Genomic DNA, 144,179 nt, shown 5'->3' with positions numbered 1-144,179 from the left:
AATTGCAAGAGGTTCATTCTGTAAAGCCCAGTGCATGGCATTCTGTTTATTGTGGATCCTTTAATTGGAACTGGTTCATTCTGGAAAGAACAGTGCATGGCATTATGTTCATTGTGGATCTTGCTTTCATTGCAAATGGTTCATTCTGTAAAGCCCGGTACGTAGCATTGTGACCTTTGTGGACCCTTATTTCATTGCAGCTGGTTCATTCTGTAAAGACCAGTACATAGGATTGTGCTCATTGCAGACCCTTATTTCATTGCCAGAGGTTATTTCTGTAGAGCCCAGTACATAGCATTGGGATCATTAGGGACCCTTCTTTCATTGCAAGTGGTTGCTTCTGTAAAGCCCAGTTCAAAGCATTATGTTCATTTGTGGATCTTGCTTTCATTGCAAAAATTCATTCTGTAAAGACCAGTACATAGCATTTTGTTCATTGTGGATCCTTCTTTCATTGCAAGTGGTTGCTTCTGTAAAGCCCAGTACGTAGCATGTGATCATTGTGGACCCTTATTTCATTGCAACTCGTTCATTCTGTAAAGCCCAGTACGTAGCAGTGTGACCTTTGTGGAACCTTATTTCATTGCAAGCGGTTAATTCTGTAAAGCCCAGTACTCAGCATTGCGTTTCTTGTGGACACTTATTTCATTGCAACTGGTTCATTCTGTAAAGCCCAGTACATAGCATTGTGATCATTAGGGACCCTTCTTTCATTGCAAGTGGTTGCTTCTGTAAAGCCCAGTTCAAAGCATTATGTTCATTTCTGGATCTTGCTTTCATTGCAAGAGGTTCATTCTGTAAAGACCAGTACATAGCTTTTTGTTCATTCTGGATCCTGCTTTCATTGCAACTGGTTCACTCTGTAAAGCCCAGTGCATGGCATTATGTTCCTTGTGGATCCTCCTTATATTGCAAGGGGTTCATAGTATAAAGCCCAGTACTTACCATTGTGCTAATTATGGAGCCTTATTTCATTGCAATTGGTTCATTCTGTAAAGCCCGGTACGTAGCATGTGATCATTATGAACCCTTCTTTCATTGCTAGTGGTTGATTCTGTAAAGCCCAGTACTTAGGATTGTTCATTGTGGACCCCTATTTCATTGCTTTCATTGCAAGAATTAATTCTCTAGAGACCAGTACATAGCATTTTGTTCATTGTGGTTCCTTATTTCATTGCAAGTGGTTCATTCTATAAAGCCCAGTACTTACCATTGTGCTAATTGTGGACCCTTCTTTCATTGCTAGTGGTTGATTCTGTAAAGCCCAGTACATAGGATTGTGCTCATTGTGGACCCCTATTTCATTGCAAGTGGTTAATTCTGTAAAGCCCAGTATTTAGTATTGCGTTTCTTGTGGACACTTATTTCATTGCAATTGGTTGATTCTGGAAAGCCCAGAACAAAGCATTTATGTGCATTTGTGGACCCTTATTTAATTGCAAGAGGTTCATTCTGTAAAGCCCAGTACTTAGCATTGTGACCTTTGTGGAACCTTATTTCATTGCAAGTGGTTAATTCTGTAAAGCCCAGTACATAGCATTGTGATCATTAGGGACCCTTCTTTCATTGCAAGTGGTTGCTTCTGTAAAGCCCAGTTCAAAGCATTATGTTCATTAGTGGATCTTGCTTTCATGGCAAGAGGTTCATTCTGTAAAGCCCAGTACTTAGCATTGTGACCTTTGTGGACCCTTATTTCATTGCAAGTGGTTAATTCTGTAAAGCCCAGTACATAGCATTGTGATCATTAGGGACCCTTCTTTCATTGCAAGTGGTTGCTTCTGTAAAGCCCAGTTCAAAGCATTATGTTCATTAGTGGATCTTGCTTTCATTGCAAGAGGTTCATTCTGTAAAGCCCAGTACTTAGCATTGTGACCTTTGTGGACCCTTATTTCATTACAAGTGGTTAATTCTGTAAAGCCCAGTACATAGCATTGTGATCATTAGGGACACTTCTTTCATTGCAAGTGGTTGCTTCTGTAAAGCCACTGGGCATTACAGAAGCACCCACTTGCAATGAAAGAAGGGTCCCTAATGATCACAATGCTATCTACTGGGCTTTACAGATTTAACCACTTGCAATGAAATAGGGGTCCACAATGAGAACAAGCCCAGTTCAAAGCATTATGTTCATTTGTGGATCTTGCTTTCATTGCAAGAGGTTCATTTTTGTTCATTCTGGATCCTGCTTTCATTGCAAGTGGTTCATTCTGTAAATCCCAGTGCATGGCATTCTGTTCATTGTGGACCCTTTAATTGCAACTGGTTCACTCGGTAAAGCCCAGTGCATGGCATTATGTTCCTTGTGGATCCTCCTTTCATTGCAAGGGGTTCATTCTATAAAGCCCAGTACTTACCATTGTGCCAATTGTTGACCCTTATTTCATTGCAACTGGTTGATTCTGGAAAGCCCATAACAAAGCATTATGTGCATTTGTGGACCCTTATTTAATTGCAAGAGGTTCATTCTGTAAAGCCCAGTGCATGGCATTCTGTTTATTGTGGATCCTTTAATTGGAACTGGTTCATTCTGGAAAGAACAGTGCATGGCATTATGTTCATTGTGGATCTTGCTTTCATTGCAAATGGTTCATTCTGTAAAGCCCGGTACGTAGCATTGTGACCTTTGTGGACCCTTATTTCATTGCAGCTGGTTCATTCTGTAAAGACCAGTACATAGGATTGTGCTCATTGCAGACCCTTATTTCATTGCCAGAGGTTATTTCTGTAGAGCCCAGTACATAGCATTGGGATCATTAGGGACCCTTCTTTCATTGCAAGTGGTTGCTTCTGTAAAGCCCAGTTCAAAGCATTATGTTCATTTGTGGATCTTGCTTTCATTGCAAAAATTCATTCTGTAAAGACCAGTACATAGCATTTTGTTCATTGTGGATCCTTCTTTCATTGCAAGTGGTTGCTTCTGTAAAGCCCAGTACGTAGCATGTGATCATTGTGGACCCTTATTTCATTGCAACTCGTTCATTCTGTAAAGCCCAGTACGTAGCAGTGTGACCTTTGTGGAACCTTATTTCATTGCAAGCGGTTAATTCTGTAAAGCCCAGTACTCAGCATTGCGTTTCTTGTGGACACTTATTTCATTGCAACTGGTTCATTCTGTAAAGCCCAGTACATAGCATTGTGATCATTAGGGACCCTTCTTTCATTGCAAGTGGTTGCTTCTGTAAAGCCCAGTTCAAAGCATTATGTTCATTTCTGGATCTTGCTTTCATTGCAAGAGGTTCATTCTGTAAAGACCAGTACATAGCTTTTTGTTCATTCTGGATCCTGCTTTCATTGCAACTGGTTCACTCTGTAAAGCCCAGTGCATGGCATTATGTTCCTTGTGGATCCTCCTTATATTGCAAGGGGTTCATAGTATAAAGCCCAGTACTTACCATTGTGCTAATTATGGAGCCTTATTTCATTGCAATTGGTTCATTCTGTAAAGCCCGGTACGTAGCATGTGATCATTATGAACCCTTCTTTCATTGCTAGTGGTTGATTCTGTAAAGCCCAGTACTTAGGATTGTTCATTGTGGACCCCTATTTCATTGCTTTCATTGCAAGAATTAATTCTCTAGAGACCAGTACATAGCATTTTGTTCATTGTGGTTCCTTATTTCATTGCAAGTGGTTCATTCTATAAAGCCCAGTACTTACCATTGTGCTAATTGTGGACCCTTCTTTCATTGCTAGTGGTTGATTCTGTAAAGCCCAGTACATAGGATTGTGCTCATTGTGGACCCCTATTTCATTGCAAGTGGTTAATTCTGTAAAGCCCAGTATTTAGTATTGCGTTTCTTGTGGACACTTATTTCATTGCAATTGGTTGATTCTGGAAAGCCCAGAACAAAGCATTTATGTGCATTTGTGGACCCTTATTTAATTGCAAGAGGTTCATTCTGTAAAGCCCAGTGCATGGCATTCTGTTTGTTGTGGACCCTATAATTGCAACTGGTTCATTCTGGAAAGCCCTGTGCATGGCATTATGTCCATTGTGGATCCTTCTTTCATTGCAACTGGTTCATTCTGTAAAGCCCAGTACTTAGCATTGTGACCTTTGTGGACCCTTCTTTCATTGCAAGTGGTTCATTCTGTAAAGCCCAGTACATAGCATTGTGATCATTAGGGACCCTTCTTTCATTGCAAGTGGTTGCTTCTGTAAAGTCCAGTTCAAAGCATTCTGTTCATTTGTGGATCTTGCTTTCATTGCAACTGGTTCATTCTGTAAATCCCAGTGCATGGCATTCTGTTCATTGTGGACCCTTTAATTGCAACTGGTTCACTCTGTAAATCCCAGTGCATGGCATTATGTTCCTTGTGGATCTTCCTTTCATTGCAAGTGGTTCATTCTATAAAGCCCAGTACTTACCATTGTGCTAATTATGGACCCTTATTTCATTGCAATTGGTTCATTCTGTAAAGCCCAGTACGTAGCATGTGATCATTGTGGACCCTTATTTCATTGCAACTCGTTCATTCTGTAAAGCCCAGTACGTAGCATTGTGACCTTTGTGGAACCTTATTTCATTGCAAGCGGTTAATTCTGTAAAGCCCAGTACTTAGCATTGCGTTTCTTGTGGACACTTATTTCATTGCAACTGGTTCATTCTGTAAAGCCCAGTACATAGCATTGTGATCATTAGGGACCCTTCTTTCATTGCAAGTGGTTGCTTCTGTAAAGCCCAGTTCAAAGCATTATGTTCATTTCTGGATCTTGCTTTCATTGCAAGAGGTTCATTCTGTAAAGACCAGTACATAGCTTTTTGTTCATTCTGGATCCTGCCTTCATTGCAAGTGGTTCATTTTGTAAAGCCCAGTACTTAGCATTGTGGCCTTTGTGGACCCTTATTTCATTGAATCATAGAATCATAGAATCATAGAATAGTAGAGTTGGAAGAGACCTCAAGGGCCATCTAGTCCAACCCCCCGCTAAGAAGCAGGAAATCGCATTCAAAGCACCCCCGACAGATGGCCATCCAGCCTCTGCTTAAAAGCTTCCAAAGAAGGTGCCTCCACCACATTCCGGGGGAGAGAGTTCCACTGCCGAACAGCCCTCACAGTGAGGAAGTTCTTCCTGATGTTCAGGTGGAATCTCCTTTCCTGTAGTTTGAAGCCATTGTTCCGTGTCCTAGTCTGCAGGGCAGCAGAAAATAAGCTTGCTCCCTCCTCCCTATGACTTCCCCTCACATATTTGTACATGGCTATCATGTCTCCTCTCAGCCTTCTCTTCTGCAGGCTAAACATGCCCAGCTCTTTAAGCCTCTCCTCATAGGGCTTGTTCTCCAGACCCTTAATCATTTTAGTTGCCCTCCTCTGGACGCTTTCCAGCTTGTCAGCATCTCCCTTCATCTGCGGTGCCCAAAACTGGACACAGTATTCCAGGTGTGGTCTGACCAAGGCAGAATAGAGGGGGAGCATGACTTCCCTGGATCTAGACGTTATTCCCCTATTGATGCAGGCCAAAATCCCATTGGCTTTTTTAGCTGCCGCATCACATTGTAGGCTCATGTTTAACTTGTTGTCCACGAGGACTCCAAGATCTTTTTCGCACACACTGCTGTCAAGCCAGCCGTCCCCCATTCTGTATCTTTGATTTCCATTTTTTCTGCCGAAGTGAAGTATTCTGCATTTGTCCCTGTTGAACTTCATTTTGTTAGTTTCGGCCCATCTCTCTAGTCTGTCAAGATCGTTTTGAATTCTGCTCCTGTCTTCTGGAGTGTTAGCTATCCCTCCGAGTTTGGTGTCATCTGCAAACTTGATGATCGTGCCTTCTAACCCTTCGTCTAAGTTGTTAATAAAGATGTTGAACAGAACCGGGCCCAGGACGGAGCCCTGCGGCACTCCACTTGTCACTTCTTTCCATGATGAAGACGACGCATTGGTGAGCACCCTTTGGGTTCGTTCGCTTAGCCAATTACAGATCCACATAACCGTAGTTTTGTCTAGCCCACATTTTACTAGTTTGTTTGCCAGAAGGTCGTGGGGGACTTTGTCGAAGGCCTTACTGAAATCTAGATATGCTACATCCACGGCATTCCCTGTATCGACCCAACTCGTAACTCTATCGAAAAAAGAGATCAGATTAGTCTGGCATGACTTGTTTTTGGTAAATCCGTGTTGACTATTAGCAATGACCGCATTTGTTTCTAAGTGTTTGCAGACCACTTCCTTAATGATCTTTTCCAGAATCTTGCCTGGTATTGATGTGAGGCTGACCGGACGGTAATTGTTTGGGTCGTTCTTTTTTCCCTTCTTGAAGATAGGGACCACATTCGCCCTCCTCCAATCTGCTGGGACTTCTCCTGTTCTCCAAGAACTCTCGAAGATGATTGCCAGTGGTTCTGAAATAACTTCCGCTAGTTCCTTCAATACTCTTGGATGTAGCTGATCTGGCCCTGGGGACTTGAATTCGTTTAGAGTGGCCAGGTGTTCCTGGACAACTTGTTTCCCTATTTGGGGTTGGATTTCCCCCAATCCTTCGTCCATTCCATGTTGCTGAGGTTGAAGATGGCTTTCTTTTTGTGAGAAGACCGAGGCAAAGAAGGCATTAAGCAGTTCTGCCTTTTCCCTATCCCCTGTCACCATCACCCCATCTACTCCTTGCAGTGGCCCTATCGCCTCCTTTTTCTTCCTTTTTCTACCAACATAAGCAAAAAAACCTTTTTTGTTGTTTTTTATGTCCCTGGCAAGCCTGAGCTCATTTTGCGCTTTAGCCTTGCGAACCTTTTCCCTACAGGAGTTGGTTATACGTTTGAATTCTTCTTTGGTGATTTCTCCCCTTTTCCACTTCTTGTGCATGTCACTTTTGAGCTTTAGCTCAGTTAGTGGTTAATTCTGTAAAGTGGTTAATTCTGTAAAGCCCAGTACATAGCATTGTGATCATTAGGGACCCTTCTTTCATTGCAAGTGGTTGCTTCTGTAAAGCCACTGGGCATTACAGAAGCAACCACTTGCAATGAAAGAAGGGTCCCTAATGATCACAATGCTATCTACTGGGCTTTACAGATTTAACCACTTGCAATGAAATAGGGGTGCACAATGAGACAAGCCCTGTTCAAAGCATTATGTTCATTTGTGGATCTTGCTTTTATTGCAAGAGGTTCATTCTGTAAAGACCAGTACATAGCTTTTTGTTCATTCTGGATCCTGCTTTCATTGCAAGAGGTTCATTCTGTAAATCCCAGTGCATGGCATTCTGTTCATCGTGGACCCTTTAATTGCAACTGGTTCACTCGGTAAAGCCCAGTGCATGGCATTATGTTCCTTGTGGATCCTCCTTTCATTGCAAGGGGTTCATTCTATAAAGCCCAGTACTTACCATTGTGCTAATTATGGACCCTTATTTCATTGCAATTGGTTCATTCTGTAAAGCCCAGTATGTAGCATGTGATCATTGTGGACCCTTATTTCATTGCAACTCGTTCATTCTTTAAAGCCCAGTACGTAGCATTGTGACCTTTGTGGAACCTTATTTCATTGCAAGCGGTTAATTCTGTAAAGCCCAGTACTTAGCATTGCGTTTCTTGTGGACACTTATTTCATTGCAATTGGTTCATTCTGTAAAGCCCAGTCCTTACCATTGTGCTAATTGTGGGCCCTTATTTCATTACAACTGGTTCATTCTGCAAAGCCCAGGATGTAGCATGTGATCATTATGAACCCTGCTTTCATTGCTAGTGGTTAATTCTGTAAAGCCCAGTACTTAGCATTGCGTTTCTTGTAGACACTTATTTCATTGCAAGTGGTTAATTCTGTAAAGCCCAGTACATAGCATTGTGATAATTAGGGACCCTTCTTTCATTGCAAGTGGTTGCTTCTGTAAAGCCCAGTTCAAAGCATTATGTTCATTTCTGGATCTTGCTTTCATTGCAAGAGGTTCATTCTGTAAAGACCAGTACATAGCTTTTTGTTCATTCTGGATCCTGCCTTCATTGCAAGTGGTTCATTCTGTAAATCCCAGTGCATGGCATTCTGTTCACTGTGGACCTTTAATTGCAACTGGATCACTCTGTAAAGCCCAGTGCATGGCATTATGTTCCTTGTGGATCCTCCTTTCATTGCAAGGGGTTCATTCTATAAAGCCCAGTGTTTACCATTGTGCTTATTATGGACCCTTATTTCATTGCAATTGGTTCATTCTGCAAAGCCCAGTACATAGGATTGTGATCATTGTGGACCCCTATTTCATTGCAAGTGGTTAATTCTGTAAAGCCCAGTACTTAGCATTGCGTTTCTTGTAGACACTTATTTCATTGCAACTGGTTGATTCTGGAAAGCCCATAACAAAGCATTATGTGCATTTGTGGACCCTTATTTAATTGCAAGAGGTTCATTCTGTAAAGCCCAGTGCATGGCATTCTGTTTATTGTGGATCCTTTAATTGCAACTGGTTCATTCTGGAAAGAACAGTGCATGGCATTATGTTCATTGTGGATCTTGCTTTCATTGCAAATGGTTCATTCTGTAAAGCCCGGTACGTAGCATTGTGACCTTTGTGGACCCTTATTTCATTGCAGCTGGTTCATTCTGTAAAGACCAGTACATAGGATTGTGCTCATTGCGGACCCTTATTTCATTGCCAGTGGTTATTTCTGTAGAGCCCAGTACATAGCATTGGGATCATTAGGGACCCTTCTTTCATTGCAAGTGGTTGCTTCTGTAAAGCCCAGTTCAAAGCATTATGTTCATTTGTGGATCTTGCTTTCATTGCAAGAATTCATTCTGTAAAGACCAGTACATAGCATTTTGTTCATTGTGGATCCTTCTTTCATTGCAAGTGGTTGCTTCTGTAAAGCCCAGTACGTAGCATGTGATCATTGTGGACCCTTATTTCATTGCAACTCGTTCATTCTGTAAAGCCCAGTACGTAGCAGTGTGACCTTTGTGGAACCTCATTTCATTGCAAGAGGTTAATTCTGTAAAGCCCAGTACTTAGCATTGCGTTTCTTGTGGACACTTATTTCATTGCAACTGGTTGATTCTGGAAAGCCCAGAACAAAGCATTTATGTGCATTTGTGGACCCTTATTTAATTGCAAGAGGTTCATTCTGTAAAGCCCAGTGCATGGCATTCTGTTTGTTGTGGACCCTTTAATTGCAACTGGTTCATTCTGGAAAGCCCAGTGCATGGCATTATGTCCATTGTGGATCTTGCTTTCATTGCAACTGGTTCATTCTGTAAAGCCCAGTACTTAGCATTGTGATCTTTGTGGACCCTTCTTTCATTGCAAGTGGTTAATTCTGTAAAGCCCAGTACTTACCATTGTGCCAATTGTGGACACTTATTTCATTGCAACTGGTTCATTCTGTTAAGCCCAGTTCAAAGCATTATGTTCATTGTGGACCCTTTAATTGCAACTGGTTCACTCTGTGAAGCCCAGTGCATGGCATTATGTTCCTTGTGGATCCTCCTTTCATTTCATTTCATGGATCCTCCTTTCATTCTATAAAGCCCAGTACTTACCATTGTGCCAATTGTGGACCCTTATTTCATTGCAACTGGTTCATTCTGTAAAGCCCAGTACTTACCCTTGTGCTAATTGTGGACCCTTATTTCATTTCAACTGGTTCATTCTGCAAAGCCCAGTACGTAGCATGTGATCATTATGAACCCTTCTTTCATTGCTAGTGGTTGATTCTGTAAAGCCCAGTACATAGGATTGTTCTCATTGTGGACCCCTATTTCATTGCAAGTGGTTAAATCTGTAAAGCCCAGTAGATAGCATTGTGATAATTAGGGACCCTTCTTTCATTGCAAGTGGTTGCTTCTGTAAAGCCCAGTTCAAAGCATTATGTTCATTTGTGGATCTTGCTTTCATTGCAAGAGGTTCATTCTGTAAAGCCCAGTACTTAGCATTGTGACCTTTGTGGAACCTTATTTCATTGCAAGTGGTTAATTCTGTAAAGCCCAGTACATAGCATTGTGATCATTAGGGACCCTTCTTTCATTGCAAGTGGTTGCTTCTGTAAAGCCCAGTTCAAAGCATTATGTTCATTAGTGGATCTTGCTTTCATGGCAAGAGGTTCATTCTGTAAAGCCCAGTACTTAGCATTGTGACCTTTGTGGACCCTTATTTCATTGCAAGTGGTTAATTCTGTAAAGCCCAGTACATAGCATTGTGATCATTAGGGACCCTTCTTTCATTGCAAGTGGTTGCTTCTGTAAAGCCCAGTTCAAAGCATTATGTTCATTAGTGGATCTTGCTTTCATTGCAAGAGGTTCATTCTGTAAAGCCCAGTACTTAGCATTGTGACCTTTGTGGACCCTTATTTCATTACAAGTGGTTAATTCTGTAAAGCCCAGTACATAGCATTGTGATCATTAGGGACACTTCTTTCATTGCAAGTGGTTGCTTCTGTAAAGCCACTGGGCATTACAGAAGCACCCACTTGCAATGAAAGAAGGGTCCCTAATGATCACAATGCTATCTACTGGGCTTTACAGATTTAACCACTTGCAATGAAATAGGGGTCCACAATGAGAACAAGCCCAGTTCAAAGCATTATGTTCATTTGTGGATCTTGCTTTCATTGCAAGAGGTTCATTTTTGTTCATTCTGGATCCTGCTTTCATTGCAAGTGGTTCATTCTGTAAATCCCAGTGCATGGCATTCTGTTCATTGTGGACCCTTTAATTGCAACTGGTTCACTCGGTAAAGCCCAGTGCATGGCATTATGTTCCTTGTGGATCCTCCTTTCATTGCAAGGGGTTCATTCTATAAAGCCCAGTACTTACCATTGTGCCAATTGTTGACCCTTATTTCATTGCAACTGGTTGATTCTGGAAAGCCCATAACAAAGCATTATGTGCATTTGTGGACCCTTATTTAATTGCAAGAGGTTCATTCTGTAAAGCCCAGTGCATGGCATTCTGTTTATTGTGGATCCTTTAATTGGAACTGGTTCATTCTGGAAAGAACAGTGCATGGCATTATGTTCATTGTGGATCTTGCTTTCATTGCAAATGGTTCATTCTGTAAAGCCCGGTACGTAGCATTGTGACCTTTGTGGACCCTTATTTCATTGCAGCTGGTTCATTCTGTAAAGACCAGTACATAGGATTGTGCTCATTGCAGACCCTTATTTCATTGCCAGTGGTTATTTCTGTAGAGCCCAGTACATAGCATTGGGATCATTAGGGACCCTTCTTTCATTGCAAGTGGTTGCTTCTGTAAAGCCCAGTTCAAAGCATTATGTTCATTTGTGGATCTTGCTTTCATTGCAAAAATTCATTCTGTAAAGACCAGTACATAGCATTTTGTTCATTGTGGATCCTTCTTTCATTGCAAGTGGTTGCTTCTGTAAAGCCCAGTACGTAGCATGTGATCATTGTGGACCCTTATTTCATTGCAACTCGTTCATTCTGTAAAGCCCAGTACGTAGCAGTGTGACCTTTGTGGAACCTTATTTCATTGCAAGCGGTTAATTCTGTAAAGCCCAGTACTCAGCATTGCGTTTCTTGTGGACACTTATTTCATTGCAACTGGTTCATTCTGTAAAGCCCAGTACATAGCATTGTGATCATTAGGGACCCTTCTTTCATTGCAAGTGGTTGCTTCTGTAAAGCCCAGTTCAAAGCATTATGTTCATTTCTGGATCTTGCTTTCATTGCAAGAGGTTCATTCTGTAAAGACCAGTACATAGCTTTTTGTTCATTCTGGATCCTGCTTTCATTGCAACTGGTTCACTCTGTAAAGCCCAGTGCATGGCATTATGTTCCTTGTGGATCCTCCTTATATTGCAAGGGGTTCATAGTATAAAGCCCAGTACTTACCATTGTGCTAATTATGGAGCCTTATTTCATTGCAATTGGTTCATTCTGTAAAGCCCGGTACGTAGCATGTGATCATTATGAACCCTTCTTTCATTGCTAGTGGTTGATTCTGTAAAGCCCAGTACTTAGGATTGTTCATTGTGGACCCCTATTTCATTGCTTTCATTGCAAGAATTAATTCTCTAGAGACCAGTACATAGCATTTTGTTCATTGTGGTTCCTTATTTCATTGCAAGTGGTTCATTCTATAAAGCCCAGTACTTACCATTGTGCTAATTGTGGACCCTTCTTTCATTGCTAGTGGTTGATTCTGTAAAGCCCAGTACATAGGATTGTGCTCATTGTGGACCCCTATTTCATTGCAAGTGGTTAATTCTGTAAAGCCCAGTATTTAGTATTGCGTTTCTTGTGGACACTTATTTCATTGCAATTGGTTGATTCTGGAAAGCCCAGAACAAAGCATTTATGTGCATTTGTGGACCCTTATTTAATTGCAAGAGGTTCATTCTGTAAAGCCCAGTGCATGGCATTCTGTTTGTTGTGGACCCTATAATTGCAACTGGTTCATTCTGGAAAGCCCTGTGCATGGCATTATGTCCATTGTGGATCCTTCTTTCATTGCAACTGGTTCATTCTGTAAAGCCCAGTACTTAGCATTGTGACCTTTGTGGACCCTTCTTTCATTGCAAGTGGTTCATTCTGTAAAGCCCAGTACATAGCATTGTGATCATTAGGGACCCTTCTTTCATTGCAAGTGGTTGCTTCTGTAAAGTCCAGTTCAAAGCATTCTGTTCATTTGTGGATCTTGCTTTCATTGCAACTGGTTCATTCTGTAAATCCCAGTGCATGGCATTCTGTTCATTGTGGACCCTTTAATTGCAACTGGTTCACTCTGTAAATCCCAGTGCATGGCATTATGTTCCTTGTGGATCTTCCTTTCATTGCAAGTGGTTCATTCTATAAAGCCCAGTACTTACCATTGTGCTAATTATGGACCGTTATTTCATTGCAATTGGTTCATTCTGTAAAGCCCAGTACGTAGCATGTGATCATTGTGGACCCTTATTTCATTGCAACTCGTTCATTCTGTAAAGCCCAGTACGTAGCATTGTGACCTTTGTGGAACCTTATTTCATTGCAAGCGGTTAATTCTGTAAAGCCCAGTACTTAGCATTGCGTTTCTTGTGGACACTTATTTCATTGCAACTGGTTCATTCTGTAAAGCCCAGTACATAGCATTGTGATCATTAGGGACCCTTCTTTCATTGCAAGTGGTTGCTTCTGTAAAGCCCAGTTCAAAGCATTATGTTCATTTCTGGATCTTGCTTTCATTGCAAGAATTCATTCTGTAAAGACCAGTACATAGCATTTTGTTCATTGTGGATCCTTCTTTCATTGCAAGTGGTTGCTTCTGTAAAGCCCAGTACGTAGCATGTGATCATTGTGGACCCTTATTTCATTGCAACTCGTTCATTCTGTAAAGCCCAGTACGTAGCAGTGTGACCTTTGTGGAACCTCATTTCATTGCAAGAGGTTAATTCTGTAAAGCCCAGTACTTAGCATTGCGTTTCTTGTGGACACTTATTTCATTGCAACTGGTTGATTCTGGAAAGCCCAGAACAAAGCATTTATGTGCATTTGTGGACCCTTATTTAATTGCAAGAGGTTCATTCTGTAAAGCCCAGTGCATGGCATTCTGTTTGTTGTGGACCCTTTAATTGCAACTGGTTCATTCTGGAAAGCCCAGTGCATGGCATTATGTCCATTGTGGATCTTGCTTTCATTGCAACTGGTTCATTCTGTAAAGCCCAGTACTTAGCATTGTGATCTTTGTGGACCCTTCTTTCATTGCAAGTGGTTAATTCTGTAAAGCCCAGTACTTACCATTGTGCCAATTGTGGACACTTATTTCATTGCAACTGGTTCATTCTGTTAAGCCCAGTTCAAAGCATTATGTTCATTGTGGACCCTTTAATTGCAACTGGTTCACTCTGTGAAGCCCAGTGCATGGCATTATGTTCCTTGTGGATCCTCCTTTCATTTCATTTCATGGATCCTCCTTTCATTCTATAAAGCCCAGTACTTACCATTGTGCCAATTGTGGACCCTTATTTCATTGCAACTGGTTCATTCTGTAAAGCCCAGTACTTACCCTTGTGCTAATTGTGGACCCTTATTTCATTTCAACTGGTTCATTCTGCAAAGCCCAGTACGTAGCATGTGATCATTATGAACCCTTCTTTCATTGCTAGTGGTTGATTCTGTAAAGCCCAGTACATAGGATTGTTCTCATTGTGGACCCCTATTTCATTGCAAGTGGTTAAATCTGTAAAGCCCAGTAGATAGCATTGTGATAATTAGGGACCCTTCTTTCATTGCAAGTGGTTGCTTCTGTAAAGCCCAGTTCAAAGCATTATGTTCATTTGTGGATCTTGCTTTCATTGCAAGAGGTTCATTCTGTAAAGCCCAGTACTTAGCATTGTGACCTTTGTGGAACCTTATTTCATTGCAAGTGGTTAATTCTGTAAAGCCCAGTACATAGCATTGTGATCATTAGGGACCCTTCTTTCATTGCAAGTGGTTGCTTCTGTAAAGCCCAGTTCAAAGCATTATGTTCATTAGTGGATCTTGCTTTCATGGCAAGAGGTTCATTCTGTAAAGCCCAGTACTTAGCATTGTGACCTTTGTGGACCCTTATTTCATTGCAAGTGGTTAATTCTGTAAAGCCCAGTACATAGCATTGTGATCATTAGGGACCCTTCTTTCATTGCAAGTGGTTGCTTCTGTAAAGCCCAGTTCAAAGCATTATGTTCATTAGTGGATCTTGCTTTCATTGCAAGAGGTTCATTCTGTAAAGCCCAGTACTTAGCATTGTGACCTTTGTGGACCCTTATTTCATTACAAGTGGTTAATTCTGTAAAGCCCAGTACATAGCATTGTGATCATTAGGGACACTTCTTTCATTGCAAGTGGTTGCTTCTGTAAAGCCACTGGGCATTACAGAAGCACCCACTTGCAATGAAAGAAGGGTCCCTAATGATCACAATGCTATCTACTGGGCTTTACAGATTTAACCACTTGCAATGAAATAGGGGTCCACAATGAGAACAAGCCCAGTTCAAAGCATTATGTTCATTTGTGGATCTTGCTTTCATTGCAAGAGGTTCATTTTTGTTCATTCTGGATCCTGCTTTCATTGCAAGTGGTTCATTCTGTAAATCCCAGTGCATGGCATTCTGTTCATTGTGGACCCTTTAATTGCAACTGGTTCACTCGGTAAAGCCCAGTGCATGGCATTATGTTCCTTGTGGATCCTCCTTTCATTGCAAGGGGTTCATTCTATAAAGCCCAGTACTTACCATTGTGCCAATTGTTGACCCTTATTTCATTGCAACTGGTTGATTCTGGAAAGCCCATAACAAAGCATTATGTGCATTTGTGGACCCTTATTTAATTGCAAGAGGTTCATTCTGTAAAGCCCAGTGCATGGCATTCTGTTTATTGTGGATCCTTTAATTGGAACTGGTTCATTCTGGAAAGAACAGTGCATGGCATTATGTTCATTGTGGATCTTGCTTTCATTGCAAATGGTTCATTCTGTAAAGCCCGGTACGTAGCATTGTGACCTTTGTGGACCCTTATTTCATTGCAGCTGGTTCATTCTGTAAAGACCAGTACATAGGATTGTGCTCATTGCAGACCCTTATTTCATTGCCAGTGGTTATTTCTGTAGAGCCCAGTACATAGCATTGGGATCATTAGGGACCCTTCTTTCATTGCAAGTGGTTGCTTCTGTAAAGCCCAGTTCAAAGCATTATGTTCATTTGTGGATCTTGCTTTCATTGCAAAAATTCATTCTGTAAAGACCAGTACATAGCATTTTGTTCATTGTGGATCCTTCTTTCATTGCAAGTGGTTGCTTCTGTAAAGCCCAGTACGTAGCATGTGATCATTGTGGACCCTTATTTCATTGCAACTCGTTCATTCTGTAAAGCCCAGTACGTAGCAGTGTGACCTTTGTGGAACCTTATTTCATTGCAAGCGGTTAATTCTGTAAAGCCCAGTACTCAGCATTGCGTTTCTTGTGGACACTTATTTCATTGCAACTGGTTCATTCTGTAAAGCCCAGTACATAGCATTGTGATCATTAGGGACCCTTCTTTCATTGCAAGTGGTTGCTTCTGTAAAGCCCAGTTCAAAGCATTATGTTCATTTCTGGATCTTGCTTTCATTGCAAGAGGTTCATTCTGTAAAGACCAGTACATAGCTTTTTGTTCATTCTGGATCCTGCTTTCATTGCAACTGGTTCACTCTGTAAAGCCCAGTGCATGGCATTATGTTCCTTGTGGATCCTCCTTATATTGCAAGGGGTTCATAGTATAAAGCCCAGTACTTACCATTGTGCTAATTATGGAGCCTTATTTCATTGCAATTGGTTCATTCTGTAAAGCCCGGTACGTAGCATGTGATCATTATGAACCCTTCTTTCATTGCTAGTGGTTGATTCTGTAAAGCCCAGTACTTAGGATTGTTCATTGTGGACCCCTATTTCATTGCTTTCATTGCAAGAATTAATTCTCTAGAGACCAGTACATAGCATTTTGTTCATTGTGGTTCCTTATTTCATTGCAAGTGGTTCATTCTATAAAGCCCAGTACTTACCATTGTGCTAATTGTGGACCCTTCTTTCATTGCTAGTGGTTGATTCTGTAAAGCCCAGTACATAGGATTGTGCTCATTGTGGACCCCTATTTCATTGCAAGTGGTTAATTCTGTAAAGCCCAGTATTTAGTATTGCGTTTCTTGTGGACACTTATTTCATTGCAATTGGTTGATTCTGGAAAGCCCAGAACAAAGCATTTATGTGCATTTGTGGACCCTTATTTAATTGCAAGAGGTTCATTCTGTAAAGCCCAGTGCATGGCATTCTGTTTGTTGTGGACCCTATAATTGCAACTGGTTCATTCTGGAAAGCCCTGTGCATGGCATTATGTCCATTGTGGATCCTTCTTTCATTGCAACTGGTTCATTCTGTAAAGCCCAGTACTTAGCATTGTGACCTTTGTGGACCCTTCTTTCATTGCAAGTGGTTCATTCTGTAAAGCCCAGTACATAGCATTGTGATCATTAGGGACCCTTCTTTCATTGCAAGTGGTTGCTTCTGTAAAGTCCAGTTCAAAGCATTCTGTTCATTTGTGGATCTTGCTTTCATTGCAACTGGTTCATTCTGTAAATCCCAGTGCATGGCATTCTGTTCATTGTGGACCCTTTAATTGCAACTGGTTCACTCTGTAAATCCCAGTGCATGGCATTATGTTCCTTGTGGATCTTCCTTTCATTGCAAGTGGTTCATTCTATAAAGCCCAGTACTTACCATTGTGCTAATTATGGACCGTTATTTCATTGCAATTGGTTCATTCTGTAAAGCCCAGTACGTAGCATGTGATCATTGTGGACCCTTATTTCATTGCAACTCGTTCATTCTGTAAAGCCCAGTACGTAGCATTGTGACCTTTGTGGAACCTTATTTCATTGCAAGCGGTTAATTCTGTAAAGCCCAGTACTTAGCATTGCGTTTCTTGTGGACACTTATTTCATTGCAACTGGTTCATTCTGTAAAGCCCAGTACATAGCATTGTGATCATTAGGGACCCTTCTTTCATTGCAAGTGGTTGCTTCTGTAAAGCCCAGTTCAAAGCATTATGTTCATTTCTGGATCTTGCTTTCATTGCAAGAGGTTCATTCTGTAAAGACCAGTACATAGCTTTTTGTTCATTCTGGATCCTGCCTTCATTGCAAGTGGTTCATTTTGTAAAGCCCAGTACTTAGCATTGTGGCCTTTGTGGACCCTTATTTCATTGCAAGTGGTTAATTCTGTAAAGCCCAGTACATAGCATTGTGATCATTAGGGACCCTTCTTTCATTGCAAGTGGTTGCTTCTGTAAAGCCACTGGGCATTACAGAAGCAACCACTTGCAATGAAAGAAGGGTCCCTAATGATCACAATGCTATCTACTGGGCTTTACAGATTTAACCACTTGCAATGAAATAGGGGTGCACAATGAGACAAGCCCTGTTCAAAGCATTATGTTCATTTGTGGATCTTGCTTTTATTGCAAGAGGTTCATTCTGTAAAGACCAGTACATAGCTTTTTGTTCATTCTGGATCCTGCTTTCATTGCAAGAGGTTCATTCTGTAAATCCCAGTGCATGGCATTCTGTTCATCGTGGACCCTTTAATTGCAACTGGTTCACTCGGTAAAGCCCAGTGCATGGCATTATGTTCCTTGTGGATCCTCCTCTCATTGCAAGGGGTTCATTCTATAAAGCCCAGTACTTACCATTGTGCTAATTATGGACCCTTATTTCATTGCAATTGGTTCATTCTGTAAAGCCCAGTATGTAGCATGTGATCATTGTGGACCCTTATTTCATTGCAACTCGTTCATTCTTTAAAGCCCAGTACGTAGCATTGTGACCTTTGTGGAACCTTATTTCATTGCAAGCGGTTAATTCTGTAAAGCCCAGTACTTAGCATTGCGTTTCTTGTGGATACTTATTTCATTGCAACTGGTTCCTTCTGTAAGGCCCAGTACATAGCATTGTGATCATTAGGGACCCTTCTTTCAATGCAAGTGGTTGCTTCTGTAAAGACCAGTTCAAAGCATTATGTTCATTTGTGGATCTTGCTTTCATAGCAAGAGGGTCAATCTGTAAAGACCAGTACATAGCATTTTGTTCATTGTGGATCCTTATTTCATTGCAAGTGGTTCATTCGATAAAGCCCAGTGTTGTCGACCGCGTTTTAGGGGATCGGGCCCTTAAGGAGAGACCCGACCCGGTCCGGAGGGAACGGACCTTGGCGAAGCCAAATGGAGAATATGAGCCGCAATACAACCTGGAGCCGAAATGAAGAAGGTCCGCCAAAGATGAAGGAAAATCCGCCAAGGAGTCTTTATTGAGCAATTCAGCTGAAAAGGACACTAGTAGTGATCATTCAGTCTACTAGCGTATCATATGTTTCAAATAAAGCCATATTTATACAATGTTTCGGTCTGACAGCCCTTTGAATTTCCCGCCCCGCTCCCCCGCCCATCTGATCGCGGATAGGCTGGGAGGTTGAACGAGGCGGGCTTTCGTTTCCCGCCTCGCTCTGCTGGCCCAATGGGGAGCCGCTTTTTGTCCCCACTCGGGCCAATCAGAGAGGAGGAGGCGGGAGCTATTGAAACAATGAAGTGACAGGACAGGAAATATCAGATTAATCCTTGCCCGGCCGATTTCTAAAGGAATTAATGGCACCCATCAAGGATGTCCAGGGTCCTGTCACATTCACAGATTTTAGATATGCCTTGGGGTGTCAGACGGGAAGTGGTGATGGGTGTTGATGAGCCAAAATTGACAGGCTCCACAGGGCGCTCAACGTGGGGCGTCCTGGAATTTCCTGAGATATGACAATGTTTGCCCTGGGGGCTGAATCACCTTTAGGACTATACTCCGAATTTGGTGACTCAGCCTTATATTGTCCATGCAATCTGAATTAGATTGGGTTAAACTGTAGCAGATTATCCTTTTGTTTTTGGGAAGGGAGGCCTGGGTCATAGGGGCTAGGGTTCATGTTGGGGTCAAAATATTTCCCATTTGATTTCATGATTTGCCAATTATGTGAAATAAAATGAAAAATAAAATAAAGTTGGAACATAAACCCAGCTGGGAAAAATACATATTTTCCGGGGATCCTAAAGAGTACAAACACATATAGGCAGATAGATAGATTTCGAGGAAATAAGGGAGAATCCATAAAGGTGGGTTACATTGCATAAAGGGGAATCATGAATGATATAAACAATTGAAAACATTTGATAAGAACGAAGTTCACAACATCTGGGGAACCCAATATGGAAATTCATAAAAGTGGAGTTTTAGCAGCATGATCTTACAATTCATGAAGTTGTTATCTCTTGCCTCAGAGTGCAGGGATAATCCACAGTAAACTCCAGTAAAAAAGTCTCAATCACCTTCTACTATAAATATATGGAATATAGAACATAAAGTCTTGATTTTTGAACTATCTTTTACAAAGTCCTGGGGGGGGGAGGGTGGTCACCTCGATCACATTTTTCCCCCTTCGGGGCTTGGAAATGGCTATGAACATTTCCCAAAGCCCCGACATTTCACTGCATGCAGGGCCTCTGCCTTGGTAGATCAGATTGTGACTTTTGGTTGGAGGGCAGGAGCTTGAAGAGGTGAAAGCTGAGGTTCAGTCAGTGGTGGGTGATCCCATGGTGTTGAAGCAGATGCCCCTTGGTCTGGAGTCATGGGAAATGGAGCATGAAGGTGGAGGTGGTGAGGGCTGGGGATGATGGAGGCTGTGATGCAGTACTCCCATTTGGCTGCCTTTTCTTGGCTGCAGCTTGGGCCCCCCTTTGTAGTTGGCAGCTGGGGGCAACTGGGCACAGCTTCTGCGCCTCACAGCACGGCGCCTCCTGGTGACTGCAGGCAGGTCCAGCACTCCAACAGAGGAGACGGAAAGGAGAGAGTGCCTAGGGAAACTAAGGACAGATTATAAGCCCCCCCTCCCTCCCGTGGTGGGGTTAGTCAGGGAAGTCACTCATACCTTGTGAGGGCTCCAGCAGTCCTGGGGTCCTTCTTTGGCACAGCTCTGGTGAGGGCGGAACATCCTTCCCTCAAGGTGGTCACTGGTAGAATCCTGTTCATTTCTTCTGGGACATCTTCTGCCATGGCGGCCAATTCTGTCCCCTGGTGATGTCATGAGGGCCTCCTTGGCAGCGTCAAAGGCAGACCTGCACTCAGTAGCCCTTTGCCAGGGCAGATGGTGTTGCTTCCCCCGTGGGGGTCTCAGATCAGCCACAGGTGGGGCTGTCTCTTCTGGGTGACAGGGGGTCCGGGCTTACCCTCACAGGACCATCTCCAATGGCCTCTGGGTTCTAGCTGCTGCATGAAATCCACAGCGCACTCCGAGAGCCCCTACCCAGGTCTTAGAACTGTTCATGGTGGCAGGTATGGATTATGGGTCTTGCAGTCTGGTCTGATGTCCTCAGTCAGGTGGTTGGGTCCGGTCCTCTGGATCTCTTCAGTTGTGCCTGGAAGGTCCCCTGGACTCTGTACTGCCCCCCTCATAATTAAAGGCAGTTAGAGGGATTTTTAAAACATTAACACGCATGCACTCAGGGAAAGGGAGGGAGAAGGACCCGAAAGGAAGAAAGGAGATTGTTGGGGAACAGTGGAGAGTGAAAGAGTGCCTTTACTATAAAAGTAAACCAGGATTTTGACTGTATGTTTATAAGGAGAAATGGGGATGCTGGGAAGGAAGGGGGGGAGGAAGCTTTGAAAAAGGAGAATGTTGAAGTGCATTTTGGCCTAGGAAAACATGAAGTGGAAGGGAGAGAGAGAGAAAAAAAACTCACATATAGAAAAATACATGCATTCTTCCACCCCCCCTTTGTCCCTAAGATAAGGGAGGTTTGAGAAGAGAGAGAGACAAGAAAAAGTTAAAACCACAGAAGCAGCAGGATTTCTCTGGGGGGGGGGGTGTCACAAAATATTAGGGCTTGAACCTTTGAAAATAGGGAGGTGAGATGGCACAGAAGAAAAGGGAGAGAGAGAGAGAGAGCATAGCACTAAGCTAGTCCATTCCAGCCCTCCTTCCCAGAAAACTATATATCACTGGTGGCTTTTAAGGCAAAGGGATGAGTAGAGAAGAGTTTACAGCCCACACATTACATAAACACACAAAATTTAACCAACACTTTTCTGGGAGTCCCCCTCCCCCACCCAAATCCTTTGCCATGCTTCCCAGATGGGAGAGAAAGAAAAGGGGAAATTAAGAAACAGAAGCGGCTAAAGGAATGCCCCCCCTCCCCCCTTTTGTAAGGACCAAAGGAAATATAAGACAACACTGAGGTAAAATCTTAGGGATAGGGTCTAGAAAATGGGAACAAAGGGAAATAAGGGATTTTAAAAGGTGAGAAGAGAGGAAGGAGAGGAGAAATGGATTTGAGATTTGAGAGAGAGAGAGATTTTCACTCAGGCCGGGGAAGAGAGAGAGAGAAAAGAAAAAAAAGGGTACAATTTGAGGGTAGGCAAGGCAGAATATCAAGTTGGAGAAGATTTGATTTGAAAGAAGGAAGCGATCCTTGGAGAACTATAGATCTTGGTGGCAGGCTTCAGGACTGAATCTTCTCCCCCCTTTGCCCCTCCAAAAACAGGAAGAGAAAAAAAGTGTCCTCTTTGCACAATCTCCCCGCGGCCCCTCCTTCTCCTCTCTCTCCAAGAGAGGAATGAGCGCAGAGAGAGAGAGAGAGAGAGCCCGGTGGGGGCAAGAGAAGGAGGGGGATGGTGGGGCGATTCTTCCAATCTGAGGAAAACTCTGAATGTGGCAGGAGTTGAGTGGCAGGGGCAGATACAATTTTGGGGGGGGGGCATCAGGCTTCAATGGAACGGCTGGGATGGGGGCTGAGAGAGAGAGAGAGACAGGAACAGAAAAGATAGATCAAGGAAGAAAACCATGAAAAGGAACCAAACTTGGCTCCCAACATTTAAAAGACAGGCAAATTCCAAAATCAGGACAACAAACAAAGAATATTACTCAGAGAACAGGGGAGCCCCCGGCAGGACTCAGCCAGTCCCTGAAGATGGAAGGTTTTCCAAAGATACACAATAACTCCCAGAGAGGGGGCTGAGAGAGAGATTCAAAAAAGGGGAGGGGTTTTGCAGGGTTGCCCAAAGGGATTGGGTGAAGAAAAAAGAAAAAGGGAAAGGAGTCTTTAGGGACACAGGACCCTTTAGTTTGTGACAACTTCAAGATGTGACCTGACGATTTTGAAAGAATGCCAGATCAAAGATCCCACTTGCAAATTGTAACCCACCAAAAATGCAAATTGACAGTCTAAAATTTATGTTCCTCTGGGATCTTTGGGGAGTTGTGGGTAATGTTTTGAAAACAAACAGAAAAGAAGAGGGGAAAAGGGGATTGAACTGTGACTCAAAAATTCAGAAGCAGGTTGCTTTGAAAAGGAGGGAGAGAGGGGAAAATAATTCTTTGGAAAACTATTGACCCAATATTCAGGCTTCAGATAAAACAGAGGATGGCAATGGATGTTTTATGGTCTCTGAACAGTCAATTCCTCCTTCCCCTGATGGTCCTCATCCCCCCCACGGCCCCTCCTTTCCCCCTGTTCCTCTGGCCAAAAGGACGAGCGAGAGGAAGAGAGGGAGAGATTAAGGGAGGGGGGGCCGAAAGGGGGAAGGAGTCTTGGAATGGGAAAAGGCTTAGAGGGATTCGGTTGGGGGGGGGGGGGTGGAGAGGCGAAGAATGGCTGAGTGTGTGTGTCTTGAAAAGGGGAACAGTGTTTTGGATCAGGTGTGTTTTGGGGTGAGAGGGGAGGGGGCTGGGAGCCCTCCTCCACGTTAGACTGGGCTGAACTCTCTGGAGGGGAATTTCTTGGGGGGGGGGGGATCCCTGAAGTAAGGGTTCCCTTGGAAGGCCAATTTGGGAGTCCAGGATCAGTGTAGGACTCAGGGTGAGGAGAAAAGGTGGGGATGGGGATTGGAGGAGGGGGCTGATGGGGTGGGGAGAAGGCAAGCAAATGTGTCCAGAAAATCCTCTGGAGGAGGGGGTAAGGGGAAAGGGTCTAGGGAGGAATCTTTTTGGGGGGTTGTTTTTGGAGCCCAAATCTCTGCATGGGAAGACGTGGACCCCCTCCCCCCTCCAATTCTCTCCCTGGCTTTAGGGCCATGAACATCGCGGCATAAGCAAGCTGGGACCACCTGCCCTCCCCATGGTGAGTCACCTTTAGGTCAACACTCCGAATTCGGCGACTCAAGGGGGGGGCAAGCTGTTCCCCCTTCAGGGGCCACAAGGGGCCACTTATGCACGCTGAGTTAGCCCAACCTGGCCTGCACCATGCTTTTCGATGCAAACCCACCCCAATTGGCCAGGATCTTACCCAATGGAGAATCCCTGGGGATGTCTGCTGGGGTGGGACACCCTAGACGTGCTGAACAAACACCCATTCTTGGCTCAGCCCCTGCCTACCCTGACAGTTAATGGAGTAACGACTCACCCAACCGGCTAGGTGCTGCTCGTCCTTCCAAGAGTTCCCTCCACCAAGACTGAATGGCTGGCGTCCGTGGAATCTGCAGGTGCCCCGGGAACACAACCGTTCCCCTACCCCACGATCCTCGAACCTGTAATCTTACAAGCCAGACTGTTCTCACACGCCCCCAGGTGCCAGATGTTCCCGCGTTTCACCAGGAATTTGTTACCGAGCCCTGATCCGAAGTGCAATACCTCCAGAGCTCCGCCCACCTGGGTCTCAACAACGGAGCCGGTTCCCTTTTTTTCAGGGCGTCCCCTGTTTCACGTTGGCGCCTTTCCTTCGAGGAGCTAAAAATCTGCTTCCTCCTATCTGGCTCCTTTGTTCAGTACCCTGAATCAGATCTAGAGAGAGAAAGGGACTGCCAGAGAAATTTGGATGTGAAATGAGGTCAAATTGTTGGTCGGAGGGCCCTCCTTGCAGCCGTTTCTCTCCCCAACCTGTTCCAGAATATCTGGACCAAGGTCGCCGCTTGGAATTTTAGCCTAGAAATTGACCTTTGGAACTTCCAAGCAAGTCCCTTCGTGGTAAAGCCAAATTATGTTGTCGACCGCGTTTTAGGGGATCGGGCCCTTAAGGAGAGACCCGACCCGGTCCGGAGGGAACGGACCTTGGCGAAGCCAAAAGGAGAATATGAGCCGCAATACAACCTGGAGCTGAAATGAAGAAGGTCCGCCAAAGATGAAGGAAAATCCGCCAAGGAGTCTTTATTGAGCAATTCAGCTGAAAAGGACACTAGTAGTGATCATTCAGTCTACTAGCGTATCATATGTTTCAAATAAAGCCATATTTATACAATGTTTCGGTCTGACAGCCCTTTGAATTTCCCGCCCCGCTCCCCCGCCCATCTGATCGCGGATAGGCTGGGAGGTTGAACGAGGCGGGCTTTCGTTTCCCGCCTCGCTCTGCTGGCCCAATGGGGAGCCGCTTTTTGTCCCCACTCGGGCCAATCAGAGAGGAGGAGGCGGGAGCTATTGAAACAATGAAGTGACAGGACAGGAAATATCAGATTAATCCTTGCCCGGCCGATTTCTAAAGGAATTAATGGCACCCATCAAGGATGTCCAGGGTCCTGTCACATTCACAGATTTTAGATATGCCTTGGGGTGTCAGACGGGAAGTGGTGATGGGTGTTGATGAGCCAAAATTGACAGGCTCCACAGGGCGCTCAACGTGGGGCGTCCTGGAATTTCCTGAGATATGACAATGTTTGCCCTGGGGGCTGAATCACCTTTAGGACTATACTCCGAATTTGGTGACTCAGCCTTATATTGTCCATGCAATCTGAATTAGATTGGGTTAAACTGTAGCAGATTATCCTTTTGTTTTTGGGAAGGGAGGCCTGGGTCATAGGGGCTAGGGTTCATGTTGGGGTCAAAATATTTCCCATTTGATTTCATGATTTGCCAATTATGTGAAATAAAATGAAAAATAAAATAAAGTTGGAACATAAACCCAGCTGGGAAAAATACATATTTTCCGGGGATCCTAAAGAGTACAAACACATATAGGCAGATAGATAGATTTCGAGGAAATAAGGGAGAATCCATAAAGGTGGGTTACATTGCATAAAGGGGAATCATGAATGATATAAACAATTGAAAACATTTGATAAGAACGAAGTTCACAACATCTGGGGAACCCAATATGGAAATTCATAAAAGTGGAGTTTTAGCAGCATGATCTTACAATTCATGAAGTTGTTATCTCTTGCCTCAGAGTGCAGGGATAATCCACAGTAAACTCCAGTAAAAAAGTCTCAATCACCTTCTACTATAAATATATGGAATATAGAACATAAAGTCTTGATTTTTGAACTATCTTTTACAAAGTCCTGGGGGGGGGGGGAGGGTGGTCACCTCGATCACACCAGTACTTACCATTGTGCTAATTGTGGACCCTTATTTCATTGCAACTGGTTCATTCTGCAAAGCCCAGTACGTAGCATGTGATCATTATGAACCCTTCTTTCATTGCTAGTGGTTGATTCTGTAAAGCCCAGTACATAGGATTGTTCTCATTGTGGACCTCTATTTCATTGCAAGTGGTTAATCCTGTAAAGCCCAGTGCATGGCATTATGTTCCTTGTGGATCCTCCTTTCATTGCAAGGGGTGCATTCTATAAAGCCCAGTACTTAGCATTGTGACCTTTGTGAACCCTTCTTTCATTGCAAGTGGTTCATTCTGTAAAGCCCAGTACATAGCATTGTGATCATTAGGGACGCTTCTTTCATTGCAAGTGGTTGCTTCTGTAAAGCCCAGTTCATTGTGGATCCTTATTTCATTGGAAGTGGTTCATTCTGTAAAGCCCAGTACGTAGCATGTGATCATTGTGGACCCTTATTTCATTGCAACTCGTTCATTCTTTAAAGCCCAGTACTTAGCATTGTGACCTTTGTGGAACCTTCTTTCATTGCAAGTGGTTCATTCTGTAAAGCCCAGTACATAGCATTGTGATCATTAGGGACCCTTCTTTCATTGCAAGTGGTTGCTTCTGTAAAGCCCAGTTCAAAGCATTATGTTCATTTGTGGTCATGCTTTCATTGCAAGTGGTTCATTCTGTAAATCCCAGTGCATGGCATTCTGTTCATTGTGGACCCTTTAATTGCAACTGGTTCACTCTGTAAAGCCCAGTGCATGGCATTATGTTCCTTGTGGATCCTCCTTTCATTGCAAGGGGTTAATTCTATAAAGCCCAGTACTTACCATTATGCAAATTATGGACCCTTATTTCATTGCAATTGTTTCATTCTGTAAAGCCCAGTATGTAGCATTGTGACCTTTGTGGAACCTTATTTCATTTCAAGCGGTCAATTCTGTAAAGCTCAGTACTTAGCATTGCGTTTCTTGTGGACACTTATTTCATTGCAACTGGTTCCTTCTGTAAGGCCCAGTACATAGCATTGTGATCATTAGGGACCCTTCTTTCATTGCAAGTGGTTGCTTCTGTAAAGCCCAGTTCAAAGCATTACGTTCATTTGTGGATCTTGCTTTCATATCAAGAAGTTCATTCTGTAAAGACGAGCACTTAGCATTTTGTTCATTGTGGATCCTTATTTCATTGCAAGTGGTTCATTCGATAAAGCCCAGTGCATGGCATTCCATTGTGGATCCTCCTTTCATTGCAAGGGGTTCATTCTATAACGCCCAGTATTTACCATTGTGCTAATTTCATTGCAGGTGGTTAATTCTGTAAAGCCCAGTACTTAGCATTGCGTTTCTTGTGGACACTTATTTCATTGCAAGTGCTTAATTCTGTAAAGCCCAATACATAACATTGTGATCATTAGGGACCCTTCTTTCATTGCAAGTGGTTGCTTCTGTAAAGCCCAGTTCAAAGCATTATGTTCATTTGTGGATCTTGCTTTCATTGCAAGAATTAATTCTCTAGAGACCAGTACATAGCATTTTGTTCATTGTGGATCCTTATTTCATTGCAAGTGGTTCATTCTATAAAACCCAGTACTTAGCTTTGTGCTAATTGTGGACCCTTCTTTCATTGCTAGTGGTTGATTCTGTAAAGCCCAGTACATAGGATTGTGCTCATTGTGGGCCCCTATTTCATTGCAAGTGGTTAATTCTGTAAAGCCCAGTATTTAGCATTGCGTTTCTTGTGGACACTTATTTCATTGCAACTGGTTGATTCTGGAAAGCCCAGAACAAAGCATTTATGTGCATTTGTGGACCCTTATTTAATTGCAAGAGGTTCATTCTGTAAAGCCCAGTGCATGGCATTCTGTTTGTTGTGGACCCTTTAATTGCAACTGGTTCATTCTGGAAAGCCCAGTGCATGGCATTATGTCCATTGTGGATCTTGCTTTCATTGCAACTGGTTTATTCTGTAAAGCCCAGTACTTAGCATTGTGATCTTTGTGGACCCTTATTTCATTGCAAGTGGTTAATTCTGTAAAGCCCAGTACATAGCATTGTGATCATTAGGGACCCTTCTTTCATTGCAAGTGGTTGCTTCTGTAAAGCCCAGTTCAAAGCATTATGTTCATTGTGGACCCTTTAATTGCAACTGGTTCACTCTTAAAGCCCAGTGCATGGCATTATGTTCCTTGTGGATCCTCCTTTCATTGCAAGGGGTTCATTCTATAAAGCCCAGTACTTACCATTGTGCCATTTGTGGACCCTTATTTCATTGCAACTGGTTCATTCTGTAAAGCCCAGTACTTACCCTTGTGCTAATTGTGGACCCTTATTTCATTTCAACTGGTTCATTCTGCAAAGCCCAGTACGTAGCATGTGATCATTATGAACCCTTCTTTCATTGCTAGTGGTTGATTCTGTAAAGCCCAGTACATAGGATTGTTCTCATTGTGGACCCCTATTTCATTGCAAGTGGTTAAATCTGTAAAGCCCAGTAGATAGCATTGTGATAATTAGGGACCCTTCTTTCATTGCAAGTGGTTGCTTCTGTAAAGCCCAGTTCAAAGCATTATGTTCATTTGTGGATCTTGCTTTCATTGCAAGAGGTTCATTCTGTAAAGCCCAGTACTTAGCATTGTGACCTTTGTGGACCCTTATTTCATTGCAAGTGGTTAATTCTGTAAAGCCCAGTACATAGCATTGTGATCATTAGGGACCCTTCTTTCATTGCAAGTGGTTGCTTCTGTAAAGCCCAGTTCAAAGCATTATGTTCATTTGTGGATCTTGCTTTCGTTGCAAGAGGTTCATTCTGTAAAGCCCAGTACTTACCATTGTGCTAATTGTGGATCCTTATTTCATTGCAACTGGTTCATTCTGCAAAGCCCAGGATGTAGCATGTGATCATTATGAACCCTTCTTTATTGCTAGTGGTTCATTCTGTAAAGCCCAGTATGTAGCATTGTGACCTTTGTGGAACCTTATTTCATTTCAAGCGGTCAATTCTGTAAAGCTCAGTACTTAGCATTGCGTTTCTTGTGGACACTTATTTCATTGCAACTCGTTCATTCTGTAAAGCCCAGTACATAGCATTGTGATCATTAGGGACCCTTCTTTCATTGCAAGTGGTTGCTTCTGTAAAGCCACTGGGCATTACAGAAGCACCCACTTGCAATGAAAGAAGGGTCCCTAATGATCACAATGCTATCTACTGGGCTTTACAGATGTAACCACTTGCAATGAAATAGGGGTCCACAATGAGAACAAGCCCAGTTCAAAGCATTATGTTCATTTGTGGATCTTGCTTTCATTGCAAGAGGTTCATTTTTGTTCATTCTGAATCCTGCTTTCATTGCAACTGGTTCATTCTGTAAATCCCAGTGCATGGCATTCTGTTCATTGTGGACCCTTTAATTGCAACTGGTTCACTCGGTAAAGCCCAGTGCATGGCATTATGTTCCTTGTGGATCCTCCTTTCATTGCAAGGGGTTCATTCTATAAAGCCCAGTACTTACCATTGTGCTAATTATGGACCCTTATTTCATTGCAACTGGTTCATTCTGTAAAGCCCAGTACGTAGCATGTGATCATTGTGGACCCTTATTTCATTGCAACTCGTTCATTCTTTAAAGCCCAGTACGTAGCATTGTGACCTTTGTAATACCTTATTTCATTGCAAGCGGTTAATTCTGTAAAGCCCAGTACTTAGCATTGCGTTTCTTGTGGATACTTATTTCATTGCAACTGGTTCCTTCTGTAAGGCCCAGTACATAGCATTGTGATCATTAGGGACCCTTCTTTCATTGCAAGTGGTTGCTTCTGTAAAGCCCAGTTCAAAGCATTATGTTCATTTGTGGATCTTGCTTTCATAGCAAGAGGGTCAATCTGTAAATACCAGTACATAGCATTTTGTTCATTGTGGATCCTTATTTCATTGCAAGTGGTTCATTCGATAAAGCCCAGTACTTACCATTGTGCTAATTGTGGACCCTTATTTCATTGCAACTGGTTCATTCTGCAAAGCCCAGTACTTAGCATGTGATCATTATGAACCCTTCTTTCATTGCTAGTGGTTGATTCTGTAAAGCCCAGTACATAGGATTGTTCTCATTGTGGACCTCTATTTCATTGCAAGTGGTTAATTCTGTAAAGCCCAGTGCATGGCATTATGTTCCTTGTGGATCCTCCTTTCATTGCAAGGGGTTCATTCTATAAAGCCCAGTACTTAGCATTGTGACCTTTGTGGACCCTTCTTTCATTGCAAGTGGTTCATTCTGTAAAGCCCAGTACTTAGCATTGTGACCTTTGTGGACCCTTCTTTCATTGCAAGTGGTTCATTCTGTAAAGCCCAGTTCAAAGCACTATGTTCATTGTGGATCCTTATTTCATTGGAAGTGGTTCATTCTGTAAAGCCCAGTTCAAAGCACTATGTTCATTGTGGATCCTTATTTCATTGGAAGTGGTTCATTCTGTAAAGCGCAGTACGTAGCATGTGATCATTGTGGACCCTTATTTCATTGCAGCTGGTTCATTCTTTAAAGCCCAGTACGTAGCATTGTGACCTTTGTGGAACCTTATTTCATTGCAAGCGGTTAATTCTGTAAAGCCCAGTACTTAGCATTGCGTTTCTTGTAGATACTTATTTCATTGCAACTGGTTCATTCTGTAAAGCCCATTAAATACCATTGTGATCATTGTGGACCCTTATTTCATTGCAACTGGTTCAATCTTCAAAGCCCATTAAATACCATTGTGGACCCTTATTTCATTTCAAGTGGTTCATTCTGTAAAGCCCATTAAATACCATTGTGCTCATTGTGGACCCATTTCATTGCAACTGGTTCATTCTGCAAAGCCCAGTACGTAGCATGTGATCATTATGAACCCTTCTTTCATTGCTAGTGGTTGATTCTGTAAAGCCCAGTACGTAGCATTGTGACCTTTGTGGAACCTTATTTCATTGCAAGCTGGTTAATTCTGTAAAGCCCAGTACTTAGCATTGCCTTTCTTGTGGACACTTATTTCATTGCAACTGGTTCATTCTGTAAAGCCCAGTACAAAGCATTGTGATCATTAAGGACCCTTCTTTCATTGCAAGTGGTTGCTTCTGTAAAGCCCAGTGCATGGCATTCTGTTTGTTGTGGACCCTTTAATTGCAACTGGTTCATTCTGGAAAGCCCAGTGCATGGCATTATGTCCATTGTGGATCTTGCTTTCATTGCAACTGGTTTATTCTGTAAAGCCCAGTACTTAGCATTGTGATCTTTGTGGACCCTTATTTCATTGCAAGTGGTTAATTCTGTAAAGCCCAGTACATAGCATTGTGATCATTAGGGACACTTCTTTCATTGCAAGTGGTTGCTTCTGTAAAGCCCAGTTCAAAGCATTATGTTCATTGTGGACCCTTTAATTGCAACTGGTTCACTCTGTAAAGCCCAGTGCATGGCATTATGTTCCTTGTGGATCCTCCTTTCATTGCAAGGGGTTCATTCTATAAAGCCCAGTACTTACCATTGTGCCATTTGTGGACCCTTATTTCATTGCAACTGGTTCATTCTGTAAAGCCCAGTACTTACCCTTGTGCTAATTGTGGACCCTTATTTCATTTGAACTGGTTCATTCTGCAAAGCCCAGTACGTAGCATGTGATCATTATGAACCCTTCTTTCATTGCTAGTGGTTGATTTTGTAAAGCCCAGTACATAGGATTGTTCTCATTGTGGACCCCTATTTCATTGCAAGTGGTTAAATCTGTAAAGCCCAGTAGATAGCATTGTGATAATTAGGGACCCTTCTTTCATTGCAAGTGGTTGCTTCTGTAAAGCCCAGTTCAAAGCATTATGTTCATTTGTGGATCTTGCTTTCGTTGCAAGAGGTTCATTCTGTAAAGCCCAGTACTTACCATTGTGCTAATTGTGGATCCTTATTTCATTGCAACTGGTTCATTCTGCAAAGCCCAGGATGTAGCATGTGATCATTATGAACCCTTCTTTATTGCTAGTGGTTCATTCTGTAAAGCCCAGTATGTAGCATTGTGACCTTTGTGGAACCTTATTTCATTTCAAGCGGTCAATTCTGTAAAGCTCAGTACTTAGCATTGCGTTTCTTGTGGACACTTATTTCATTGCAACTCGTTCATTCTGTAAAGCCCAGTACATAGCATTGTGATCATTAGGGACCCTTCTTTCATTGCAAGTGGTTGCTTCTGTAAAGCCACTGGGCATTACAGAAGCACCCACTTGCAATGAAAGAAGGGTCCCTAATGATCACAATGCTATCTACTGGGCTTTACAGATGTAACCACTTGCAATGAAATAGGGGTCCACAATGAGAACAAGCCCAGTTCAAAGCATTATGTTCATTTGTGGATCTTGCTTTCATTGCAAGAGGTTCATTTTTGTTCATTCTGGATCCTGCTTTCATTGCAAGTGGTTCATTCTGTAAATCCCAGTGCATGGCATTCTGTTCATTGTGGACCCTTTAATTGCAACTGGTTCACTCGGTAAAGCCCAGTGCATGGCATTATGTTCCTTGTGGATCCTCCTTTCATTGCAAGGGGTTCATTCTATAAAGCCCAGTACTTACCATTGTGCTAATTATGGACCCTTATTTCATTGCAACTGGTTCATTCTGTAAAGCCCAGTACGTAGCATGTGATCATTGTGGACCCTTATTTCATTGCAACTCGTTCATTCTTTAAAGCCCAGTACGTAGCATTGTGACCTTTGTGGAACCTTATTTCATTGCAAGCGGTTAATTCTATAAAGCCCAGTACTTAGCATTGCGTTTCTTGTGGATACTTATTTCATTGCAACTGGTTCCTTCTGTAAGGCCCAGTACATAGCATTGTGATCATTAGGGACCCTTCTTTCATTGCAAGTGGTTGCTTCTGTAAAGCCCAGTTCAAAGCATTATGTTCATTTGTGGATCTTGCTTTCATAGCAAGAGGGTCAATCTGTAAATACCAGTACATAGCATTTTGTTCATTGTGGATCCTTATTTCATTGCAAGTGGTTCATTCGATAAAGCCCAGTACTTACCATTGTGCTAATTGTGGGCCCTTATTTCATTGCAACTGGTTCATTCTGCAAAGCCCAGTACTTAGCATGTGATCATTATGAACCCTTCTTTCATTGCTAGTGGTTGATTCTGTAAAGCCCAGTACATAGGATTGTTCTCATTGTGGACCTCTATTTCATTGCAAGTGGTTAATTCTGTAAAGCCCAGTGCATGGCATTATGTTCCTTGTGGATCCTCCTTTCATTGCAAGGGGTTCATTCTATAAAGCCCAGTACTTAGCATTGTGACCTTTGTGGACCCTTCTTTCATTGCAAGTGGTTCATTCTGTAAAGCCCATTTCAAAGCACTATGTTCATTGTGGATCCTTATTTCATTGGAAGTGGTTCATTCTGTAAAGCCCAGTTCAAAGCACTATGTTCATTGTGGATCCTTATTTCATTGGAAGTGGTTCATTCTGTAAAGCCCAGTACGTAGTATGTGATCATTGTGGACCCTTATTTCATTGCAACTCGTTCATTCTTTAAAGCCCAGTACGTAGCATTGTGACCTTTGTGGAACCTTATTTCATTGCAAGCGGTTAATTCTGTAAAGCCCAGTACTTAGCATTGCGTTTCTTGTAGATACTTATTTCATTGCAACTGGTTCATTCTGTAAAGCCCATTAAATACCATTGTGATCATTGTGGACCCTTATTTCATTGCAACTGGTTCAATCTTCAAAGCCCATTAAATACCATTGTGATCATTGTGGACCCTTATTTCATTGCAACTGGTTCAATCTTCAAAGCCCATTAAATACCATTGTGGACCCTTATTTCATTTCAAGTGGTTCATTCTGTAAAGCCCATTAAATACCATTGTGCTCATTGTGGACCCATTTCATTGCAACTGGTTCATTCTGCAAAGCCCAGTACGTAGCATGTGATCATTATGAACCCTTCTTTCATTGCTAGTGGTTGATTCTGTAAAGCCCAGTACGTAGCATTGTGACCTTTGTGGAACCTTATTTCATTGCAAGCTGGTTAATTCTGTAAAGCCCAGTACTTAGCATTGCCTTTCTTGTGGATACTTATTTCATTGCAACTGGTTCATTCTGTAAAGCCCAGTACAAAGCATTGTGATCATTAAGGACCCTTCTTTCATTGCAAGTGGTTGCTTCTGTAAAGCCCAGTTCAAAGCATTTTGTTCATTTGTGGATCTTGCTTTCATAGCAAGAGGGTCATTCTGTAAAGACGAGCACTTAGCATTTTGTTCATTGTGGATCCTTATTTCATTGCAAGTGGTTCATTCGATTAACCCCATGCATGGCATTCTATTCATTGTGGATCCTCCTTTCATTGTAAAGGAATCATTCTATAAAGCCCAGTATTTACCTGTGATGCCTCATGGGCCTTGTAGTCCTGTTCCTAGTGCCATCGTGGCAGATGAAGACGAAAACATGGGGTTTTCGCCGGTTCAACAAGAGCCGGAATCTTTTCACCTGCCGGATGTTGATGTTTGTACCCAAGAATTCAGTAAAACAGACCTTGGGCATTCCTCTCCTCCGTTCCCTAGGAGAGAGTCCTATTCTGCAGACAGAGGAGTGAGGGAACAGAATCGCAGGAGTTTACGGATTGCAGCCAAACAACAGGCTGATTAGACCTGCTTCCCTTGGGAAATTCTAAGGAGTCTTGCATCTGGACAAAGTTGGGTTTCGCTTCTCGTTCTCTAGGGAAAGAGGTTGTTGGCGGGAAAACGAGACCCCAATATAGGTGCCTGACGCGGGAGAATCTTTGCGGGGTCAACAGAGCAGCTTCAGGAGTGAGATCGTGTGTGGACTTCGCAACCCCAGTTCCTTGCTTCCCGGATCAAGTATTCAAGATTGCCTTGCCTTGGTTTAACCACGGATCTCGTTCCAAGAATCACTGTTTGCCTTGTTCCTAGTCACGGACCTTGTTAAAGAATCAAGATTGTATCCAGCCTTGTTGTCAAGCTACCTTGGACTCCTAAGACTCTGGCATTTGCCCACACTATTGCTTGGCAATAGTTTGTGTTTCGGTTTTGGATTAAAACTTTGAACTCTAATATCATTTAATGGACAATACAATTTTGGACTATATTTGACCTTATTTGAAAGGTCTGCCTCTGAACTATATTCTTCACTTGTTTTTATTGCTTTTATATATTTACTTAATAAAGATATTAGATAGAGATTGGCCTCCGTGTATGGTTCTTGGTGCCCTGCTGCCTTGGGTCTGACATTACCATTGTGCTAATTATGGACCCTTATTTCATTGCTATTGGTTCATTCTGTAAAGCACAGTATGTAGCATGTGATCATTATGGATCCTTCTTTCATTGCTAGTGGTTGATTCTGTAAAGCCCATTAAATACCATTGTGATCATTGTGGACCCTTTTTTCATTGCAACTGGTTCATTCTGTAAAGACCAGTACATAGGATTGTGCTCATTGTGGACCCTTATTTCATTGCCAGTGGTTATTTCTGTAGAGCCCAGTACATAGCATTGTGATCTTTAGGGACCCTTCTTTCATTGCAAGTGGTTGATTCTGTAAAGCCCAGTTCAAAGCATTATGTTCATTTGTGGATCTTGCTTTCATAGCAAGAGGGTCAATCTGTAAAGACCATTAAATACCATTGTGCTAATTGTGGACCCTAATAATAATAATAATAATAATAATAATAATAATAATAATAATAAAAAACTTTATTTATACCCCGCCACCATCTCCCCAACGGGGACTCGGGGCGGCTAACATGGGGCCACGCCCAGAGCAATACAACATAATAGAATATAAAACAGCATACCATAGCATAAATTAAAAGCAATACAATAGATGATAATAAACATTAAATAAAAAACAAACAAACAAACAAACAAACAAAAAAACAGTAAAAACAGGGCAGGCCGCATGGACACAAGGATAAAATTCGGAGTGAGAGGAACAGAGGAGTACTCCACTGCGGACAGGGGCACATGATAGTGGGGCAATCTAGAGGGTAGATGTTAAGGGGGGAGCAATACAGAAATATATAACAGAAATTACTCACCGAAAGCACAGCGGAAAAGCCATGTTTTCAAGTCTTTCCTAAAAGCTAACAGAGTGGGAGCTTGCCTGATCTCAGTGGGTAGTGAATTCCATAGTCGAGGGGCGACAGCGGAAAAGGCCCTCTCCCTTGTACTCACAAGGCGGGCCTGGGATATAGACAGTGGTGATAAAAGGGCCTCCCCGGATGATCGCAGAGATCGGGCAGGTTTATGGAAGGAGATACGGTCACGGAGGTAGGTGGGTCTGTATCTTGAATTGGGACCGGAAAATGAACGGCAGCCAGTGGAGCTCCTTAAACAGGGGAGTGGATCTCTCCCTGTAACTTGCCCCCGTTATTAATCTGGCAGCCGAGCGTTGGACCAATTGTAATTTCCGGGCCGTCTTCAAGGGAAGCCCCACGTAGAGAACATTACAGTAGTCCAGTCTAGAGCTAACTAAGGCATGGACCACCGTGATCAAGTCAGACTTCACGAGGTATGGTCGCAGTTGGCGCACAAGTTTGACTTGTGCAAAGGCCCTCCCGGCCACCGCCGACACCTGTGCTTCAAGCGTCAACGCTGAATCCAGGAGGACCCCCAAACTGCGGACCTGCGATTTCAGGGGGAGTGCAACCCCGTCCAGCACAGGCTGCCACCCAATACCCCGATCTGACGCACGACTGACCAGGAGAGCCTCTGTCTTATCGGGATTGATTCTCAACTTGTTCCTCCTTATCCAGTCCGCCACAGCGGCCAGGCACTGGTTCAGCATCCGAGGGGCTTCCTTGGAATCAGATGGGAACGAGTAGTGGATTTGCGTGTCATCTGCGTAGAGATGGCAACGCCCTGCAAAACTCCGGATGACCTCTCCCAGTGGTTTCATGTAGATGTTAAATAGCATGGGGGATAAGATAGACCCCTGCGGAACCCCACAGGTCAATGGCCAGGGGTCCGAGCAGGTGTCCCCCAGCTTCACCATCTGGGAGCGGCCCTCCAAGAAGGACTGGAGCCACTGCAAAACCGTGCCACCAAGCCCCATCCCGGAGAGCCGCCCCAGAAGGAGACCATGGTTGATGGTATCGAAAGCCGCTGAGATATCCAGGAGAACCAGCAGGGTCACACCTCCCGTCCAGCTCCCTGCGGAGGTCATCCACTAAGGTGACCAAAGCCGTCTCGGTACTGTGCCCAGGCCTGAAGCCAGACTGCGAGCAGTCCAGAAAATCGGTGTCATCGAGAAACCCCTGGAGCTGTGTGGCAACCACCCGCTCCAGAACCTTGCCCAGAAATGGGAGGTTGGAGATTGGTCTGTAATTGTCACAAACCGATGGGTCTAACGAGGTCTTTTTTAGTAGCAGTTTTACCACCGCTTGCTTAAAACAAGATGGAAATGACCCCTGACCCAGCGAGGCATTTATTATAGCCACAAACCACTCCAACAACCCATCTTTGGCCAGCTTAACCAGCCAAGAGGGACAAGGATCCAGAGCACAAGTGGTCGCCCTCACAGACCCAAGGATCCCCTCCACGTCATCAGGAAGAACAAGCCGGAAAGAATCCCATATCCCTTATTTCATTGCAACTGGTTTATTCTGCAAAGCCCAGTACGTAGCATGTGATCATTATGAACCCTTCTTTCATTGCAACTGGTTCATTCTGTAAAGACCAGTACATAGGATTGTGCTCATTGTGGACCCTTATTTCATTGCCAGTGGTTATTTCTGTAGAGCCCAGTACATAGCATTGTGATCATTAGGGACCCTTCTTTCATTGCAAGTGGTTGCTTCTGTAAAGCCCAGTTCAAAGCATTATGTTCATTTGTGGATCTTGCTTTCATAGCAAGAGGGTCATTCTGGAAAGACCAGTACATAGCAATTTGTTCATTGTGGATCCTTATTTCATTGCAAGTGCTTCATTCGATAAAGCCCAGTGCATGGCATTCTGTTCATTGTGGAACCTCTTTTCACTGCAAGGGATTCATTCTATAAAGCCCAGTACTTACCATTGTGCTAATTAGGGACCCTTCTTTCATTGCTAGTGGTTGATTCTGTAAAGCCCAGTACATAGGATTGTGACCTTTGTGGAACCTTATTTCATTGCAACTGGTTCATTCTGTAAAGCCCAGGACATAGGATTGTGACCTTTGTGGAACCTTATTTCATTGCAACTGGTTCATTCTGTAAAGCCCAGGACATAGGATTGTGACCTTTGTGGAACCTTATTTCATTGCAACTGGTTCATTCTGTAAAGCCCAGGACATAGGATTGTGACCTTTGTGGAACCTTATTTCATTGCAACTGGTTCATTCTGTAAAGCCCAGGACATAGGATTGTGACCTTTGTGGAACCTTATTTCATTGCAACTGGTTCATTCTGTAAAGCCCAGGACATAGGATTGTGACCTTTGTGGAACCTTATTTCATTGCAACTGGTTCATTCTGTAAAGCCCAGTTCAAAGCAATATGTTCATTTGTGGATCTTGCTTTCATTGCAAGAGGTTCATTCTGTAAAGACCAGTACATAGCTTTTTGTTCATTCTGGATCCTGCTTTCATGGCAAGTGGTTCATTCTGTAAAGCCCAGTACGTAGCATGTGATCATTATGAACCCTTCTTTCATTGCTAGTGGTTGATTCTGTAGAGCCCAGTACGTAGCATTGTTCATTATGTACCCTTAATTAATTGCAACTGGTTCATTCTACAACGACCAGTACATAGCATTTTGTTCATTGTGAGTCTTGCTCTCATTGCAACAGGTTCATTCTGTAAAGCCCAGTACATAGGATTGTTCTCATTGTGGAGCCTTGAATTCCACCTTAATCTGACCAATACACCCTCCATCTTGAACTCAAGAGAGCTCAAGGAATATATTTTCAATCACAGTGTTCACCTGGATAGGCAGGCTATTAATAACAAAATTTTCCTACTGGTACAGATTGTACAAACTTGACCATGATAGTGCTATCTACCTGACTAGGCTCACATTTCCAAAATTTAGGCAAGCCTTCACATCCCTTGGTTTCCAAAGTATGCCCACAGCTGTGATTGATGGTAGATATACAGGCATCCCTCTGGCTCTTCGTTTATGTGTGTGTGGGGTACCGGAAATTGAGGATTTGCCTCACTATTTGTTTTCCTGCTCGCTGTATTCTGGAACCTATTCTTTATCCCCTCCTAATGAATACGGTGTCAGAAAGGATTTTCTACCTTCTGTCCGACATTAACCCTGCAGTTACTCATAAGGGGGCCCTTTTTGCCCAGGCAGCTCAGAAAATCCGGGTAAAACTGATCTCCGATGTCGCGGTTGACTGTGCTGGGGATGCTTTTAACTAATAGTGGTTTTTTATATCCAATGTGTTCCCTGCTTGGGTTTTAATAATGCTGTAACTTGGTTTTATCGTGTTTTTATTATGTTGGTGCTAATCCATGAAATATGTAGTATTTGAAGGGCATATCCTGACATTGATATTTGCAGCATTTTAATGTTTTAATGATTTATATAGGGTTTTAATGGCATGTTTTATATTGTATTTGATGGTCTGGATTCTATGTATTTGTTTGTCTTGCACGCGAAGGACCTATGGTCTAAGCATTAAATTTGGTTGACTTTGGTTCGTGTACAACTACTATTTCACGCCGCTGTGTCTTTTTATGACTTTCCACGGCCCAGTCCAATCGGAGCTTGTTAGTCTTGGCTGGTGTAAGATACAAGACCTCATCCCCTATATCGAAGTGTCTGCATCTTGCTGTCGAATCATATTGAACTTTCTGTCTCTGCTGGGCTGTTGTGTTCCCTGGCGATGTTTCTGGCCATCTCCATGGCTGTAGATCTTATCGGTCTTCGAACTCGCCTCCCGTACAATTCAAAGGAACTATAGCCAGTACTGTCTTGGGGAACTTCCCTGTATGCAAATAACTGCTGGAGCTCTATGCAGGTATTGCTGACTGTAAGACAATCATTTCAACCAAGGTCTTATTCAGGTTCTCAACAAGGCCGTTGGTTTGTGGATGGTAGGCTGAAGATAGTTCCAGCAATCTCTCCATTAACCTGGAAGTGAACTAGGTTCCCAAATCTAATATCCTGTTCTTCCCCATATAGAAAGCAGTGCGTTGGCTATGGTGGTTGTTTTGATGTTTGAAAGGGCTATATCGTGTGGCGTAGTTGATCATGGGCCCCTGGTGATGGCGCAGTGTGTTAAAGTGCTGAGCTGCTGAACTTGCAGACCGAAAGGACCCAGGTTCAAATCCTGGGAGCAGAATGAGCGCCCGCTATTAGCCCAAGCTCCTGCCAATCTAGCAGTTCGAAAACATGCAAATGTGAGTAGATCAATAGGTACTGCTCTGGCGGGAAGGTAACAGCGCTCCATGCAGTCATGCCGGCCACATGACTTTGGAGGTGTCTACGGACGCCGGCTCTTCGGCTTAGAAATGATGAGCACCAACCCCCAGAGTCGGTCACAACTGAACATCAGGGGAAAACCTTTACCTTAACTAGTCGATCATAGTGAGAATGTATTTGCATCCTCGCCTACTTGGTTTCGGGAGCGAACTGATTGTATCTACGCACACTCTGGAAAAAGGTTCTCAATTGGGACTAATGGAGCCTTAGTTTTCTCTCAGTTCAGTTCAGCAATTTATTACGGTCTATGACCAGAATATATAGAAATGGGCACAGGTGCCCGAAAGGGGAATCGCAGTTTTATCTGACATAAAAGAGCAAGTTAAAAACACGCTATAATAAAAACAAATTAAAAGCAGACTATTAGCAGGGTCAGCTAATAGTAAATATCGATCCTCTGGAGGGGGATAGAGGGAGCATTTGCAGTCTTTCAGTTATAACAGATTGCTCTGGCTATAGGCCCTGTGGGGTCAGTCATCGTCCGTCTGATGGAAATTGCTGCCGCACAGAACCTGGCGACACTATAGGTTATTGCAGAACAGGAGTCTGAGAGCAGCAGAGAGGTGTAGTATCTTTCAGTGCGGCCTGGATGTTTTAAAAGCCAAGGAGTGATGAAATTGATTCTAATATCTCTATAAAACATACACTGGAGGAGCACGTGCTCGATAGTTTCGATATGGCCAGACTCACAAGGGCATAGTCTTTCCAGAGCAGGGGTCTTCCGGTACCTCCCCTCCAGTACTGCTGATGGGAGGGCATGACATCTTGCAAGAGTGAAGGCTTTACGATGATTAGGCACCTCCAGGTTTGTTAAATAAGCCATGGGAGTGATGGTATATCTGTTGTCTGCACTAATGTTAAAGACTGGAGAGCAAGCTAAATCAGATTGTCACTCTGTATCCAGGATCCGTTGTCTGATGTGGACCTTAGCTTGGTCCCATCCCATGCTTAGTAGATGTTTTTGAGAGAAGCCTAGAGTTGCGATTTTAGTTGCTACTACCTTGTTCCATGTGGATTGAAACTCATCTCTCAGAGTTAGCGGGGCAAGGCCACATGGCGAGTGAGACAGATGCAGCCAGTCATTGAGAGTGGCTATCCATGCTCTCGCCTCCACTCTCACGAGGCCTGTTTCTAAACGCAGGATGGCGTTTGAGACGCATCTGGGGACTTGCATCGTTGATCTTAAAAATTTTGATTGTATCTGCTCCAGAGGGGCAAAGTTTGGGTAGGGGCCGAGCTGGGCTCCATACATCATTTGTGCTATTGGTTTTGCCTCAAAGAGCTTAAGAGCTGCTGGAATATAATGGCCTCCTCCTGTCTTGAAAAACTTTAGGATAGCATGTGAGCTCTTTTGCGCCGTCTCCACTACGTAATCAGCATGTACTTTTCTATTTCCAGTGCAGTGAAAGAATACCCCCAGATATTTAAATCTTGAGACCTGTTCGATGTTGTGTCCATCTAGTCTCCATGTATGGTTCTTGGGTCGTTTCGCGAACTCCATAATTTAGGTTTTTTGAAAGTTAAGGTGAAGCTGTTCTGCACTGCAATATTTTGCTAGGGCTCTCAGGGCTCTTTTCAGACCAACTTGGGTTCTGGATAGTAGCACTGCGTCATCAGCGTAAAGCAGGATAGATAGGTGCCTTTCTGCCAATTTTGGAGGGTGGTAGTCCAAGTTGTAAAGGTGCTCCACCATGGAGTTGACATAAAAGTTAAATAATAGTGGGGCCAGAGTACATCCCTGTTTAACGCCTTTCTCTGTTTCAACTGCCCTAGTAAGGTGGCCTTGAGAGCTACATCTTATTTTCAGTGTGGTCCCTTCATGTAGGGAACGTATTAGTTGCAGGAGTCGTTTATCTATTGAAGTGGACCCAAGTTTTTCCCATAGCTTGATACGGGAGATAGAGTCAAAGGCTGCTCTAAAGTCTATAAATGCAGCATAGAGGGACGATGTTCTCTGGGAGGTATATTTTTCTATAAGGTGCTGTAATACTATGCACTGGTCGATGGTGGACCGTCCTTCCCTGAAGCCAGCTTGTTCCTCCGCAAGTATGTTTTCTTGCTCCATCCAGTCCAGCAATTTCCAGTACAGATGTCTTGTATATATTTTGCTAATAGTATTAAGGAGGCTAATGGGTCTATAATTAGCCGGATCGTCCTGCCTCCCTTTTCTTTTATATATGGGTACAATGACTGCCATCCCCCAGTCCTTGGGTATTTGGCCGTATTTGTCGATACAGGTAAATAGAGATGCAAGGATAGGCGACCAAAAGTCCAAATTATTTTTGATGACCTCGGGCGGGATCGCATCCTCTCCTGGTGCCTTTCCTGGTTTAAGTTGGGCTACTAGTCTCTCTATTTCTGCGGTTGTCACCGGTGGCCAAGAGGGAAGGCTTTCCATTGATATGTTTGGACATACATATCTGCCTGCATTTTCCGAATAGGTGTCCCTGTATAGTTCTTGAAAGTATACTTCCCAACTTGCTGGCGAGATTTGGGAGTCAACTGCAGTTTGATCCCTGCTTTGTATGTTAGATGTAATACGCCAGAAAGTGGTTGTATCCTTAGCCTTGACGGCTTCGATGAGCCGCTCCCAGTTGTTTTTTATGGCTTCTCTCTTCTTGCGCGTTAGTAGTTGTTTATATTGTCTCTTTTGCAGCAGAAGGTCTTGTGCAGTAGTTGAAGTGGGGTTGAATTTAAAACTCTGATAAACAGTGGAAAGTGCTTTCTTAGCAGAAAGACATTCCTTATCAAACCATGTTTGGGATTGTTGGTGTGGTTGTCGCTGTAGCTGAGTCCTCTCTGTATTGTTGCCCTGACTTAGCTGACTTTGGAGCTTTTGGACAATATTTCTGTAAGTTTCCATAAGAGCATTGGCGTTTTCGGCTGAGATCAAAGAGGTACGAAGGCTCGTAAGTCGCTCTGTTTTTAGCAGATCTGTTATTCTTTGATTCACTTGTAGGGTCCACTTGACTCGTTTATAGAATCCTTCTGTAAGCTGCAAAGGTAGTCTATAGGATTCTGTCAAATGGATTTCCTGGGAAAAACCATGTAGATGGAATAACACTGGGAAGTGATCGCTCTCAGGTTTGGGCATGATTTTTAGAGCTTTTGCAAAGGGGATAAGATCCCTTGAGATAGCTATATAGTCTATAGTGCTGGTTTTTCCACCTGAAAAGAAGGTGAATTCACCTGGATGATCTCCTTTCAGCGCCCCATTTAATATGTAGAGATTTAGCCTGTATGTTATTTTGGCTAGACATAGGCCTGCAAAGTTCGATTTCTGGTCTTTGGACCAGCGGAGGGGAAGGGGACTTTCTTCTTCACTGGCTGGTGGAGGACAGTTCTGCTGTTTATAGAGAGAGGGATCATCTGGGCCCAACCTTGCATTAAGGTCGCCTCCCAGCACTATAGATGCATCAGTATTCTGCAATATAAGGTCTTCGACATAAGATTCTAGCTCCATCCATGCAGCTTTGATTTGGGCTTTTTTTCATTGGGGGTATGTAAGCATTTATTATCAACACTTTATGGTTAATAAGCTGGATTAAAATAGCCATGGCATTTGGCATTAGTGGAGGTAGAGATGTTACCTTTACTCGAAGCTTGTTGGAGATTAAGATTGTTAAACCTCCTTTGGCTCTCCCATATCTGTTTGGGGGCTCAGCCTTTATTGAGTAGGATTGGAATCCATTAGTTGATATATCATCTACCGCCCAGGTTTCCTGCATCAGTATGATGTGATGCTGGGCTAGATAGTCTAAGAAGGAGGGATCTTTTATAGAGGACTTCCACCCTGCAATGTTCCATGACAAAATGCTGAGTTTGTTCTTGTCTGGTGGTTTGAATGGTACAGATTCTGAGAGTCAATTTATATCTGCATCTTGGGCAATGCCCCCAATTTCTCCAGTGAACACACAATTGTTGTAGAGATCTCTTATCTTCTCGGGTTGATGGCACGTTTGTTGCTGATGGTACTGTTCTACAGTAATAGGTTTGATCTGTTTTGGCGTTGGCATTTCTCGTATCGAGGTTGAATCTCTATCCTTCCAGGGTGCCAGGCACTGAATTGGGGTCAGGATGGAGGCTTCGTCCTCCTCCTCGTTCTGCATCAATATATTGTTGTCACAACCTGTTTCCAGGCTTGCCTCAGTTGGGGGAGCAGTTATTTTGCAGAGTGCCTTGCCACTAGAGGCGTAGGGTTTGGGTGGGACCTCTATTAAAGCTGTTGTAAGGATGCTATGTCGGGCAGAGCTGACGCTGGAGCTGGGTAACGCAGCACAGTTACCTGGGGTCTCGTAGTCCAGGGTAATTAGATCTGCAGACTCAGGTTCATGGACTGATTTGGTATCCATAGGGTGCTCCTTGGGTTTTTTTCCCAGATGAAGGTCCTGCATCCCAGAAGTGTATCCCTTTAAGCTTCCTGAGCTCTGCTGAGTGTGTTTGACTCTGGAAACTAAGGGGAGAATCCTGTTGTTGTGAAATACTTGACTTGGAAAGAGGCCTTTTGCAGCAAGCTTAGATCTTTGGCGCAGCAGCAGTAAGGGTATTTGGTCTGAGGAGAAGCTTAATATCACCCTTGTATGATGTACATCAGAGGGCAGCGTTTCTACAGAGTAGAGGTCAATTTGATTCATTCCTCTTTTAAGCAGATGATGCAGATGCCTTTTGGAGTGATAGGTGGAGTTCCAGGGAGGGAGCCTTCCTCTGTAGTAATAAACTGTTAGGCAGACCTTCTTAGGAGAAAGTACCAGTTCTAAGGAGTTTGTTACCTCATGCAAATGTAGAGTAGGCTCTTTACAGTTAAGCTTTTTCAGGGCTAGATCACAGGTGGTCTGTCTCTGTTGTTTTATTTCTTTCTGAGTTGTAATGATGGAATCGACTTTGAGGTTGATATCTCTCAGTTTGTTGTATAAGTGCTCAACCGTGGTAGCAACCAGTTGGAGCATATCTGAGTAACTTGTCTCGACCACTTGCTCAGAGGTTTGTATGCCCTTATCTTCCCTGCTTCTGTGGTTGTTGCTTTTATTGTTTGTCAGAACCATGTTATTTGCAGCACTTCGCTTGTGCTTTTTCAAACTCTCACTACCCCCATTTCCCCCTATTTCTCTTTCTGCAAGAACGGAGAAGCGGTTTGAGCAGAAGTCAGCAATCCTCTTTTGTTTTGCTGTAGGAGCTGAAGGGGGAGTATTGTTTTCTGCTTCTCTTGAGCGTTTCTTTCTCCTCATGTTGATACCACAAAGCTTATTAACTTGTTAACTTATCAGCAACACGGTATGTTTGGTCAAGGCCAACAGTCAAATTATTTTGTTAGAAAGAAAATAAATAAAAGGAGAGGCATTTAAGTCTGTTTAGGAATCTTACTGCTGTGGAGCTCCCCTCGGATGCGTCTGCTCCCTTCCAAGGCAGCTCCCTGAAAGTTTTCTCTCTTCCAGAACTAATTCTCTGGCATGTGTCACAGGATAGGCAGAACCCTTTAATTTGCATGCCAGGCCAAAAGAAATTTTTGGTGATTCTTTGTGTGGTCCGTCTAATTGCTAAACGTCCCCCTTGCTGGCTGTCATGTGCTACCTTCATTAGCTGTTCTCTATACTTCTGAGGTACCACAATCTGCATATAGGAAGCGGACATCTCTGGGGATTTTTGATTCAAAACCTTCCTGTATAAAACTCCATTTTTAATAATAAACCTAGTGGGCTTCTCTAAGGTTAAATCAACCTTAGTATTTTGGGCTTGATGAAATAACGACTGTAAAATGTCATCAGTCTTTTGTTCTCCCTTCCCCTTTATCTTGTCCCCCTCTATCTTGTCCACCACAGAACTTGTCTCTGGATTTTCCCCTAAGTTCTGCTGGATAGGCAAACAGACAATTTCTTTAACAGATTTCTCAGTTACATACTCGTTCATCAATTGTCCTTTGCATTTTTTTAAACTTCTGTGGCAAGGTTAGGCATTTGTGGGGGATGCTGCACATGCGTCAGATAAGATAGACGTGTCTAAGAGAGCTCCCTAACTGCAAAAGAAATAAAGCTTCTTTTTCAAGCCCAGGAAGATCGTAAATCTCTCCAACCTGGACCAGGTCGTGAAAAAGAGAAAGCAAAACAGATCACAGTTTGAGCGACTGAATATTGAAACCTCAGAAAATAAATCCATAATGGTGGAGGGAGTGGAATGGGGGCGGAAGCTGGACCAAATATTACAAACATTGAATGCACTGAAAGCTTAAAGAAGGGGAAAGATGAATTAAAAGAACAAGTTGAAATGATTAATACCCGGCTGGGATCAATGGAGTCAAAGGTGCAACAGTACAAAAAGGAAATTTATGGAGGTGCAAGAAGAGACTAGAAAACAGAAAGAGATAGCCAACTTTAAAAAAAACATTTAGAAAGTGCAAACCAAAAACTCCTAAACAAGATTGCTGACCAGGAAGATCGGTCTGCTGCTGGTCAGTCGTTTAGTCGTCTCCGACTCTTCGTGACCTCATGGACCAGTCCACGCCAGAGCTCCCTGTCAGCTGTCACCGCCCCCAGTTCCTTCAAGGTCAGGCCACTTCAAGGATACCGTCCATCCATCTTGCCCTTGGTCGGCCTCTCTTCCTTTTTCCTTCCATTTCCCCCAGCATCGTGATCTTTTCCAAGCTTTCCTGTCTTCTCATGATGTGGCCAAAATACTTCAGCTTTGCCTCTAATATACGCCTGAGAACAGCAGGGAAGGATTTTCAGATGTGACATTAAAACAAAATATTGTCAGTTGGCTACAGACTTTGACCCAAATTTTGCCGGATGATATAGAACGAGCACCCTGGGCTTATAGAGGTAGAAAAAAACCAGAGACATTTTGATCCAATTTTCAAGGGAGGCAACGAAGGAAAAGGTGTATAAGCTTTGGAAAATAAAAGACCTTACCTTGGATTTTTCATCAGAGACATTGGATAAAAGATGAAAGAAATTACAAAAGTCCTGGAGGGGAAAAATTAGCGATATACTTGGGCTTTTTCTGCAACCCTGATCGTCTATTGTCACACTCAAGGAAGCGGAGCACCAAGAACCATACACTGAGGCCAATAAACTATCTAATATCTTTATTAAGGAAATATATAAGAATAATAAAAGCAAGTAGAAAATATAGTCCAGAGGCAGACCTTTCAAATGAGGTCAAATATAGTCCAGGAATAGTTTGTCCAATAAATGATATTAGAGTTCAAAGTTAAATCCAAACCGAAACACACACTATTGCCAAGCAATAGTGTGGGGAAACGTCCAGGGTCTTTCAGGGTCCAAGGTACACAACAAGGTACGAGGTCAAGACTTGATTCTTGAAGCAAGGTCCGTGGCTAGGAGCAAAGCGAGGCAATTCTTGAATACTTGGAAAGCAAGGCAAGGAAACTGGAATTGCGGACTTTGTGAAGTCCACACAAGGCTGGAACGCGATTTCACTCCTGAAGCTGCTCTGTTGACTCCGCACCGGACCAACCGTGCCAGGCACCTATATCTGGGTCTCGTTTTCCCGCCAAGCAGGTGTCCAGCGTTCTCTTTCCCTAGAGAACGGGAAACGAAACCCAGCTTTCTCCAGATGTGAGACTCCCTGGATTTTCCCAGGGGAAACATGGCTAATCAGTGTCTTGTTTGGCTGCAATTCTCAAGCTCCTGCGAACCCGCTCTTTCACTCCCCTGTCTGCAGCAAAGGACTGTCTCCTAGCGAAGGGAGGTGAGAGCTGTTCAAGGTCTGTCTTAATTGGTTCTGGGGTGAGAACATCAACATCAGGCATCTGGAAAGATTCCGGCTGTTGTTGATCCGGAGAAAACCCCATGTTTTCATCCTCATCTGCCACAGTGACACTAGGAGCGGGACTACAAGGCCCATGAGACATCACATCTATAAAGATGGTAAATTATATAAAGCTACTTATTTGGCTAGTGGAAAGACCATGCTTAGACTTCTGAGATTTTGTACAAAAGGGGGAGTGTCAGATGAGACGGAGGAATCAGGTAATGAAGTCCATAGAAGTTTCAAAAGAAAGAAGGGGAGTAAAAAGGCCAAGGACACTCTTCAGGCAGCTGGACAGATAAGATCAACAGAGCTGGAAGCTGCAGACAGAGGCGGGCAAATAGAATCATACTCTACAGTTTATTATTGGAGACTTGATGAATAGGGAAGGAGAGCAGGGACAAGATTTACAAGAGACTATAACAAGAAATTTGAAGCAAATGGACAGATCAAATACGAACTTTGGAAAAACAATTGAGAGAACTAAAAATGCAAAAGCTGAAAGGGAAACAAGAATGGAAACAAGATCCAAGATGTAAAGGGGAAAAACCACATTGATAAACTGGGTTAAAAAAAATTGCAGGTGGGGAGAGTTCTCTGATGAGAGAAGGGAAAGGACTGAGGGGAAGGGGGAACGATGGGGATCCAGGGAGGGGGGCAAAAAGGGGGAGAGGAGAAGAAGCAGAAGAGACAAGGGGGAGATATAAAAATGGAATTAAACAAAAGAAATTTAACTATATTGGCACTGAATATAAATGGAGTGGCAGATCTTAAGATTTATAGGATGTTGAAATTGGCAAAGGACTAGGATAAATTTGATAATATTATCTGAAACTCATAAAAAGAGGGGGAGGGATAAATTGATTAAGGATAAAACATGGAATAGAATTTTTGAATCTAGAGGGACAGGGAACTCACGAGGGGTAGCAATTCTAATCAATGAAAATGTTCCATTGCAGGAGCTTGATGTTCAAAAAGATAAGGAAGAACAGTTTTCATGAAAGGGAAGATAAATCAGGTTAAAATAATATTAGCTGTGAAGTATGCACCTACGGTAATAGAAACACAAAACGGTATATATTGAATACAAAAAAGAAGCTGGATAATTATGCGGAAGGGACCAATAAAAAAAAATTGGCAACCATTTTATCCGTTCAGCCTTACTCAAGATATGGAATAAATATAATCTATAATAAAATCCCCCTTTGGGTCTTTTCTATGGAGGCGCACCAGAGAAGAGAACTGGGATGGAACACATGGCCTACGTATAGAGATATACTAGAAAAAGAAGGAAGGGAAATAAAATTAAAATCACAGGAAGAATTAAAATAAAAATATGGTCATCTAACCTGCCTCTAGTATTATCAATTAAAAGAAAGTTTCAATAAAGATTCAGGGATTTGAGGATAAGGTAACACAATGGGATGTAATATTAGACAAGGGAAAGAGGAAAATTGCAAGTATAAATTTCTATTGGAATGGAGCACTGAGAAGGAACAAATAAAGGAGTGCATGACAAATTGGGCAAGAGATCTAGGAAGAACTATATTATTAGAGGAATGGGAATGGGATTATTATGGGGGGAAAATTAAATTACACATATGAAAGAAAATTGGTGGAAAATGTTCTATTGGTGGCACCTGACCCCAAAAAGGATATAAAAATTTGCCAAAGGCAATAAGATTAAATGCTGGAAATGTGGAAGAGGTGAAAGATCGTACCTACACATGTGGTGGTCTTGTGAGAAGGTACACGTACTGGAGGAAAATCCACGATAAATGTCAAAAATTCTTAAGATAAAAATACCACTACTCCCAGAATTCTTTCTATTGGGCATGACAAATAACCAATGGGGAAAGAATGAAGACAAAATCTTTACACAATAACAGCTGCCAGATTAGTTCTTGCAATATTATGGAAACAGACATTAAAACCAAAAGTGGAAAATGGATAAAAATATGGAATGAATATACCTAACGACACAAGCCAAAAAAAAAGGATTGGACGGGATGAAGAAAGACAGAATATTTTTATAAAGCCCTTAATATGAAGAAGTATCAACTGTCGACACAAAAAAAAGAATACCAACAACAAATAATACAAATATGACTTTATAGAGAACTAGCTTCGGGACCCGGCGGTGCCCGGGTTATTCGTAGATGGCATTGAGTTGTTTTGGATATTTTGAGTGGGCCCATTTGTGCAGTTGCCTTGCTTGTCGTAGATGGAAAAAGGCCTGTTTGCTGGCAGCAGCGACCTGAGCTTCCATTGTCAGCTGCGAATCCAAAACGACACCCAGGCTCTTAACGGTGGGAGAAGGAGATAGGGCAGCACCATCGAAGGTGGGTAGCAGATGGGTCAGACCAGTCGAGCGGCCATGCCAGAGAATCTCGGTCTTCGCCGGGTTCACCTTCAGTCTACTAGCACGTAGCCAGTTTGACAGAGCCTCCAGACATAAGGTGAAATTGTCTGGTATTGACGTTGCTCCAGGCTCCAAGCGCAGAAGGAGTTGGGTGTCGTCCGCATATTGATAGCAGTCTAGGCCAAAACTCTGAGCCAAACTAGCAAGGGGTCTAACGTAGATGTTGAAGAGAAGAGGGGAGAGAATTGCACCTTGGGGTACCCCACATAGGAGGGAAGATCTGTCAGAGACTTGATCCATATACTCCACGCATTGGCTCCGGTTTCGGAGAAATGAGTTGAACCAATTGAGGGCTTGACCGCAAACTCCAGATATGGCGAGACGGTGAATCATTAGGTCATAGTCAACGGTGTCAAACGCTGCGGTAAGATCGAGAAGTACAAGAAGCGCTGATCCGCCGCTATCAGACTGGCGACGGAGTTCATCTGTGATGGCAACCAGGACTGTCTCTGTCCCATGGCCAGGGCGGAAGCCTGACTGGAAAGGGTCCAGGCTGGCTGTATCATCCAGAAATTGTTGCAATTGTCCCAGCACAGCCCGCTCTATCATCTTACCCAAGAATGGGAGGTTGGAGACAGGACAATAGTTGGCAAGGGTCATGGGATCCAAGCTAGGCTTCTTTAGCAAGGGACGAACCCTTGCCTCTTTTAGGTTGTCCGGGAAGACCCCTTGTTCAAGAGAGCCATTGATTATATTACTCAACGGATAGAGTAGACCTTCCAGCTCTTCACCAACCAAGAGGGACACAGATCAAGGGAACAGGTGGTTGGTTTTGCAACAGCCAGGATTCTAGCGACATCTTCCCTGTCAAGTGGAGTAAATCGGTCAAAGATAAGAGGCCACAAAGTCTTGAGCTCTCTCAAAGTATCAACTGTAGGGGGCAGTTCTTGCCGAAGCACATTGATTTTATCAGTGAAAAACTTCTGGAATGCCTCTGCCGTGAGAGCCGTGGTTGCTGGGTTTTGGACTATGGGAGCTGGAGTGGTCAGAGCACGAACAATTTTGAATACTTGAGCTGGGCGCGATCTAGCAGAGGCTATTAAGGAGGAATTGTAAGATTTTTTAGCGTCCTTGACGGCTGATTCATAGGACCTGCGAAAAGCCTTGAAAGCGGACAGTGACACCTCATCGGGTTTCCGTCGCCACCAATGTTCCAGCCGCTTTCGTGCTTGCTTCATCGTCTGTAGCTCGTTAGTGTACCAGGGGGAGCGATTCCGGCGAAGGCGAAGGAGGCGTCTGGGGGCAATCTCATCTAAGGCAGCCAACAAACTGACATTCCAGTTGTCGACTAGCTCATTGAGAGTGGTGCACACATTTCCCAGGCCCTTAAGGGCATTCAAGAACCTAGCAGGTTCCATGAGTCTCCTGGGCCGAGCAAAGATTGGTTTGGCAAAATGGAGAGGAGGAGATGGAATCTCAATCTGGGCCTTCAGGACAGCGTGATCAGACCAGGGAACATCAATTACCGCAGATAGAGATGTTTGTACTCCGATAATAAAAATCAAGTCTAGAGTGTGACCAGCCTGATGAGTAGGGCGAGTCTTGAGTAATGAGAGCCCCAAAGCTTCAAAGGTTGGTACTAGGTCCTTAGTCACTGATGAAGATGGCAGTGCCTCGACATGTACATTAAAGTCACCCAGAACAATAAGTCTGGGGAACTTCAGGACCCAGTCCACCACAAGATCTAATAAATTAAGCAGACTCTCTCCCGGAGACCCAGGCGTGCGGTAAACTACAAGAATGGCTAGGGATTCCCTACTAGCCAAGACCGCACCAACACACTCAATACCGGCTATCTTTGGAGTTGGAATAGCTTTGATGGTAAAATAATCACGGGTGAGTATTGCTACCCCTCCACCCCGTCCTACACTCCGTGGCTGTTGAAATATCTGGAATTTATCAGTCGTTGTTGTGGGTTGCTGTGGTCTCAGGAAGTGAGTGAAGGTACTGTAAATCCCAGCATCCTTGGTCCGTTGACCCTCAAACTGCAGTAGGGTCATGGGGGGCATATGTGCCAAGTATGGTTATGATGCGTCTTTGGATAGAGTAACAATGGTCAGCGGAAGGCAAAACATTTGAAAGTACTGCATATCCCATCATCCATGGTCCATCCTGCCCCACACCAGGGTGTAAAGTGGGCCACATAGCATCTGTGTGCCAAAATTGGTGTAGTTCTCTCATTCGTGCGCGTCTCAGTGGTCTCTGGGAGGTGAATCAAGGGAAGGTACTGCAAATCCCATAATCTTTGGTCCATCCTCCTCCAACCAGGATGTAAAGGGGGTCACAGGGGCTCTGTGTGTCAAATGTGGTCCAGTTCCATCACAGGTGGGCACCACAGTGGTCTCTGGGAGCTGAAGCATTTGAAACTACTGAAAATCCCATCATCCGTTGTCCAGCCTGCACCAAATGGCACCAGGAGATAGAATGGGTCATGGGAGTTATGTGTGCCAAGTTTGGTCCTAATCCGTCATTAGTTAGAGTAACAGTGGTCTGTCAGAGACAAAGTGTTTGAAAGTACTGCAAATCCCATAATCCTTGGTCCATCCTCCCCCAAACTGCTGCAGCGTGTGGAGTGTGTCATTTGGGATATGTGTGCCAAGTTTGGTTCAGTTCTGTGATTCGTGGCAGTTGCAGTGGACTCAAAAAGTGGGTGAAGGTACTGGAAGTCCCATAATTCTTGGTCTGTCCTTCCCCAAACTGCCCCAGGACATAAAGGGGGTCATGGAAATTCTGCCTGCCAAGTTTTGTCCAGTTACATCACTGGTGGGCATTGCAGTGGTCTGTGGAAGGCAAAGCAATTGAAAGTACTGTAAATCCCATCCTCCGTGGCCCATCATCCCCCAAACAGCACCAGGACATAAAATGGGTCATAGGGGTTATGTGTGCCAAGTTTGGGCTAGGTCCATTATTCCTGGCGGTCACAGTTGTCTGTGAAAGTGGGAGCCAATCAGAATGCTGCCACATACTCCGCCGCATACAAACATTCACTTTTATTATATACTAGCTTGGAGACCCGGCGGTGCTCGGGTCATTTGAGAAAGGCATTGTTTCAAGTGTAGCCTATATCCAATGTCAGGTGGGTTCAGTGGGTGCGGGTGAGCTCCAACTCCCATATGCAAGTCCCATCGTCCAGTGTCCATCCCTCTCCAAACAGAGCCAGTATGTAGAGTAGGTCATGGGGGCTCCATGTACCATGTTTGGTCTTGATCAGTCATTTGTGTGGGTCGCAGTGCTCTCAGGAAGTGAGTGAAGGTATTGGAAGTCCCATCGTGCTTGGTCCATCGTCTTCCAAACTGCACCTGGGTGTAGAGTGAGTCCTGGCTGTTGTCTGTGTCGTTTGGTCTTGATGAGACATTGATGGGGGTGACAGTGGTCTCGGGAAGTGAGTGAACATACTGCAAGTCCCATCATCCAAGGTCCAAGCTCTTTCAAACCTCACCAAGATGTAGAGTGGACCATGGTGGCTCTATGTGCCAAGTTTGGTCTTGATCAGTCATTGGTGGGGGTCACAGTAGTCCCAGGAAGTGAGTGAAGATAGTGCAAGTCCCATCATCCACGGTCCCTCCTCCCCCAGACTGCACCAGGATGTAAAGTGGGCTACCCTGCACGTGCGTGTCAAGTTTGATACAGTTTTGTCATTCATGGGCATCACAGTGGTTTGTGGGAGGTGAATTGGATGAAGGTACTGGAAATCCCATAATCCTTGGTCCATCCTCCGTTAAACTGCTGCAGCATGTGAAGTGTGTCATTTGGGATATGTGTGCCTGGTTTGGTTCAGTTCTGTAATTCGTGGCAGTTGCTGTGGTCTGAAGAAGTGAGGGAAGGTACTGCAAATTCCATCATCCTTGGTCCATTCTGCCCCAATATACATCAGGACGTAAAGGGGGCCACAGGGGTTCTGTGTGCCAAGTTTGGTCCATTTCCATTATTGGTGGGCATTGCAGTAGTCTGTAAAGTGTTTGAAAGTACTGCAAATCCCATCATCTGTGGTCAATCCTCCCCCAAACGGCACCAGGCCATAAAGTACCTCATGGGGGTTAAATGTGTCAAGTTTGGGCCAGATCCGTCATTTCTGGTGGTCTCAGTGGCCTGTGAAAGTGGTGGCCAATCAGAAAGCTGCCACATACCCGCATACATACATACCCACATACAAACATTGACTTTTATTATAGACTAGCTTGGGGTCCCGGCGGTGCCCGGGTTATTAGTAGTGGGCATTGAGTTGTTTTTGATATTTTGAGTTGATATTATGAATGGGCCCATTGATGCAGATCTATGGCCGATGGGGTTTGCAGTAGTTTCTGGATGGGGTGAAGGTACTGGAAATCCCATCGTTTGTGGTCAATCCTCCAAAAAACCTCAGCAGTATATAAGAAGAGTCATGGGGGTGTGTGCCATCTTTGGTACAGATACATGACTGAGGGGGTTAGGAATAGTCTCTGGATGTGGGTGAAGGTACTTCAGATCCTATCATCCATGTTCCATTGTTCACCAAATTCTCCAGGGTTGAAAGTCATAGGGAGTTTGTGTTCCAGGCTTGGTCCTAGTCTGTCATTGGTGGGGGTTGTGTGGTCTGTAAAGCAGCTGATGGTACTGCAAATTCCTTCATGCGCGGTCCATCCTTGTCCAAACTGCTCCAGATGCATCTTTTATGGGGGGTTGCAGTGGTCTGTGGGAGTCAGATCCCAGGGCGGAAGTATACACCGCCGCATACATACATACATACATACATACATACATACATACAAACAAACATACATACCCACAAACACTGACTTTTATTACTATATACCTGGTTGGGTACCTGGCGATGCCCGGGTTATTTGAAAAGGGATTTTAATTTTTTTAAATGAATTATCCCATTAATAAAATGCATAAGGTTGTAGATGGACAACATCCACAACATCCTGTGGCGCAGGCTCGTGAGCAGCTTGCTGCAGTAAATCACTCTGACCATGAGGTCATGAGTTCGAGGCCATCCCGTGGCGGGGTGAGCACCTGTCAATTAAAAAAAAATAGCCCCTACTCGTTGCTGACCTAGCAACCCGAAAGATAGTTGCATCTATCAAGTAGGAAATAAGGTACCACTTATAAAGTGGGGAGGCAAATTTAACTAATTTATGACGTTGGTATGAGGAAGTGCCGTCACAGTGGATGATGTCTCGGTTCTGTGTGTATATGGGCATTGAATGTTAGCCATCTATATCTATATATATAAAAGGATAAAGTTGCGGGCGCAGTGACTATAACAACAAAACTAAACATCCCAGAAATACGAAACTTGGCAACACAATGCAAAAGCCTTGCCTCCCGGTTACAACAACACAACCACACCACAAAACCACAATCCAGACCCACAACACTCACAACAACACATCATGACTATAACAACACAACTAAACGCCCTAGAAATACGAAACTTGGCAACACAACGGAAAAGCCTTCCCTCCCGGTTGTAACAACAGAACCACACCACAAAACCACAATCCGGACCCATAAAACTCACAACAATGCATCGTGACTATAACAACACAACTCAATGCCCCAGAAATACGAAACTTGGCACACAACTAAATGCCCCAGAAATACAAAACTTGACAACACAATGCAAAAGCCTTGCCTCCTGGTTGTAACAACACAACCACACCACAAAACCACAATCCGGATGCACAAAACTCACAACAAAGCATTGTGACTATAACAAAACAACTAAACGCCCCAGAAATTTGACAAAACAACGCAAAAGCCTTGCCTCCCGGTTGTAACAACACAATCACATCACAAAACCACAATCCAGACCCACAAAATTCACCACAACGCATCATGACTATAACAACACAACTAAACGCCCCAGAAATACGAAACTTGGCAAAACAATGCAAAAGCCTTGCTTCCCAGTTGTAACAACACAATCACACCACAAAACACAATCCGGACCCACAAAACTCACAACAATGCATCGTGACTATAACACCACAACTAAATGCCCCAGAAATACAAAACTTGACAACACAACGCAAAAGCCTTGCCTCCCGGTTGTAACAACACAACCAAACCACAAAACCACAATCTGGACCCAAAAAACTCACAACAACACATTGTGACTATAACAACACAACTAAACACCCCACAAATACAAAATTTGACAATGCAACGCAAAACCCTTGCCTCCCAGTTGTAAGAACACAACCACACCACAAAACCACAATCCGGACCCAGAAAACTCACAACAAAGCATCGTGACTATAACAACACAACTAAACGCCTCAGAAATACGAAACTTGGCAACACAACACAAAAGCCTTCCCTCCCAGTTGTAACAACACAACCACACCACAAAACCACAATCTAGACCCAAAAAACTCACAACAATGCATTGTGACTATAACAATACAACTAAACCGGATGGCCATCTGTCTGAGAGGTTTGGGTGGGTTCTTCCTCCATGACAAAAAGAAAGAAAGGGGTTGGACTGGATGCAAACTACAAATTCCAGCACCCCATGGCATGGAGTCCATGCATTTCAATTAGAGGCCTCTTCCTTCTCCCTTTTTCCCGCCATCCAACCCATTGACCCAGTTCCATGGCTCCGCAGGCAGAAAAGGCTGGGACGGATAAAACAAAGGAAGGAGGGAGGGAAGGGAAGCGAAGGAATGCCAAGTACAAGAGCCCTCCCTCTCTGCCCGGAAGGCCAAGAGCAAAAGGGAGAGAAAGACCATTGATCCGGTTATATTTACCCTCCTTTCTGACCAGTGTGTTCTTATCAGCGAGCTCAGGATCGGAGCAGAGAAAGGGAACAGCATAGGAATAAAGGAAACAAGGAGAGCACCCACTCTATCTATCCATCCACTCATCTATCCATCCACTCACCCACTAATAATAAACACCTACACAGGCAAGAATCAGCCATGCACTGAGTCTACAAGGCCATTCAGTGCTCATCCACCTCCCCAATCCCTACATTCACAATTGGCCTCCAAAAAAACAATTATAATAATAACAATGACAACAACAACAGTAAGAATCTACACCATCACAGGCAAGAAGCAGCCAGGCACTGAGGCTGAGAGGCCAGTCAATGCTACACTGGCCTTCCAAAAAACAATACAGTACCATCTAACTTATCCAACCTTCATGACCACAACAACAATAATAATAAACACCTACACAGGCAAAACAAAAAAAGGACTATTGTACCACAATTAAAATATAAACCGCACTCAGCAGAATCAGACATTACAACTAACAACAAACCAAAGACAACAGGGATCTCAACCAATTATCAATCAACAAAAAAATTGAAGAAGGTAACAGACTTCAAATACTACTACTAATGTGAGTATAAAGAAGGGTGGAGGTCACAGCATAAATTGTCAAGGACAGAACGCCAGTAGATAAGATTCAACACAGTTTATTAAAGATACAGAACCAAAAATGCTCGTAAAAAACAAAGAGCTAGGCAAACACTCGCCTTCAATATGAAAAGTCACTCAAAAACGGTACAAAAGATAAACCGGATTAAACAGGAATTTAATCCGGGTTAAACCAAAAATGCTTACTTCAGCCTGGAACTTTAAACAAACAAAAGCTGGTAAACAAAGATTCAATAGAACATAAATACTGGCAGCAGATTCCTCTCTGCTATTCAACAGCTGTGGTTGAGCAACTAAGTTGTTACTCCTCCGTGCAGCGGGCGAACTCCGGGTCCAAACACATCAATCAGGGTTGCAGCGGTCAGCGGGGTCCCAATCCGGTCCGAGGTCGAAGGCCAGGTGCAGGCGTCTTAGGTTCCACGAAATCCTCCGATAGCCAAAGAAAGGGTCGTCCAAGATCGTAGTCAGCCAGTCAGTCAGTCAGTCAGCCAGTCCAGCGTCAATTCCGAGTAGGTAAATAATGTCCGTCAAGAAGACGACGGAGGTCCAAGCTAATAAGATTAAACACAGGTTGCACAACAAAAGCCCACACAGTTCCTCCCGCCGTCTATGCCCAGAGTCCTTGGTAACTTACGTATTCAGCAAACGAAACACACCCGTCTTCAGGAAATTCCCAACAAGAGCCCAAGCGTTCGTCCAGATTACCTTGCCCAACGCAATTAGCCCTTGATTCAAGACCCCATTTTATGCCAGTTACAACTCCTCATCGCTATCAGGTGTTACCCTAATTCCAGGTGCCTCATCATCATCATCCTCATCAGAGCTAAAACATTTTTGACTACGCCCCACAGCATCCCCAGCTGTGGATCCCGTCCCATCCCTCCAACTCGTCCACGGGTCCGATCCTGCAACCCACCAGTCGCTTCCCATGCTATCATTACCAGGAACACCCAAATCCTCCCTCACACGAGTGCATTCCATGTCATCCTCCTCTGAGCTAACCACCTCTTCCTCCATTCTCTCAGTAAAACCCTCAAAGGAGTCTTCGTCAGATGGTTCTGCAAAGATGTCCCGCAGCCGTTTCCTCTCTCGCTCCTCAATAGAGTCTGACTCTCGAGGAGTCTTACGACCACGTCTCCCAGTATTGGAGCCATAAGGCTCAACCATAACATAAATACAACCTAATGTAGACTGACCAACACCAACAGACTAAGCCACAGCAACGCGTGGCCGGGCACAGCTAGTATATGTATATAATGTGATCCGCCCTGAGTCCCCTTCAGGGTGAGAAGGGCGGAATATAAATACCGTAAATAAATAAATAAGTAAATAAATAATGTTGTCTGAGGGGATGTTCGATTCTGGCCACAGGGGGGAACAGCTGCTTCATCATCCACTGTGACAGCACTTCCTCATTCCAATGTCGTAAATTAGTTAAATTTGCCTCCCCACTTTATAAGTGGTAGCTTATTTCCTACTTGATGTGGTGCTACAGTAGAGTCTCATCCAACATAAACAGACTGGCAGAATGTTGGATAAGCGAATATGTTGGATAATAAGGAGGGATGAAGGAAAAGCCTATTAAACATCAAATTAGGTAAAATGGCGTCCTGTTTTGAGGCTTGGGAGGGCGGGGCCAGCCTCCTTGGCCTGCAAATATGTGGCAGAAGGATCAAGGGGGGGTTGGATTGGGGGTTTGTGGGTTAGAAATGTTCCTAAGCATGAAAAGGCATCCTTTAAAAGATAAGAATGAGGTTCTCTTCAGTCTGTTATAAACAGTGCTGTCTTACCTTGTAGAAGGGGACTGCTGTTTCCCAATGAGGCAGGGAAAAGCTGAAGAGGCAAAATGGCATCCTGTTTTGAGGCTTGGGAGGGCGGGGCCAGCCTCTTTGGCCTGCAAATAGGTGGCAGAAGAGACACAGGCAAAAGCTGCTCTGTTTGGAACAGGGAAGATGGCCGCCTCTTTTGCGGCCTAGCACAATGGAGCCAGGCTGCAAGGCCTGAAACGTGTTAGCAAAATGATCAAAGGCGGCTTGGATTGGGGCTTTGGGGGCTAGAAGTGTTCATAAGCATATCATTAAAAAGATAATAACAATGTTCTCTGCTGTCTTTTGAGGAAAGTAGGGCCTTACAAAGAAGTTGAAAGCTGATGCAAGATGGTGTCCCCTTTTGGGCCTAGCGGCGTGGGGCCAGCCTGGAAGGCCTTAAACATGTCAGCAGAGGGGCCAAAGGGGGCCATCTGTTGTCAGTGGGTTCATGGATCGTAGGGGTGATGTGTGTCAAGTTTGGTCCAGGTTCGGCCTTCCTGGTGGTGGCAGTGGTGTTTTTTATTACCAAAGTGTAGGCCGAAAGCTGTTAACTGTCCCAAAGCTAGCATAGTTCTGAGGAGATAAGTAGGCCGAACGAAGCCAGTTGGTAGTAGTTTTTCCCTCAGCAATCCCAGTGGCCTGTGAAAGTGGCGGCCAATCAGAGCTGGCCCATATTCCGGCCGGCCAATCAGAAAGCTGATCCATATTCCGCCAGGCCAATCAAAACGCGAGCACATATTCCGCCAGGCCAATCAAAACGCTGATACATACTCCGATTTCACTTTTATTATATATATATATATATAGATATAGATATAGATGGAAAGAATTGACAAGGACCCCCGACCCCCCCTACCCTTATTACCCCTTTCCCCCTCACTTTCTACCACCACCACCCTCCCTACCCCCCATCCTTTCTCCCCCCCCCCAATACTTTCATAACCCACTGTGGATTTTTTTGTTATTTTCAAAATTTAATAAAAATATTTTTTTAAAAAAAGTATTAGGGATACTTTTTATTCAGCAAGACATAATAAATTTAGCTGTATAGATTATATCCTCTAAATATAACATCCGGGGATATAGAACATCCGAGATAACAGAAACAGAAATTCCAGGGGAAGTCTCAAAAGCCCTGGCTGAGAGCTTTTAGCCTCACAGCTCCTGAGAGAAACAGCCCTGAAGTTTTCATAGAAACCTTGGAGAGAGAACAATACCACAGATCCACGGAATCCCAGCTGAAACATCTGCAAGCCTTGGTTGGTAGGTCCACTCGATATCAGTATCGATTTGGAATCAGTAGTGGGTCCCACCAGCTAGGCCCATTTAATAGCCTGGGAGAGGTTAAAAGAGGGTTTATCCAAAGCCAATTGCCTGTCCCCTGGGGACGAGACTGAGAGGGCCAACAGTTTATTAAGGAAACTTTGAAGTGTTATTTGACTCCTTGAAGATTTATTAAATGTTCATCAATAAAGACTTTGTTATCTCATTAAAGACCCAAAGGACTATCCTTGTTCAGGAAAATTCTCAATAACCTCTCTTTCGAGGCGCCCTGGCTTCCCGCTGGGCATAAAGTATACGTCCTATACAAAGGCGTGTGACAGAACAACCGGAGCTCCCAGAATCATATCGTCTGATCAGTTTAGCAAATCGATTATACAATATTCATGAAAATTATAGGAAATAGATTGGGTTATTCTACCAAAGATTATAGATCAATATGGGTTTGTTAAAGGGTGGAGTATCAGTGAACCAATAAGAAATGTTAATGCGATTTGCCATGCGACAAATACAAAAAGAAAATGGTAAATTCTAAAGTTAGATGTGTATAAAGCTTTCGAAAAAGTAAATCATAAATATCTGTATAGATTATGTAAAGAACTAAATTTGGGGAATAATTTTTGTGAAATGATTAAAAATGTATATAGGGAGAATAGGGCTTGTATTAGAGTGAATGGACAAAGAACGGAAAACATTCAAATTGAGAATGGGACCAAACAAGGTTATCCATTATCTCCAATGTTATTTGCTCTGGTAATAGAACCCCTAGCATATAAAATGATGGATGAAATATGGGAAGGGAAGGAGGAGATTGAACCTGTATGCGGACGATGCAATAATTTTAACACAGACCCCAAGGGAAATGATTAAATCAATGAAAATAATATTGAGGGAGTTTAAAAAAGGGCTATCAGTAAATATGGAGAAACAGAGATATTATTTACCAATACTTCCCCGAAGGAACAATTAGAGATAAGAAATCAGGATTAAAATTGGGTATTAAAAAGATGAAGTATTTGGGAATTTGGATATATGACACTTGATATTGATGGTGGGAATTGTAAATGTTTTGTATGTCTTTTTTAAAAAATTGTGTTTGTGTTTTGTGTTTTAAAAAATAAAAAATTGTAAAAAAAACCCCAATTAGGCATTTGTATGGAATGTCAGAGCTGATAGCGAAGTCCCACAATCCTTTCCACTTGCCATATTCAACAGGTAGGGAGACCATTTTACTTTGAATCAAGGGACCCAAACCTTTCAGATTGACGTGAGAGGTATTTTGCTGGTACTGATTATACAGACTTCTGAACCCGTTTCCCTCCATCCTTGCATACAGTTATTGATGCATTCCAGGTATTCATCATGTTTTGCTTATCTCCTTTGCCTTTTTAACAAAGACAGTAGGTTTCTCTTTCTTCAAGAAATTACATTGGTATCTTAAATGTCCAGCTTTCCCACAATGGAAACAACGAACATTTTCCTCAGTTCTGGCTGGGTGGGCTACACCTGCCATCCTCCAGGGTGCGTTTTCTATGGAAGCTCCTCTCCCTTGCTGGATGCATGTGAGGGAGTAAGATGGCAGGTTAAATTGTTTTTCTTTCAATCCTCTTACTCCTTTCTAAACTCTTTTAATGTAACCAGTTGGTCCACCATAGGCTGCTTGACTAGCAGTTTCAGGTTTTCTGTCCTGTACTAGCCAGCTTTATCAAATTTCAACTGTTGAAAGTTATTTACCTCAGAGCTTCTCAACCAGTTCTCAAAATACTGTGCCTGCTTCGAAGCCAATTTAAAAAGCTTTCATTTTTCTCTCTCCTAAGTTCTAAATCTCATTCTATAAAACTCAGGAGTTAACTGCAGTCTTTGCTGCTTGAATTTGTGGTAATTTCAACGTTCCTCTGCCATGTCACTGTAAATTTCCAACAATTTACCACAGATCTGTGGAGGCACATCATCCAATTCTCCTCAGCTTATAATATATGTGATTGAAGCTTAGATGTTGGAGGAACAATAACAAGTTTATTCAGGCACAGAGTGGTTACAATTCTCAGAGGCACTTTCATTAACAGTTACAATATTAGTCAAACTCCCTATAGCGTCATTTCCTTAACTTAGTCCTCTGCCACTTTTAAACCGTAGTCACCCCTGTGATATTCGATCACAGATTCTAAGTCACCAAACTTATTTTAATCTGACTCAAAATGAACAATTGAGTCTCCCTTGATCCCCTCAACTTAGGATCAATCTTCCCTGTGACTCATCAGACACAGACTGAAAACTCTTATTTTAAACTCTGCACTTCTTAAACAGAACGACAGTTGGCTCTGCCCACTTCTCCATGGCAACCAGCTTCTGAGTGTAGAGAAGCAATAATTGCAATACTCACCCCTTTAAAACACAATGCACAATTAACATCTGTAAATCAAAAATTCATACTTCATTACAACATCGAATTCCAGATTTTTAATTAAAAGCTTAAGCTTGTTTGTTTTAATTCTCTGCCATTGTAAATTTCTTCTAATGACCACAAGGGAGCACGCTTCACTTTTACTACCTGCCTCGATCCGCCAACATTCATATGAGAAAATTTAGGAACAGATATGTTTACATTGTACAAGTAATACAAATAGATACTATATTAACTGACATAGTTTCTTGCTATGGAATCCTTGGAGTTGTGGCTTCCCAAGGTCTTTGTCTTTGGTTGCTGTGGGCTTTGCAGGCTGTATGACCATGTTCCAGAAGCATTCTCTCCTGAAGAGAGAAGACTCTCTCCCACATCTATGGGCCTTTTCTTCCACATCTATGGCAGGCATCCTCAGAGGTTGTGAGGCAAGTAGGGTTTATATGTGGAATGATGACCAAGGTGGGAGAAAGTTTTCTGAGGGAGGCAAGGGTGAATGCTGCTAATGGCCACCTTGATTAGCATTGAATGGCCTTGCATTTTGCTACGAGTTTTCAATGAATATCAATTCATTCAACATAGTCTGTGGTATATACTTGAAAATAAAGCCTGAAAAAGACTGAAAAAGCCCCCCTCGGCTTATACTCGGGTGAGGGTCCTGGTTGGCTTATATTTGGGTCAGCTTTTTATCAGAGTTGGGCAGTTTTATCTTAAATTTGAGCTTTACGTAAATATTCAAAAACATTGAACCTACTGATTCCTCAATGTAATTTTATTGGTATCTATTTTTATTTCTGAAATTTACCACCCTCATACTTGTCAATGCTTTCCCAGGTTTTTTTTGTAAAATTAGGTGTCTCGGCTTATATTCGGGTCGGCTTATACTCGAGTATATACGGTAAGTATCACACAATTAAATAAGAACAATAATTTCAAACCAGGAATTGGAAAAAAATTTTTTTTTCCAATTTTGTAATCTGCCCTTTGGTTCCCTGTCAATAAAGCCCTGAACACTGGCAACTTTTCCCTGGATTTTCTCAACACTGAACCAAGGTCAGTTTTGATTGCTAAATAAACAGATAACGGATCTAACACAAGTCAGAGATCAGGTTCTTCTTTCAGTGGCAGCTGTGGACATTTAACTTGGAAACAGAGACGAAGTTGAGTTCCTCCAAATAGGTGAGCAGGTGGAAAATTCCTTCCTTCCTTCCTTCCTTCCTTCCTTCCTTCCTTCCTTCCTTCCTTCCTTCCTTCCTTCCTTCCTTCCTTCCTTCCTTCCTTCCTTCTCTCCTTTGAAAAAGTCAATTTTCTAATACAAAATGTTATCCATTTTGAGTTTGTGGATGAACTAAAATTAACATCATGTCAGGTTAACTCCCCCCGAAACTCCATCCGTACTTAAGTTTTGTTATGTTGGGCCAATTTACTCTAGGTGCATCATCAGGTGGGTTCAGTGTACTCTCTAGCTGTACGGTGAACTACAACTCCCACTATGATGTCCCCTCAAACCCCTCCATAGGTTGAGTTAGTCCTGGGGGTTCTGTGTGCCAAGACCCATCGGTGTTTGGGTTCACAGTACTCTCTGGATGTAGGTGAACTACAACTCTCCCAAATCAATGTGAATTTTCCCCAAAGACCTCCAGTATTTTTTGCTGGTCATTTCTGTGTGCCAAGTTAGTTCCAGGTCCATTGTTGGTGGAGTTCAGAGTGCTCTTAGATCATGGGTGAACTATACATCCTAGTCCCTACAACTCCTTTAAATTATGGTGAATTCTCCCCAAACCTCTTCAGTATGTTCAGTTGCTGATCAATTCCTCTGTTTGCTGTGTGCCATAGAAAAGAATAGAAAAGGGTTAAGGGAGAAGCAGTGGGCGGAGTCATGCAAATTCCACACCAATGGAGAATGTAAGGAACACTGGGATGTCTGTGGTGGAGGAAAAACAGAGAATCTAGGGTGAAATTTTCCCATATGAAAGCCTTTACTTGGGTGGTGGGCAGGATGGTGTTTGAGGACATTGGCAGCCTCTTGGACATGCTTAAAGCACTCTCTATAACCTGCAATGTCATTGGAAGGCCATTGGTGTCTCCTGAGTAGTGGGAGATATATCTATTTGTGGAAGTGGGAGCTGTGGAAGTGGACACTCTAGTCCAGTGGTTCCCAAACTTATTTGGCTTACCGCCCCCTTTTCAAAAAAAATATTATTCAGTGCCACTTGGAAAGGGGGGGCGTGGCTTAGAGGGGTGGGCGTTGCTCCTGCTCAAGACTCAGAGGTGCTTTTGCTGATCACTTCCTTGGACATAGAGCCTAATGAACCTGGGATTTGTCATAGCTCACCTTTCTAAATCCTAGGAATCGTGGGAATTGAGTCCAAAACACCTGGCTGAAATTTGCCCATGCCTGGTGTAGATGCATGATTTCTGCCTGTAATGTCTTACCGGAAATGTCTCTGATTTTATTGCAAGGAGAAATGAAGCTGTTAGGGATTATCCTGCTTTGCGTGGCTACATTCCCTAGAAGACTGCAATGTGGTGAGTCCTTTTCTGTGTTGCTTGAAAGGGAAACTTGGCCCGTTTTACAAATAGAGGCGAATTAAAGGAGGCAGTTTGTTTAGGACTCTTCTATACTGCCATATAATCCACATTATCAGAGTAAACAATCCACATGATCTGCTTTGAACTGGATTTAAGAGTCTACACTGCCATATAATCCAGTTCAAAACAGATAATCTCATGGAGATTATATGTCTGTGTCTCCTTTGTGGAGGTTTTCATGCAGAGGATGAATCTTCCGGAAGGGATTTGATGGTGTCTTGGCAAAATGAATCTTCCAGAAGGGATTTGATGGTGTCTTGGCAAAATGGAGTTGGGCTGGATGGCCTTTAGGGAACCCTTCCTCTTATTTGATGCTGTGAATTCTCCTCTTAATTGAGGGGTGGGGAAATGTGGCTTTGATCTCTCTTTATATGGCCCCGACATCGCCAAACAGTCACCCCAAATCAGGCTTTCATTGCTTCTCCTGTTTGTAGCATTTATTTATTTACTTCCAGTATTTATATTCCAACCTTCTCACGACAAAAGGGGACTCAGGGCAGATTACAATGCACTTTATATGGCATACATTCAATGTCATAGACCAGTGATTCCCAAAATGGGTGCTACCGCCCCCTGGTGGGAGCTGCAGCGATCCAGGGGGGCAGTGATGGCACCGATGGACACAGGGGGTGGCCAGGGGAGGGGCCTCCTTCCAAGTGCGGGAGACAGGGCTGAGCACCTGAGGCGCCTGTTAGGGCACACAGGGGGCGGAGCTAGAGGAGTGGGCGTGGCTTCTTCCCAAGAGCGCGAGACAGGGCTGAGCCTCTGTATACCTCCCCTGAGGCGCTTGTTAGAACATGATTCAGCCCCATCAGGCACTTGGGAAGAGGCCCCGCCCCCTCCTTTAGCCCCGCCCCCTGTGTCCTGGTAGGCGCCGCAGGACAGGGATAGAAGCTCAGCCCTGCCCTCTTGAGCAGGAGCCACGCCCACCCCTCTAAACCACGCCCCCTTTCCAGAGGGCACTAATATTTTTTCTGGAAAGGTGGCAGGCCAAATAAGTTTGGGAACCACTGATCTAGACCAGTGATTCCCAAAGTGGGTGCTACCGCCCCCTGGTGGGCACTACAGCAATCCAGGGGAGCAGTGATGGCCACAGGTACATATATCTTTCTGTTTAATTGCTATTAAAAAAAATTAAAAATAATGTCCAGGGCACTAATATTTTTTCTGGAAAGGGGGCGGTAGGCCAAATAAGTTTGGGAACCACTTACACAGAAACAGAAGCAATTTAACATTTTCTAGGTTCCGGCTTCATGAGGCTATGCTCAATTCTGGACACAGGGGGAGCTGCTGGTTCATTGTCCACTTGAGACACTGAGCTCAATGGTAGTACTTCCTCATTCCTTTCCACACGCTGCTCTCAGTGTTATGGAGTTGTCAATTCATTCTTCTCTGCCTCCATAGACTTAACAGTGAGCTCTCTCTGTGCAGATAGCAACGGCTGTGTCACCTCCTTGAAGCGTGACATTCTCAAGCTGATGGTCAAATGGGAAGATGCCACCTGCCTCCAGAGCCAGCAAGGGCTGCCCCCGAACCTCCTCCAGACTTTGCCCCGAAGCTGCAAAGAGATCAAAACAGCCCTGGAAGGAGCTCCCGGTGGGTGAACTGGAGAAAGAAATGGGTCAGGTCCAGAATGACTCTAGAAAAGGGGAACACTGAGATCGAACTCCTTGTTGGAGAGATGTTTCCGTCAATTTTGGGTGTGTCCACACTGCAGAATCAATGCAGTTTGGCACTATGACTGTATATGCATGTATGTGACTTAAGTGGGATCACTACTTGTGTATGTGTGTGTTAAGAGAAAAACACCTGGTCAATTACAACTCATGGTTGAGTAATTGGAACAATCAGGGCTAACAGGCTTGAGCCACTCCCTGAATGGGGTATATCTGGGAAATGTAATGTCTTTTGTAATGTCTTTTGGGGGACTTACTGAATGCTTGCTAAGAGCCTACTATGAAGATGCATGAGTTTAATGCAAGGGACTTTATGTGAGTTTTGTTGCTGGAAGTTTTATTGTGATTTTTTGACTCTGCTACTTAAGAGTAAATGTTTTGATTTTATCTTCCATTTTCGTGGCTTGTTTTATTTTTGTTCATTGTGGATACAACAAAGGACTGGATAAGTCTGGACAGGACTGCACGCAGTTTGTTTTTCAACAAACCCGTAACAGGCACCACTTGAGCTGTCATGGTTCAAAGCTATAGATAAGCTGAGTTGTTCAGCCTTTTTTATGAGCTGAAAAAGCCTCCCCCGGCTTATAATCAGGTCAAAGTCAAGTCGGCAGCGGAACTTGGAAGCCATTGCTTGCAATATATGATATATTTATCTCTCCCTTATCAGTGTTTACTTTTCCAAAGCCTCCCTCGCTCTTAACCAAGGGAATGTTGTCAAGAGTCAGACGCCAATTAGCGAACAAAAATAGAGTTTATTCAGCAGATAAGCCAAAAAGTAATGTTAACACAGAAAAAACCTTGAAACACTTCACTATCAGTGCTTCAAGAGCAGTTCAAACAAAAATATAATTCGGCAACACAAGCAGGTAAAAACAAAGCTAAACAAACTTAGTGCAAACTGCACTTTCTGAGTCCAAGCCCTGCCAGCCGGCTCTGTAGTTTTCAAAGGAACAGTTCCCAAAAGAAAACACCAAATTGGTCAGGAAACAAACAAACAAACTAAGAATGCAGTAGACTGCTTTCACAATGTGGATAAAGCCGAAGGCTCCAAAAGGATGGTGAAAAGACGTCGTCCGGGATTCCAAGGTCATGTCAGGAGATAACAGCGGTGTCCAAAGAGCAAGCCAGGAGTCAAAAGCCGATAGTAGTCATCAATCACAGGGCGAAGGCAGTAGCAAGGTCAAATTCCGATCCAAGGTCTGAAGAGGGTGCAGTCATCCAAAACAGGTCCACGATAAGACACAGCGAGAGCCAAGCTAGGTGATAACAGCAGATTCAAATCATAGTCCAAGTCCAGTCTTCATGGAAACACAGAGATCCCTATGGCGCCTCAGCAACACCTTGCCACACGCAAAGTGCAGTGGCCAAACATTCCCATTTTATTCCCCTTCCTCCTGGGTGACCAAACACTCACACCCAAACACCAGGTGTCCCAAATCTACTCAGAGTCTGAGCTCCACACAGCTAGAGCTCGTGGATCTGGAGTACCTAGCAATTCGTCGGACTCCCAATCATCCTGCCCACACTTAGCCCCATGAACACTTAAAGAACCATCCTCCCTTCTCCAAGCATCCCAATTGGGATCAGCTCCTGCAGAAACCCCAGGTTCAGAAGTATCCATAGACCCCAAATCCCCAGACATCTCCGGTGGCTGTGCCCATTCAGTGCCCGCTTCCCCAGCCACCACCTGTTCCTCAGCATCCATCTCCCCATCTGAATCTTCCTCAGAAGATCCCCCATATAGCTCTCTAAGTCGCTTCCTGCGCAACTCCTCCAGTGAACCCTCATCACGAGGGTTTTTTCTTCCTCTTCGAATTCCATCACCATCAACCATAATCCCCGAAGGCGCAGTCACAACAAATGTTTTGAAAAGGGAAAGCCCTTGAAAGTCAGGAAGAATATATATATATACCCATTAATCTTATAAAAGCATTTCCCCCTGAAATATTTGTTAATCTCTGCTACAGATATATAGGCATTTCCCCCTGCAAGCCTTTGCAACCCCTATGTACATTTGTATCTATCTATCTATCTATCTATCTATGAATTTTCACCTCACAAGTTTGCAAGTCTTTGCAAATCCTATACAGATATAATTATCTATAGAGAGAAGGATGTCTAGATAGATAGATATGAACATAGGGCTTGAAAATTTTGCAGGGATTTCATTCAGATCTATTTTTATTTTGAAATTGACCCGTAGCTGCTGCATTTATTATTTTACTCTATTATTATTACTATTACATTTATTTTACTCTATTGTTATTAATATTAATACATTTATTTCACTCTGATCTTGTTATTACATTCATTATTTTACACTATTATTGAAAGGATATATAAGCACATTGACATTGAAGATGAGAATAATGATTTGATCAGAGTTGTACAGTCTTATCTTAAATTACAGTGTTATGTAAACATTCAAAAACATTTAACTTACTGATGCCCCAATTAATAACATTTTATTGGTATCTGTAATGAAGTGTTTTTTTTAGTTTACAGATGCCATGTTTAATTGTGTTTTAAAAAGGTCAGTATTTCAGTTACTCTGCACTCATGAGTTGGTTATCATGGAAAAGGGGGCGGAGTCAACCGTAATTTTGCTGGAGAAGTGCAGGTTTGAAAAAGCAACCATTAGTCTGTGCCCTGCTGAGGTACAGAGAAGGCTGGTCTTCAGTGAAGGGATCAGGGAGGCTCAAACGTTTGATTTTGAGTCAGTTTAAAATAAGTTTGGTGACTTATTTTAAGTTAGTCTGTGCCCTTCTGAGGTACAGTTAAGACTAATTCTCAGTTGGAGGATCAGGGAGACTCAGGTGCTTATTTGAGTCAGTTTAAAATAAGTTTGGTGACTTATTTTAAGGTAGTCTGTTTCCAGATAAGGAACAGATAGTCTGTGACTGAAATTCACAGGGTGACTGCAGTTAAAGCAGTAGAGAAAGAAGTGGAATTTTAAAGTTTGAAACATCTTAATACAGCTTTGCAACTGTTATTCAACGTACTTCTAAAAAGTAATTGTAACCATTAAGCTTGTGCCTCAATAAACGTGTTATTGGTCTTTTTTAACATCTCAGCTTCTGTCATCTATTTTACCATCAAAAGCAAACCAGAAAGAAAAAAGATAAATTTTAAAAAGTCTGTAGTATTCTTCGTGTGAAACAAGCTCACCAGCCAGCAGAGTCTTGTAGCAAAGGTGTTTATTCAAACACTAGGAAGGCTCCTGAGGCTTTGGGTGCACAAAACTATATATCCCAACCATCAGTAGTAAAATACATTACAGCTGTAACAACTAGAGAGTGTGGCTTAAAGGCACAGTATATCACACTCTCTAAGTAGCTAGTGGCTACATCTTCCAATAGTTTTGGCAAGAGTGGATAATCCCCTTAACATCTGGTAGCTGCATTATAAACATCTTTACCTCTGGTGGCAGCGTTTAAAATAAAAACATCTTTAATAAGTGGTGGCAGCGATAATATAAAATATAATTAATAGAAACTCCACATCTCCCCAATTGGTGTCAGAGGTGGGATTAAAAAAAAAGATTTCTCCCCCTTCCTGACATCTTTGCAGTATCTATTTTTATTTCTGAAATTTACCACTCTCGGCTTATACTGGAGTCAATGTTTTCCCAGTTTTTTGGAGTAAAATTAGGTGCCTCTGCTTATATTTGGGTCGGCTTATATATGGTACTCTAAAACCCCAAAATTTTGGAGGGCTGGTTAAGATAGTAATGCAGATCCAACATCTTTCCCTCCATGGATCATCCAAAGCCAGACAAAATTCTGATTTTAACGCCATTCATTGCGTGGTATGGATAGGCATAAAGTTGTTTATTTTATTTTATTTATTTATTTATTTATTTAAGGTATTTTTTTATTTATCAGTCAAAATGTATGTTTACATTCCTCATTTTACAGCATCTTAAACATATATTGTATATAATTCGACGGTAAAAAATCAAGAATATCTTTAAGCATATTTCTTATCAGTTTTTAACTTTTCCATTACAACTTTACTACATCTCTCTCTACTACACACTTTTTTATCTACTTATACATGTTTTATAAGTATATATCATTTTACAGCATCTTAAACATATCATATTGTATACAATCAACAATAAAGAAAAATCAAATCAAAAAAACATTTTAAAGCATATTTCTTATCAGTTTTGGACTTTTCCATTACAACAACTTTTTTTATCTAATTATACATGTTTTTATTGTTATTATTATTGTATGACACAGCAAACAAGATAGATATGCTGGATTTCGTTTCACAAAATCACAAGTCGAACACCTTTATTTATTTTTATTTATTACAATATATCCACCCAATAGGGGACTTAGGGCGGCTTACAATAAAACACATATATAAAATTGTACAATACATTGTGAATCAATTAAAAAGTTATTAAATTACATCAGACATTCTTCTTCTTCTTCTTCTTCTTCTTCTTCTTCTTATATCTTGCCTCTGTTGCTGGCTTGCACCCCTTATTAAAAATATACTCAATAATTTTCCCCATATTTTCCAAAAATCTGTTTTGATATTCCCTTTTTAATTTTAATATTATGTCAGCTTATCATTAATAGCTATGTTCCAGATTTCCCTATACCACTTTTAATTGGATTTCTTTTTTTTCTTTCCAAATTTTTTGCAATTAGCAATTTTGCTGCAGAGTAGATTTTCACTTATTCAACATAAACAGGCCAGCAGAACGTTGGATAAGCGAATATGTTGAATAATAAGGAGAGATTAAGAAAAAGCCTATTAAACATCAAAATAGGTTATGATTTTACAAATTAAGCACCAAAACATCATGATATACAACATATTTGACAGAAAAAGTAGTTCGTTACACATTAATTCTATGTAGTAATTACAAATTTAGCACCAAAATATCACAATGCATTGAAAACATTGACTACAAAAATGCATTGCATAATCCATAACGTTGAATAAGTGAGACTCAACTGTATCAAAATTGTAATGTCTATTGACTTTGGTTTCCTCCTACAGATGGGTTGTATTTCCTGGAAACGGAAGAAGGTGAGATCTATCAAACCTTCTGCGACATGACCACCCATGGAGGCAGAGCCGGCCCTAGGTATTTTTCAAGTGTAGGCGAACAGAATTTTGGCGCCTCTCCAAACCAATCACTGAAAAATAAAAGCGTTGGATAAGCGAAAATGTTGGATAATAAGGAAGTAAAAAGGAAAAGCCTATAAAACATCAAATTACATTATGATTTTAAAAATTAAGCACCAAAACATTATGTTTTACAACAAATCAATAGAAAAAGCAGTTCAATACATGGTAATGTTATGTAGGAATTACTATATTTGCAAATTTAGCACTAAACATTGAACAGGGATATAGGGCAGTGTGGACTTAGATAACCCAGATAGCCCTCAGTATTTAAAAAAAACCCTCTAAAATCAGGACAATAAATAAAGAACAACACTCTGAAAACAGAAGAAATCCAGACAGTAAACAATCAGGGACAGCTAACTCCTCCCAAAAAAAGATTCTCCCAGGCAAGAAGAAGCCAGGCCTTGAAGCCACAGGGCCATTAAATGCTAATCAAGGTGATTAATTACAACATTCACACCTGCTTCAAAGAAAAGTTCTTTCTCCCACCCTGGACCATCTACAGATATATAAACCCCACATACCTAGCTTCCAAGTTCCTACAGACCTCACAATCTCTGAAGGCCCCAAAGGTGGGCTTGCGTGGTGCGAAGATGGGTCTGCGCTGGCCGGAAGGCCCGAAAGAGAAGGAAGGAGGTGGAGAGTGGTGCCCTCCTCCCAGGACGATGGTGCCCCCGGGACAATGGCGCCACAGGCAAATGCCTATTTTGCCTTATGGTTGGACCGCCTCTGCATGGAGGCGGCTGGACCTTGGTGGCCAGCATCCATGAGAACAACATCTATGGGAAATGCACCCTGGGTGACCGCTGGACCAGCCAACAGGGAAACAACGGCAATTATCCAAAAGGAGAAGGAAACTGGGCCAAGAACACCACGTTTGGGACTGCTGTGGCTTCGACCAGCGATGACTACAAGGTGGGAAGGCAGGAGACCTTTTTTCTTGACAATGGTTTTTTATTACGAGGGCTATCCAGAAAGTAGATTTATTACAAGGGCTATCCAGAAAGTTGGAATTAAAAATGAACAAAGTGTAGGAGAAAACATTACCATATGCAGTTGAAAGCCACACCCAAATACCACTTCTCAACATAGTTGCCATTCAAATCTAGGCACCATAGCGATGAATGAGCTTTGCAACTTCTTCCCCACTAAATTCTGCCTCTTGCTTCCTCAACCACTTGTTTCCAACAATGCGTTTTGGCGATGCTGTGCAGCGTCAATACGCAGTAATGTAATTACTGTATTTATGAATTTAGCACCAAAATATCATGATATATTGAAAACATTGACTACAAAAATGCCTTGGATAATCCAGAACCTTGGAACCTTGGATATACAGTAAGTGAGACTCTACTGTATATGGTATTTCCTGTATTTTATAGGCAGTGTGGAAGAGGCCTAAGTGGAACCCTGTCTGTCACCGGGAGCCATTGTGGCTGAGGGGGTTGCTATGACACGAAGGAGGCGGGGCCTAAAGGGAGCAGGGCCTGCCCTTCTGACTGGCAGCCAGGAGGAGAACAGCTCTTCCTCATCCTCTGTAATTTATTTTTCTAGGTTTTTTAAATTGAAAGACACAGATTAAATGACTATGTCTTTTGTGGCCAAATTTGATGTGATTTGGTTTTGTTGTTTACTCCATAGGAAAAAAAACAAGACTTCATTGATGGAGTATTTCATCTGTAATAGGGGTTTCCTCTCTTCCTCCTGCCTACCACCTTATAAAGCAGTGGTTCCCAAACTTATTTGGCCTACCAACCCCCTCCAGAAAAAAAATGACTCAGCGCCCCCTGGAAAGAGGGGCGTGGCTTAGAGGGGTGGGCGTGGCTCATGCTCAGGAGGGCGGGGCTGAGCTACTCCCCTATTCCAAGATGCAGGGTTGCGAGGGGGAGGGCTGAGCTTCTATCCCTTTCCTGCGGTGCCTTCCAGGACACAGGAGGCAGGGCTAGAGGAGGGGGCGGGGCCTCATCCCAAGTGCTTGATGGGGCTGAACCTCTATACCCCGCCCCTGTGTTCTAACAAGCGCCTCGGGGAGATATACAGAGGCTCAGCCCTGTCTTGCGCTCTTGGAAGGAGGCCCTGCCCCCTTCCCCAGCTCTGCCCTCTGTGTGTCCCAACAAGCGCCTCAAGAGAGGCATAGATTCTCAGCTATGTCTCGGGATCTTGTGAAGAAGCCATGCCCCTCCAAATGCACCCATGGCCATCACCGCCCCCCTGGATTGCTGCAGTTCCCACCAGGGGGGTGGTAGTGCCCACTTTTTACTACTGGTTCATATCTTCTTAAGCCATAGCCAACAATCTCACTTCACTTTATATACCTTCCACCTCCACAATCTCATCAGGTGAGAAGTGTCCACCAATGTCTTTTGCTTTACAGAACCCTGGCTACTACGACCTTGAGGCAAGGGACATGGCCATATGGCACGTCCCCAACGACAGCCCCATGAAGGAATGGCGAGGGTCCGCTATCTTGAGGTACCACACCGAGACTGGCTTCTTGGCCGTGGAAGGAGGCAACCTTCTCCGGCTCTACCAGGTAATCTTGGCGGCCCCAGAAAGTCAATATTTGGAAATGAGAGAGATGGAACTATAGTCCAGATTTGATTATCTATGGATTTGATTTAAAACATTCTCCTCAATGCAATTCTATGACCAGCTACCAGCAGAGGGGGGTTCCATTGTGCAAAAAAAATAATAAAATAAAACCCATATCTTTCTTCGTAGTTTTTCATTTTTATGAGGCTCCTATTCCCAGGGCCAGTCCTAGGTAATTTTCAAGTGTAAGCGAACAGAATTTTGGTGCCCCACCCCAAACCAATCACTGAAAAATAAAAGCGTTGGATAAGCAAAAATGTTGGATAATAAGGAGGGATTAAGAAAAGCCTATTAAAGCCCATTAAATTACATGATGATTTTACAAATTAAGCACCAATACATCATGTATTACAACAAATCGACAGTAAAAGCAGTTCAATACATGTTATGTAGTAATTACTATATTTGCGAATTTAGCACCAAACATTGAACTGGGATATAGGGCAGTGTGAACTCAGATAACCCAGTTCAAAGCAGAAATTGGACCCTGAGGGTCCTTCCACACAGCCATAAAACCCAGAATATCAAGGCAGAATAACCCACAAGTATGTTTCAGTCTACTTGGAATACACAAAGCGTGTTTAAGAACCGGTCCAAGAGTCCAGAAGAGCCTTGACTCCCCATATGACATCATCCCATGTTCTTTGCTAATTAACTTAATAATAATAATAATAATAATAATAATAATAATAATAATCTTTATTTATACCCCGCCACGCCTCCTAGGCACCCCCTAGAGCAGGGGTCCCCAAACTTTTAAAACAGGGGGCCAGTTCACAGTCCCTCAGGCCATTGGAGGGCCAGATTATAGTTTTTAAAAAAATATATATGAACAAATTCCTATGCACACTGCACATATCTTATTTTGAAGTAAAAAACAAACAAAAAGGGAACAAATACAGCCTCAATGTTAATAATAATAATCATTATAATCATAAAAATAATAAAGAGGGTTGAAAAGAAGACCCCTTGGGCCATCTACTCCAACCCCCTTCTGCTTTTGTGCACCACACCATAATCAAAGCACCCCTGACAGATAGCCATCCAATAATAATAATAATAATAATAATAATAATAATAATAATAATAATAATAATAATAATAATAATATCACCATTTATTTCATGTCAAAAGCATTGGTACAGCAAATACATTTCAAATAATGGAAATAAAATAGAAAAGAAAGAAATCACAAGCAACTAAATAGTTTTGGACCAAAAGCGGGCAACAGCAACCGCATTGTCTGTAGCTTTAAACAACTCCTCCTCCGTACATGAGGCAGGGCATTGTGGGCAAGCATACATATGCTGAGTTGTTTGTTCAGCTCCACAGTCACACAAGGTGGAGGATTCCTCCAGGTAGTGCCACCTTGCCAAGTTGTCTTTTGATCTGCCCACTCCACTTCTGAGTCTGTTCAGGGACTTCCAAGTTGCCCATTCCTGGTTTGCCCCTGGAGGAAGACCCTCTTGGGGGGCCATCCAGTTAGAATTGCCAGGTTCAGCTGCCCAGAGAGACACCCTTGCTGTTGCTGGAGGAACATCAAGAGGAGTGGTGGTTCTCATGACGTTCTCAGCCCTTCCTTGATTTGAGTCTGGTGGGAGGAGGCTGATAGCCATGCAGTGGGTGGCTTTCACAATGTTCGACCTTTTTTCTCTCACCGTTAGCAGCAACTTCCCGTCGCACGTCAGGAGGGGCAATGCCAGCTAACTTGTGGAGTTTATCAACAGGTGTAGGTTTAAGGCATCCTGTGATTATTCTGCATGTTTCATTCAGTGCTATGTCCACCTGCTTTGCATGGGCAGACTTGTGCCAAACAGGACAGGCATACTCTGCAGTTGAGAAAGACAAGGCCAGGGCTGATGTTCTTATTACTTGTGGGTCTGCTCCCCATGCGCTGCCAGTCAGTTTCCGCAGGATGTTATTGCGTGCAGCTACTTTGTGCTTGGTGTTCATGCAGTGTTTCCTATATGTTAGTGTTCGGTCTAAGGTGACACCAAGGTATTTAGGATGAAAACAGTGTTCGAGCTCTTGGCCTTCCCAAGTAACTTTCAGTTTCCTGTTGGCTTCGCGGTTACGTAGGTGGAAAGCACACACTTGTGTCTTGGCAGGGTTAGGCTTCAGGTGGTTCTCTTTGTAGTAGCTGGAGAGATCTTTCAAGGCATTGGTGAGTTGCTTTTCAACTGTTTCAAAATCTTTTGCTTGTGTTGTAAGGCCAAGGTCATCAGCATATATAAAGCTCTTTGTGAGTGGTGGTTGTGGCTGATCGTTCGTGAAGATGTTAAATAAGGTCGGTGCAAGAACCGACTTGGGGTAAACCATTCTTTTGCCTCCTCCATCTGCTTTTCTGGCCCTGAAACTCCACATAGAAGCTGTGGTTTTCTAAGAGGGTCTGGACAGTTTTTGTAAAGTCAAAGTCCCGGGTGATACGGTAGACTTTATGCAGCATTTTTCTATGTTGCACCATGTCATAGGCTGCCGTAAGGTCCACAAAAACTGTTCCCGTGATGCAGCCTTTCTCGTAGCCTTCCTCGATATGCTCAGTCAGATGAAGAATTTGACCTGTACAGTTTTTCCCTGGTCTGAAACCTGCTTGTTGTGCAATAAGCTTGTGTTCGATAACAGGTCCTAGTCGATTTAATAGCATCCTCTCATAGACTTTATATAGATGACATAAGAGGGAGATTGGTCGATAGTTCCTGGCATTGGAGGCATCTTTACCAGGTTTTAAGATGGCAATGAGCTTAGTTTTCCTCCATGCTCTGGGAATCTGTTTGTGTGCCAGGCATTGATTGTAGAATTTCCAAAGCCAGTTTTCAGCTTTGGCCCCCAAGTGCTTGATTTGCTCCATCATCAGGTCATCTAGGCCAGGTGCTTTACCAGTCTTACATCGCTTGATGGCTTCTCTGAGTTCTTTCAGGTTTAGAGGAGAAGACAACTGGTGGGTTTCAAGTTCTGGCACCCTGTTGATTTTCATCTTTATTCTGCTGCGGTTGGTTTTCCCATTCTGAATTAGCTGGTGAGCTATCTGATCTGGTGTCACGTTCGCGTGTCCAGGGTTGACCAGAGGGTCGCTATCCAGGCGTCTCAGCAATTGCCAGGCTTTTCGGCTACTCTTGGACATGTCCAGGTTCTCAAGCAGCTCTATCCAACGGTCTTTCTTAGCATTAGCTAAGGCTGTAGATAGTTTTTGGCCTGCTGCTATAGTCCCATCACTGTATGGGTTCTCTTGAAATAATCTGAGATATTCTTGTAGCTGATTTAGTGATTCTTCGTTTAGGCCTGGTAGGTAGCTTGTGCGACAGCCTCTAGGGATTGAGAGCCTTGAGGATCTTTTCACAGCTTCTACGAACAGGTCATAATTTTCTATAGAAGGTTCTATATCAGAAATAGCAGCTTCCAAGGTCTCTGTAAACTTTGTCCAGTTAGCTTTATTGAAGTTATATCTTCTACGGAATGGGACACTTTTCGGTCTTACAGCTGCATATGCTACGCAGCATATTGGTCTGTGTTGTGTGTTAGGTATTGGGTTTAATACCCTTTTGGTGCATTGGTGGCTTATGCTTTCCTTTACAAAAATCAGATCAGGGTTATAACCACGCTTCCATCGGCCGCTATTAAATGATGGTGGTAATTTACTGTCATGAAGGAGGCTCATTCTACTATTGTCGGCCCACGTTAGAACTGCTTCGCCATTTCTATCATCTTCGTCATAGCCCCAGACACAGCTGTGGCTATTGAAATCTCCCACAACAAAATGGGCTTCATGATTGTGGCAACTGGTTGGGGGTGTAAAATAGAAATCAGCCCCAGGTGGTTTATAGAGTGATGATACGGTGCAACTATCAAGTTCCACAGATAAGATTTCAATGTTGTTCACTTCTGTGAGGGAAGTTGCAGAGATTGCTACACCAGATCGTACAAAAATGGCACTGCTATATTGCCTGTGAGGTCGTTCCACTGCCAGTTGCATTCCAAGAATTTTTGGTCTTCTCATTGTAATGTCTCTGTGTGTTTCCTGTATACACAGGATGTCACATGAGATGTCCTCAGACATTTTGGCTAATAGTTCTTCCTTAGCAAGTGACAAACCTTCTATATTAATAGACATAATCATTAGCAATGGTCTTGATAAAGACCTTTGGTATTCATCCATTCATCCAATGCTTTTGGGGTGGAAAGATCGGCCGCTTACAAGAAACGTTGCCCAGGGGACGCCCGACTGAATTCACTCAATCTTCGGGGAGGCTCTTTCCGTATCACCATAATAAACATGGTTGGAAGAGACTCCTTCGGCTATCTTGCCCAACCCCCTTCTGCCCTTGTGCACCAAAACATAAGCACCCCTGACCAACAACAACAACATTAACAACAACAACAAACAACAACAACAACAATAACACTGTAATAATCACGGTTGGAAGATATTGCTAGCTTTCAAGAAAAAAGAATCCACAACAGGGATGCAGAGTATTCTTTCAGTCATTCACACTGGAATGACTGAGGAGGGAGAGAGGCACATGCGGACTCCCTGCTTGTGTCCTCCGCGACAGCGAGAAAGGTGTGTGTGGGGCGAGGAAAAGGCATGCGCCTTTCTCTCCTCCCTCGCCTGGCACGCACCTTTCCCGCTGCCTTCCTCGCCCCATGTGCATCTTCCTTGGTGGCGGCGGCGGCGGGAAAGGTGCGTGCGGGGCAAGGAAGGAAAGAAGCGTGCACGCGCGGGCCGGATAAATGGCTCCGACGGGCCGGATATGGCCCACGGGCCGTAGTTTGGGGACCCCTGCCCTAGAGGATGGCACCTTCAGCAACCGCCTACTTCGCCTAATGGTTGAACCACCCCCGCCTATACCCCTAACCCAAGCAAATGTGGAGAGTGGTTGATAACACTATGTAATACGACTTTTACTCCTGGGTGATAAATGTAATTTCCTAATTTCCTAACATGGAAAAATGTTGTCGAAGGCTTTCCTGGCTGGAATCACCGGGTTGCTGAATTTTCTGGGCTGTCTGGCCATGTTCCAGAAGCATTCTCTCCTGACGTTTCACCCACAGAGATTGCAGGCATCCTCAGAGGTTGTGAGGTCTGTTGGAAACTAGGCCAGTGGGGTTTATATATCTGTGGAATGACCAGGGTGGGAGAAAGAACTCTTCTCCATTGGAGGCAAGTGTGAATGTTGCAATTGGCCACCTTGATTAGCATTGAATGACCTTGTGGCTTTAAAGCCAGGCTGCTTCCTGCCTGGGGGAGTTCTTTTTTAGGAGGTGTTAGCTGGTCCTGATTGTTTCCCATTTGGAATTCCCATTTTCTGAGTTTTTTATTTGAATAGCCTTGCAGCTTCAAAGCCTGGCTGCTTCCTGCCTGGGGGAGTTCTTTGTTGGGAGGTGTTAGCTGGCCCTGATTGTTTCCCATCTGCAATTCCCCTGTTTTTCTGAGTGTTCTTTATTTGAATAGCCTCGCAGCGTCAAAGCTTAGCTGCTTCCTGCAGCCTGTTTAATAAAGTTTATTAAACCGAAAAACAATTTTTGCGGGACATCCTGCTTGAGTTTTTCAATGAATCTCTCATCATGTCTCAAGTAATTCAACATAGTTTGTGGCAACTACAAAAATAAAGTTTCTGGAGTATAACAACTATGTTCAATGTAAGTACTGCACAAACAGGAAATAATAATTTCAGACCAGGAACAGAAAGTTGTCCCAATTTTGTTGCATAGTGTAATGTATAGCTTTTGTGATATCTTTGTTGTGTGCCTTCTAATAATTTCTGACATGGTGACCCCAAGGCAAAGGTATTAATAATAATATGGTAATAATAATAATAATAGTTGTAGGGGCAGGGATGTTCACCTGCAATCTAAGAGCACTCTGAACACCAACGATAGACCTGGAACTAACCTGGCACACAGAACCCCTATGACCAAGAAAAAATATTGGAGGTCTTTGGGGAAAGTTTTCCTTGATATGCGGGTGATGCGGCTGCTAAGAAAGCCAACGGGATTTTGGCCTGCATCAATAGGGGAATAGCGTCTAGATCCAGGGAAGTCATGTTCCCCCTCTATTCTGCCTTGGTCAGACCACACCTGGAATACTGTGTGCAATTTTGGGCACCGCAGTTGAAGGGAGATGTTGACAAGCTGGAGAGCGTCCAGAGGAGGGCAACTAAAATGATCAAAGGTCTGGAGAACAAGCCCTATGAGGAGAGGCTTAAAGAACTGGGCATGTTTAGCCTGCAGAAGAGAAGGCTGAGAGGAGACATGATAGCCATGTACAAATATGTGAGGGGAAGTCATAGGGAGGAGGGAGCAAGCTTGTTTTCTGCTGCCCTGCAGACTAGGACACGGAACAATGGCTTCAAACTACAGGAAAGGAGATTCCACCTGAACATCAGGAAGAACTTCCTCACTGTGAGGGCTGTTCGACAGTGGAACTCTCTCCCCCGGACTGTGGTGGAGGCTCCTTCTTTGGAGGCTTTTAAGCAGAGGCTGGATGGCCATCTGTCGGGGGTGCTTCTTGGCAGGGGGTTGGACTGGATGGCCCATGAGGTCTCTTCCAACTCTACTATTCTATGATTCTATGAATTATAGTTCACCTACATCCAGACAGCACTGTGAACCTAAACACCAATGGATCTGGACCAAACTTGGCACACATACTTGATATGCTGAGATTTGATTACTGGAGGGGTTTGTGGGGAACTGACCTTCCTTTCTGGGAGTTGTAGTTCACCTACAACCAGGGAAACTGTGACCTCCACCGATGATGGACCTGGACCACACCTGGCACAAAGTACCCCCATGACTAAGTCCACCTAATGGAGGGGTGTGAAGGGACTAGGGGTTGTAGATTACCCCACAACCAGAGAAGTGCAGTAAATCTATTTTTTGCATTTAAATCTTACTGAACTTTTGCATGTTCTGATTTATGTACATCGCCTGCAATTTTTCATGTGAACTTGTGAATAGCTGAAGTTAAACCCAAGAAAGCCAAGATTTAATAATAACAATAGCTCCACACCCTGATTTTATTGAGAATTATTTCCAGCATATCTCCAATGAGAGTGCGATATTGCATTGCTGTATTTAAAAATAATACATTTGGCCTTATTCAAATCATTACACAAGCCACACCATGGGAACTTTAGTTGTGGAAACAAACGTTTTGGGGATTGTTTTCATATCTTTTACCATCTGCAAAAATAGGTTTTCATCAAATTTCAAAAATTAAGAATGAATATTTTCCTTAAAATGATGTTGTCAAAGACAGAACGCCACCAAATAGAGTACAACACAGTTTATTGAGGTTACAGAACTAAAAAATGTCCGTAGGAAACAAAGGACTAGGCAAACACTTGTCTTCAGTGTGAAAAGTAACAGAAACAGCTTCGTTTGAATTAAAACGGTTCGAAAGAATAAACCGGATTAAACAGGAGTTTAATCCGGATTAAATCAAAAGTGCTTACTTCAGCCTGGCAATTTAAACAAACAAAAGTTGGTAAACAGAGGTCAAAATGAACACAAAAAACTGGCAGCAGATTCCTCTCTGCTACTCAAAAGCTACAGATGAGTAACTCAGGCTGTTTACTCCTCCGTGCAACGAGCGAAATCCAGGTCCAGGCACATCAATCAGGGTAACGGCGGTCAGCAGGGTCCCAATCCGGTCCAAGGTCGAAAGCCAAGCGCAGACGTCTAAAGTTCCACAAGTTCCACCGATAGCCACAGAAGGGATAGTCCAAGGTCGTAGTCAGTTAGTCAGTCCAGCGTCAATCCAGAGTAGGTAATTAATGTCCGTCAAAAAGACGACGGAGGTCCAAGCTATCAAGATTAAACACAAGTTGCACAGAAAAACCCCACACAGTTCCTCCCGCCGTCTATGCCCAGTGTCCTTGGTAACTTACGTATCCAGCAACGAATCACACCCGTCTTCAGGAAGTTCCCCAACAAGAGCCCAAGCGTTCGTCCAGATTACCTTGCCCAACGCAATTAGCCATTGATCCTAAACCCCATTTTATCCCAGTTCATAACTCCTCATCGCTATCAGCTGCTATCCTAATTCCAGGTGCCTCATCATCATCATCCTCATCAGAGCTAAAACACCTTTGACTACGCCCCACAGCATCCCCAGCTGTGGATCCCGCTCCATCCCTCCAGCCCGTCCATGGGTCTGATCCTGCAACCCGCCAATCGCCTCCCATGCTATCATTGCCGGTGACACCCAAATCCTCCCTCACACGAGTCCACTCCATGTCATCCTCCTCTGAGCTAACCATCTCTTCCTCCATTCCCTCGGTAAAACCCTCAAATGAGTCTTCATCTGTTGGTTCTGCAAATAAGTCCCGGAGCCGTTTCCTTTCGCGCTCCTCAAAAGAGTCTGACTCTCGAGGAGTCTTACGACCCCGTCTCCTAGTATCGGAGCCAGAAGGCTCAACCATAACAGATGTTATGTCATAAAATTACAGTACTCACATCAAAACTAAACGAGCCAGCAGAAGCTTGGATAAGCAAATATCTTGGATAATGATTAAGCCTATTAAACATCAAATTAGATTATGATTTTACAAATTAAGCACCAAAACATCATGTTATACAACAAATTTGACAGAAAAAGCAGTTCAATCTGCAGTAATGTTATGTTGTAATTACTGCATTTATGAATTTAGCACCAAAATATCACTATATATTGAAAACGACTAAAAAATATCTTGGATAATCCAGAAACTTGGATAAGCGAGGCTTGGATGTGAGACTCTACTCTATTTTTTTCTGAAATATAGACAAGAAATATGATAAAGGAAAATTGTTATTGGTTGTTGGTTTGATGCCTTTTTATATATTGTTATAATCTTGTTTTATTTTGTCATATTGTTATTCATTTTAATGTATTACATTTTAAACTGTGTCATTCGGGCTTGGCCCCATGTCTCCGGTGAGATGGAGGCGAGGTACAAAAATGTAGTAGTAGTAGTTGTGGTCTTGCAAATGCAGGTCTTTCTTGAGCCTTTGTTCACTTGCAATTTACAACTTGTGTGCTTCTCTTTCTGCAAAAATTTGTCAGGTTCCTCTTCAATTTGTACTTTCTCCCCCAGCAATATCCAGTGACGTTTGGCATCGGCACTTGTCCAGCAAACAATGGCCCAGTTGTTCCTGTTGTCTATGACACTGGCAATGAGAAGCAGACAGCCTTCTACTACTCTCCAAATTCTAGAAGTAAGTCGTTTTCTGTATCCCCTCCAATCCGAGATGTCTGTTTGCTGTAATACGTGCATTTTTAGCACACCATTTTTAGAATGGGTGACGGAAAGGGAGATTTCTAAGACACATTTAGATAGATACATCTTGTCTCCCCAGATGAGTTTGTCGCTGGATATATACAGTTCCGGGTGTTCAATCACGAGAAGGCCGCCATGGTTCTCTGCGCGGGAATCAAAGCCACCGGTTGCAATACGGAGATGGTGAGTAGATAAGATCCCATCCACACTGTCATATCCTGCTGTTTGAATCTGCATTACAAACATTATATATTATATACTTGAGTATAAGCTGACCCTAATATAAGACAATTTTAGCACAAAAAACTGGGGGAAATTACTGAGTATAAGCCGAGGGTGAGAAATGCAGCAGGTTTTCAAAAGGTGGTTTCCACATATTCATGGAGATTGACATTTGCCAAAAGGATATGTGCCCATAGATTGGGTGCGGTTATTTTCCAATATGTTGTCCAATAACTACGTTGTTGACACAAAATGTGAATTGCCATGGTTCAGTGCAATGGCATAATGAAAGTTGTAGTTTGACCTTTCTCTATCAAAGAGAGCTGGTGCTTCACAAATTACTGTATATATGTGAGTATAAGCCAACCCTAATATAAGCCAAGGCTTATATTACCACAAAATCGGGGGTATTGACTCGAGTATAAGTGGTGTAAAATGCAGCAGCTAAGGGTCACTTTCAAAATAAAAATAGATCCCAATGAAATCCCTGCAATATTTGCAAGCCCTATGTTTATATATATCTAGATATCTCTCTATATATAGATAATTATATCTGTATAGGATTTGCAAAGACTTGCAAATATGTGAGGTGAAAATTCATCTATAAAATAATGTATACACATAAACAGGTACAGTAGAATCTCACTTATCCAACATTTGCTTATCCAACATTTTGGATTATCCAATGCATTTTTGTAGTCATTCGTTTTCTTTTTCTTTTTTTAATTTTAATTCTTATTAAATTTTGAAAATAACAATAAAATCCACTTTAGTGGGTTAGGAAAGTATGGGGGGGAGGAAATGATGGGGGGGATAGGAAGGGGGTTGATAGAAAGTGAGGGGGAAAGGGGTAATAAGGGTAGGGGGGTCGGGGTCCTTGTCGATTCTTGACTTCCATTCTTCTCTATAAAGTTGTCGTAACTACTTGTATTATTTATATTGTTGGTATCATTCATTTTTGTGTTTGTGTGTGTCCGTTCCTGGAAGGTGTAGGATACAAAAATAGGCTCACACAGCTGGTCGCTATGGAAAACTTTATTGAATCCGCCTTGCCAAGATGACTGCAAAAGTTTTTACTGACCCTCTTCCGCTTTTCCCCTCAGTATATTGGGTTGTTGCCTCCTCCCTCCTTCTTCTCCATCCACCCCTCCCTTTTCTTTTGTCCTTTCCCACGTTTGAAGACCAGACCCTGTCATAAATCAGCCTTCCCCGCCAAATGGTCTCCTTCCTCTGTCCTCTTGTAGTCAGGTTGCGAAAAGAACAGCTTTGTGGATGCTGTTCTTTATTGCATCCTGACATGACTCCCCCTTCGGACGACGACCCTGCGGGGAGAGACAAAGTTCCGACAAGCTAAGAACAACAACAGCAGAATGAGCCAGGAGAAGGAAAGAAGAAGGAGAGAGAGAGTCCAACCCCCCCTTTCGAGATCATGGTCCAGGTTTATGGGGAAACTTTGTGTGAAACTGTTTTCTCAACTTTGGGGCTTTAACATGCTCTGCTGCTACCCATTCCGGGTGTAAGGTCTGTGAAGACCATTGGACCAAGTAGTACAGTTTCCCCCGAGACTTCTTGGAATCTAGGATATCCTTGATTTCAAAATGGGTGTGTGCCCCCACCATGATGGGGACAGGATCTGCACCCGGTTTACTCCATCTGTGAGTGTTCGGCGCTGGTTTCAGCAGGCTAACATGAAACACTGGGTGCACCTTGCGCCATCTATGAGGCAATTGTAGCCGTACTGTCACTGGGTTCACAACGGCCGAAATGGGAAAGGGACCAACATATCGTGGGCTCAGCTTCCTGGATGGTTGTGTGGATTTCAGGTGCTTTGTCGACAAGTACACTAACTCCTCCACTTTGTAGTCCGGTGGTGCTGTTCTCTTTCTATCTGCATATTTCTTGTAATCCAGTTTGGCGGTGAGCAAGGCCTCCTGAACCGAAGGCCAAGCGGCAGCGATCTTCTCGCCCCAATTCCCTGGCTTCTTGTCGGAAGGCAACTCCTTTTGCAGTGAGGGGAATGGCGGAAAATCTCTGCCGTTCACAACTTTAAACGGAGAGACCCCAGTGGACGCGTGATCTGAATTGTTAATGCAATATTCGGCTAGTGGTAGCATCGAGAACCATTGATCTTGCTGGTACGTGCTGTAGCAATGGAGGAACTGCTGAAGGGTCTTCTGAACCCGTTCGGTGGCTCCGTCTGTTTCTGGATGGAAGACTGTGCTCAGGGCCCTTTCAGTTCCTAAAATACCCAGGAAAGACTTCCAAAACCTAGATGTGAACTGAGAGCTCCTGTCACTTATGATCCGCTTGGGACACCCGTGCAGGCGGAACACGTGTTGCAGAAACAATTTGGCCAACTCGGGTGCCGTTGGAAGTCTCTTAAGGGCCACGAAGTGAGCTTGTTTGGAGAACAGGTCAATTATAGTCCAGATTGTGTTGAAACCGTTGCTGTTGGGCAGGTCTACCACAAAGTCCATAGCTATATCCGTCCACGGTCTCGAGGGGTCTGCTACTGATTGCAACAATCCTTCCGGTCTGCCTACCTTTTGTTTTGCCATAGCACACACTGGGCATTCCTGCAAATAACCATTTACATCCTTGCGTATGGTTGGCCACCAGAATTGTCTATTCAACAGTTTCAGAGTCTTTGTAAATCCAAAATGACCAGAGAGCTTGGAGTCGTGTGCTTGGGCCAGCACCCTCTCCCGAAGTTCCTCCGGTACATAATATTTGGAACCGTGAGTCCACAATCCCCCTGTTTGAGACAGTTCGTCCCTATGAGACTGGAGCCAGGGGTCTGCATCTGCAGCTAACCTCAATTCCTGGGACAGTTCGTGTGGTTGACCACTAGGTGGGGGCCTTTCCTTCACTGTGGCCCTGGTCTGCACTATCAAACCCAGTTGTTCTTTCGTGAACACAGTTCCGACTTCGCCCAGGGCCGAATAGTGTGCATCGGGCATTCGAGATAGGGCATCTGCCAGTCTGTTCTGTGTCCCCGGAAAGAACTTCAGCTTAAAATTGAAATGGTTAAAGAACTGTGCCCATCGCAGTTGTTTTGCATTCAGCCTTTGGGGGGTTTGTAAAGCTTGCAGATTCTTGTGATCAGTCCATACCTCAAATTGGGCCTCAGTTCCTTCCAAGAAATGTCTCCAATGGGATAGGGCAGACTTCACTGCGAAGGCCTCCTTCTCCCACACCCGCCAATTCCGTTCCGTTTCCGTAAACTTTCTTGATAAATAAGCACACGGTCTTAGAGCACCCTCATCATCGGCCTGCAACAGTATTGCTCCATAGGCCGCCTCTGATGCATCACAGTGAACCACGAAAGGTTTGTCCAGTTGGGCATGAACTAATATGGGTTGACTTGTGAACCTCCTTTTTAATTCCTCAAACGCCTCTTGGCACTCAGGCGTCCAGTTCAGTTTTGTACCCGGCGTCTTGGTCTTACGAGTCTCCCCCACTCCCTTAGTCTTTAGTAATTCTGTCAAAGGCAGAGACAGCTTGGCAAAGTCTTTGATGAACTGTCTATAGAAATTTGCAAAGCCTAGAAATCCCTGCAGCTGTCTTCGAGTCCTTGGAGGCTCCCACGCCAATACATCCTGCACCTTGGCGGGGTCCATAGCTATGCCTTTTGTGGAGATGCGGAACCCCAAGTAGTCTAACTCCGTTTTGTGGAATTCACACTTGGAGAGTTTAACATAAAGCTGATTCTCCTTTAATCTCCGCAAGACTTCTCGAGTCAGCTTAATGTGTTCGGACAGCGATTTACTGTACAAAAGAATGTCATCGAGATATATAATAACCCCTTTATATAGCATGTCACGAAAGGTCTCATTTATGAACTGCATGAACACCTTTGGGCCCCCGCACAATCCAAAAGGTAAAACTTTCCATTGAAATTGCCCCAGGCTACAATTAAAAGCAGTTTTCCAACAGCCCTCATCTTTGATCCGAATCCTATAAAAAGCCTCCCTCAAGTCCAGTTTGGTAAAGATGCGTGCCTCGCCCAATTGTGCCAACATCTCTGACATTAGGGGGAGCGGGTATTGGTTTGTGGTGGATATCGCGTTAAGACCTCTATAATCCATGACCAATCTTAGGCCGTCCGCTTTTGGCCTGAAAAATACTGGCGCTGCCATGGGGGACTGAGATGGCTCGATGAAGCCTCTCTCTATATTTTTGTCAATAAATTCTCTGAGTGCTCTTTTCTCTGGATCCGACATTGCATAGAGCTTTGGTTTAGGCAGTTTGGCATTGGGGTCTATTTCAATTGCACAGTCCGTCTTCCTATGAGGGTGCAACTGGTCACACTCCTTCTCACTGAACACCTCTGCGAATTCATGGTAGACTCTGGGAACGCTTTCTAACGGTACCCCCTGTGATGTGGCTGCTATCGCCCCCTCTGGCTCCAGTACCTCTATGTGTTTCGGGGTACTCTCAAAATTGCAGTTTCCATCCCAGAAAGTAAATGTCTCCCTTTTCCAGTCAATCTGAGGGTTTTGCCATCTCAGCCAAGGAACGCCCAAAATGACTGGCTGATGTGCCATTGTTGAAATCACAAATTGCAATGTCTCAGCATGAGAACCCATAGTCATTCTTAAAAACCCTGGTTTTTCTGTTACTGGGACTCAGTATGCCGGGGTTCCATCCAATTGTGCGAAGACTACTGGTGTCTTTAGTGGGTTTGGCTTCACCCCCAACCTGTTTGCTAGTTCGGGAGTTATTAGGCATCTCGTACACCCACAGTCCAACATAGCATCTGCCTCTATCTGGATCCCTGTCTCTGGGTTCAAAAGTCTCACTCTAACTCTCACAATGTCACAATTTACCCTTCTCAACTCACCCCCGTCGCCCTCTGGTGGTTCGATCTGTTTCCGGGCGTTCAAAACAGATCCCGGTCATTTCCCGGTAACTCCATATCCTCCGCTTCCTCCATCTCTTCTGCCTGAAGCTGCCCTGGGGCTAAAGCCGTTTCCGTTGCCATGGCAGCTTTCCCTTTTGCTAGTTTGGAGTTCTGATGGGGCGGCTTCTGGCTGTGAAGCCTCTCTCCTTTTGTCTCCACGCCTGTCCCTTTCGGACACTCTGCCGCTCAATGTCCCTCGCGGCCGCAAGAGAAGCAGGCCTGCTCTCCTCTCTCTGCTGATCGACCTTCCGCGACGAGGGGAGAAGCGCCGTGTTGCTGTTGGGGGTTTGAATCTGCTGCTCTCCCTTGGATGACGAGGGATTTGCTGTTGGTCCACCTCCACGCACCCTGCCAGCAAAATCCAGTCCTCCAAGTCTCTTGGATTTCCTCTGTGTAGAGCCCACTCAAGCACTTCAGAGTGTAAACCAGCCCTGAAATATTCCAGTTTGGTGGTGTCTGACCAGTCTCTAATCTTCCCCGCTGTGGCTTTAAATTCCAGGGCGTATTCTGACACTGTCCTTCCTCCCTGGTATATCCTTTTGAGTTGGGCCTTCGCCCTCTCCTCTGCCAAAGGGTCTTCGAATCTCTCACGGAGGGCTCTTAGGAAATCCTCCAGGCAGGCCAGCTCCCGGGCACCGGTATCATACATCTGCATTAGCCAGTCTGCAGCTGCTTCTTTCAAGTTTGCCCCGACAGTGTGGATTTTTGCGCTTTCTGAAGGGAATTGGTCCCCAAAATCCTCCATGAAGTGTCTTACGTTTGTAATGAAATAAGACAGCTGTTTGGGGTCCCCGTTGAACTTCACCCGAAATTCTCCCTTCCCAGGCATTTGGCTCCTTCCCGACAGGCCCGTGGGGAAAACTGATGTCCCCTGCCAAGGCATCTCGTCATCATAATCCTGTGGACCCTCCCCGGCAAAGGGACGGGGCTCAGTGCCTCTCCCGGGCAGCCCTCTCCTCTGCTCCCGTTGCTCGACTGTCGCCCTCCAGGACTCGTTTACCTGCCGCTGCATCAGATCCATCTGTCGAGAGAAAGTTTCAAACATTTTCTCCATCGCATCTAATCTCCTCTCCATCCTTCTCGTCTCCGGGGCTCCCTCTCTGTCTCGCTGCCAATCGTCTCTCATCTGGATCTTCCGTCTCACCGTCACTCCCCTGCCCACGGGTAACTGGGTGGAGGTCAGCGGCTTCCACGACGGGTCCAAGGGGTCTGTCCCCCCTTCGCTCAACGCTGGCAATGGGTTCCTTTCCTCTCTCAGCTCATCTGCACCTCGTGGGTTCGCCTGTTTCTCTTCCAGGAAGAGGAATTCCTTCAGGGTTTCTCCTCCATCAGGGTTCATGCTCTCACCGGAGAGACCTTTCCTCACGGGATGAGCCGAAAAAAAGGAGTAAAAGCTTAATGTCCGTTCCTGGAAGGTGTAGGATACAAAAATAGGCTCACACAGCTGGTCACTATGGAAAACTTTATTGAATCCGCCTTGCCAAGATGACTGCAAAAGCTTTTACTGACCCTCTTCCGCTTTTCCCCTCAGTATATTGGGTTGTTGCCTCCCCCCTCCTTCTTCTCCATCCACCCCTCCCTTTTCTTTTGTCCTTTCCCACGTTTGAAGACCAGACCCTGTCATAAATCAGCCTTCCCCGCCAAATGGTCTCCTTCCTCTGTCCTCTTGTAGTCAGGTTGCGAAAAGAACAGCTTTGAGGATGCTGTTCTTTATTGCATCCTGACAGTGTGTCGACAGTTGACTTCTCCTTCGTGTTAAGGGCTTTATAACAATATTCTAACTTTTTCTTTCTTCATCCAGTCCTTTACCGGTGTCCAATCTATCCTTTTTTTTGGCGTATTTTGTGTTGTTGATAGCAGGAACGTTAGGTAGTCCATATTCATTATATCCCATATTCTTTTTATCCATTCTTCCACTTTTGGTATTAATTTCTGTTTCCATAATTTGCAAGAACCAATCTGGCAGCTGTTGTTAAGTGTGTAAAGATTTTATCTTCATTCTTTCCCCATTGGTTATTCGTCATGCCCAATAGAAAGAAGTAGTGGTATTTTTATCTTTAAATTTTTTTGACATTTGTCGTGGATTTCCCTCCAGTACGGTTTTACCTTCTCACAAGACCACCACATATGTAAATATGATCCTTCACCTCTTCCACATTTTCAGCATTTAATCTTCTTGCCATTGGTAAATTTTGATATCCTTTTTGGGGTCAGGTGCCACCTATAGAACATTTTCCACCAATTTTCTTTCAATTCATAGGGCATATGAATAATTTAATTCCCCCCCCCATTATTCCTCTAATAATATAGTTCTTCCTAGATCTCTTGCCCAATTTGTCATGCACTCTTTTATTTGTTCCTTCTCAGTGCTCCATTCCAATAGAAATTTATATATTTTTGCAATTTTCCTCTTTCCCTTGTCTAATATTACATCCCATGGTGTTACCTTATCCTCGAATCCCTGAATCCTATCTTTATTGAAGCTTTCTTTTAATTGATACTGGAGCCAGGTTAGATTACCATATTTTAATTTTAATTCTTCCTGTGATTTTAATTTTATTTCCCTTCTTTTTCTAGTATATCTATACGTAGGCCATGTGTTCCATCCCAGTTCTCTTCTCTGGCGTGCCTCCATAGAAGGCACCCAGAGGGGGTTTTTATTATAGATTGTTTATATTTATTCCAGATCTTGAGTAAGGCCGAACGGATAAAATGGTTGCCGAATTTTTTTTTCGATTTGTGCTTTGTTGTACCACAGGTACGCATGCCAACCGACTCGCAAATCATGTCCTTCCAGGGTCAACATTTTCTTATTGCTTAGATTAATCCAATCCCTTACCCAATCTAATCCGCAGGCTTCCGAGTAAAGGGCAAGGTTTGGTAAACCTAAACCCCCTCTATTTTTGGCATCTGTCAAATTTGTATAATTTATTCTTGGTTTCTTATTATTCCAGATAAATTTTGATATATCTTTATTCCATTATTTAAATAACTTCTGGTTCCTAATTATTGGAAGGTTTTGGAAAGATATATCATTTTTGGTAATACATTTGTTTTAATAACCACTATTCTACCCAATAAGGATAATTTTAATGAAGACCAATTCTTGAGATTGTTTTTAATTTCTTTCCATTTATTGATATAGTTGTTTTGGAGTAACTGTGAATTCTTTGTTGTTAGATATATTCCTAGATATTTTATTTTGGTTGGCGTTTTCATACCTGTAATATCACTTATCTGGGATTGTCTTTCTTTTGATACATTTTTGGTTAATATCATGGATTTTATTTATTCTGAAACCTGAGATTTTGCCGAAATCCTCTATTTCCCATAGCCACTTAATGGATCCTCTATAATGCACACTATGTCATCCGCAAAGGCGTGGAGTTTGTATGTCTCTTTGCCTATTTGTAAGCCTTTTAAATTGTCGTCATCTCTCAAATTATTAAGGAGTAATTCCAATGACATTACAAATATTAGCGGGGATAGGGGACATCCTTGCCTAATCCCCTTCTCCACCCTAATTTTGTTAGATGATTGACCATTTACCGATATTTGCCGTCTGATCTTCGAATATAGCTTGTATCGCATTCATAAAATTATTCCCTATATCCATTTCTCTCATTAACATTTTAAATAAATCCCAATTTATACGGTCAAATGCCTTTTCCGCATCAACCGTCATTATGGCTACTTCTTTTTGATTATGTTTTTTATAGTATTCAATTATATTTACTAAGCTTCCCTATCTGGTAAAAATCTCGATTGTTCTTATTTATTTATTTATTTACATCACTTTTACCCCGCCTTTCTCTCCGAGGAGACTCAAAGCGGCTTACAGTAAACAGGCAAAAATTCAATGCCTAAAAACAATGTAAAAACAACAATTCATATAAAACAATCTACAAAACAACAGTTCATATAAAACAAGTACCATTACAAAATAAAATCACATTATATAAAATTTTAAGAATGTCCAAGATTAAAATCCATTCATCCAGAATCCTCGATTCTTCGTACAGGTCATGTAAAGTCCATGTTCTTATCCATTAAAAGCTTGTGTGCACAGCCATGTCTTTAAGGCTTTCCTGAAGCCTAGGAGAGTTGGTATCTGCCGTATGTTGCTGGGGAGGGTGTTCCACAGCCGAGGAGCCACCACCGAGAAGGCCCTGTCCCTCGTTCCCACCAGCCTTACCTGCGAGGCTGGTGGGACCGAGAGCAGGGCCTCCCCCGATGATCTAAGAGTTCTAGAAGGCTCATAGGGGGAAATACGTTCGGACAGGTAAGATGGGCCAGAACCATTTAGGGCTTTGTAGGTCAAAACCAGCACTTTTAATTGGGCTCGGTAGCATATCGGCAGCCAGTGGAGCTGGCTCAGCATGGGAGTAGTACGCTCCCTGTAAACCGCTCCTGTTATTAGTCTGGCTGCCGCCCGTAGTACTAGTTGGAGCTTCCGAGCCGTCTTCAAAGGCAGCCCCACGTAGAGCGCGTTGCAGTAGTCCAAACGAGCTGTAACCAGAACGTGGACCACCGTGGCCAAGTCAGACCTCCCAAGGAACGGGCGCAGCTGGCGCACAAGGCGGAGTTGTGCAAAGGCTCCCCTGGCCACCGCCGAGACCTGGGGCTCCAGGCTCAGTGATGAGTCCAGGAGAACCCCCAGACTGCGAACCTGTGTCCTCAAGGGGAGTGCGACCCCATCCAACACAGGCTGTAACCCTATTCCCTGTTCAGCCCTGCGACTGACCAGGAGGACCTCTGTCTTGTCTGGATTAAGTTTCAATTTGTTCGCCCTCATCCAGTCCGACACAGCGGCCAGACACCGGTTCAGGACCTGAACAGCCTCCTTAGTGACAGGTGGGAAGGAGTGACAGAGCTGGACATCATCTGCATACAGATGACACCTCACCCCGAAACTCCGGATGATCTCTCCCAGCGGCTTCATGTATATGTTAAACAACATGGGGGACAGTATTGACCCCTGCGGGACCCCACAAGTCAATGGTTGTGGGGCCGAGCAGGTGTCCCCCAATGACACCATCTGGGAACGACCCTCCAGGAAGGACCGGAGCCACTGAAGAACAGTATCCCCGAGACCCATCCCGGCAAGGTGCCCCAGAAGGATACCGTGATCGACGGTATTGAAGGCTGCTGAGAGGTCCAGCAGAACCAGCAGGGACACACTCCCCCTGTCCAGTTCCCGGCGTAGATCATCGACTAAGGCGACCAAGGCTGTCTCGGTACCATGTCCCGGCCTGAAGCCAGACTGCGCTGGATCCAGAAAATCAGTATCTACCAAGAATGCCTGGAGTTGTGCAGCCACCACACGTTCCACGACCTTGCCCAAAAAGGGGAGATTGGAAATAGGCCGATAGTTCTCCAATTGAGTGGGGTCCAGTGATGGCTTCTTCAACAGCGGTTTGATCACAGCCAATTTAAGGCTCGCTGGAAAAATGCCTTCCCGAAGGGAGGCATTCACCACCACCTTCACCCACTCGGCCAAACCCCCTCTGGCTTCTCTCACCAGCCAGGATGGGCAGGGGTCTAGGATGCATGTGGTCGCCCTCACCTCTCCAAGCACCTTGTCCAAGTCCTCGGGCTGAACCAATTGAAATGAATCCATCAAAATAGGACAAGCAGGTGCACTTGTTACATCCTCGGAGACTGCCGTTAATATGGTGTCAAATCCAGAGCGGATCAAAGCGACTTTGTCCGCAAAGAACTGAGCAAATGCTTCACAGCGGGCTGCCGAGTTGTCAGGGATCCCGTCTTGAGGGATGGGATATAACAAACCTCTGACAACTCGGAACAGCTCCGCCGGACAGTTCTGTGCGGACGCAATATTAGCTGCAAAGAAAGAGTTCTTTACAGCGTCTATTGCTGCGGCATAAGCCTTAAGATAAGAGCCCAGCCGTGTTCGGTTTGACTCGTTCGGTTTTGAACGCCACACGCGCTCTAGTCCCCTCTTCTTTCGCTTTATCGCTGCCAACTCCTCAGTAAACCAAGGAGATGGTTTAGCTCGGGTACTCGAGAGGGGACGTTCCGGAGCGATCGTGTCTATTGCCCTAGTCATCTCCCGATTCCAGAGAGCGACAGAATCACCAGCCGAGGTGGCGGGAAACTCGCCAAGAGCCATCAGGAAACCATCCGGATCCATGAGCCTCCTGGGGCGTACCATTTTAATGGGTCCTCCACCCCTGCGGAGGTTAGGGGGCGCAGCAAGTCTAAACCTGATCAGGTGATGGTCGGTCCATGGCAACGGAGCGATGGTAAGCTCCTCCGCACCTCCATTTTCCTCCCATCCCTGACAGAAAACCAAGTCAAGCGTGTGTCCAGCTCTGTGGGTGGGACCAGATACTCGTTGGGACAGCCCCATGGTTGCCATGGAGGCCATGAAGTCCTGAGCCACGCCTGAAAGGTTGGTCTCGGCATGGACATTAAAGTCCCCCAGCACAATGAGCTGTTGAGACTCCAATGCCAGGCCAGAGACCACCCTCGCTAGCTCAGGCAAGGAGACTGTAGTGCAGCGGGGTGGTCGGTACACTAGCAGAATCCCGTCTGTCCCGGTCACCTACCCTCAGGTGGACACATTCGAACAAGGTTGACTGTGGGATGGGGCACCTGGTCAGGGGGATGGACTCCTTATAGATTACTGCGACACCTCCTCCCCTCCCTCCAGATCTTGGTTGGTGCTGCACGGTGTAACCTGGTGGACAAAGCTGGGTGAGGTTGACACCCCCAGCCTCATCCAGCCAGGTCTCCGTTATGTACGCCAGGTCTGCCTGTTCATCCAGGATAAGATCCTGGATGATAGCAGTTTTTCCATTGACAGACCTGGCGTTCAACAGCACCACCTATAAGAGACCGCCAGCCTGGGCACCCAAGTTTACCATATCAGGAGGCCGTTTTAAATCTATAAGAACTCTTTTTTTTGCCCTAGGTCGAATTAATTTATGCCTCCCTTTCCCGTATCTCCCCCTCCCCTGAATTACTTCTACGGGGACTCCTCGGCTGTTAGATGGCCACCCTCTCACCACATGGTCCATCATTATGTTAATATCAGCTTTTAAATCAGGGCACAGATCTAGTATTTGCTGTGTCGTACCTCTCCCTCCTTTCAGGTTAATTAAAATTCTCTCCTTCCCCTTCTCCTTCACCTTGGGGGCAGCGCAGGTCTTATATGCCAGAAGGCTTTGTAACTTTCTCCCTTCTAGTCTCCCAAATGTTAAAGTGCTATGTGCTAAGGTGGCGGGAGCTAAATTAAAATCATTGGGGTAACGGAGGCTCGACTGGAGGTTAAGAAGTATCAAGCTTACTGTTAAAACGATCGCAGCCTCTAGTACAGTGCCCGCATGCATCACTATGATCTGTACTTTGTAATATTTGTGTTGTTTTTAAGGTCACTTCTTGCACCAATTACCCACCGAAAAATAGAGTAAAATAAATTAATAGTAGCAACAATAATAGAGAAAAATAATAAATGTAATAATACCAATAATAATAGAGAAAAATAATACATGTACCATATATACTTGCATATAAGCCGACCAGGACCCTCACTCGAGTATGAGCTGAGGGGGGCTTTTTCAGTCCTAAAAAAAGGGCTGAAAAACTCGGCTTATGCTCGAGTATGTACAGTAGCTATAATCTCCCTTCACTGGTGTGCTTTCATTTTCCGATTTACAGCGACTCAGAAGGCAAACCTATTATGGGGTTTTCTTATTCTTCTTGGGGGATATGATGTTATTAGAAAGACAACAGGACTTCTGAGCACACACAGAGTGCCTTCAGAGGTGAGCCTTCCAGGCTCTAATAATAGAGTAAAATAACAGTCTCACTTATCCAAGCTAAACTGGCCGGCAGAAGCTTGGATAAGCGAATATCTTGGCTAATGACTAAGGAAAAGCCTATTAAACATCAAATTAGGTTATGATTTTACAAATTAAGCACCAAAACATCATGTTATACAACAAATTTGATAGAAAAAGCAGTTCAATACGCATTAATGTTGTAATTACTGTATTTACGATTTTAGTACCAAAATATTATGATGTATTGAAAACATTGACTACAAAAATGCCTTGGATAATCCAGAACCTTGGATAAGCGATAATAATTAATAGAGTAAAATAAGAAATGTACCATACGAGGACATTTTATTCAGCACAATGCACAGAAGAATGACAAGGAAAAATCGGACAAAATAAATAAACAAATAACACAGAAGCTAAATTAAAAGCGAGTCCTATAGACAAAATTAAAACAAGATTTAGACTTTTGGTTAACTGAAAGAGACTATTTAGAAACAGAACAAATGACAAAACAATTAAAATACTCAAAACAACATAACTTCCAAGAAATGTAATACCAATAATAATAGAGAAAAATAATAAATGTACCATATATACTCAAGTATAAACCTACCCGAATATAAGCCAACCAGTATCCTCACCCGAGTATAAGACAAGGCGGGCTTTTTCAGCCCTAAAAAAGATATATGGTATATGAAAGAACTTGAACACTGGGATAAACTTCCTGATCATGAGCTGTTCAGCAGTGGAACTCTCTGCCTCGGAATTCTTTTCTGGAGGCTTTTAAACAGCTGCATGGCCATTTGTCAGGTCTTTGACTATGCTTTTCCCGCATGGCAGGGGACTGGACTAGATGGCCCATGCGGTCTCTTTTCCATGCTATGATCTTTCTACTAATCTGAAAATAACAAATTCCTCAAACTGGGAAGGTTTCCAGGCGGACTCCTCCTCTACCGAGGCATGAATTGCAGAACACTCCCTCAGACTGAATTGCAGAACACTCCCTTCTCCATTCCTCATCTCCTTTGGCAAATTATCACCGTGGAAAATGAGAATGCTCAGAAAAGGGAAGCAACTAATTGCAGACTCGGGACCTGCGTCATGGGTTCAGAACAGGGCAACTCCCTTATTCCCAGCCAAACATCTGTGCACAGCTGCCTTGATGGAAAAAGAAACCTAGAACCAAAGTGCATCACATTAAGCAGTTGCATTACAATTTATTTTCTCCAGTGCCCAAAGGACCCTAACAACAATAAACTGTTCACTTCTTTTTTCTACGGCAGCTAGAATGTCCTTTGCAAAATTTTGGAAACAAGAATTAATCCCAACTAAGACACAACGGTTAGATAAATTTTGGAAATAAAGAACATGGGCAAACTGACCTTTTTTTTGTTAAAACAGAGCAGTGGAAAGGGAATAAAAATGACTGATTGGTCAATTTTTGAAGATTACATAAACAAGAGCAAATAAACACCACTAAATGTATATGGTTTTAAAAAGGGAGGGAAAGACTAAAACAGTATCAATGGATAACTTCTATTGAGTCCAAATAAGGTTATGGATTTATACCTATACCAAATGGGCAAGAGGAGGAAGAACGGAAGTCAACTATGGATATATACTTTTATTTCTATTTTTTATTTTTTATTTTTATCCCCCCCTTTTTTGTTTGTAAGTATATTTTTTATTTATATTTTTTATATTTTTAAAACCTTTTTCACCATTTTTTCTTCTCTCAGAGACTTTGGATAACTTTGGGTGGGTTTTTTTTCTTTTTCTTTTTCCTTTTCTTGATTTCAACTCTCGATCTATTCTACCTTTTCACCCACCTTTTCTATCACAATGTGGTTCCCACACTTTCGTTGTATTTGTTATTTGAAAAGCTAATAAAATATTTTTTAAAAAGAAAGAAAAATAAACCAAGAACCAAAGTGCATCACATTAAACAGTCGCATTACGACTTCTTTTCTCCCGTGCCCAAAGGCCAGATGTTGGGGCTTTGGGATTCTTCCCGTTGAAATGCTTTGGAGATCTCCGACGCATGTACATTTTGTAAGCGAGTTGTTATTACTGTTGTGCCGTCCAGTAATTTTGGACATACAGCGACCCTTTCGCAAGGGTTTCCTTGGCAAGAGTTGTTCCAAAGAGGCTTCTTCTGAGGCTGAGAGAGTGTGACTTGCCTAGATCACCCAGTCTGAGCAGGGATGCAAACCCTGGTCTTCAAAGTCATATATAGTCCAAGACTCAAAGCCACTATTGTGAAGTCTTGGCTCTGCCTTTTCCTCTCCTTTGCTTTAGTTCCCTCTGTTTAGATTTTCCCAATAGAGCAGATCAGTGATTCCCAAAGTGGGTGCTGGAGCGATCCAGGGGGGCGGTGATGGCACCTATTAGGAGATGGGGGCGAGGCCAGGGGAGGGGTGGAGCCTCTTCCCAAGTGCCGGAGACAGGGCTGAGCACCTGAGGCGCCTGTTAGGACACAGGGGGCGGAGCTAGAGGAGTGGGCGTGGCTTCTTCCCAAGAGCCCGAGACAGGGCTGAGCCTCTATACCTCTCCTGAGAGGCCTTTTAGGACTAAAGGGCGGGGCTAGGGGTGGGGGCGGGGCCTTTTCCCAAGAGCCTGAGACAGGACTGAGCCTCTATACCAGGGGTCCTCAAACTTTTAAAGCAGAGGGCCGGTCCACAATCTTTCAGACTGTGGAGGGGCCGAATTATCATTTGAAAAAAAAAACCCGAACAAATTCCTGTGCACGCTGCACATGTCTTATTTGTAGTGCAAAACAACAACAACAACAAAAGAACAATACAATATTTAAAAATGAAAACAATTGTAAACAACATAAACCTATCAGGATTTCAATGGAAAGTGTGGGCCTGCTTCTGGCCAATGAGATAGTCAAGTTAATTAGGATTGTTGTTGTTGTTGTTGTGTGCCTTCAAGTCATTTCAGACTTTGGGCGAGCCTAAGTCTAAAATTATTTATTTATTCATTTACTACATTTATTTATTACATTTATATCCCGCCCTTCTCACCCCGAAGGGGACTCAGAGCAGCTGTATGTAAATACAATATATTATATTACTAGCTGTGCCCGGCCACGCGTTGCTGTGGCAAAGTCTGGTGGTATGGGAAATAAAGTATTGAGGAACTGGTGGTAATTAAGGTAAAGGGTAAAGGTTTTCCCCTGACATTAAGTCCATTATAAATGGGTTATATAAACCCGCCTCCTAGAAGCCAGCCTTAGTTGGTCTATCCCACTTGCCTTTGCTAGACTCCTTTTTCTGTAGTAGAGCTATAGAGACGTCAGGCCCGGTTTATGTCTGGAAATCCTAGGCCTAGCAATCCAAAATAGGCATCCTGAGCATTAAACATTGCATTCAGCAGTATTCTTATACCACCAGTCCTAGAGACAACAGCAGCCTTTGACCAGCTTAGGCTTCACAAAGAAAGAAGATTGAGACAGCCCTTAGTAGGCTTGAGCGATCCATGAAAAAATTGATTCTAAACTCGTTTCAAAAGTAGGGGGCGCCAGCGTTTCGTTTCTGATGTCATTTCCAAATTTTGCCCCCCAAAAAATTCAAAATTAACGAAAATTCGTTATTTTCTAAATTAATTCGTTAATGGCGGACGCGCATGCGCAGTGGCCAAAAAAAAACAGCACGAGGGGAGATTTTACAGGACTCTCCCGCCCTCATTTTTTGAGTGATCTTCTTCAAACTTGGTACAGTGGTAGAACACATTTAACACTGATAGCTCACCAAAATTTGGAATGTTTCCCTTATCCTCTGATTTTTGGCGAATTTTCATAGCTTTTATAATAAACCATTTTTAATAATTGCAGAAATCTGTTCCTGGTTTGAAAGTCTTATTTCCTGTTTCATTGGGTTGTCTTTACTGTGAAAGTCATTGTTCTACTTCAGAAACTTTGTTTTTGTGGCTGAAACTTTGTTAAATTGGTGGACCAAACCATAATATGTTCCATCCATGTCGCTTGCACAAAGTTCATGCAGTGTCATAGATTTTGCCATGTTTCTATGACAGAACCAATTAGGAAATGACATTTATCACCCAGGAACAGAAATCATAGTACACCATCAAATCCTTCCTGACAGATGGCCATCAGCCTCTGAATAAGGAAATTAGTTCCTGGTTTGAAAGTGCTATTTCCTGTTTCATTGGCTTTTCTGGGCTGAGAGTGTGTGACTTGCCCAAGTGGGTGGCAGAGTGGGGAATCAAGCCACAATTGGAATCCAAAATTCAAACCTCTTCCTCCCTCCTTCTCTCTAAACTTCTCATACCTTCCAAGAATTCACATACTGTATGAAAGTTTGGTCAAGATGGTCAGAGGAGGGCAACTAAAATGATATAGGGTCTGGAGAACAAGCCCTATGAGGAGTGGCTTGAAGAACTGGGCATGTTTAGCCTGCAGAAAAGAAGGCTGAGAGGAGACATGATGTATAATATGTGAGGGGAAGTCATAGAGAGGAGGGAGCAAGCTTGTTTTCTGCTGCCCTGCAGACTAGGACACTGAACAATGGCTTTAAACTACAGGAAAGGAGATTTCACCTGAACATTAGGAAGAACTTCCTCACTGTGAGCTGTTCAGCTGTGGAACTCTCTCCCCGGGCTGTGGTGGAGGTTTCTTCTTTGGAGGCTTTTAAGCAGAGGCTGGATGGCCATCTGTTGGGAGGGATTGGATGGTGTCTTCCTGCCTGGCAGAAGGGGTTGGGCTGGATGGCCCACGAGGTCTCTTCCAACTCTACTGTTCAATGGCGCTATGATTCTAAGTGAGGAAAAAGGGGGGTGGGGAATGTTAAGAGGAGAGAGGGCCTGGAACACCTGGGAATTGTAGTTTGCAAGTGGGCATAGTACTATTGGAGAAACGTTTGCTTCAGCCCAATGCTTTTATAAATGGTCAATATTCAGAGGCTTCGTTCTCCTGCATTATGAAAGCTATTATGATGAAATTTGCCAGAATGGAAGCAAAAATTAAGTACTCTTAGCCTATCAAGTTTCATAATGTTTGACCCATCCACTGATTTTTGGGGATTTCTGAAGCAACATTTTTTTAAAATGTTAGCAGATCGATGGCCACGCCTCCCTGTCCTTCTTCTTTCCACTTTGATTGGCTTGCTAAGGCTTCTGGGAAATGGAGTTTTTTCTCTCGTTATGGCGAATTGCTTCATTTTCACTTAAAAGAATGGTCAATATTCAGAGGCTTCGTTCTCCTGCATTATGAAAACTATTATGATGAAATTTGCCAGAATGGAAGCAAAAATTAAGTACTCTTAGCCTATCAAGTTTCATAATGTTTGACCCATCCACTGATTTTTGGGGATTTCTGAAGCAACATTTTTTTAAAATGTTAGCAGATCGATGGCCACGCCTCCCTGTCCTTCTTCCTTCCACTTTGATTGGCTTGCTAAGGCTTCTGGGAAATGGAGTTTTTTCTCTCGTTATGGCGAATTGCTTCATTTCCACTTAAAAGAATGGTCAATATTCAGAGGCTTCATTCTCCTGCATTATGAAAGCTATTATGATGAAATTTGCCAGAATGGAAGCAAAAATTAAGTACTCTTTGCCTATCAAGTTTCATAATGTTTGACCCATCCACTGATTTTTGGGGATTTTTGAAGCAACATTTTTTTAAAATGCTAGCAGATCGATGTCCATGCCTCTCCCTCCCTCCCTCTTCCGCTCTGATTGGCTGAGAGGCATGCCAACATGGCTTCTCCTCTCAGAGGGGCTACAGCTGCATCCGAAGACATCAGAAACAAACGAAAAAAGGTACTTTTATTATTCAAATTCGTAATATTTGTAAGGGCAGTGAGCAGATGGTTCAATATCAATTCAAAAGTGCTTACGAAACGAATTTTTAACGAATTTAACGAAATAATGAAAAATTTGCTCAAGCCTAGCCCTTAGGCCCCAGCTTGTGAGCCATTGCTTTACGCCAGAGACAGACTACTTTCAAGGACTCTAGAGAGATGACTGTAATCAGCAAAATCTCCTTATGTAATGTATTGTTTTAAGCTATCTTTCAATAGCTCCGAGTGGAGTTAACCTTTTATTCATTTTGTTTTTGGTAAACTCATTTTGGTTATCTTTTCACCTTGCCTAAAGTGCCTATGTGTGTTAAGGGTCTGGATCTTAACAGAAGAGATACAGATAGCTCCTGAGTAAAGCCAGACACTATAGTTTTCCCAAAGATTAGGGTGTGCCATCACAACTATTAATAAAAGTAGGCAAGGAGGCCCTGGTGGCGTAGCGGGTTAAAGTGCTGAGCTGCTGAACTTGCTGACCAAAACGTCAGCGGGGTGAGCGCCCACTGTTAGCCCCAGCTTCTGCCAACCTAGCCATTCGAAAGCATGCAAATGTGAGTAGATCAATAGGTACTGCTCCAGCGGGAAGGTAACGGCGCTCTATGCAGTCATGCCAGCCACATGACCTTGGAGGTGTCTACGGACAACTCTTAGGCTTAGAAATGGAGATGAGTTGGACACAACTAGATGTAATATGTCAAGGTAAACCTTTACCTTTACCATAGGCAAAGCAAAGAGTGGCAGACCAATGTGCCCAGTGAGTTGCTCTCTGCAAGGCTGGCCTTTTGCATTTGGCTGAGCTGAGCTGAGTAGAGACAGCAATGCGGTTTTGAAGGTCTCCTTCCCTGTGTGGTTTGCACCAAATCTTTGCCGTTTGCAAGAGAAGGTGATGCTTCAACAGGCGGTTACCCTCAGAGGAAAGAAATACTCAAAATGCAAAAATAGACTTCCCCATTGACATCCTCACCCAGTATTTTCAAATGAGCAGGCTGTCTAGATGAACATCTTCAGACACTGCTCTGAAATTCAGCAAAACCGGAATTGAGAAATAGCAACGTCTTTATCTAAGAACGTGACTTTCGAAAGGTGCGTCTACACTGTCGACTTAATGTGGTTTGACACCACTTGAACTGCCATACCTCAGTACTATGGGATCCTGGGAGCTTAATGAAGCACCAACTCTTTGGCACAGAAGGAAAAAGACGTAAAACTACAGCTCCCAGGATTCCATAACATTGAGTCCTGACAGTTCAAGTAGTGTCAAACTGTAGTCATTACCGTATATACTCGAAGATAAGCTGAGTTTTTCAGCCCTTTTTATGAACTGAAAAAGCCTCCCCAGCTTATAATCGGGCCAAGGTCAAGCCGGCAGCGGAGCCTGGAGTCCGTTGCTTGCAATATATGATACATTTATCTCTCATCTTACCCTCCCTTATCAGTGTGTTTTCTTTTCCAAAGCGCTTCACCAAGGGAATGTTTTGAAAAGGGAAAGAAGCCCTTGCAAGTCATGAGTAATATATTTCCCCCTGAAATATTTGTTAATCTCTGCTATAGATACATTGGCATTTCTCTCTGCAAGCCTTTGCAATCCCTATGTAGCTTTATACTTGTATCTATCTACAGTATCTACATTAATTTTATATATGAATTTCCCCCTCATATGTTTGCAAGTCTTTTCAAATCCTATATACATATAGATATTTCCATGTACTTGTATATCTGTATCTGAGTGTATACATTATTTTATATATGAATTTTCAGCTCACATCTTTGCAAGTCTTTGTAATCCTATATAGATATATGTCAGAACCCTGCTACTAGAGCCTGTATGTGGCTCTGAGTTTCAGGGTCACTGACATTGATAAGACACCTGCGTCTCAGGACTCGGAGAAGAAACGGCTGCTGGACTTGGCGGGGAATTTGCGCTGGGTTTTACTGAGCGGGAAGAGACTTTTCAAATGAGGGGGAGGGTATATAAAGGATGGTTGGCCGGAGTCTCCCATTCTTGGCTTTTCTGATGTTTATGTTTCCTGCAGTAAAGTTTCTGGTGATATCACAGAGAGTCTCGTGTGTTCATTCAGGAGCGGCTGTGGTGAGCTGACACTAAGCCAAGAATATAGACACCATCCCGCTGTAGCGGTGAGGTGTAACATGCAAGTGGAGGATGAAGAGCTCTTGGGCGCAGGAGGAGGAAGGTCTGGAAGGGCCACTCCCGAGCCGGACGCTGAGTTCCACCAGCTGGCGGCCCTGGCGTCATCCACCGCTTATGCCCAGCCAAATGGGGTAACCCAGAGGCGTGGAGTGGTGCGGGGAGACAGCACCGGAGGAGAGGAAGGTTCACCTTCTCCAGGCCCACAAAGGATGGTGTTTCTGGAGGAGAGGATATCGGCGATGGAGACCACCCTGGCAGTGATGTCGAGGGCGATGGAGCGCCTGGCGTTTTTGGCGGAGCCAGAGAGAGGAAGGGAACTTCGGGCTGGCTCAATGTGGGACGTGAGCGTGGGAAGCAGCCAGGGCTTTGCAGACCTTCCAGCACCGAAGGGAAGGGAAATGCGAAAGGAGCCCGGCGCCCGGCCCAAGACCCAAACAAGCCTGACGCGGGTGGAGGAGAGTGACGACGAAGGGGAAAAGCCTCCGAGAATCCCGGCTACGCTCCCAGCTGAGACCCTAGTGCCCCTGGCGAATGCCGGGCGTGGCACAGGGCAAAGAGAAACAGCAGCGGGGCCCACTGGTCCGCAAGGGGGCTTGCGACGGGCGGAGAATTGGGGATTGCCACCACAGGGACCCCTACCGAGACGAGAGGAACTAAGGATCGAGTTTGGGGGAGAGTCCTCTGAACTGGATTTTTTCCTTACCACGGTGAGGGGCTATATGGAGGACAATGCTCACACTTTTAGAACGGAATCCAGCCGGATACGGGCCATTGGTGCAGTGTTGAAGAGGGGAGCGGCTAGCTGGTACGTTCAGCTGCACGCGCGGCGCGACCCATGTCTGGGGTCAGTCCGACGCTTTATGGGGGCCCTGGAGACCCGTTTCCGAGATCCATTGGAGCAGATCCGGGCGAGGGAGAAGTTGAAGACCGTCTCCCAGGGGCAGAGGTCGGTATCTGAGTATGCGGAGGAGTTCCAATGCCTCGCCGAAAAGGTGCCGGAATGGTCTGCAGTGACAAAGATGGAACTCTTCAAAGAGGGGCTCAGGCGGGAGATCCTCTCCTGGGCGGTGCATCGTGATGAGCCTGACACACTGCGCGGATGGATTCAGCTGGCGGGGCGCGTCGAGACATCGCTGGCCCAGGAGAGGAGGCACCGAGGAGCGCTACAGCAACGGCCGCAGATGAAAGAGGGGAGCCGGAAGGAGGGATCAGCCCCAGCCGGGAGGAGAGCGGAGCCGACAGGGAACGTGAGCGCCAGCAGGAGTGGCTGCTTTGTGTGCGGCCGGTTGGGCCACAGAGCTGCCGAGTGCTGGCAGAGAAAAGGGGAAAGCGGAGGCCAGCCCAAACCAAGAGCCGTGGCAGGAAAACGCGCCGAGGAAGAAACACCGATGAGGCACCATTCGGGGGGGTTGGTAAGTCAGGACAAAGCTATGATAGTGGTCCCCATTCAGCTTGAAAATGGCAGCAAACAAGCGACCTGCAAAGCGTTTGTGGATTGTGGATGTTCCAGGAACATCATTTCCCCTGAATTAGCCGAGGGATTGGGATGCGAAAGAACGAACCTAGAATCCCCAATAGCATTTTCGCAGTTGGAAGGATCCACAGCATCAGGATCGTTAGCTAGGTACAGTGCCGAAGATGTAAAGTGTAAGATAGGGAGTTGGGAAGGAAAGGTGTCATTTGTGATATCACAAATAGCCAGCTATAATGTTATACTAGGCATGCCGTGGCTGGGGCAGGCCAACCCGCAAATCAACTGGGAGGATAAGAGCATGATCTTCGGGATGAATTTGGAAGAAGGGAGCCAGGAAGTTGAGAGGGAGCCGGGGAAAAGGGGGGAGGAAGACTCTATCAGAATAGCAGAACTGGCAGATAAATTACCCCCAGAGTATCGGGATTTTGTGGACGTGTTTGACGAGAAGGAAGCAGACAATTTCCCACCGAAGCGGAGAGTTGAAGTGAAAATAGAGCTAGTCCCAGGAGCAGAGCTTCCCAAGGCAAAGATATACCCGATGTCGGCTAGGGAAAAGGAGGAACTGAGAAAGTACATTGATAAAAACCTAGCGAGGGGTTTCATAGAACCTTCGAACTCCCCTTTAGGGGCACCTGTGTTGTTTAGGCGGAAAAAGGATCAAACGCTGAGGCTCTGCATTGACTACAGGGGCCTGAATGCAATCAGTACTGTAAATAAATACCCCCTACCCTTAGTGAAGGACTTGATCGCCCAGTTATCGGAGGGACAGATATTCACTAAATTGGATTTAATTGAGGCTTACCATAAATTGCAGATCAAACCAGAGGACAGGTGGAAGACGGCCTTCTCCTGCGCCTTCGGATTATTCAATTATTGTGTGCTCCCATTCGGTTTATGCGGGGGAGGGGCCGCGTTCATGCAATTAATCAACGAAGTGTTGCATCCATTATTGTACAAGGGAGTCTTTATTTTTTTAGATGACATATTGATAATGTCTCGGACTAAGGAGCAACACGTAGAACTAGTCAGGGAAGTCCTACAAAAGTCGAGGGAAGCGAAGCTGTATGCGAAGCTTGCCAAGTGCGAGTTCAATAAAGACCAGATAGACTTTCTGGGGTATAGGATTTCCTCCCAGGGAGTGGCGATGGACCCTGCGAAGGTGGAAGACGTGAGGGGGTGGGAAGCCCCCAGAACACGGAAGCAGCTGCAATCCTTCCTGGGGTTCGCAAACTTCTATAGAACATTTATCAAGGACTTTGCGCGCCTCACTTTGCCGTTAACGGATTTGTTAAAGACTAAAGGCAGGGGAGAAACAGCCAAAGTGAAGGCCCCAGGGGCCAAACTGACCTGGACAATAGAATGCCAGGAAGCTTTCGAAGCCCTTAAAAAGCGTTTTACTGAGGAGCCTGTCCTACAGCACCCTGATATGTCTAAGGCCTTTGTACTACATTGCGATGCGTCAGACCAGGCATATGGGGCAGTTCTGCTGCAGAAAGACGAGGGGGGGAACCTGAAGCCATGTGGCTATCTGTCGAAAAAGTTTAGCGATACAGAAAAAAACTGGCCGATTTGGGAGAGAGAAGCCTTAGCGATTCTGAAAGCACTAGAGTGCTGGAGACACTTTCTGGAAGGAAGTGGAACACCGTTTGAGGTGTGGACTGATCATAGAAATTTACAGTATCTAAGATCCCCTCGTAAACTATCAGCGAAGCAGATTAGATGGGCCCAATATTTCAGCCGTTTTGATTTCAGACTCAAGTTCTTCCAGGGGAAACACAACATACTCGCTGACGCTCTCTCTCGGATGCCTCAGCACGGGGGAGGAATTCAGGAATCTGAGGGGAGCCTTTTCCTAGATAAGCAATGGGGCCTGGCAGTACTGACTCGAGCACAAGCGGCCAAAGAAAACAAACGTACTGCCATTTCCACGGGGGGAGGAGAAATATGGGAGGAAGAGTTGAAGCGAGCATATGGAATGGACAAATGGTTACAAACGAACAAAGAACAGGGAGAACTGTGTGGGGATTTGGTGTTTGTAAATAAGAAATTGTATATTCCTGAATGTTTAAGACAAGAAATGTTAAGGAAGTGCCACGATAACAAGGGTGCAGGTCATCTAGGCCCCACCAGGACTATTAAACTGTTGGCCAAACAATGCTGGTGGCCCGGAATGAGGAAAGACGCCAGGGGGTACGTCACGCAGTGTGAATTATGTGCAGAGGGAAAAACACCACCTGGGAAGCCCCAGGGGCTATTGCAGAAGGTGGTGGAACCCATGAGGCCATGGGAATGCGTGGCAATGGATTTTGTAGGCGAACTACCCCCCAGCAGAGGCAACAGATACATTTGGACAATATTGGACCTATTCTCAAAACAGGCACACTTTGTGGCCCTGCCAAAACTCCCCTCGGCTGAAAAGCTCGCTGATTTGTATGTGAAGCATGTATATCGCCTACATGGGTGTCCCGACAAAATAATTAGCGACCGGGGAGTCCAATTCACTGCAAAATTTTGGGGAAAATTCTTACAGCTGTTAGGAGCGGAAAGGAATCTGAGCTCGGCTTTTCATCCCGCAACCAACGGGGGGGTCGAACGTACCCAACAGACACTGTGCCAATTCTTGAGGATGTACACCAATTATAGACAGGACGATTGGGCGGACCTTCTTCCGTTTGCTGAGATGGCTTTTAACGGGGCCGTACATTCGGCCACAGGTCGTGCCCCATTCGAAATAGTATACGGACAGGAGGTGGCACCTTTCCCCAGGCTACCCGAGTGGAAGGAAGGAGAGGGCCAGACCAACAAGGAATGGCCGGCCAAAATTAAGCAAGGGTGGCAGACCGTGGTGGAGGCATTGCGGGAAACACAAAAGAAGTACAAGCTCTTTGCAGATCGTAGGCGCCGAGAGGGGGACAAATTGGGCGAAGGAGATCTGGTTTGGCTGAGCACAAAAAACCTGAAATTGGGGTTCCCATCTAAGAAATTGGCTCCACGCTATATAGGGCCGTTCAGGGTAGCGAAAAGAATAAACGAAGTGACCTATGAGCTGAGGCTACCCAAGGACCTAGGAAAGGTACACCCGGTATTCCATTGCAGCCTGTTAAAAAAGTATAAAGGAACTCTGGACAGCGGAGAACAATAGTTGTGTTTAATCTTTTCCTTCCAGGACGAAGGGGAGGAGGACGCCATGTCAGAACCCTGCTACTAGAGCCTGTATGTGGCTCTGAGTTTCAGGGTCACTGACATTGATAAGACACCTGCGTCTCAGGACTCGGAGAAGAAACGGCTGCTGGACTTGGCGGGGAATTTGCGCGGGGTTTTACTGAGCGGGAAGAGACTTTTCAAATGAGGGGGAGGGTATATAAAGGATGGTTGGCCGGAGTCTCCCATTCTTGGCTTTTCTGATGTTTATGTTTCCTGCAGTAAAGTTTCTGGTGATATCACAGAGAGTCTCGTGTGTTCATTCAGGAGCGGCTGTGGTGAGCTGACAGATATAATTATATATAGATATATAGAGGGATGTCTAGATGGATATATATGAATCTAGGGCTTGCAAATATTGCAGGGGAAATGCACACACACACACACACAGATTTCTAGATAGATATAAACATAAATATATAGGGCTTGCAAATTTTGCAGGAGGGAAATGCACATAGAGAGAGAGAGGATTTGCAAACATTTCAGGGGGAAATGCATATGTGAAATTAGTATATACTGTATAATTATAGATCTATATCTAGCTCTGCATTGTTTATGTAGGCACTGAATGTTTCCTGTTAGTATGTTGGAAGCTGGCCTGAGGCCCCATGTGGAGATAGGGTACAAATGAAGTTATTATTATTATTATTATTGACACAACGACGTTGTATGACACAGCAAACAAGATAGATATGCTGGATTTCGAATCACAAAATCACAAAAAGGCCTTTGACTCACTCCCACACAGCAGGATCATCAAGTGCCTGGACGCGATTCAGATTTGTAAAAACGTTGGCACTTTTATTGAAAATTTATTATTATTATTATTATTATTATTATTATTATTATTATTATTATTTTATTGTTAATACCATATTTTTTGTTGACCCTACTTTTCCACTTCAGAGCAAGTTTACTGTTTTCTCTTTGAAATACGGTAAATATTCAAAAATCTTTAACCTACTGGTGCCTCAATATAATTTCATTGGGATCTATTTTCATTTTGAAATTGACCCGTAGCTGCTGCATATTCCACCCTCGGCTTATACTCGAGTCAATAAGTTTCCCCAGTTTTTTGTGGTAAATTAGGTGCCTCGGCTTATATTAGGGTTGGCTTATACTCGAGTATATATGGTAATTATACAGTGTGGGTGCACCCTAAGTGAAGAATGTATTCCAAGCTTTTCATGGGTTACAATTCATTTCCTCCATTGAATTGAGATACTATTTAAACCTTTCAGTTATAAATGGTGTCAACCAGAACTCATGAAATATTATCTCTGGCAATTGAGCAAAGCATGGCTTGAGCATAAGGACGATTTTAAAATTCAGGTACAGATCATGACTTTTTAAATTCTCAGTTAAGGTAGAAAACATATTTATTCTATAGAAAATGGTGTATTTTGCAAGGCTTCTTCCTTGATAGTTTCCTTCACTTGAAGTTTTTAAGCAGAGACCGGATGGCCATCTGCTCGGACAGCTTTGATGGTGCCTTTGTGGATGGCCCTTGCGATCTCTTCCAGGGATTTATTATTTATTTATTACTAGCTTGGAGACCCGGCGATGCCCGGGTCATTTGAGAAAGGCATTGTTTGCCTGTGTTCCAAGTGTAGCCTATATCCAATGTCAGCTGGGTTCAGTGGGTGCGGGTGAACTACAACTCCCATATGCAAGTCCCATCGTCCAGTGTCCATCCCCCTCCAAACAGAGCCAGTATGTAGAATAGGTCATGAGGGCTCCATGTACCATGTTTGGTCTTGATCAATCATTTGTGCGGGTTGCGGTGCTCTCAGGAAGTGAGTGAAGGTATTGGAAGTCCCATCGTCCTCCAAACTGCACCTGGGTGTAGAGTGAGTCATGGGTGTTGTTTGTTTGAAGTTTGGTCTTGATGAGACATTGATGGGGGTGACAGTGGTCTCGGGAAGTGAATGAATATACTACAAGTCCCATCATCCAAGGTCCAAGCTGTTTCAAATCTCACCAAGATGTAGAGTGGGCCATGGTGGCTCTATGTGCCAAGTTTGGTCTTGATCAGTCATTGGTGGGGGTCACAGTAGTCCCAGGAAGTAAGTGAAGATAGTGTAAGTCCCATCATCCACGGTCCCTCCTCCCCAAACTGCACCAGGATGTAAAGTGGGCTACCCTGCACCTGCGTGTCAAGTTTGATACAGTTTTGTCATTCGTGGGCATCACAGTGGTTTGTGGGAGGTGAATTGGATGAATGTACTGGAAATCCCATAATCCTTGGTCCACGCTCCGTCAAACTGCTGCAGCATGTGAAGTGTGTCATTTGGGATATGTGTGCCTGGTTTGGTTCAGTTCTGTGATTTGTGGCAGTTGCTGTGGTCTCAAGAAGTGAGGGAAGGTACTGCAAATTCCATCATCCTTGGTCCATCCTGCCCCAATATACATCAGGATGTAAAGGGGGCCACAGGGGTTCTGTGTGCCAAGTTTGGTCCATTTCTATCATTGGTGGGCATTGCAGTAGTCTGTGGGAGTTAAAGTGTTTGAAAGTACTGCAAATCCCATCATCTGTGGTCCATCCTCCCCCAAATGGCAGCAGGTCATAAAGTGCATCGTGGGGATGAAGTGGGCCAAGTTTGGTGCAGATCCGTCATTCCTGTTGGTCTCAGTGGCCTGGGATAGTGGCGGCCAATCAAATCGCGAGCACATATTCCACCAGGCCAATCAAAACGCTGATACATACTCCGATTTCACTTTTATTATATATATAGATTTCCAGCATTTATAGTTCTCCCAAGGGGATATTTGTGGCGAATGTCATGAAGTTGCGAGTGAAGTCTACACTGCAGAATTAATGGTTTATTTATTTATATTTATTTTACTACATTTATTGTATGTAAATTCTCACCCCGGAGGGGACTCAGAGCGTCTTACAAATTAAATTTACATACAATATTATATTATTAGCATAGCACAATACTGGCAATAAATTACTATATTGTACTATATCAATATATTGTAATTTTATTAGTAACATTGCATATAAAATATAATATATAATTAACATTATATTGTATTATTAGTATTGTATCGTATTACAATACAATATTATGAATATTATATGTATATATAATATGCTATTATATATTATTGTATATTATATTGTTTGGCACCATTTGAACTGCCATGCCTCGATAATATGGAATCAGAGTTGTAGTTTTACAATGTCTTTTGTCTTCCTTAATGATAAACTTTGGTGCCTCCCAGGATTCCATAGCATTGAGCCATAGCCGTTCAAGTGGTGCCAAACTGCATTAATTCTGCAGTGTAAACACAATCACCGTCTCCTTTCCCATAATGTCTCAAATCTTTTTGTGAAATTATGCCTAAGTTTCAAAAATACAAGAAAGGCAGCACGAAACAGGTCTTTCAGACAGCATGAAATGATTAAAAAAAACGTATTAAATGTAAATACTATTAGAATTAGAATTTTGAAACAATATAAAAAGGTTGGCATCTACGGTATGTTCTATAATATTCATGTGCCAATTCGGATATAAGGTTATGCATATTTTGCCAAAACAGGATGGGATTGGTGACAGTTTAAACAAGATATTGTTGATTTTTAGGTAAAAAATTCTTGCATTCTGTTGCTAAACAAAAAAAAAAAAAAAAAAGCAAGGACAAAACCCAATAGCCTCAAATGTCATCATCCTTGATGGGGGATTCTGGGCACTGCTGTCCAAAAGCCCTGTTACAGTAAAGAATCTCTTTGGTCCAGGAACGGGAAAACTCGCTTTTTACCTTTTGGGGGAGTGAAAAGACATATTTAATGTCATTTTATGCACCAAAAATGAGATTTCTAACAGGGAATGCTGCTTTTTGTGCAGTACATTTTGCTCTGGATCTACACTGCCATATAGTGCAGTTTGGACCTGCATGATATGGTAGACCAGTGGTTCCCAAACTTATTTGGCCTGCCGCCCCCTTTCCAGAAAAAATATTACCCAGCGCCCCCTGGAAAGGGGGGAGTGGCTTAGAGGGGTGGGCGTGGCTCCTGCTCAAGAGGGCGGGGCTGAGCCTCTCCGTTAGTCCAAGATGCAGAGCTGGGAGGGGAGGTGGGTGGGACCACAAATGGGCGGCCAGGACTGGGATGGGCGGAGTTACGAGCTCTGAGGCAGGGCTGAGCTTCTATCCCTGTCCTACAGCACCTGCCAGGACACAGGAGGCGGGGCTAGAAGAGAGGGCGGGGCATCTTCCCAAGTGCCTGACGGGACTGATCCTCTATACCCTGCCCCCGGGTTCTAACAAGCGCCTCAGGGGAGGTATATAGAGGCACAGCCCTGTCTCGCACTCTTGGGAAGGGGCCCCACCCCCAGCCCTTCCCTTTAGTCCTAAAAGGCCTCTCAGGAGAGGTATAGAGGCTCAGACCTGTCTCGGGCTCTTGGGAAGAAGCCACGCCCACTCCTCTAGCTCCGCCATTTAGTCCTAAAAGGCCTCTCAGGAGAGGTATAGAGGCTCAGCCCTGTCTCGGGCTCTTGGGAAGAAGCCACGGCCACTCCTCTAGCTCCGCCCTTTAGTCCTAAAAGGCCTCTCAGGAGAGGTATAGAGGCTCAGCCGTCTCGGGCTCTTGGGAAGAAGCCACGCCCACTCCTCTAGCTCCGCCATTTAGTCCTAAAAGGCCTCTCAGGAGAGGTATAGAGGCTCAGCCCTGTCTCGGGCTCTTGGGAAGAACATTAGTATCAAAAGGGCTATGAATCTGATTTGGTCATTTGGGGTGCTGATTCATAAAATAGCATTGGATAAACCACATCAGCTTTAGCTTCTTATACAGAACATATGCCATCCAGCAGTCGCCATCTGCTCGCCCACAGAAAACTATATTTAATAATTTAGAGCTGTCCAATGCATTTTTCTGAATCAGCACCCCAAATAACCCCAGGAACAGGTCTAAAAATGAAGACACCAAGGCATCCCCGCTTCCAGGCACCACATGGAAGGGCTCCGCTCAGGAGGAAGAAGGAGGAGGAGAAGCAGCAGTCAGGAGGCTTGTTGTCATGCCTTTTATGGATAGTTAGCCTCTCCTCCCACCGACATCCCCATTGCCTTGGCACTATAGGAGGGTTTTGCAAGACTCCCATTGCAATGGTGTAGTAATAGTGAGGTTGTTGGGGACCACTGGTGGTCCAGGGACCACAGGTTGGGAACCACTGGTCTACACTGATCATCTAATGCAGTTCCAAACTATCATATGGCAATGTCCAATCGTAGCCAAAAATGCCATTTTCTGTGCAAACCCCAACTCTGATCCAAAGTCCTGAACAGAAAAACATTTTGGAAAATATTTCCTAAACATTTTAAAGTTTCCAAAGTTTTGCATGTTCCAAGGCAAATCCATTCCGATGCTTTGTTTCCAACCCGATCCGACTCAAATGACCTGTTTGGAGAGATCCAAACGGGGCTGGACCATGGAATACACCGTCAAAGGGTTCTCCGTCGGGTTTCTCTGAGAGCGACTGCCCGCTTCCTGGAAAAGAAAAGGTAGGAAACTCTATGCCGAGATATTTTTGCCATGGTGATGGATTACGTTCTGGTGGAATGTTTATAAATTAAGATGAACACCCATAATTACCGTATATACTCGAGTATAAGCCGACCCGAATATAAGCTGAGGCACCTAATTTTACCACAAAAACTGGGAAAACATATTGACTCGTATAAGCCAAGGGTGGGAAATGCAGCAGCTACTGGTAAATTTCAAAATAAAAATAGATACCAATAAAATTACATTAACTGAGGTATAAGTGTGGTAAATGTTTTTTGAATATTTACAGTATTTCAAAGAAAAACAGTAAGCTAACTCTGTAAGTAGGGTCAACAAGAACAATATGGTATCAACAATAACTTTAGGGGCCGGGCTGTGGCGCAAGCTGGTAAACAGCTGCTACAATAAATCACTCTGACAATGAGGTCATGAGTTTGAGGCCAGCCCGTGGCGGGGTGAGCACCCGTCAATTAAAAATAAAATATAGCCCCTGCTCGTTGCTGACCTAGCAACCCGAAAGATAGTTGCATCTATCAAGTAGGAAATAAGGTACCACTTATAAAAGTGGGGAGGCAAGTTTAACTAATTTACAACATTGGAATGAGGAAGTGAGGAAGTGCCATCAGAGTGGATGATGAAGCAGCTGCTCCCCTGTGGCCAGAATCGAACATCCCCTCAGGAGAAGGTTAAATTGCCTCTGCGTCTGTCTGTCTGTTGTCTCTGTCTCGGTTCTATGTGTATATGGGCATTGAATGTTTGTACATAATGTGATCTGCCCTGAGTCTCCTTCAGGGTGAGAAGGGCGGAATATAAATACTGTAAATAAATCAATAATAATCATCATCATTATCATCATAATCATCAATAACAACAACAACTTCCTTTGTATCCTGCTCTATTTATCTTCCCATGGTCACTCAGGCCGGCTTCCAGCATAGTAACAGGCAAACATTCAATGCCTATATAAACAATGCAGAGCTAGATACAGTTCTATAATTATATATACTAATTTCACATTTGCATTTCCCCCCTGAAAAGTTTGCAAATTCTCTCTATATATATGTGCATTTCCCTCCTGCAATATTTGCAAGCCCTATATATCTATATTCATATCTATCTATCTAGACATCTCTCTATATATAGATAATTACGGTATATTCTTCTATAGAGCAATCTAATATGGACATTCAGAAGGATGGACTACATGCTCTCTGGTGGACCCCATTTGAACTGTCATAGCTCAGTGCTACGGGATCTTGGGAGTTGTAGTTTTACAAGGTCTTTATCCTCCTCCTTTAGTAACTGCCTTTTTGACCTTATCTTGGAGCAACCCATTTTGAGGTGAACCTATTGAGACGAATTGGGTGGGCATCAAATCCTTTCTGTAATATCACTAAACTGGCTCCAAAATGTCTGCTCATAACTTTGTGCACCTGGCATCTGTTCCCATTCTATGTGAGACATTTAATCGAGCTGATTTTCCTGGCTCCAAGTTTATCAGAAAAGATAAAGTTTACAGCGGCAGGATAAGGTCCCACCCTAAATGCAATGCTGGAGCCAAGATATGGTTGAGGATGATAACTGAACAAAGTGTCATAAACATTATTGATTACACTTTGTAACACGATAGTTGCTCCTGGGTTATAAATGTAATTTCCTAATTGATTCTATCATTTAAAAAATGGAGAAAATGTATTAAACTGCAAAAACCTTGTTTTTGTGGGACATCCTGCGGCACATTTTGCGATAGTTTTTCAATGAATATCTCAATGAGGAACTGTTTAAAATTTTTAAATTGTTTAAAAAGTTAAACAATTTACTTTTTAACCATGTTGCAAATGAGAGGGACCTATGAGTGGGTAATTGGTTTGCTGTGAGTTTTCTGGGCTGTCTGGCCATGTTCCAGAAGCATTCTCTCCTGACGTTTCACCCACAGCTATGGCAGGCATCCTCAGAGGTTGTGAGGTCTGTTGGAAACTAGGTGAACTAGGTGGGTGAAATGTCAGAAGAGAATGCTTCTGGAACATGGCCAGACCTCTGGCGGAGGTCTTGCCAAACTACAAATTCCAGGATCATACCGAATGTAGCTATGGTAGTGAAAGTTAAATCATAATGCTGTAATAACATGGTGTGAAAAAGCTCTTGGATCACAGACGTTTTGTGCATTATGCATTATGTGGATGGAAACAGAGCAGGAAATCGTCCTTTGGGACCACTCTAAGCCTTTCCTTGTTCTTTTTAGAAGACCTCTAGTTCTTCCAAAAGCAACCCTAAAGAAAAAAGAATTAGCAGGACATCCAACAGCAAAATTCAGGGAAATAATCCCTGAATTTCCCTGTTTCTAAGTACAGCTCTGTAGCCTTTGTTGACAATGGAAACAGGTGGCCGGTACTAATATCCTGGCAAATGTTTGCAGAGCAAAAATATTTGAATAATTCAAACACACCTCAATTAACCAGAAACCCAGCTGCCGGGATCCATAATTTCCTCAAACAGTATCTAGTTTTTCTTGTTGAATTTTCCTTGCCTTTTTTGGCACCACTGTAACTGCTGCGACTCTGCTATTGAATCCAAGGAGTTGTAGTTTGGCCCAGCACTACTGGCCGGAGAAGACTCATTATGGTTATCTTTTCACCATGCCTAAAGTGCCTCTGTATGTTAAGGGTCTGGATCTCTGCAGAAGGTATACAGATAGCCCCCGAGTAAAGCCAGACACTATAATTTCTCCCAAAGGCACTTTGATTAAAGGCAGGAAGAGAATCTGAACTTTGGCGTTAATGCAGTTTGACACGCTTTAACTGGGCAGAGAAGGCCGAAGACCTTGTCAAACTACAACATCAATTATTTCATAACATTGAGCAGTTGAAGTGGTGCCAAACTGCAGTCATTCTATAGTGTAGATGCCTTCCCGGTCCTTTCCATGGGCATCTTCTTGCCCAGGGGTCCCCAAACTACGGCCCGTGGGCCATATCCGGCCCGTCGGAGCCATTTATCCGGCCCGCGCATGCACGCTTCTTTCCTTCCTTGCCCCGCACGCACCTTTTCCACCGCCACCGCCGAGGAAGGTGCACATGGGGTGAGAAAAAGGCCTGCGCCTTTCTTCCTTTGCCCTGTGGGCAGCTTTCCCACTGCCGCCACCAAGGAAGGTGCGCATGGTGTGAGGAAAAGGCCTGCGCATTTCCTCCCTCGCCCGGCACGCACCTTTCCCGCTGCCTTCCTTGGTAGTGGTGGCGGGAAAGCTGCCTGCGGGGCGAGGGAGGAAAGGCACAGGTCTTTTCCTCGTCCCATGTGCATCTTCCTTGGTGGCAGCGGAAAAGGTGCGTGTGGAGCGACAAAAAGGCCTGCGCCTTTCTCTCCTCCCTCGCCTCACAGGCAGCTTTCCCACTGCCTTCCTCGATGGTGGTGGTAGGAAAACTGCCCACAGGGCGAGGGAGGAAATGCGCAGGCCTTTTCCTCGCACCATGTGCACCTTCCTCGCACCATGTGCACCCTGCACGCACCTTTCCCGCCGCCGCCACCACCAAGGAAGATGCACATGGGGCGAGGAAGGCAGCGGGAAAGGTGCGTGCCAGGCGAGGGAGAAGAGAAAGGCGCATGCCTTTTCCTCGCCCCGCACACACCTTTCTCGCTGTCGCGGAGGACACAAGCAGGGAGTCCGCATGTGCCTCTCTCCCTCCTCAGTCATTCCAGTGTGAATGACTGAAAGAATACTCTGCATCCCTGTTGTGGATTCTTTTTTCTTGAAAGCTAGCAATATCTTCCAACCGTGATTATTACAGTGTTATTATTGTTGTTGTTGTTGTTTGTTGTTGTTGTTAATGTTGTTGTTGTTGGTCAGGGGTGCTTATGTTTTGGTGCACAAAGGCAGAAGGGGGTTGGGCAAGATAGCCGAAGGAGTCTCTTCCATCCATGTTTATTATGGTGATATTATTATTATTATTGGATGGCTATCTGTCAGGGGTGCTTTGATTATGGTGTGGTGCACAAAAGCAGAAGGGGGTTGGAGTAGATGGCCCAAGGGGTCTTCTTTTCAACCCTCTTTATTATTTTTATGATTATAATGATTATTATTATTAACATTGAGGCTGTATTTGTTCCCTTTTTGTTTGTTTTTTACTTCAAAATAAGATATGTGCAGTGTGCATAGGAATTTGTTCATATATATTTTTTAAAAAACTATAATCCGGCCCTCCAATGGCCTGAGGGACTGTGAACTGGCCCCCTGTTTTAAAAGTTTGGGGACCCCTGTTCTTGCCAATGTTCAAATCCCTGCAACATTTTTGGAGTCCACTTTCCTCCTAAAACCCTTTGCAGTCTGAACCAATTATTTTCCCACATCCCCATTATGGCATTCCTCAAATAAGCAGCTTCTATGGAACAGACTGAGAATTGTCTACCCCTTTCTGTAGAAAAATCCTTTGTCTCTCTTTGACTCAAACTGTCAGTTATTTGGGAAAATCAAAGTTAAGGATGTTGGGAAAGTTTCTTTGGGGACAACAGCTCCCAGAATCCCCGAAGGTGGGATGCAAATGCTTCCAGTTGCTTTTATTTGCATCAGCAATTTTATATTTGAAAATTTCTCTGCAAAACTGGTTATTGGACTTCCCTTTTTCAAGGCTGTGTTTACGGTCAGAGAAGGAGCTAGATAGATATTGGGTTACTGTTTGCTTCCCGGTACCGTATATACTCTAAGATAAGCAGAGTTTTTAAATCTCTTTTTGGGGGCTGAAAAAGCCTCCGCCGGCTTATAATCGGGTCAAGGTCAAGCCAGCAGTGGAGCCTGGAGGCCACAGTATGTTTTCTTTTCCAAAACCTCCCTTCTCCACTTCTCCTTCCAGGCTGGAGTTATCGTATTTTTTAAGAGAGAGAGAGAGAGAGAAGGGAATGTTTTCAAAAGTAAAAGGGGAGTGAGTGACAGAACGTCTTGCAATCCAAGAAGAAGAAAAAGATTGCATGGGTGGAAGAGGAAGAAAAAGAGAGACTTGCAAATTTGCAGGATTTATTATTATTATTACTATTATTGCAAGAACGTTTGAGTCAAAAGGGAGGGAAAGGAGAGCAACAGAAGGTGTGTATTTCTTTTTATTCCTAAGGAAACAAAAATGTGGTGGGTTTTTTGGGAGAGGAAGGGAAGTTTTTAAAAGGCTTTTCTGGCTACTTTTTAGAGTTTGAAAAAGGATAAATAAAAGAGGTGGGAAAGGGCAGGAGAAAAGAGGCCAAAGTTGTTTTTAGGAGGGCTTTGCTTGCATTTCTTCCTTGGGCAAATGCATGCCCCAAATCTTGTAAATAATATATACATTTCCCCCTACAAATACATTAATTTAACATATGAATTTTCCCCTCATATGTTTGCAGGTCTTTGCAGATCCTATATACATATAGATATCTAGAGATTTCCATGGACCTGTATATCTGTACCTATATGTATACATTAATTTTATATATGAATTTCCCCTCACATGTTTGCAAGTCTCTGCAAGTCCTATAAAGATATAATTCTCTATATATAGAGCAATGTCTAGATAGATATATAGATAGATATTAATATAGATATAGGCCTTTTAAATATGCACACACACACAGATGTCTAGATAAATGTAAACATAGATAAATGGGACTTGCAAATATTGCAAGTCTGGTCAGCTTATACTCGAGTATATACGGTATTTGAGAAAACCAAACTTAGTGTTGCTTTTTGGAGAAATCCAGTGTTCCATCCCCTCTTGGGATGATCCTTGCCATTTTCCACTTTCATAGCCTTCTGTACTAGTAAATCAGACTCAAAGTAAGCACTTATAATTATCTTCACAACTGCAGACATTTTATTTTTGTTCTGATAACAGCACACTAGGCAGGGCGATAATAAAGTAACCGTTCACTACACTCCCTTCTTTGTCTTCCTGAGCAGGTGGCTTATTAGTGCCTCTTTTAATTGCTTCCCTTTGTTAGAGCCAAATTAGAGATGCATTGGGTCAACAGGATATTGCTTTTGTTTTTAAAAACTTTCTGCTGAGTTAGATTTTATTTATATACAAGCTTGGGTACTCGGTTATGCCTGGGTTATTTGAAAAAGTCCGTTTTTTAAATTGTATGAAATCCAACCCTGAATGGTGGGCCCCCCTAATAGCAGGTCTATGTAATCACATAAATAACACTGCCAACATTCCTACCGGTTGGAAATTGGCAATAATTATCCCTATTTACAAAAAAGGGTGCAAAAAAGATCCAAAAAACTACAGACCCATCAGCCTAATAGATATAGTGGCCAAAATCTACTCTAAAGTACTTCTCAAGGCCGGCCCCACCATGGAGGCCACGTGAGGCGGCCGCCTCGGGCGCAGGTCCCCGGGGGGCGCCGTCAGGCTTCCTCCGCCCCAGCGGGGACCACGGGCTCGCTCGCCGGTGAACAGGAAGGCCTGTTCGGCGACGAGCGAGCTCCACATGGCCGCTGCCGGCTGGGCAAGGCCAGCCAGGCCAGGGTGCCCCGCCTCCCGCCCAGCGTGCCCTGGCCCTGCCTCTCATGTGGGAGGCGGGGTCAGGGCGAGTAGCACGGGAGGCGGGGCCAGGGCGCGGGAGGTGGGGCCCGCCGGTGCCGCGGGAGGCGTGGCCATGTGCCATGTGGGTTTTTCCCCACCCCCGCTTAATATTTAAAATTATCTCCGGCCGGCCCTGGTATTTCTTTCTAAATTAGAGCTTTGGGAATATGAAATTAAAATCCTATCAGAAGAACAAGCCGGCTTCAGATCAGGTAGATCCACCATGGATAACTGTTTTATCCTAAACCACCTAAAACATCTAAAAAGAAAGAGTAGACTTTATGTTGCTTTCTTTGATCTAAAAGCAGCCTTTGACAGCATCAACAGAGAGCTCCTCTGGCAAAAAGTAACAGTACATGGAATAGACCGTAGATTACTACTCCTGATCAAAAGTTTATACTCCAACAGCCATATCCAGGTTAGGACAGGAATCAGTGGTGCCTTGACAAAGAGAATTGACTCCTGCAAAGGTGTAAGACAAGGCTGTTTATTAGCCCCTTTACTTTTCAACCTTTATATCAATGACCTGCCAGACGACCTCAGCAGCTCCGAGGTTCATATGCCTATAATTGGTAACAGACACATGCGGACGACATGGTTCTGATGTCTAATACTCAAATAGGTTTATGAAGATTACTGATCAAACTTAACATCTACGCCCACAAAAACGAGCTGACAATAAACAAAACCAAGTTAAAAATTATGGTTTTCGGAAAGCGCCCATCTAGACACAAATGGGCTCTAGATGCAGAGCATATAGAACAGGTGAGCTCTTTTACATATCTAGGCTTAGTATATTCAGAGACTGGCTCTTGGTTGGCACATTCTCAGTCTTGTGCGATCAAAACTAGGGCATGCTCCAACACACTGGCAAGACTGCTAACCCATAGATATCCTGGCTCTTTAACTCCAATAATCAAAGTTTATAAAGCAAAAATCCTCCCCATGATACTATATGGAGCAGAAATCTGGGGCCTAAGCAAACTACCAATACTAGAACAAACACAATCAAAAATTTTAAGACACATATTTGGCATTGATGCTAAGACCACCGCTGCTGCAGTTAGAGCAGAGTTAGAAATACATTCTATTGAAGGTCTCGCCAAAATCAGGGCCTTTAACTATTGGGCTAAAATAAAAAATCTTGAAAATAATAGACTGCCAAAATTGTGCTTCTTGGAACAATCTAATGGCTTTAACCAAGACTCCTGGGCAGAACAACTATCAAGGTTTCTTTGCTCCTGTGGATTACAATTTACTTCATCAGACCAGAATAGGGAGGCCGAAAAAAGGACAGTAATCCAAAGAATCCTAGATATTGAAGCCCAAAAAGACATAGCCACCCTGTCTAATACAGGATCTCTGAAGTGTTTAGGACGCTTTAAACGTAATTTCCAGAGGGCACTGTACCTAAAAGCAGATATGCCAAGACTAAGAATCACTTTCACTAGGGCAAGATTCGAACAAATGGAGTCTATGGAGAGACACGGCAGATTCAATCATATCCCGTATGAAGAAAGATTATTTGTGGCAGCCCTGAAGTTGAAAATTTGAACCACATTTTGCACAACTGTAACCTATATAAAAAAGAAAGGAAACAATACTTATGGCCTTTTATTGGTAATAAAACAAGCTGGGCTACTGAGGCCAAAACTTCATTTTTGTTGGCCGGTTATAACCCCACTCTGACAACAAAAGTGGCCCTGTATTTGTTTAAAGCTGCTAAAAGGAGATCAGAATACATAGATCGGATTGGGGTGCAGTGCAGGGGAGATGAGGATAGTTGATGCATAGATGTTTAGCTAAAGTACAATGGCACCAAGCAGGCAGATACCTGTATATCTGTATTTTATTTTAAGTGAACCAGATGTATGTTGTGTGTTGTTTTTGTATTGTCTGTCTTTGATAAGGCCAACTGGCTAATCAATAAATTGTTGTTGTTGTTGTCATAATTTCACAAGCTGCATTGGGTCAACAGGATATTGCTTTTATTTTTAAAAACTTTCTGCTGAGTTAGATTTTATTTATATACAAGCTTGGGTACTCGGTTATGCCTGGGTTATTTGAAAAAGTCAGTTTTTTAAATTGTATGAAATGCATAAACCCAAGAAGCTCGATCCGTACTTAAAGTTTGTTACGTTGGGCAGGTTTGCTCTGGATGCATCATCTTTGGGGTTCAGTGTGCTCACTGGCTGTAGGGTGAACTACAACTCCCACTATGGTGAGCCAGTCCCCTCAAACCTCTCCAGTAGGTTGAGTTAGTCATGGTGGTTCAATGTGCCAAGTTTGGTCCAGGTCCATCATCAGTGGAGGTCACGGTTTCACTGGTTGTGGGTGAACTTCAACTCCCAGAAAGGAAGGTCCATTCCCTAACACTAACCCAAGCCCTCATCAAATTTCAGCATATCAGGTATGCATGCCAAGTTTGGTCCAGATCCATGAGTATTTGGGATCACAGTGCTCTCTGGGTGTAGGTGAACTACAACTCCCACAAATCAATTTCCCCCAAAGACTTGCAGTATTTTTTGCTGGGCATGGACACTGTGTGCCATGTTTGGTCCAATTCCATCTTTGGTGGAGTTCAGAGTGCTCTTTGATTGCAGGTGAACTATATATCCCAGTATGTATACAACCAAAATGTCTAGGCCAATTCCCTTCTAAACCCACCAGGATTCAAATGTGGGTATATCGGGTCTGCATGCCAAGTTTAGTCCAGGTCCATCATTGTTTGGGTTTATAATGCGCTCTGGATGGAGGTGAACTACAACTCCTATAAATCCCTCCAAAGACCGCCAGTATTTTGTGTTGGTCATGGGGGGTTCTGTGTACAGTAGAGTCTCACTTATCCAAGCTAAACGGGCTGGCAGAAGCTTGGATAAGCGAATATCTTGGATAATAAGGAGAGATTAAGGAAAAGCCTATTAAACATAAAATTAGGTTATGATTTTACAAACTAAGCACCAAAACATCATGTTATACAACAAATTTGACAGAAAAAGTAGTTCAATACGCAGTAATGCTATGTAGTAATTACTGTATTTACGAATTTATCACCAAAATATATTGAAAACATTGACTACAAAAATGGCTTGGATTATCCAGAGGCTTGGATAAGCGAGGCTTGGATTAGTGAGACTCTACTGTACCAAGTTAGTTACAGGTCTTTCATTGGTGTGATTCAGAGTGCAGGTGAACTATACATCCCAGTACCTAGAACTCCTATCAATCACGGTGAACTCTCCCCCAAACCTCTCTGGTATGTTCAGTTGCTGATCAATTCCTCTGTTTGCTGTTTGCCATAGAAAAGAATAGGAAAGGGTTAAGGGAGAGGCAGTGGGCCGGGTCATGCAAATTCCACACCAATGGAGAGAGTAAGAAACACTGGGATGTCTGTGGTGGAGAAAACACATAAAATTTAGGATGAAATTGTCCCCAACTGAAAGCCTTGATGGTGGGCAGCGTGGTTTTTGTGGAGAATATTGGCAGGGCTCTTGGATATGTTTATGGCACTCGCCATAACCTGCAACCAGGCCTGTAGCGAGGGGGCGGTTTTAGGGGTTCAACCCCCCCCCCCTGAAATTTTTCAGGTTATAAAAAAAACTGGTTTACTCATGAATGTTAACTGGTTAACCAAATCCCCATGCCAAGTCTATGAGACACAAAACATTAAGAGTCCCTCCAGGCACTATCTCAAGCAGATATTGACAGGCTTGTAGCGGGGAGGGGTGTGTGCAAGGGGTTAACCCTGTGATCGAGGTAACCCCCCCCCCCCCCCAGGACTTTGTAAAAGATAGTTCAAAAATCAAGACTTTATGTTCTATATTTCATAATTTATAGTAGAAGGTGATTGAGACTTTTTACTGGAGTTTACTGTGGATTATCCCTGCACTCTGAGGCAAGAGATAACAACTTCATGAATTGTAAAATCATGCTGCTAAAACTCCACTTTTATGAATTTCCATGCTGGGTTCTCCAGATGTTATGAACTTCGTTCTTATCAAATATTTTCAATTGTTTATATCATTCATGATTCCCCTTTATGCAATGTAACTCACTTTTAGGGATTCTCCCTTATTTCCATGAAATCTATCTATCTGCCTATATGTATTTGTACTCTTTGGGATCCCCGGAAAATATGTATTTTTCCCAGCATGGTTTATATTCCAACTTTATTTTATTTTTCATTTTATTTCATATAATTGTCAAATCATGAAATCAAATAGGAAATATTTTGAACTCAACATGAACCCCATTTCCTATGACCCAGGCTTCCTTTCCCAAAAACAAAAGGATAATCTGCCACCGCTAAACCCAATCAAATTCAAATTGCATGGACAATATAGGGCTTGAGTCGCCGAATTTGGAGTTTGCTGACCTAAAGGTGATTCGCCCCAAGGCAAACATTGTCATATCTCACCCAAAGGAAAAACCAGGACACCTCAGGAAGGCGCCCTGCAGAGCCTGTCAATATGGCTCATCACCACCCATCTTTGCTTCCATCTCTGACACCCCAAGGCATATCTAAAATCTGTATACGTGACAGAAACCCGGACACCCTTGATTGCTGCCATTAATAAATTAAGCACCCTTTAGAAATCAGTCTAGCAGGACTTAATCCGCTAGTTCCTGTCCCGTCACCTCATTGTTTCGATAACTCCCACCTTCTCTTTCCTGATTGGCCCGAGTAGAGACAAAAGGCAGCTTCCTATTGGGCCAACGGAGCAAGGCGGGAAACGAAAGCCCGCCTCGTTCAACCTTCTAGCCTATCAACGATCAGATGGGCGGGGGAGCAGGGCGGGAAATTCAAAGGGCTGTCAGACTGAAATTTTGTATAAATATGGCTTTATTTTGATTGTATGGTACCCTAGTAGACCGAATGATCGCTACTAGAGTCCTCTTCAGCTGAATTGCTCAATAAAGACTCCTTGGCGGATTTTCCTTCAACTTTGGCGGACCTTCTTCATTTCGGCTTCAGGTTGTATTGCGGCTCGTAATTCTCCTTTTGGCTTCGCCAAGGTCCGTTCTCTCAGGACCGGATCGGGTCTCTCCTTAAGGGCCCGATCCCCTAAAACGCGGTTGACAACACCCCCCCCCCCCCCGAAATTTTCAACCCCACCCCCGAAATTGTTTTCTGGCTACGGCCCTGCCTACAACGTCATTGGAGGAGGGCCATTGGTGTTGCCTGAGTAGTGGGAGCTATAGTTTATGGAGGCAGGATCTGTGTAAGTGGACACCCCAGCCACACACATACATGTTTGCACTTTTATTATGTGTATAGATGAATGGGCGACATGACTGATATAAATGATTTTAACGTGCTTTAGCATTCTGGGTCTATGTCTTTTAATAGATGTGTTTTAATGGTTTCTGTATTTTAACTTTCTTGCCAAGCCTTAGGGAGTGGAGAATAAGGAATAAAGTATTATCCTACCAGCTGTTAGGAATTGTGGGAGTTGAAATCGAAAACACCTGGAGGGCCCAAGTGTGCCCATGGCTGCTCTAGATCCTCTGGTTTGAGCTTCTGATCATTCTGGAGGATCTAGAGCAGGGGTCCTCAAACTTTTAAAGTGGAGGGCCGGTTCATGGTCCCCCAGGCTGTTGAGGGGCCGAATTATCATTTGAAAAAAAATACGAATAAATTCCCATGCTCACTGCACATGTTTTATTTGTAGTGCAAAACAAAAAAAACAAAAAACAAAAAAAAACCCAACAACTCAGGGCGGCTTACAAGTTGTATGTACATACAATATATTATATTATTGGCATAGCACAATATTAGCATTATATATTACTACTAGCTGTGCCCGGCCACGCGTTGCTGTGGCTTTTTTTAGGTGGTTCCGTGTCTTAGAGGGGAGGAATCCTTTGTTGGGAGGTGTTAGGTGGCCCTGATTGTTTCCTGGATGGAATTCCTTTGTTTTCAGAGTGTTGCTCTTTATTTTGTGTTTTGAGATGAGAGAGTGATGAGTACCGAATGGGTTTGGACCTTCAAAGAGTGGGTGTTTCCCTGTTTGAGGGGTGGGGGGAATCCTTTGTTGAGCATAAGAATGTAGAGACGTGGATGAGGGGTTGTGTTGTCAATTTTCTAGGTTGGGGGGCCTTTAGTTTTGTTGTTTTGCCCGGTGGAGCGACACCATTATCCTTTTATATATATAGATAGATATTGTCCTATACCACTACCGTAATATTATTAGTAATATTACATTTAATATATAATGTATAATTAATATTATTATATTGTATAATTATTAGTATTATATTGTATTACATTATAATATTAGTATCAATATTATATGTATACACAATATATTCAATTATTACCATAGCACAATATTAGTAAATGAAAGAACAATACAATATTTAAAAATGAAAACAATTTTAACCAACATAGAGTAAACCTATCAGGATTGCAATGGGAAGTTGGGCCTGCTTCTGGCCAATGAGATAGTCAAGTTAAGTAGGATTGTTGTTGTTTTTGTGTGCCTTCAAGTCATTTCAGACTTTGGGCGAGGCGAAGTCTAAAACTGAGGGCGGGGGCCAGGTCAATGGCCTTGGAGGGCCACATCCGGCCCCCGGGCCTTAGTTTGGGGACCCCTGATCTAGAGAATATTGAGGACTCTTTAGGTCCTCCGATGCAATTTCCTAGCATTCTATGCCCAACTCCATGGGCTCCATAGCCTTAAGCCACAGCAGTTCAAGAGGTGTCAAACTGCATTGATTCAACAGTGTACATGCCTTGGAGACATGACTTGGAAATGCGGAAAGATCAAATCTTGCCCAGTTCTGAGAAATGGTCTCACCTGGCAATTGTCCATTTCAGGGGAGTTCCGCTCATTTTGGTTCTCATAGTACAGATGCTCAGGAATGATCTTTCTTGGCGTGGCAGGGTCAGCTGCAGACCGGAACAGGAGGCAGGTCACCTTCCATGACAATCACAAACCATACCCCATTCCCACAACAACATAAACCGAACCCCAGTTCCACAACAACATATAAAATAGCTTGCATGAAACTTTTAGATTTGGTTGATTCCCAAAGTGGGCGCTACCACCCCCTGGTGGGTGCTTCAGTGATCCAGGGGGGCGGTGATGGCACCTATTAGGACATGGGGGCGGGGCCAGAGGAGGGGTGGGGCCTCTTCCCAAGTGCTGGAGACAAGGCTGAGCATTTGAGGCGCCTGTTAGGACACACAGCGGGCGGAGCTAGAGGAGTGGGCGTGGCTTCTTCCCAAGAGCCTGAGATAGGGCTGAGCCTCTATACCTCTCCTGAGAGGCCTTTTAGAACTAAAGGGCGGGACTAGGAGTGGGGGCGGGGCCTCTTCCTAAGAGCACAAGATACGGCTGAGCCTCTGTATATCTCACCTGAGGCGCTTGTTAGAACACGGGGGCGGGGTATTGAGGTTCAGTCCCATCAGGCACTTGGGAAGAGGCTCCGCCCCCTCCTCTAGCCCCGCCCCCTCTGTCCAGGACACGGATAGAAGCTCAGCCCTGCCTCAGAGCTCGTAACTCCGCCCATCCCAGTCCTCCGCCCATCCCCGCCCGCCCACCTCCCCCTCCCCGCCCTGCATCTTGGACTGGGGAGAGGCTCAGCCCTACCCTCTTGAGCAGGAGCCACGCCCACCCCTCTAAGCCACGTCCCCCTTTCCAGGGGGCGCTGGGTAGTATTTTTTCTGGAAAGGGGGTGGTAGGCCAAATAAGTTTGGGAACCACTGATCTACACGGTAGACTTAATGCAGTTGGAGCAGCTCAATGGCATGGAACTCTAGGTGTTGTCATTTGGAGAGCCACTCACACTTTGGCAGAGAAAGAAAAAAAAGGCTTGCAAAACTACACATCCCAAGGTTCCAGAGCATTGAGCTGTGGCAGTTCAAGTGGGGTCAAACTGCTTTAGTTTCTTAGTGTAGATGGAACTGTGTAACATCAGCACATACTGAGAAGCTCATCCATTTGCTGTATTGCTCTGTCCATGACATTAAGAAGGAAATATACAAACCTAAACTGAAAATACAAACACAGGATGTTGTTTCCAAGTGGATGTTTCTGCTTGGATCAACACAGATTTCCTTCTTCCGTTTCCTTACCTCCGCTGGTGAACTGTTTCCTCCATTTCATACAAATCCAGATTGTGACAAACACTGCCAGGCATACCGGTACCACGAGGATCATGAACCATCGCTTCCGTATTGGTCTGTCATCTGCGAAAAGCAACAAAACATCCGATGTTGGCTATTGAAAAAAACAATACCTTTAAATAAAAACAAAACAATGTATTGCGTACCTTTAGTGCTCCCAAAAGCTCCCAAAAGCCTTATTTAGAAAGTAGAGTCGATCTTGGTACTTAGTTGTCCTTAGGACTGAAGGATTACAAGTTACATAGGCAATTCAATCATCTCTATATATAAAAACTAGCTGTGGCTTGTCTGGTGGTGTTGATGAGAAATTGTTGAGGTAGTGGTGGTATTGAATGTCTGTTGTATGATTGTTTTTATGTTTAGTATGCACACTGAAGTGGATTATATGGCAGTGTGGAGTCAAGATAATCCAGTTCAAAGCAGATAATATAAGATTCTAAATGGGTTATATAGCTGTGTGGAAGGGCCTTGAGTCTACACTGCCATATAATCCAGTTAAAATCAGATAATCTGTGGAAGAGGCCTAAGTGAGGCCTAAGTCTGCCTGTCCCCTGGGCTGAGGAGGTTGCTAGGAGACCAAGTGGGCGGAGCTTAGCCTTCAAACTGGCAGCAATTGGATAAAAACTATTATCCCTCTCCCTGTAATTAGGACGTTATTTTTCTTTTCTTTTTGTTGTATCAACCTAGAGCCGTGAATGATGGGTTGTGTTGTCAAATTTCGAGGTTGGGGGGCCTGTAGTTTTGTTGTTTTGTCCACTGCCCTGATGCCATCACACTTTTATATATATATATAGATGTAATGTATGTTTGTAGGACTGAGTTAACAACAAAACCACTGGGCCAATCACACCAAACTTGGCCACAATACTCATCACTTTCCAAGGAGTGACCATCAAAATGAAAAAATAGAAAGAAATCAGAGACAAGGCCAGAAAAATTCCATTGTTTCCCAACTTGAATACCATGGAATAGCCTTGCAGCTTCAAAGCCTGGCTGTTTCATACCTAGGGGACTCCATTGTTGGCCAACTTGAATACCATTGAATAGCCTTGCAGCTTCAAAGCCTGGCTGATTCATACCTAGGGACTCTATTGTTGGCCAACTTGAATACCATTGAATAGCCTTGCAGCTTCAAACCCTGGCTGATTCATACCTAGGGACTCCATTGTTGGCCAACTTGAATACCATTGAATAGCCTTGCAGCTTCAAAGCCTGGCTGATTCATACCTAGGGGACTCCATTGTTGGCCAACTTGAATACCATTGAATAGCCTTGCAGCTTCAAAGCCTGGATGTTTCATACCTAGGGGACTCCATTGTTGGCCAACTTGAATACCATTGAATAGCCTTGCACCTTCAAACCCTGGCTGATTCATACCTAGGGACTCCATTGTTGGCCAACTTGAATATCATGGAATAGCCTTGCAGCTTCAAAGCCTGGCTGCTTCATACCCAGGGGACTCCATTGTTGGCCAACTTGAATACCATGGAATAGCCTTGCAGCTTCAAAGCCTGGCTGCTTCATACCCAGGGGAATTCTCTCTAGGCCACCTTGAATGTCACGAAGGACTACCCCACGGCAACGTGTGGCCGGGCACAGCTAGTCAACTAATAAATCTATTGATTAATTAATTTATTTCCTACTTTATATCCCACTCTTCTCACCCTAAAGGGGACTCAGAGCGGCTTACAAATCAAATGTACATACAATATATTATTAGCATAGCACAATATTAGCATTAAATTACTATATTGTACTATATAATTATATGGTAATATTATCAGTAATATTACATTTAATATATAAAAGCACTGAATCTTTATTCGGGATATAGTCTCTTTCCCTACACATCAGCCCATATACCTAACAGCACCAATGAACAATCGGGGAAGGGATGCGGCATACCCCGCCGTCCCCAAAATGCAACTAAATACAAGCAATGATGAACAGCGTGACAAAACCCATCATCCAGTACACAATCAGACAATGGGGCCAGGCTGTGGCGCAGGCTGGTTAGCAGCCAGTGTCGGGGTGAGCACCCATCAATTAAAAATAAAATATAGCCCCTGCTCGTTGTTGACCTAAGCAACACGAAAGATAGTTTAATCTATCAAGTAGGAAATGAAATTTAGGTACCACTTATGTATGGGGAGGCTAATTTACGACACCGTAAAAATCATCCAGCTGCCGTCGGAATGAGGAAGTTGCCGTCGCAGTGGATGATGAAGCAGCTGCTTCCTCTGTGGCCAGAATCAAGCATATCCTCAGGAAGCTGGAAGCTGGAGAAGGTTTAAATTGCCTCTGCGTCTGTCTCTGTCTCTGTTCTGTGTTTGTATGGCATTGAAAGTTTGCCTTATATGTGTGCAATGTGATCCGCCCTGAGTACCCTTTGGGGTGAGAAGGGCGGAATATAAATACTGAAATAAATAAATAAATAAATGCGATTGCAAGCAATTGAAAAGTAAAGCATGGCAGGACTCATGATCCTGGCAATGGGCAATGAACCAAAGCTTGGTTTATTTTGTCTCTGGCATAGAGTGAAGACTGAACTTGCAGAAAACTAATGGTTTCTTGAGAAATGCATGCACATACACAGAATTTTTTTAAAAATGAAAGGTTTAGATTTTCGCATTTACTATCTGTGCAATGAAGGATCTGTAATGGAAGACGTGAACAGCTCACCTTCAAGGGAGCAGATGGAGAGCAAGTTAATGGAGATGTGCTTCTGATCGACCGGATTGGAGACCAGGCAGGTGACGTTGGAGTCCGTTGCATTGGACCACGTGGAAACATGAAGATGCCAGCCATCGGAGGAGAGCTGATACCAGTCTGAACTTCCTTTTAAGGTCCTGAGATCATCCCCGATTCTCCAGGAGATGTTGAGTCCTGCCTTTTCGGAGAGCCAACACTCCAAGGTCACGTTGCAAATAACTGAAGAGCTGGAGGCTCTTTGGTGGCGAATGACAGGCACTGGAACATAATCTGTTCAAAACAGAGAGAGGACTACTCTTTCCATCATGGTACTTTTTCTGACCTTTTTGAATCCTGGGCACGAAAAAGGCTATTTGGTGCTTTCTCCCTTTATAAAATGACTCTTAACTTACCGTATATACTCGGGTATAAGCCGACCCGAATATAAGCCGAGGCATCTAATTTTACCACAAAAAAACTGGGAAATAATTGGCTCAAGTATAAGCCGAGGGTGGTAAATTTCAGAAATAAAAACAGATACCAAACATTACATTAATTGAGGCATCAGTAGGTTAAATGTTTTTGAATATTTACATCAAGCTCTAATTTAAGAGAAGACTGTACAACTCTGATTAAATCATTATTTTCATCTTCTTCAATATAAATGTGCTTATGTATCCTTTTAATAATAATAGAGTAAAATAATACAGTAGAGTCTCACTTATCCAAGCTAAACAGGCCAGCAAAAGCTTGGATAAGCGAATATCTTGGATAATAAGGAGGGATTAAGGAAAAGCCTATTAAAAATCAAATTAGGTTATGATTTTACAAATTAAGCACCAAAACATCATGTTATACAACAAATTTGACAGAAAAAGTAGTTCAATACGCAGTCATGTTATGTTGTAATTACTGTATTTACGAATTTAGCACCAAAATATCACGATATATTGTAAACATTGACTACGAAAATGAATTGGATAATCCAGAAGCTTGGATAAGCGAGGCTTGGATAAGTGAGACTCTACTGTACATGTAACAATAATAATACATACAGGAAAATAATAAATATAATAATAAATAATAAATGTAATAATAATATCAGAGTGAAATAATAAATGTATTATTAATAATAATAATAAAAATAAAGTAAAATAAATGTAAATTAGAAACAATAATAGAGTACAATAATAAATAATAAATAATAATAATAAATAATAAATAATAATAAATAATAAAGTAAAATAATAAATGTAATAATATCAATAGACCTTACCATAGACCTTCAGGTGGTAGAAATGCTCTTGAAACTTTGCCGAGCGAAACTTCACTCGGGCCTTATACAACCCGCTGTCCTCTTTCTCCAGGTTTTGGATCCTCAGGCAAGTCTCACCAATTTGTTCCAAGCGCGACCCAAATCGGTCATTGGGATTCGGACGCACCGGTACCCCACCTTGGAATTCGGCTATGGTTAACCCTGTTCCACCTTGCGTCTCAAAATCCCATTCAATTCTACGTATTGTCTCTGATGTGGAAATGTTCCTGATGGGCAGCAAAACTGTTCCATTCAGCATCCCATTAACCTGGCGGACGGGCATCTGTACCGGATCATGTCTGACATCTTTAAAAATATTATCAGTATTAGTATTGTTGTTGTTATTATTATTATTACTGTATATACTCAAAGATAAGCTGAAGATAAGTCCTTTTCATCAGCTGAAAAAACCTCCCTCGGCTTATAATGGGTTCAAGGTCAAGCTGGCAGTGGAGCCCGGCCGTTGCTTGCTTCTCATCTTACCCTCCCTTATCAGTTTATTTTTCCAAAGCCTCCCTCGCTCTTAACCAAGGGAATGTTTTGAAAAGGGAAAGAAGCCCTTGCAAGTCAGGAATAATATATTAATCTTATAAAAGCATTTCCCCCTGAAATATTTGTGAATCTCTGCTACAGATATATAGGCATTTCCCCCTGCAAGCCTTTGCAATCCCTATGTATATATTTGTATCTATCTATCTACATTAATTTTATATATGAATTTCCCCCTCATATGTTTGCAAATCTTTGCAAATCCTATAAACATATAGATATCTAGAGATTTCCATGTACCTGTATATCTGTATCTATGTGTATACATTAGTTTATACAGTATATGAATTTTTGCCTCATATGTTTGCAAGTCTTTGCAAATCCTATACAGATATAATTATCTATATATAGAGAGATGTCTAAATAGATATATATGAATACAGATATGTAGGGCTTGCAAATATTGCAGGGGAAATGCACACACACACATATAGAGATTTCTAGATAGATATAAACACAAATCTATAGGGCTTGCAAATATTGCTGGAGGGAAATGCACATATATAGAGAGAGGATTTGGAAACACTGCAGGGAAAATGCATATGTGAAATTAGTATATATAATTATAGATCTATATTCAGCTCTGCATTGTTTATGTAGGCATTGAATGTTTGCCTGTTATTATGTTGGAAGCTGCATTTTCCACCCTTGACTTATACTCAATAAGTTTTCCCAGTTTTTTATGGTAAAATTAGGTATCTCGGTTTATGTTCGGGTCAGCTTATACTCGAGTATATACAGTATCTTGCTTTCCTCCCTTAAACAAACTCAAAGTGGTGGGAACAGGAAGAAGAAAGATAAGCAAGATTTGCTTCCTCCAAAAAGCCCTACTGAAAGCATGGATGTTTGACCAAGGACGGATAAAAAAAGAAAGTCCCAAATGGAATTCCCGTTCTTTTTCATTTATCTTGGAGATCTGAACACATTTTGTTTATTCCAGAATATTTCCAGCCCGCTACTTTATACAATCAAATTTTTTAAAATCAGGTTTGTTGACATTAGAAAGTACAGGAAAAACTTTTAAACCATTCAAGACATACCCTAAGCTATACATTGCTGTAAAAAAAGATATACTGTATATACTCGAATATAAGTCTAGTTTTTCAGCCGTTTCTTATGACTGAAAAAACCCTCCTCGGTTTATACTCGGGTGAGGGTCCTGGTGGGTTTATATTCAAGTCAGCTTATACTCATATATATTTATTACCATATTTTTCTCTGTTATTATTGGTATTGTTACATTTATTATTTTACTGCATTTATTATTATTATTACATTTATTATTTCATTCTATTATTATTAAAAGGATACATAAGCACATTTACATTGAAGAAGATGAAAATAATGATTTCATCAGAGTTGAACAGTCATATCTTAAATTACAATTTGATGTAAAGATTCAAAAACATTTAAACTACTGAGGCCTCAATTAATGTAATTTTATTGGTATGTCGGCTTTTACTGGAGTCAATGTTTTCCCAGTTTTTTTGTTGTAAAATTGGATGCCTCAGCTTATATTTGGGTCAGCTTATACTCGAGTATAAACGGTAATGCTACTTAATTTCTATATATCCCAAACCAGGTAGAACTTTGCAAGCCTTTTGCGAATTCAACAAAAATGGATGCCAAAGTCCCAAGCCATTGCAGCTCCTTAACAACTTTATCTAGTTCCTCTTGTTGCATCTCTATCCTCCTTTTTCAAACATGAGAAAAAGGAGAAACGATAGAGACATGGCACAAATAACGCCAGTCTGTTCTTCATTCTAAGTTGGTTTACATAACATCAGAAAGAACAGGAACACAAGCTGGGACTTTTCCTAAGTTATGTAGAAAGTGATCATGCTAAATAACGTTGGCTGTATTGTCTAACCCAAACGAGGCACTGTTTTCTGAGCAGCGTTCTCCTTAAGAAATAGAACCCAAACTTAATGCACAAAGTTTTGCAGGATTAAGGTCTTCCTTGGACTTACCAAGAAAGGAGCAGAAGAAGGTGATGGAGAAGAGCGCAGTCTTTGGTGGCCTCCATGGTGGCATTGGCTTGCCAGCCTCTCCTGCCAAGGGAGATGAAGACCCTCCTCCTTTCAAAGAGACCCAGTTTTGGGGTTCATGTCCCCCATTTTTGTTAAGGAGGACTTTGGTGACACATTGCTTTTCTTGTTTCTCAGCTCTCTGAACAAAAGGGGTGGGGGTGGGAAGTAGCTGCTGCGAAAGTGGGCAGGCTTAAAGAGAGGGGAAGGGCAAAGTCAAGCCACATTGCAGTGGTTCTCAGCCTGTGGGTCCCCAGATGTTTTGGCCTTTGACTCCCAGAAATCCTACTGAGGAGACCATCTAATCTAAATCTAATCTAAATCTAATCTAAATCTAATCTAAATCTAATCTAAATCTAATCTAAATCTAATCTATCTAATCTAATCTAAATCTAATCTAAATCTAATCTAATCTAAATCTAAATCCATAATAAAAGCAAAAACCTGTATGTGTGTATGTGGCACAGATGTCTGCTCACACAGCCAGCCTCCGGCCTCCACAAACAGGCTATACTTCCCAGGGTTAAGACTCTAGCAAGTCACTCTTTTCCACTGACATTGCGGTTACAGCGAGCGCCATGAACATGCAGCCCAGCCCCTGCCAATGTCCTTCCCAAACACTACGGCCCACCACCCAAGGAAGGCTTTCGTTTGGGGACAATTTCATCCTAGATTTCGCTTTTTCTTCCACCACAGGCAGGCACCCCAGGGTTCTCCATTGCTGTGGAATTTGCATGGCCCCGCCCACTGCCCTTTCCAATTTCTCTACATAACAGAGCAGAACTGAGCTGCAACTAAACTTACTGGAGGAGTTTAGGGATGGACTCTACATGGTGGAAGTTGTAGTTCACCCTGCATCAAGTCAGAGCCCTGTCACTCCTACTGGGGAATATAGAGGAGTTGTAGTTCACCTACACCCAGAACGCTATGAACCCAAACAATGATGGCTCTCGGCCAAACTTGCAATGCAGACCCGATATGCCCAGATTTGACTACTGGTGGGTTTGGAGGGGAACTGGACTGGAAGTTGAGTAGTAGTAGGTACTGGGATTTATAGTTCACCTGCAATGAATAAGCATCACACTTGGCACACAGAGCCCCCATAACCAATACAACATATTACACATAGTTCACCTGCAACCAGATAAACACTGACCCCCACCGACAATGCACTAGGACCACACTTCACACAGAGAAGCCTCATGACCTACTGAACAAACTGCAGGTATTTGTGGGAAGGGGTCTTGATTTTGGGAGTTGTAGTTCACCTCCATCCAAAGACCACTGAACCCAGCCAATGACGAATCTAGACCAAACTTGGCACACAGACTGAACATTGCCTGCTGTGGATACTGATAGATATTTTGGGGCAATTGCCCCGGGAATCTGGAAATTACAGTAGTTCACCCCCATCCAGAGAATACTGCACCACACCTGGTACACACGCCCAAAATGGCCAACTTATCATACTGGCAGGGTTTCGGGAGGATTCAGCCACGTTTCTGGGAATTGTAGTTAATCCACTCCAAACACAAAACATAACATTAAAAGACAAATACATAATACCATTCTCAAATGACCCGGGCATCGCCGGGTCCCCAAGCTAGTAAACCATAAAATAGTAAACGTTTGCCTATGTGGCTTTGCCTCTGCATATGCTCCTCCCTCCCTTCCTGTGAGCTGGTGCCTTTCTCCAGAAAGTTCCAAGACCAAAAGTTAGCTTGAAATCAACAAGTGAGGTCACAGGTATCACATGCCAAAGTAGGTGTGGAAGGTGAGGAAGACCCTCAGCCATTGGTCAATTTTAGATAAGCCAAGGTATATATTCTTTGTTAACTACATCACACATTGCATGGTACGGACCCATTGAAGTGGGTGTGTACAGCTGTTCTACCTTCTCATAGCTATGGTGAAAATAAACTTTGCTTAAATAAACTTTGCTCTCACGAGACTGGGTTTTCTGCCTGATTTTCCCTCCTAAGCCAGGACCCATTGAAGGTAATTGTCTTACACTAACATCTGGAAACTGGGTGGGATTTCTGGGAGTTGTAGGCCAAAACACTTGGAGACCCACAGGTTGAGAACCATTGATATAGTGTTATTAAGCTACAGTAAACCCCTTCCCCAAAGATTTATAGTTCACCAAGGGCTCAGAAATAAATATATGATTTCCCCCTGTTTTAAAAAGACCCTTCCAGACTTGTGTAGGCTCAAAGTATCAGAAGATCAGCAACAGCTATCACATCTAACCCTTTAATACATGGTTTCTGTTCTCCACGACTTTCTATATAACCTTTATCTTTTTCTATATCTATTCTATTTCATATGTATACAATATATAAACTTCTTTACCAAAATATAACCAGACAACTCCACGTGCCTGCTGAGATATTTCCTGGACAGAAAAGATGAACAAACCTCTACGAGCAAATTATCAACCCATTGTTCAGGTGTATATGCCGAGATGGGCGGTTTCCAGCCAGCCCAGATAAACCCAGTGAAGGTCTGAATGAAGCAGGAGAGACTATGATTTCACTTGATCTAGATCAGTGATTCCCAAAGGGGGCGCTGCAACGATCCAGGGGGGCGGTGATGGCACCTATTAGGACACGGGGCGGGACCAGGGGAGGGGCGGGGCCAGGGGAAGGGCGTGGCTTCTTCCCAAGAGCCCGAAACAGGGCTGAGAATCTATACCTCTCCTGAGGCTCTTGTTGGGACATAGGGGGTGGAGCTAGGGAAGGGGTAGGGGACTCCTTCCAAGAGCCCGAGACAGGGCTGAGCCTCTATACCTCTCCTGAGAGGCCTTTTATGACTAAAGGGCAGGGCTAGGAGTGGGGGCGGGGCCTCTTCGCAAGAGTGCGAGACAGGGCTGAGCCTCTGTATACCTCCCCTGAGGTGCTTGTTAGAACATGGGGGCGGGGTATAGAGGTTCAGCCCCGTCAGGCACTTGGGAAGAGGCCCCGCCCCCTCCTCTAGCCCCGCCCCCTGTCTCCTGGCAGGCGCCGCAGGACAGGGATAGAAGCTCAGCCCTGCTTCAGAGCTCGTAACTCCACCCATCCCAGTCCACCTCCCCTCACAGCTCTGCATCTTGGACTGGGGAGAGGCTTAGTCCCGCCCTCTTGAGCAGGAGCCACGCCCACCCCTCTAAGCCACGCCCCCTTTCCAGGGGACACTGAGTAATATTTTTTCTGGAAAGGGGTCGGCAGGTCAAATAAGTTTGGGAACCACTGATCTGGATATTATACCCCTATTGCTGAAGCCTGGGATCGCATTGGTTTTTGTAGCTGCCACATCACACATTTCAAGCCTTCCCAACAGATGGCCAGCCTTTGCTTAAAAAGTAGAAGATTCCACCAACGCAATATATTCCATAGCTCTATCTATCTATCTATCTATCTATCTATCTATCTATCTATCTATCTATCTATTATCATCATCATTATCATTATTATCAATATATTCCTAGCCCCTTGTTTTTGGAGGTGTTACGAGACGGACTGAATGGCAGCAGAGAAGAATTTCTGTACCAAAAGAATGAATAGAAAAAAACCCCAAGGATAGCTAACAGGAGGCCCTTCCAGACAGGCCTTATATTCCAGGATCTGATCCCAGGTTTATCCCAGATTATCTGGCAGTAGGGACTCGTGTAATCCAGTTTAAAGCAGAAGCCCTGGGATCAGATCCTGGGATATAGGGCCTGTCTGGAGGGGCCCCGAGAGCAATGGCCAAGATTTGCATCTTAGGAAGGTGCAAGATGGATAAGTGACAAAAAATAAGACTCTTATTTCTGTGGTTGCCAACCCTTCACACCTTTGCCTCCTGTGGCAAAAGGCATCGAGACCATGGCAGATGGGGAGACCTATCATTTCCCTAATGCTTGGTTTTGTCCCCTGGCAACGGAACAAATAGATAACAAACAGCATAACTGAATGCTAATGTAGGAAAGAGATGCAAATGAAAAAACACTGGAGTAGAAAACTGTAGGTCTTCTTGCAGATACTGACCATGCAGTTCTATGGAGGTTTTAGACCAGTGGTTCCCAAACTTATTTGGCCTGCCGCCCCCTTTCCAGAAAAAATATTAGCGCCTCATGGAAGGTATAGAGGCTCAGCCCTGTCTCATGCTCTTGGGAAGAGGCCCCGCCCCCACCCCTAGCCCCACCCTTTAGTCCTAAAAGGCCTCTCAGGGGAGGTATAGAGTCTCAGCCCTGTCTCATGCTCTTGGGAAGAGGCCCCGCCTCCACCCCTAGCCCCACCCTTTAGTCCTAAAAGGCCTCTTAGGAGAGGTATAGAGGCTCAGCCCTGTCTCATGCTCTTGGGAAGAGGCCCCGCCTCCACCCCTAGCCCCACCCTTTAGTCCTAAAAGGCCTCTCAGGGGAGGTATAGAGTCTCAGCCCTGTCTCATGCTCTTGGGAAGAGGCCCCGCCTCCACCCCTAGCCCCACCCTTTAGTCCTAAAAGGCCTCTCAGGAGAGGTATAGAGGCTCAGCCCTGTCTCATGCTCTTGGGAAGAGGCCCCGCCCCCACCCCTAGCCCCACCCTTTAGTCCTAAAAGGCCTCTCAGGGGAGGTATAGAGTCTCAGCCCTGTCTCATGCTCTTGGGAAGAGGCCCCGCCTCCACCCCTAGCCCCACCCTTTAGTCCTAAAAGGCCTCTCAGGAGAGGTATAGAGGCTCAGCCCTGTCTCAAGCTCTTGGGAAGAGGCCCCGCCTCCACCCCTAGCTCCGCCCTCTGTGTCCCAACAAGTGTCTCAGTAGAGGTATAGATTCTCAGCCCTGCCTCAGGCTCTTGGGAAGAAGCCCCGCCCACTCCTCTAGCTTCGCCCCATGTCCTACAGGTGCCTCAGACGCTCAGCCCTGTCTCCGCCACTTGGGAAAAGGCCCCGCCCCTCTCCTGGCCTCGCCCCCGTCTCTTAATAGGTGCCATCTCCACCCCCCTGGATCACTGCAGCGCCCACCAGGGGGCAGTAGCACCCATTTTGGGAATCACTGTTTTAGATGTTCCTTAGAGCAGTGGTTCCCAACCTTTTTTCACCAAGGACCACTTTGACAAAGGACCACTCTCTAACATTAATACAAAAAGGGTGGCAAATCAACTTTTGGTCAACTTTACATTCAATTTGGTTATTTGGGGGTGCTGATTCAGAAAAGTACATGGGACAGACTACATCAGCTATAGTTTTTGATATAGTCATCATCTATTCACCCATGGGAAATCATATCAAGAGCTGATGTAGTCTAACCAATGCAATTTTCTTAATCAGTACCCCAAATAACTCCAGGAACAGGCCTAAAAGCAAAGACACCAAGGTGCCATCCCTTCCAGGCACTACTCAAGGAGGGAAAAGGAGGAGAAGCAGCAGTCCAGAGGCTTGTCCTGTCTTTCGTGAGTAGTCAGCCTCTCCCTTCCCGACATCTCTGTTGTCTCGGCACTAGAGATGTCAGGATCACCGTATCAGCCTGGGACTGGCTGCTTCGGTTCTCTGCCATAAAGGAGGAAGGTGCGGGGAAGGGAGGCTGGGTACAGGATAGTATAGATAAGACTTCTGTTTTGTGCAGAAAATAGAAATTTGAGTTAACAGACTGTGGGCACAGTGTTTGGCCACTAGAGGGCAGATTGGAGTTAGGCTGTTATATTACAGCAGGGGTCCCCAAACTAAGGTCCGGGGGCCGGATGCGGCCCATCGAAGCTATTTATCCAGCCCCCACGGCACAAGGGCAGAAGCAGGTTGGGCTAAATGACACAAGGGGGCCTCTACTTCTCTTACAACCATTATTATTATTATTATTATTATTATTATTATTATTATTATTATTATATTGTATGACACGGCAAACAAGATAGATATGCTTGATTTCATACCACAAAATCACATTATTATTATTATTATTATTATTATTATTATTATTATTATTATTATTAACATTGAGACTGGGAAGCCATCTGTCAGGGGTGCTTTGCTTGTGCTTTTCTGCACAAAGGCAGAAGGGGATTGGACTCAATGGCCCAGGGTGTCTCTTCCAACCCTCTTTTTATTATTATTATTATTATTATTATTATTATTATTATTATTATTGTTTTATTATTATTATTATTATTATTATTTTATTGTATGAAACAGCAAATAAGATAGATATGCTGGATTTCGTATAACAAAATCACAAGTCGAACAGTTCCCAAGTGTCTAGGACTGTGTGATGTATTTATTATTATGATTATTATTAACATTGAGGCTGGGTGGCCATCTGTCAGGGGTGCTTTGCTTGTGCTTTCAGTGCACAAAAGCAGAAGGACGTGCTTTTGGATTTTGGATATTATTCAGGTGTCAGGGATATTTGCATAGAGATAACGAGATTTCTTTAGAAGTCTAATCATTAAATTCATGTATGGTTCTTTATGGGAATAGCCTAAAGATAGGTTTAGGAATGATATTTCTCATAATTTGGGGGCATGAAACCAATTTGTGTACAATGAACTATCAAAAAGCAAAGGGGGAAGTTCATATATAAAATTAATGTATACAGATAGATAGATAGATAAATAGATAGAGGTACATAGGAATTGCAAAGGCTTGCAGGGGAAAATGCCTGCATATCTCTAGCAGAGATTAATAAATATTTCAGGGGGAAAGGCTTTTATAAGATTAACTAGCTGTGCCCGGCCACGTGTTGCTGTGGCGTTGTCTGGTGGTGTTGGTGAGAAATTGTTGAGGTAGTGGTGGTATTGAATGTCTGTTGTATGGTTATCTTTATGTTTAGTATGCACACTGAAATGGATTATATGGCAGTGTGGAGTCAAGATAATCCAGTTTAAAGCAGATAATATAAGATTCTAAATGGGTTATATAGCTGTGTGGAAGGGCCTTGAGTCTACACTGCCATATAATCCAGTTCAAATCTGATAATCTGTGGAAGAGGCCTAAGTGAGGCCTAAGTCTGCCTGTCCCCTGGGCTGAGTAGGTTGCTAGAAGACCAAGTGGGCGGAGCTTAGACTTCTAACTGGCAGCAATTGGATAAAAACAATTATTCCTCTCCCTCTAATTAGGACTTCATTTTTTTTCTTTTTCTTGTATCAACCTAGAGGCGTGGATGATGGGTTGTGTTGTCAAATTTTGAGGTTGGGGGGCCTGTAGTTTTGTTGTTTTGTCCGCTGCCCTGATGCCATCACTCTTTTATATATATTCTTCTTCCTGACTTGCAAGGGCTTCTTTCCCTTTTCAAAACATTCCCTTGGTTAAGAGCGAGGGAGGCTTTGGAAAAGTAAACACTGATAAGGGAGGGTAAGATGAGAGATAAATAGATCATATATTGCAAGCAACTGGCATCCA

The 144,179-nt window shown here is 43.7% G+C and overlaps 3 protein-coding genes across 8 annotated transcripts; 1 reads left to right on the top strand and 2 right to left on the bottom strand.

The window, feature by feature from the left end:
• The first annotated feature begins 62,810 nt into the window (after positions 1-62,810).
• Positions 62,811-85,345, top strand: LOC100562190 (intelectin-2). Of its 5 annotated transcripts, XM_016998618.2 has the most exons (7): positions 64,439-65,773; positions 67,268-67,432; positions 72,535-72,606; positions 73,406-73,581; positions 75,041-75,199; positions 84,336-84,456; positions 84,598-85,345. In XM_016998618.2, the coding sequence occupies exons 1-7, from the start codon at positions 65,656-65,658 to the stop codon at positions 84,711-84,713; spliced, it is 927 nt and encodes a 308-aa protein (XP_016854107.2). In that variant the 5' UTR covers positions 64,439-65,655; the 3' UTR covers positions 84,714-85,345. The 5 variants fall into 5 exon arrangements, 1 of the variants encoding a protein (XP_016854107.2); XR_010001229.1 differs by lacking the exons at positions 75,041-75,199; positions 84,336-84,456; positions 84,598-85,345 and adding an exon at positions 62,835-64,423 and having other exon boundaries at positions 65,708-65,773; positions 72,535-74,559; XR_010001230.1 differs by lacking the exons at positions 72,535-72,606; positions 73,406-73,581; positions 75,041-75,199; positions 84,336-84,456; positions 84,598-85,345 and adding an exon at positions 62,816-64,423 and having other exon boundaries at positions 65,711-65,773; positions 67,268-67,904.
• LOC134294281 (uncharacterized) lies at positions 70,302-91,868 on the bottom strand. The gene is made up of 2 exons (XM_062964822.1): positions 89,584-91,868; positions 70,302-72,674 (listed from the first exon to the last, which is right to left on the bottom strand). Exon 1 carries the CDS (start codon positions 90,980-90,982, stop codon positions 89,639-89,641), a length of 1,344 nt encoding a protein of 447 aa, XP_062820892.1. The 5' UTR covers positions 90,983-91,868; the 3' UTR covers positions 70,302-72,674; positions 89,584-89,638.
• Positions 91,869-113,716: 21,848 nt separating this feature from the next.
• slamf8 (SLAM family member 8) lies at positions 113,717-137,219 on the bottom strand. Of its 2 annotated transcripts, XM_008123506.3 has the most exons (6): positions 136,799-137,214; positions 134,241-134,585; positions 132,956-133,255; positions 130,223-130,336; positions 128,943-129,034; positions 113,717-115,588 (listed from the first exon to the last, which is right to left on the bottom strand). In XM_008123506.3, the coding sequence occupies exons 1-6, from the start codon at positions 136,860-136,862 to the stop codon at positions 115,490-115,492; spliced, it is 1,014 nt and encodes a 337-aa protein (XP_008121713.1). In that variant the 5' UTR covers positions 136,863-137,214; the 3' UTR covers positions 113,717-115,489. The 2 variants fall into 2 exon arrangements, with proteins under 2 accessions (XP_008121713.1, XP_062820893.1); XM_062964823.1 differs by lacking the exon at positions 134,241-134,585 and having other exon boundaries at positions 136,799-137,219.
• Positions 137,220-144,179: the final 6,960 nt, after the last annotated feature.

This window comes from Anolis carolinensis, unplaced genomic scaffold (genome assembly GCF_035594765.1).
Source record: "Anolis carolinensis isolate JA03-04 unplaced genomic scaffold, rAnoCar3.1.pri scaffold_14, whole genome shotgun sequence".
In the NCBI taxonomy this organism is placed as follows: domain Eukaryota; kingdom Metazoa; phylum Chordata; class Lepidosauria; order Squamata; family Dactyloidae; genus Anolis; species Anolis carolinensis.
The sequence above is the reverse complement of the archived record's forward strand: the minus strand, read 5'-3'. Positions and strand labels throughout refer to the sequence as shown.

What these genes read in the sequence shown, in the direction of transcription:
- LOC100562190 (XM_016998618.2), top strand. Translation starts at nt 65,656, where the DNA reads ATGATTTCTGCCTGTAATGTCTTACCGGAAATGTCTCTGATTTTATTG. An exon ending in AGCCCTGGAAGGAGCTCCCG is followed by an intron (nt 67,433 to 72,534) that starts GTGGGTGAACTG and finishes TTCCTCCTACAG; the next exon opens with ATGGGTTGTATTTCCTGGAA. An exon ending in CGACATGACCACCCATGGAG is followed by an intron (nt 72,607 to 73,405) that starts GCAGAGCCGGCC and finishes CTCTGCATGGAG; the next exon opens with GCGGCTGGACCTTGGTGGCC.
- slamf8 (XM_008123506.3), bottom strand. Translation starts at nt 136,862, where the DNA reads ATGCCACCATGGAGGCCACCAAAGACTGCGCTCTTCTCCATCACCTTC. An exon ending in CTTCTTCTGCTCCTTTCTTG is followed by an intron (nt 134,586 to 136,798) that starts GTAAGTCCAAGG and finishes ATATTTTTAAAG; the next exon opens with ATGTCAGACATGATCCGGTA. An exon ending in CTGAAATGGACAATTGCCAG is followed by an intron (nt 115,589 to 128,942) that starts GTGAGACCATTT and finishes TTTCTTTTCCAG; the next exon opens with GAAGCGGGCAGTCGCTCTCA.
- LOC134294281 (XM_062964822.1), bottom strand. Translation starts at nt 90,982, where the DNA reads ATGAACCCTGATGGAGGAGAAACCCTGAAGGAATTCCTCTTCCTGGAA.